Genomic DNA, 107815 nt, shown 5'->3' with positions numbered 1-107815 from the left:
TTTAAGTTTGTGTTGTTTAATGATACCACGAGAGCACATTGATTTATTAATCATCCGCTATTGGATGTCAGACATTTGATAATTTTGACATGTTTGACATAGACCCGCTACATTTTTCCATTAGTAGCAAAGGATATTTTATATGCACCATCCTGCAGACAGGATAGGATATACCAGTCGTGGTACACTAGATGTAACGAGAAATAGCCCGATGGGTCCACCGACGGGGATCGATCCCAAACCGACCGCGCATCAAGCATGCGCTGTACTACTGGACAGTGCCCCCCCCCCCCCCCCGAGTGTATGACTAAATCAACTGGCGGGGCGCGGGATGTAGTTCAGTGGTAGAAGGATCGAACCACCTCGGAGGATTCATTCAACTGATTGGGGGTTTCCTCGATCCAACCAGTGCACCACAACTGGTCAAAGGCCGTGGTATGTTTTTTCCTGTATGTGGGAAAGTGCATATTAAAGATCGCTTCCTGCATTAGGATAAATGTAGTGGGTTTCCTCTGATGACCCCGTGTCAGAATTACCAAATGTTTGACATCCAATAGCCGATGATTAACTAATCAATGTGCTCTAGTGGTGCCGGTAAACAAAAACAAACTAAGAACAAACTAGTGGTGTTAAACAAAACAAACTTTTAACTTTTTTCTTGTCGTTATAATCAGACAGTAGACAGTTTTAAAGTAATTTTGCTATTAACGAGACAATCAAGACAGCTGCGCAGGTGGTTTCCGAAGCACCGAATCTGTCAGATCGACATTTCAACATCGGACTAAAAACCTTTTGAGTTATCACGCACTATCCAATGTCGACTTCGATCCTTTCCTCCAGCAGTGTTCTATTGCATGCTTTGGGACAACGTACTTGTTCCTTGGTTCGATATAAACATGACTATACTTACATCAACACCATTAACAAGTGAAGTGTATTATGTAATCAAATTGTGTATGGATTATATATATATATATATATATATATATATATATATATATATATATATATATATACTCTTCAAAAAAAGAAACGCAAAAGGGTACAAATGGGTTATAACTCCGATTTTATGTTTCCTACCGGTTCATGCTTTGTGAATATAAGGTCATTGCATGTCCCAAACACATTCCCACGGTTACATTCGATAAAACGCAGCTACTGTACAATAAAGTTCCAAAATGTGAATATTCGCAAAAACGCAGCCACGTGCAAACCATGTCACCACTGCACGTGCGTTGTCTGCACGTGCAACATGAACACCGACAGTATAAAAGTGCAGGGTGTTCGCTTGCCTGGCCTCTGTATCTGGCCGACAGTTGACAATCCAGGACATGCCACGTCTCAGTGAACCGCAGAGAAACAATGCCATCGGCCGACTAGACGCAGGCGAATCCAGAACGGCCGTTGCCAGGGCATTCCATGTGTCCCCAAGCACCATCTCCAGACTGTGGGACCGTTACCAGCAACATGGATCAACACGTGACCTCCCTAGATCCGGTCGACCACGGGTCACTACCCCCGGGCAGGACCGCTACATCCGGGTACGCCACCTTCGGGAACGATTGACTACTGCCACCTCCACAGCCGCAGCAATACCAGGTTTGCGCAGGATATCCGACCAGACCGTACGGAACCGCCTACGTGAGGTAGGAATTCGTGCCAGACGTCCAGTTCGAGGTGTCATCTTAACACCACAACACCGTCGACTCCGACTGCAGTGGTGCCAGATTCATCGACAATGGCCTCAACTGCGATGGAGACAGGTGTGGTTCAGTGACGAGTCCCGATTTCTGCTCCGACGTCATGATGGAAGATGTCGCGTGTATAGGCGTCGTGGTGAACGTTATGCGGCAAACTGCGTGCAGAAAGTGGACAGATTCGGCGGGGGTAGTGTCATGGTGTGGGCAGCCATCTCACACACTGGCAGAACTGACCTGGTCCACGTGCAGGGCAACCTGAATGCACAGGGCTACATTGACCAGATCCTCCGGCCACACATCGTTCCAGTTATGGCCAACGCCAACGCAGTGTTCCAACATGACAACGCCAGGCCTCACACAGCACGTCTCACAACGGCTTTTCTACAGAACAACATTAATGTCCTTCCTTGGCCATCGATATCACCGGATTTGAACCCAATTGAGCATCTATGGGACGAGTTGGACCGACGCCTCCGACAGCGACAACCACAGCCCCAGACCCTGCCCGAGCTGGCAGCAGCCTTGCAGGCCGAGTGGGCCACCATCCCCCGGGACGTCATCCGTACTCAGATTGCTTCAATGGGCAGGCGGTGCCAGGCAGTTGTCAACACACGCGGAGGCCACACCCGGTATTGACTCCAGATGACCTTGACCTTGGTGGTGTGTCCTATCACTTACTCACAATGGACTAGAGTGAATTGTGAACAATCCTGCAACATTTGGTAATTATCGGACTCACCATTCAATAATTAAATCAATTCTCCAAATGTTACGACAATGTGGTTTTGCGTTTCTTCTTTTGAAGAGTATATATATATATGAATTTAAGGGTCAAAAATTTATAACCAAATAAGTTTCAAAGTGTATTAGATTGATGATGTAAACTACACCAAAAATTTAATTTATTGTTCGATATTTACAAAAAAACACAAATAAACGTCACTGTATACAAGAAAGTCACATGACATGCTGTCAAATTTGAAGGTTGTCAAACATGGATTTTACACATTAGAACATTCGTTTAATAGTGTGTGAATCCACCCCTGGCGCGAATACACTCGACACATCGTTGCCTCATGCTGTTGATCAGACGTCTGAAGAACTCTTGGGGAATGGCCTGCCACTTTGCCATAAGAAGTTGACCCAGATCGAAGGTTGGCCGGAGGGGCATGGTTATCCCGAACTCTCCTGCCTAATTCGTCCCAGGCGTGGTCTATTGGGGCCAAGTCAGGCGAATATGCTGGCCAATCCATCCTGGCGATACCTTGTTGTCTGAGAAAGTCCGTTACCACCCTGGCGCGGTGGGGTCTGGCATTGTCATCCTGCAGAACTGCCCCGCCACCAATCTGCTGAAGGCCTGGGAGAACCAACGGCCGGATAATCTCATTCAGATAGCGAATTCCATTCAGATTGCCATCCGCCACATAGAGGGGGATCCTGTGGTGGATAGAGATGCCTCCCCACACCATGACGCTGCCACCACCGAAACGGTGACGTTGTCTAACGTTAACGTCAGCGAAGCGCTCCCCAGGACGTCTGTAGACACGAAGCCGACCGTCGTTGAACTGGAGACTAAACCTGGACTCATCAGTGAACATCACTCGACCCCACTGAACACGTTGCCACCGCAGATGAAGCGTGCACCAGTGACGTCTGGCCGTTCTGTGACGTGGTAGGAGTGGTGGTCGAACAGCCTGGCGACGGCAGCGTAGATTATTGGCTCTCAGACGATTGCGTATGGTTTGATCACACTCGAGTTCCAGTCGCAGTCCGCAGATTGTCACGTAATCGGCGTGCAGTGGTTGTGCGTTGACGTAGAGCCATATTGGTGATGTAGCGGTCCTCTCTATTTGTAGTGCTTCGGGGTCTTCCCGAACGTGGACGATTTCGAACAGAATTCGTTGCTTGGTACCGTTGCCACAGTCGGCCAACGACACTCTGACTGACACCAAGTCTCAGAGCAACATTTCTTTGCGTATTGCCATCCTGAAGCCAAGCAATAGCCCTTCCTGGATCTTCGATAGTCAGTTGACGTCGTACCATTGTCGAATTTGGAGTGTGCACCGTACACGAACGCAAGCTCCAATTATACGGAAATTCAGCATTGGGAACATGGAATACACATGCAAAGCGTGCAAATGAAGCGCTTTGTGAAAAAGCAAGTTATGGGCACTTAGCAGACCTTTCGCTTTCGCCCTAATTTACGTGCAAATGTAAACATGTTTTCGCCATTAGAACTAGTCGGCAGTGTCAATGACAGTGGATTTTAATTCATTTATGGGTTGCTTAGACCCACTTTCGTCAAAATGGAACAATACCATGCGTGACATTATGGTCTAGCTAATATAATTGACATTCAGAAAATAATGTCGAAAATATCGTCTGACCCTTAAATTCTTTTGAGTAGTATATATATATATATATACACACACACACACACACACACACGTGTACTGTAAACATATTTATTAGAATACAGAATAATTCCTGCCAAAAGTATGTACAATGTATTATACATTTTTGTTTTGAAACGTTAATATTACAACGTGAACTACATGCCTTCCCCTAGAACATCAGGGCTTTTGTACGGGGTGGGTGTAGGTGTGTGGCAATTAAGTGCTGTGGGTGTCGAAATTCCAGTCTTCTCCAAGCAAAAAAAATTCTTAATGTCTTTCCAGGGGGTTGCATTACTCGACCTCCTAAAATTTCGCTCGCCACTGTCTAGACCCCCTGCACAATTTATTGCGCATGCGCCTGAACATGCACTCAAATAATTAAGTTTGTTTCTTTTGTTTAACGACATCACTAGAGCACATTGTTGTATTAATCATCGGTTACTGGATGTCAAACATTTGATAATTCTGACATAATCCTAGAGGAAACCTTATACTTTATTAGAAAAGGCTCGATGCGCGATTGGTGTGGGATCGATCCCCGTCGGTGGGCCCATTGAGCTATTTCTCGTTCCAGCCAGTGCACCACGAAAGGTATATCAAAGGCCGTGGTATGTACTACCCTGTCTGTGGGATGGTGCATATAAAAGATCCCTTGCTGCTAATCGAAAAGAGTAGTCCATGATGTGGCGACAGCGGGTTTCCCCTCTCAATATCTGTGTGGTCCTTAACCATATGTCTGACGCCATATAACCGTAAATAAAATGTGTTGAGTGCGTCGTTAAATAAAATATTTCTTTCTTTATTACATGGACGTTTACATGCACGTTCCTACAGACAGGACAACACATATCACGACCTTTCATATATACCAGTCGTGGGGCACTGGTTGGGATGAGAAACAATCCAATATACAGTTATGTAATATAGTCGCCATGTATATTGTATGTACATAGAAGAGGGCCTCGTAAGTTGTCAAACTTGTGCCCGATTCTTTTGTTCTTTGTACAATAAAATGTTTTCAATCAATCGACCCAATCAAAGACTGGGTTCACAAATCCATTCACGCCCCCACTCTCTAGAAAAGTAAATGAAGGGCAAGTTTATGAAAGGTGGTGTTACAGCTACCGCATACATGTTTTTCACATGTCTACCTGTAATATGAAAGAAAGAAAGAAAGAAGTGTTTTATTTAACGACGCACTCAACACATTTTATTTACGGTTATATGGCATCAGACATATGGTTAAGGACCACACAGATTTTGAGAGGAAACCCGCTGTCGCCACTACATGGGCTACTCTTCCGATTGGCAGCAAGGGATCTTTTATTTGTGCTTCCCACAGGCAGGATAGCACAAACCATGGCCTTTGTTGAACCAGTTATGGATCACTGGTCGGTGCAAGTGGTTTACACCTACCCATTGAGCCTTGCGGAGCACTCACTCAGGGTTTGGAGTTGGTATCTGGATTAAAAATCCCATGCCTCGACTGGGATCCGAACCTGTAATATGAATGAATGAATGAATGAATGAATGTTTAACGACACCCCAGCACGAAAAATACATCGGCTATTGGGTGTCAAACTATGGTAATGCAAATAAATAAAGTGATGATCAACATCAATATAAAAATTCAAGGTTTAAACAAAAACAGTGTAAAGAACTGTGCAAAAATACAAATACAAATATCACAGAATTTTACGGACACCGAATTTTACTCTAAACTTCAATTTGTGCTGTATTGGCCATTCTCAAAGAGAATGTTACACCCCTGCACCACGATGAGGTTACAGCACGCGCAGGGGCTGTAATATGAAATGTAGACAGTTATACAGAATTGTACCTTGGCATGTAAAGATGCACCCCATGGGACAAAATACAATTAGATGAACATATAAACACGTAACAACGCAATGCACAGTAATATATTTAGATATTTTGCTTCTGGTTCCTATTATTTTAAAGCAATTATATATATAAATTGTCAAACCAGCAGACTGGCGTAATTTTAATGAGGGAAAATAGATAGAATTCTTGATGGCGTCGAGTAGCAGCACATTACAATTTTGATATTATTGATTTAATCATGTAACGATTTTTTTTAGTTATGTATTAATCTAAATGTAAATATAGCGAAATACGACACTTGGTACTAAAATAATGCCCCTTTCACGACTAATCATGATGTACACCATTTACAGAAACAAATACAATGTCTAATTCGGTTAGGGGCGGGACGTAGTCCAGTGGTAAAGCGCTTGCTTGATGCGCGGTCGGTCTGGGATCGATTCCCACTGGTGGGCCCACTGAACAATTTCTCTTTCCAGCCAGTGCACCACGACTGACATATCAAATGCCGTGGTATGTGTTATTCTGTCTGTGGGATGGTGCATATAAAATATCCCTTGCTACTAATGGAAAAAATGTAGCAGGTTTCCTCTCTAAGACTGTATGCCAAAATTACCAAATGTTTGACACCCAATAGCAGAAGATTAATAAATCAATGTGCCCTAGTGATGTCGTTAAACAAAACAAACTTTAACTTTAATTAAGTTATGACTTCTTTTTTGTTCTACAAATTGAAGAGTGCTTTTTCAAAACTCCAAAATTTGGATTTTCTTTAGATATAAGTACATAAATTACTTCTTTGATATACTGTTTGATATACTATGTAAAGTTAATTTAAATGCATAGTAGTTATTCCAAAATGGATTAAATCTCCTTATATTGCTGATATAAACCATAATATGTATATGCAGTTATAATGGTTTGAAGCATAATAAAACTCGTCAAATTGGCATCTTATGCACCAAACAACTTTTCTAAAACTCTTGTAGATTTTTTGTTTTACAGTATAAACTAATTTTAGAAAGGAATCGGTACAAATTAAGAAGCCACTACTGCAGGTGCACTTAAATTGTATAACACGAATTGCAAAACAGTCTTTGTTCGAGCGCTGCTAATTCCAACTGTCAGTTTAAATAACGCTATACATTTGTACCAGGGTTCTGTGCAATTTTATTTTGTCTTTCTGTATTTTTGTAATATCAGTTTAAATAACGTTGTATATTTGTATTGTCACTCAGTGATGCTATTTAAATTTGTCTTGTCTCCTTCTATCTGTTTAATTCCAGGATGAAAAGAACCAAATTTTGACGTTAAATGCCTGGTTGGAATTGGTAAGTGTGACTTCTGATTTTTTTTTTTTTTTTAATGCAGTGCAGTGTCTAGCATAAAATAACTAGCGGAGCGGTAAAAAACAACAACAACCCAACAAAATAAAGAACACAGAAGAAGAAGAAAAAAACCAAAGAAAAGAAAAGAAAAGAAAAGATATAGTAATTATAACTATAACATTCAAACAAACAAAGCCAAAAAAGAAAAAAAAAGAGAAGAAAATCCAGGAAACAATATAGAGTTTTCTCCAACTAGACACCTTTTTATATTTTCTAGCTGCTTTTAGTTTTCCCAACTCCTCCACTAGATGCGGTCGAGTTTGGGGATGATGACTTTAATTTAGTTACGACGGACATAGGTTTCAGTTTTGCTTACAGACATGTAGTTTATTAAATAAACACATTTATTAATAAATAATTACTCATAATTACATATAAAATGAATAGTTAATTCAGTTAATTAAATAATTACAAATTTTAAAATTAAATTAATGTTTCGTTGATTTTTTTAATTATTGATTGAATGATTTGTCTGTCTGTCTGTCTATCTGTCTGTCTCTTTATGTATTTGTTACTTATTAATGTATTTATTTTATTGTGTTATTTATATTTATATGATTACTTGTTTACGTACGTATTTATTTACTAGGGTTCCACCCAGTGCACCAAAGAAAGAAATGTTTTATTTAACGACGCACTCAACACATTTTATTTACGGGTATATGACGTCAGACATATGGTTAAGGACCACACATATTTTGAGAGAAAACCCGCTGTCGCCACTACGTGGGCTACTCTTTCCGATTAGCAGCAAGGGCTCTTTTATTTGCGCTTCCCACAGGCAGGATATCACAAACCATGGCCTTTGTTGAACCAGTTATGGATCACTGGTTAGTGCAAGTGGTTTACACCTACCCAATGAGCCTTGCGGAGCACTCACTCAGGGTTTGGAGTCGGTATCTAGATTAAAAACCCCATGCCTCGACTGGGATCCGAACCCAGTACCTACCAGCCTGTTGACCGATGGCCTAACCACGACGCCACCGAGGCCGGTCCCCAGTGCACCACGACTGGTATATCAAAGGCCGTGGTATGTACTACCCTATTTGTGGGATGCTGCATATAAAAGATTCCTTGCTGCTAATCGAATAAAGTAGCCCATGAAGTAGCGACAGCGGGTTTCCTCTCTCAATATTTGTGTGGTTCTTAACCATATGTCTGACGCCATATAACCGTAAATAAAAAGTGTGCTGAGTGCGTCGTTAAATGAAACATTTCTTTTTTTCTTTTATTTACTAGGAATGGAGAGATGAGCTGATTCGGTGGGACCCTGAAGATTATGGTGGACTTGTGGTCTTCCGTCTTCCGTCAAAGAAACTATGGCTTCCAGACATTGTGTTGTATAACAAGTAATGCATTATATAATACATACTATTGGTGATTAGATGGTGTCGACAATGATGTTGTCGATACTGCTGCTGCTGCTGCTGATGATGATGATGGCAATATTAGTATCAATAGTAATATAATAATAATAATAATAATAATAATAATACCACTTTCTGACAGTAATGACAGAAATAAAGAAGGAAATGTTTTATTTAACGACGTACTCAGCACATTTTATTTACGGTTATATGGCGTCAGACATATGGTTTAGGATCACACAGATATTGAGAGAGGAAACTCGCTGTCGCCACTTCATGGGCTACTCTTTTCGATTAGCAGCAAGGGATCTTTTATATGCACCATCCGACAGACAGGGTAGTACATACCACGGCCTTTGTTACACCAGTTGTGAAGCATTGGCTGGAACAAGAAATGACAAAAATAAAGTCACTAGTCACGAATAACCATTAGATAATAATACAAACAAATAATTAAATAAATAATCAATAAATAAATCATCCAACCATTCAACCATCCATCAAACCAACTAACCAACCTATCTATGTCTATGTATCGATCCATCTATCTACATTCATATCCGTTTATTCGTCAGTCTATCTGTCAATGCAGTTATCTATTATATGTAAATTTATAATAAGTTTTTAATCGCTCAAAAATCGTAATAAAAGAAAAGGAAAAGAAGTAAGAATTAATATAAATGGCAATCAAAGAAGTTTATCACTTAGTTTAATTTCATCTATTATGTCCAGTTGCGTAGCGAGTTGGGGTGGGGGTTGGGGCACGGGAAGCAATCAAACCTTTTTTCTTTTTAATTTATAAAATCATACATATATAGTGCGGGTTGCCCCCCCCCCCCCCCCCCCCCCCCCCCCAATATAAAATCCTGGCTGATCATGGCTGATACATTGTATTCCTTCCAGTGCAGACGATTATACTTCCGGTTTTATGCCTTGCAACGCCATGGTCCATAGCGACGGGAAGGTCACGTGGTCTCCTCCAGCGCGTCTACGCAGTTCCTGCAAAATGGACATAACCTACTTTCCCTTTGACGTTCAGAAATGCCACTTAAAATTTGGATCATGGGCGTATGACAAAGCTCAAGTAAGTATATGCTATTTGCATTTCATGTATGGGAGGTGGAAGTCTGTTGGGTCGGCCAGAGTTATTCAGTATTCACACTTTTGTTAGATCTATTTGCATGGCAAGTTTTCAAGGCTATTTCATGCATGATTGTTTTTCCATATGCACGATTTTTGGCGAGGGTGCGGTTCTAGGATTATCAATCGCAGTGTTTCAAGATTACGGGTGCGCATTTTGGTAACCACGCCTGTGCCACATTAATTACTGGGCACGTGGAAAATGGTCATAAGGCCACTTCACTGGCATCTCTCTTGACCACTGTCAGTTGATGAGTGCGTTCATGACAGTGTACTTACAAAAAATGCTTTCTCTGCCATAGCAATTGAGATTCCTAATAGAACGGAGGCATGTTCAGGAGATCGAGCGCTCGCTGTTAGTCGCTACACAGGTTTTTACACCTAAGTATGTTAAATAAAAGTGATAGGATAGTATAAAATAGAAACCAGACAATTTATTCCCAAGCGCTCGAACTAATAAACACTCCATGGCTTCGTATTCCACAGGTAGACCTCATCAATAGATCTTCATTGGTGGCTGTCCACAGTTATGTGGCCAATGGTGAGTGGCGTCTCACGAAGTACGACGTGATCCGGCACGAAGTCGTCTATCCAATCAGCGACGCCGTGTACCCTGACGTCACGGTATACCTCGTGATTTACCGCCGTATCCTGTACTACGTGCTCAACATTCTGTTGCCATGTTTCTGGCTGAACATCCTGAGCGTGCTCACGTTCTGTCTGCCGCCAGACGCCGGGGAGAAGATAACTCTCAGTATAACGGTCCTCCTGTCCTATTCCATGTTCATGTTGCTGATAGCCGACAGTATGCCTCCAACCTCTGATTACGTCCCCTTGATAGGTAAGTCTTCTCACAGAGGCAAGAGTTCCCCTGGTGCTCTCTTAACAAAAACAAATTGGTGAGTTGTGTCTTCAGTTTAGAGGAATCGCCTGAGGCTCAGTGGGTCATGGGATCTATCACCCTCTGTAGACTTAGGAGTTTTATTTCAATCCAACCAATGTCCCACGACTGGTATATCAAAAGCTGTGGTATGTACTCTTCTCTGTGGTAAAACGTTTGTAAAGTTTCTTTTGTTTAACGACACCACTAGAGCATATTGATTTATTAATCATCGGCTATAGATGTCAAACATTTGGTAATTTTCAAATATAGTCTTAGAGAGGAAGCCCGCTACATTTTTCCATTAGTAGCAAGGGATCTTTTATATGCACCATGCCACAGACAGGATAGCACATTCCACGGCCTTTGATATACCAGTCGTATTTTGTAATCAATATCACACCGCAAATTACATACCCTCTTGCCTAATGTACCTTCCCCCTGGAAGATCCAGTGTAGTATTTCCTCATCTCAACCCTACGACTGGTTGGATCAAAGGTTCTGGGATGTGATTTCCTTTCTGTGGTGATGATAATGTAAGCGGGCGCAAATTTACAATATTAATGCTAAACTACATGTAGTTTTGTTTGTGTTACATTAAAATAATATACATGGAAATTCCAGGGTAGCATTAATAAATGTGATAAACTGTTGATGTGGACATCATGTAATGGTATATACTGTAATGTTTAGAAGGCACCAAACTATATAATTATATGTATGGTAAATATATACATTGATTTACATTAAAAGAAAACTAACTGCATATTAAAAACAAACCAGTCAAACGTTTTTCCTGAAATCTTGTGAAAACAATGTACTCCTGAAATAGTCTAGGCACATTTTGGAGATTTGAGACTTGTTACGGCATTTTGGGGTAGAATATGGTATACAGCCATTTTTATATGACTAGGACTTGCTGATTCCAAATATGCTGTATACCAAGCTCAATTTTGTGTTTTTAACCCCCTAAAGCCCTAAAACAAGATGGCCGCCAATCTTTACATACGATTTCATTACTGCTCAACTAATTGAGATATAACAATGATCTAAGACATTTTTCTGACATACGAAGCATCCAGCAATTCAATAAAAACATTGAAGTATGTAGTATCAAGGTTTTGGTAATTTACAGAAAAGGTCAAGGTCAGTTTGCAAAGTGGTTTCTCAACACAACAAGACATTGTATTGTTTCTCTCTATAAACATAATCGGCCTTCATTGTAGTTTTTACATGTTGTGTTTTGGATAATTGATGAAATTAAGCACCAAAGTATAACAGATCAATAACTAACATTTGAAACATGTTATTGTAATATAAACATAAACTTCAAATATTGCATTCAAACTCACACTGTTATAGACTTCTTAAGTTGGGTCACACAGACATTAAATCTATTATTGGTTAACTACGTCAACGTTCATGCAGTCACCTGCAAATTTGCAAGCAGCAGTGCATGACAGTTTTGCCTTTCTGCATTTATATTTCTGAGAGGAACACATGGACGGACAGCCACATGCAATTAGTTGCAAACAGGATGCTGGTACAGATGGTAGGGATACTAAAACTGGTTGGAGTTGGTCATCTTTCAGTTCCCACCCCATAGTTGTGGCAGGTGGAATATTTAGAAGTAATGTACTGGCCTGAAGCCACATGCTGGTTTGATAATGAGCTCTTTGTATGTGGTATCTTGCAGCATCACTTGTTGGAGGGAGCATTTCTGGATGCTGTGCATTTTTTAACAGTATATATCTGGCCTTGTTTAGTTGCTGCATTGGGAACTTTATAGATCTTACAAATTAATGACTCAGCATTATGCATTGTATATTATGTTAGAGGCTCTTTACCAAGGCCATCAAGCAGTTCTTTGTACTTGTAGAAGATATCAAGAGTTGTTTTCTTGGTGTGACCAGACAGGTATGAGGTTGTATTACAACCTGTTAGCGCATGCAAAGGAAGAAGAAGTTGAGCTGTTGGGAGGTCTAAACCATGTGTATCGATAACCTCTCTTACTGAAATGAATTTTTGTGTTGTGTGTCCCTCCCTTTAACCACAAATTGGTGCACTTCATTCTTGCATAATGTGCAATGAGCCGCAGGAAAACATCAGTGTCTCTTTCAGAAACCACATTGGTGTCAGAACTTCATTCACACAGTGAAGCACAATTCGAGTATAGGCTTCCTCATGGTAACCTTGTAACTGTGTGATGTTGCTGTCTGGAGTGTTGCTGCTGACATCTGTTCCATATGTGAATCCTCCAGCAACTACAATACTCTTGTCTGATGGGGATGTACTGATCAGTTCATCTGATAAAAAATCAATTTTGTTGTCTTGGTGGGATAGAAACCCAGGCCAGTCATGTGGTAAGGGTATTTGTCTTCACTCAATCTTTGTCCGAATAGCAGTTCCTCTCTTTCTCCTGACTTGATAGAATGATGTTCGTATCTGTCAAAAAGGATATCAATCCGACTGTACTTTGCACAGATTGGTAGACTGCCTGTACAAAAATATCTGCAAAATCACCAAATGTTAATGCATTTTGCGGCTTCCCTAAAGCAACAACCAATGCCTGGCCATCAATTATAAGTGTTGCAGTATTAGGGACTTCTATGGTCGCTAGACAAGATATGTTCTTTGTTAGTTCTTCCATAAGCACTGATTTGTGTCCTGTGCGAAGACTAACATCCATCTGTGCAAGTGACAGAGGTACTGGCAGAAGTTCGTGCTTTAGTATGTTTTTCAAGTCAACATTTCGACCAGCTTCAGAAGCAATGAGTAGTCTTTGCAGGATAGACCTGTCTGCTTTTAATGTCTTCGCCTTGTCATTAGTCACCAATAGTGTTTAATGTTGGAAAATGCCAGTGACTTATTCTTTTGCAAAGGATCTCTGAACTGTTTTCTAAACTGTCCTTCACCAGTAAGAATCAGTCTGTCCCTCACAAATTCTCCAACTTGCTTCTGCCCTCTGTCTCTTGCATGAAGCAACGCCTCTGTAATCTCTTTTGTTGCCTGATCCTTCGTTGCAATGTTGCACAGTGTTGTATCATCATGTTCAACTTCTTGGAACACACCAATAGTGTTTAGAACCTGTATAACTCTTTCTTCATCTTCACAATCTAACTCTGTCTTCGGCTCTTGGTAGCTTCTTTGTGGACTAATGAATCATCGAGTGCAAGATCATAGAGCTGCCTAGTGACTGCTGCAATCTGTGCTCGTAGGTTAAATGATAAAGCCCTTCTAATTAAAGCAGATACGGTCTTTGTTATTCCAACTATTCCACCTCCTCTCTTACCTCTTCCATTCAGCCATTCCTGAGACTGATCAGGATCCACTTGGTTGAATCTGGAATTCCCCACCTTCACTACAGAGTTTCCCTCTCTGAACTGCTCAAGAACATCACTGGGCAATTGATTCATCTCAGCAAGGTATATAATACCCCATTTTGCATAATTTGTATGATCATATATGTGAAAAATAAGCATACATTGGAATGCAAAGAGGTGTAGCTCCCAAATGCCATCTCGTTGAGCACAGATAAACATCAACAGCACTTTCACCATATGCAGATATTCCCACTATAGCATAAAGTTAGAATCTTCAGCATGTCTGACCAAACAGAGATAGTGCATTGCTAAGTCTTGGTGTATGCCAGAGTTATATCAACAAAAATTCTGCTGGACCAGTGTTAGAAATCTAAGGATTTTTTTAGAATTTCAAATGTGGTCATCTACTCCCCCCCCCCCCCCCCCCCCCACACACACACAATGCTATTAGGTGCATCAATACCAAACATAAATACTCTATTGTAAAGACAAGTTGGAATATTTAATTACATGTTTAAATATATTGTTTGTGTAAGAAAAACCCTATAACAGAGTTGGGCTATTAGCTATTACACCTTAGTTGAGAAAAATAATATGATTCTTCTTGTATTGAAGTGTTCTTGAAAATATGACCTTCACCTTTCCTGTAAATATTTACGGTTATATCCTACATACTTGAATTTGCTTTCAGTGAACTATTGGGTATTTCAAATGTCAAAAACAGCTCTGAGATGATTATAATATCTCAATTAAAATATGGCGGCCATCTTGTTTTGGGGCTTTAGGCAGTTAACAACACAAAATTCAGTTTGGTATACAGCATTTTTGGAATCAACAGGTCCAAATCATATAAAAACAACTGTATACCATAGTCTACCCCAAAATGCCATAACGACCATTTTCTAGAGCTCTTTTCCAGTTTTGTGCCTAGACTAAAATAAGTTTACTTGCATCTAGCAAGCTTTGGTGATAGAATGATGCTTAAACCACAAAACATATATCTTTTATACCACCGAGGCCAGTCTATGTTGATAGGAGCTGGAGCAGTAGAAGTTAATGCAACCGCAGTAGGTCAAAGTCATTGCCGTAGCGCACGAATATGTCAATGTCAAGAGACCATATGGGCTTCGTTACTACCATTGCAGTGTCATAAGCATTTCTGTGTTATTACAACTTTAAAAACTGTTTTAATTGGTTGTTTTCAGAAATCTACTTGACACTATCCATGGCAGTGGCCTCCATATCGGTCATCGTGTCTGTTCTAGTTATGAAGCTGCACCACTGCCCTCCCAGCCAGACGCCTGTTCCACACTGGGTAAAAGTTGTCATTCTCGGATACGTATCCAAGTTCGTCCAGTGCAAATGCTTCATCAGTAAGAGGAAGAAAAATCAAGGGTACAGCACCAGTGTCACCCCGGTGAAATACAACGACCAAGAAGAGGCTCGCCCGTGCCTCGCCAAAGAAGGTCGGCAAGTCTCGCGAAACAACCACGTGCACGAGAACCGAGCAGACGACTTCAACTTGAATGTTGATTACCGGCCGGTGAGGCGGAGTATGTCGAATCGCGGTTCATCTCCAGACAGTTACGTCAGCTTGTACGAGAGGACGAGTCGTGGGGTGGAAGAGCTACTGAGATACCTGAAGATGATAGTTGAGAAGACGGACGAGGAGGACGAGGAGAGCGAGATGCATGACGAGTGGAAGCAGGTGGCGCTCGTCGTCGACAGACTCATGTTCTGGATCTTCCTCATAATCACAATTACCTTCACCCTGGTCGTCCTCGTCATAGTGCCCGGACTCAATTACGTCGGAGAAGGGACGTAATGACAAAGACATTTGGTCTTAATCCAAATCCTGCCCTGTGCCCCGTTTTACGACACGATCTTAGTGCTAAGATCATCTTAAGTGCATAAGGTAGCTGTGCACTTAAGGTGATCTTAGCGCTAATATCACTTCGTAAAACGGGGCCCTGGTGCTTATATAAAAGTAGACTCTAGACTCAAATATCTAATGACGTCACAAGCATACAATTTGTATCGCGTTGCCATGACATTAAAATCTTCGACTCTATTAGTCTTAAGTCTAGACTCTAAAACATTTTATATGCATGGGGCCTAAACACATTTTCACAAAGAATGTCATCAATCTCGACTCTAATGAAAGAAGGAAGGAAATGTTTTATTTAACGACACACTAAACACATTTTATTTACGGTTATATGGCGGAAGACATATGGTTAAGAACCACACAGATATGAGAGAGGAAACCCACTGTCGCAACTTCATGGGCTACTCTTTTCGATTAGCAGCAAGGGATCTTTTATATACACCATCCCACAGACAGGACAGTTCAAACCACGGCCTTTGTTACACCAGTTGTGGAGCACTGGCTGGAACGAGAAATACAAGGTATGCAAGGTCCAAGGATGATACATTGTCATCAAGTTAACCTTCTTGTATATAGTGAAACCCCCTAAACCGGACACCCTCAGGACCAAGTACAATGTCTGGTATTAAGGGTTATCCGATTTAGAGAGGTTCTTTTTTTTATACTGATATTTAAAAAGCGACCGTGAAAAACGTCTGGTTTACAGAGAGTACGGTTTTGAGAGGTTTTACTCTGTGTGTGTGTGTGTGTGTGTGTGTGTGTTTTAGTAGGCTTACTTTCTTTGTCTTCAGGCTATCTGGATAGTTGGGTATCGGTTTTCCTGCATGTCTTTGCTTCTGGAACCCTAGTTGACTTACCTTAGTTATCTAGGATGGAATGCATCAGTAATAAAATTTAAAAAAAAAACATGGTGCGGGTGCAAAGACAAATTCGTGCAGTTTATTTACAGTTAGGTGTAGTGGGGATCTTGATCCGTGATTGGCTGGATTGGACCAATGAGAGTGCTGCAAAAAATAGGCGATACTTAGTGGTGTCCTATCTTGGTTGATTATTTAACGATGTTGATTGGCTGGTTAATTAACCAATTGGGTTACTGCGACTTCGATCCTGTCTTAGTGAGAAAGAAACCAACCCCCCCCCCCCCCCCCCAAAAAAAAAAAAAAAAAAAAAAACCCCCACCCAAAACAACAACAACAACAACTAATGTGTCGTTAGCGGGTGGTGTATGCCAGTTGTCAATCACGAGCTTCAGAACATGAACATACATGGGCGTACATAGGATTTTGAAAAGGGGATTGCAGAGATATTGGGCATATATTTCTGTGTTGAGTAAATATAATAATGTCAGATATCAATGTCAGATATATTAAATTATTAAAAAAAGCGATTTCGGGGGGGGGGGGGGGGGTGTTCGGTTGAACCCATCGAACCCTATGTACGCCCATGACATATTTACAGTATAATAATATGGTTATCGTGGTTAGGTCTGGGTGGCATTGGCATATCTAGTGGTTATTAAATCATTCGCTACCATCCCGCCGTTGATCCCCGGGTTGGAGTTCTTGTTTGGTCGAGTGCTTAAGGTCGCTCTTCCGTCCGAGAGATGTACAGGCGGGTGGTTTTGAGTAATTGTTAATTTATTGCTGAATTTGTGCCAGCTAATTTGGCTAGGTATATGCTTTTACTTTTGTCGTTTCACCGTTCTCTCCCTAGGTTGGAATACGTGGTCTGTTCGAGTGCGTAGGGTGGATGTTCCATCCAGGGAGTCACGGGTGTCACGAGTTAAAGGGACATTACCGAGTTTGCTGCATTGTAAGATGTTTCCGACTAATAAAATATTTCTACGATTACACTTACGTATTTACGTAGACGTATCTATTTTACTAGCTTTAGTGGCGAAAGAATCATTAAGATTTTGATTGGTTTTGAATACTAGTCCTGGTTTAGCTATGATAGGAGTGAGTTCCTGAACTGGGTGATCTAGTTTAAGAGAGTGGATTTTTAGATGATAATTAAGATGTTGAAGATTGCGACGATATTTCAGTGGCATAATGTTAAACTCAACTTCTAAGCTCTGTCCGCTGGTATTTGATGGAACTTTAGCTATGATTCTAAGAGCTTGGTTTTGAATAACATCTAATTTATGTAACAGTTTGGGGGCGGCGCAACTGGGCTCCATAATCGATTCTGGAGAGTATGCATGCTTTGTAAACCATAAGCATTGCCTCTGTTTACACTCCCCAACTGGTACCTGAGATGGCTCTTAACAAGTTTAGAGTATTTTTTGAGTTCCTGACTATGTCATTGATATGGTCACTAAAGGTTAGTTTTGAGTCAAAAGTTACACCTAGAAATTTAAATGTTTTGACTCTTGGAATTATTTTATCACCTGATTTAAGTTGGTGATTATGTGATTTATTGACTTTATTAAAAAGCATATAGACAGTTTTAGTTTCTGATAGTTTAATGCCCCTGTCCAGGGCCCATTTGTTAAGTCTATTCATATCAGCTTGCATTAGGTGAAATAAATTAGTGATTGTGTTGCCTGTGCGCTAGATGGCGCAATCATCGGCAAATAGTTCTGTGTTTAATGGCATGGTCGTTTTTGTTTTTCCTTTAGCATTAAGTGCTTTAGTTATGTCATTAATAAAAATGTTGAATAAGGTTGGTGAGAGGACCGAACCTTGTGGTATGCCATTAATTATTTCGGTTCTATCTGAATAGTGACCGTTCACTCTGACTGAGATTGATCTATTATGGATGAAATTGTTGATAAAATTAAACATATTACCTTTAATACCGTTACTCTGTAGTTTATTTAGTAGACCTTGACGCCATACCATATCAAAAGCTTTTTCAATATCTATGAATATTGTTAAAACCTTTTTCGATTTTCGAAATGCATCATTAATACTATTTTGTAATCTAATTATTTGATCTATTGTTGAATGTTTAGTTCTAAATCCGCTCTGTACATTAGTTATTAGTTATTTTCGAGTAGGTAATTGTTGAGTCGTTTATTGATAATAGTTTCTAAGGTTTTGCACATGTGGGACGTGAGTGTTATCGGTCTATAACTCCCTGAATTTGGGAATGGTCTTTTCCCGCTTTAGGGAGACTAAAGCATTCTGCAGGTTTCCACGCAGTGGGCATTTGACCCTCCCTCCAGATTCGGTTAAAGAGCGATAACACTACCTTTAGGGCTACATCCGGCATGTGCTTGAGTAATGTGTAACTTATTTGATCAGGCCCAGTGGCAGTACTTTTTTTTAGCTTTAAGAGCTGTTTTTAATTCTAACATTGTTATCGGTTTATTAAATTTTAAATTATCAGTATTTGGGTGATTTGCTGTTTTAGTATCATTAGTTGGTAGAGAGTTATCTTTCTTAAGTTTCTCAAAAAATTGTTTAGGAACATTTTCGTTGCTACTGTTTTTACTGAAAGTTTTACTGAGAAGGTCAGCCTTTTGTTTACTAGTAGTTGCTGTTTTATGTTTTTGAAGGACTGTGGAATTAGCGCATTGTCCTTGAATAGCCTTAATTTTTTTCCACATTTCTCTAATAGATGTTCTATTGTTAATTTCACCGCAAAATTTATGCCAGCTGGCTTGTTTAGCATTGATGATAAGCTTAAGTACTTCGTTTTTGGCTATTTTATATTTAGTGTGATAGTCTTGTTTCCCTGTTTTTTTTTTATAAAGTTTACGCATCCTGTTCCTAAAGCCACATTTGGGTTTAATTTTGTCCGTCCACCAGTTAACTGGTCTATTTTTATTGAAGGGTTTAGTTTTAGGAATATTCTTTTCAGCTATTTCTATTATTTTATTAGTAAGTTTATTAGTGGCGTCGTCAATGTTTAGGCTATTTTGTAACTTAATTTTGCTACAGTCGCTTGTAAAGCCAGCCCAGTTAGCTTTATTAAATTTAAATTTAGGTATAAATTTTTCTTCTTCTGTATAAGTAGTATTACATTTATAGCTGGTTAGAATGGGGAGGTGGTCGCTATTGAGAGCTTCTAACACCTCCCATTGGGCGTTTGCACCTATATTGTTAGAGGTGATAGTTAGGTCGATGGCGGATGTGTCCAGATAGTCATGTATAAAAGTAGTACTGCCATCGTTGAGACATATTAGGTTGTGTGTATTGATGAATTCCTCTAGTATGTCTCCCTGTGCGTCGGAGTGCAGACCTCCCCACAGTGTGCTATGGCAATTAAAATCTCCTACAAGAATTAAGTTATTGTTTGAGTTTATGAGTTTATTGTAATCTCTTAACGTTAGTTGATTATGGGCTGTTCCCGGTGGGCTATAAACATTGATGATATCAATATGCATTTTATCGTTTTGAATAGTAAGTTCTAGGACTTCTAAGTTTTTATTAATAGAATCATATTTAATTTCGATATGCGGTATGGTATTTTTAATTAGAGTGGCTATTCCACCTCTGGTACTATTTTCTCTATTTTTATAATAACTTGTATATCCTGGAATTTTAAAGTTTTTTTTTTTTTTATCTTTAGTGCCGATTCCTAGCCAAGTTTCTTGCAGGCAAATTATATCTGGTTTGATGTTGCTAGTGCTAATGAGTTGAATGAGTTCGTCACCATGTCCCATTGAATGGAGGCCTTTAGCGTTCCATTGGAGAACGCTAAGGCCCTTATTTCCTATGTTTGAATTATTAGCGGGGGCGTATGGAGACTTGTCTCCCATGACGCTGGCCCGATGTTTTTTTTACGTTTTTAGTTATTTTTAGATTTAATTAGGTTAATGTTTTGGGGTAATTAGGCTAGCTTTAAATGTTGATATCTCCTGTACTAGAGTTTGAATGATGGATTTGAGTTCACCAACTTCTGACGGTGAGTTGGTTTTTAGTTTTTCTGCATAGGAGCAGTTTTGATTAACTGTAGGAACCGACATAACGCTAAAAGTTTTTTGGTTGCCTGGTTTATTTGTTTGTTCGCTAGTTCTGTTTAATTTGCGAATCGCCTTCTGGTAGTGGTGGCATCTGGTGTCGTGGGCCATGTGCCGGCTAAGGCAGTTAGGGCATTGCACAGGTCTGGTACAGGGCGAGTTGCGTGATGATCTTTCATGTTTCTGTCCACACCTGTGACAGGTGGGAAGTTCTCTGTGATGGCGGCACTTAGCCGCACTATGTCCCCACTGCTGACAGTGGAAACATTTACTGGGCTTACGTTCATAGGGCGTGAGCTGGTAATGGCGCCCTTGAACGCATATGCGCTGGTCAGTATTGCTGATTGAAGCAGCTATTAAGACATACCCATACCAAGTGGTCGCCTCCCTCAGGTTCAAGTGTGGGTTATCCCTTCTGAGCGTGTTTAATGTGGTCGCTTCTGCTGGGAGGGGATTTAGTTTGATAATCCACTTGGTGCTGAGAGGGGGTGGGGTGTTTCCAGTTGTTGTGGCGGGGGCTGGGGGTTCCCTGTTAATTTGAGGTTGGGATTGTCGGAGTCCCCCAGCTTTAACTGGAATTTCCTTGTAGAAAGGCCCTGGAATTTGGGGACCTGGCTGTGAACCGGTTATCGCTGTTGTTAAAATATCCCTTTTATATAAGAGTAAAACTTTACTGTGGCCGCTTAATGCAGGTATTTTAGCGATTTGGGATCCGATTTAGGTGGCCGCTGGCCGCGTTAGACAGGTGACCGCTTATTACAGGTGCATTTACATTATAAATCGTTTGGGAGGAAAAAAGTGGCTGCTAAAGGCAGGTGATCGCTGAGTACACGTGGCCGCTAGGACAGATTTGACTATATATATATATATATCAGAATGTGTTTTGTTGCATTTTTCTTAGTGTCTATCTAATTGGGAAAAGTAAAAAAAACAGAAGAAGAGATTATATGCTATTACATGTATATCCATAAAGTGGGAATTTAAAAAGGGGGGATTGGGGGGGGGGGGGGGTTGAAGGTAGGTGCCGTTCTGTTTACCCATACACACGTTTTTATACAGTGTCAACACGAACGCATCGAGTATTATACAAAATATATTTATTTTCTTTACTGTTAATGTGTTTTCCACCATATCTAAGTATACAAAATACTAGACGGACCTGTGTAGGAACGTCCCGTACAGAGCCGTCATCACTCTCTATATATTTATATATCATTATTATGATTATTATTATTTAAGGAGTGTCTGTTATTTCTTTTACGTTCATCGGGGTATAAACAAAATAAATCATCTGTAAACTGTGTGAATCGGCGAAGCCGTTCTTACATAAGTTTGCGGATGATTTGTTTGATCATACCTAGATGAACGTAAAAGAAATAACAGAAAATACTTACAATTAAATTTGAAACATACTGTGTAATAATAACATTAAAAGTTCATAGTAATATATATACATTAAAAGTTTATATATATATATATATATATATATATATATATATATATATATTCTATTGAGTATTGTCCGAAATATACATACAAAATATATATTTATTTTATTTTATTTCTGTTTACTACCATATCTAAGTAAGAATCTATGTTAGCCGTCCTTTATATTTATTTTATTTTATTTACTGTTTACTACCATAACTAAGTAGAGAATACTAGACCGCCAAAATATATATTTATTTTCTTTACTGTTAATGTGTTTTCCACCATATCTAAGTATACTAGACCGCCCTGTGTAGGAACGTCCTGTTCAGAACCGGTAAGATTTTGGTCCCTTATGCGTTCACTGGCTTCCCTCCTACAAAATGTGCCGAACAAACCCTCGTACTTGCAGTAACCTTAAAATCGTTTTCTATGTGAAATGATTACCCACAAACGTTTCCGATATCCATTGGCTGGATATCGATGGAAGGATAACGAATTTCCCGGACATATGCGATTGGAACAGTTAATAATTGAACAATGGTTGTGGCCTCCCATTGCTTTTGCCCCCCAATTTGCAGATAGGTCTATTTTGGCAAGATCTCGCGAGATCAAGCGGTTTGCGTCCTCGAGTAACTCCGCAACGGGCACATGTGCAGTGGAATGAGAAAGAAGTCTGTTGGCCACTTCACGCTGCCTTCTGCCCGTTTGCAGCATGCCAATAGCCCATAGACGCTCATCGCGTTGCATACGCCACGGGGCAACTGCGTGATGAACGTGCAAACTATAGATTGTGTTTTGGTGTGTTGATAAACAGACCTGAACGTTCTTTACTAGGATGTCTGTGATCAATACGTATGTTCGGTCTAATAGTTGATATTAACATTAATATTTCAGGTTCCCCTACCTTTTTTGAAGAGTATATATATATATATGTATGTGTGTATGTGTATGTGTATGTGTATGTGTATGTGTATGTGTATGTGTATGTGTATGTGTATGTGTATGTGTATGTGTATGTGTATGTATATGTATATGTATATATATATACTAAGTTGGTTACCTTTGAAATACATCAAATATAACATATTCATCACAGGTGAAACTGTGTTGGCTTTAGATAAAATATTTTAGTTTAGACATGCAACTGTATATTAAATTTTATGGGACCAGGATAAAACAAATTTAAAAACAACAACAAAAATACAACACCCAAACCTATCATAACAAAGAACAATAACAAAGTAGTTTTTTCAAAGCAGAAAACGACACCGCACATCAGTGAACACAAATCGCACAGTGACTTCCAAAATAACTAAATGGCATCACTCTCTAGCGCTCTATAGTGAGATCAAATTGGAGTTTCCTGACTTAAAATAACTAAACGGTCTCACTCTAGTGTTTCTATTTTATAGGTAACACTTACAAAGAGTTTATGAAGATTGTATTCATGAACAGCAAACCGTTTGCTAGCCTCTGTTTATTCCCTATCCGTCCATCCGGATTGGACTATATATTCGGCCTACGTCTACATCTTTCTGGGGGGGGGGGGGGGTCTCGGCTCAATCGGTTAAGCGCTCGCCTGAGGTGCTTGGCGCCACAGGATCTAATCACCTTCGGTTGATTCCATTCTTCAACTGATTGCCGTTTTTTCTCGTTCCAACCATTGCACCACAACTGGTCAAAGGCCGTGGTATGTGCGTTCCTGTCTGTGGGAAAGTGCATATAAAAGATCTCTTTCTGCATTAGGAAAGTAGCGGCTTTCCTCTGATGACTACTAGTCAGAATTACACCAAATGTATGACACCCAAAAGCTGATTAATTAATTAATCAGTTCTCTAGTGGTGTCGTTAAACAACAAACAAGCCGTCTTTCTGTCCCACACTATCTCTAGTTATCTGCTGTTCAAGAGCTAGACGGACATCCAAATGTCTTAGTCCCACAGTGGCGTTGTGGGGAGGGGGCTCCCAACCAAACCTTTTTTTAATTTTAAAACAGTATACCATTTTATAAAAGAATACATAAGATACATAGAGTGGGTTGTCCCCCACCCAATATAAAATCCTGGCTTTGCCACTGATCCCACATGTAGTTTTCTCGAGATAGATCCTCATCTGTGAGCGAAATCGGTGTCATCTTTTCCTGCCTTTGAAATGGGGGTGGACTTTCATGGGGGTTCCGCTCTTTTAGACGAATTGTACCCTGTGGGTTACTTTCATGGGAGGGATCGCCCCCGACGGCCATAAACCGTTACAAATAGTCCCTAATATATTTTGACCCTGTTATGACTTTAGCTTAAAGGGACGGATTTCGAATTGACCGACTGTAAGCGGTTTAGCAATAAAATATCTCTACTCCCCCCCCCCCCCCCCCCCGTGGGATGTCCGCCCTTGTTTAGGCTATCAGTGTCCGTATATTCATTGTCGCCTTGCGAGTTTCTAAGAAGTCCCCGTAAACTGGATGACAGTTTCCATAATTCGTACGTAGGAAAAAACAATATTTTAGGGGGGGGGGAAATGTAACCTGTTACAAATATTAGTCACTGAAACAAGTTTATATGTAGCCACTAATCATTATGCAGAAAACAACTCGCGAGTGAATACAAAAAAAAGTACATGTATTATTAGTCGATAACATCTTAAAAATTGCAGCAAACTCAGGACGGTTATATGAGCGTTAGTTTTTTGGGTTATTTTATTTGACCACACAGATTGGGAGAAGTGGACCAAGGCCGGGGGTGGGGCCCACGAAAGGCTCTAGAAGTACTCTCAGAATGTTCATGAGGTGTTTCCATGAATAACAAAATGTCTGCTAATCTGTTCGTTTCATTCCAGTCCTAAAGTATTTTTCACTTTAAACGCGCTCTGTCACAGATGGTTGACCTAATTACTGACCCAACAGAATATTATATCACAATATATACATTTGATTTGCACCTAAAAGTACTTTATTGAACCATCTACATAACCACCATATCACACTTATTATTGATATTTTATAAAAATAATTGAATTATGGGAATTCTGAGAGGAAAAAATAACGGCTATTTGGAGAGCAGAGGTGTGACGTATTATTTTGAGTCACGTGACGGGCATTCCCTAAATAACCGCAGTGCCAAAACGATTTACCAAGCTCGTGTAACGAGAACGCTTGGCCGTCCTCTGCGACGTAGAGTAAATAGAAGAAAAACCCCCAATGAAAATAAGTTATTAAAAATTAATAAAAACATGTACTGAATGATATTAAGCCTATACATTAATTTATTTTAGTAACAGAAGCATGTTAAACGTCGACAATCCCGACTAGTTAGGCCTTTGCATCTACAGGTAAATTTATCGTTAGTCGTACGCGAAAAACTCTAAAACATCTGGATCACAAACAACGTCATTTTCCATCTTGTAATTCATTATTATACAAAATATGCCATAACAGCTGACTTGGGATAGGAATTGTTACTTTTTTAAAGAATAATCTGAACTAGACGGTGTTTATATACGATGTGACTATATATACAAAGGCCGTGTCTATAGCCTCCACTAACGAGGGCTGGCTATATTCACAGCAAAAATGTATATAGGCGGTAAATAAGTACATGTATTTGATTGATCCATTCTGGAACAGGAGGAATACGTACTAAGTACTGTATGAACAGTGCATTTTCTTAACGGGATGGGGTAGGGGAGTATATGAATTTAGTGGACCCTTTTGTGTACGTTTTCCATAGATATATGACTATCGTCATATTGTCCCAACAGTACTAACAAAAAATTAATTATAATAAATAAATAAATAATGATGATGATGATAATGATGATGAATAAATAAATAAATAAAAATAACAATTGCAAATTATCAGCGGCTGAGGTAGATTAACTGAAAGAGAAACTAACTACGGACAGTACACAAACTAACAACAGTCAATCAATCAATCAATAAAATATTTACATGCTCCTATACCACGAAGGTTTCGAGCATGTCTATCCCAGGTTCGGCCACCGGATGCCAGTAGTACAACCTGGGACAGAACAATTACTGGGGCAATTTTGATATTTAAACAAACAGGGAAAAAGGACTTTACAATAAATAATTTTGTGCGTTATTTTCCCAAACAATATTTAATATACAGCAAACAACTAACAATTTGTAACGCAAATTTAGATCGGGCAGTCCTAAATATAAATATATTTTAAAATGTTTTTTAAATATATTAATTAGCCCTCAAAATAGGGGTGGCAGGTGACTAGGAGGTTAGGCTTCAGCCACTGGAGGTTTTTTTTAATAGGGGAATATGTTTTACTTAAGGGCACCCATCGTATTGGGGACTTTGGTGTGGCCGAAACCGGGGAAAGCTCCGGGGGGGGGGGGGGGGGGCAGTCCCCCGGACAAACCTAACACCCCTTACGGCCAAAACCGCCTACGCCTACCGCCCTAACCATCTTCCGGTGGAGTATTCCACACCCACCCAGCACCCCCCCGTCGTGCCCTCCAGTCTCGGTGCCCCCATCCTTAGGGGCACCCATCGTATTGGGGACTTCGGTGTGGCCGAAACCGGGGAAGGCTCCGGGGGGGGGGGGGGGGGGGCAGTCCCCCGGACAAACCTAACAACTCTTACGGCCAAAACCGCCTACGCCTACCGCCCTAACCATCTTCCGGTGGAGTATCCCCCACCCACCCAGCCAACCCAACCGTCGTGCCCTCCAGTCTCGGTGCCCCCATAAAAAATTAGGCCCAAGGGCCAACGATTCTACCAGAAAAAAAAAAAAAAAAAATTATAATAAAAAAATAAATAATAATAAACAGTATTTAAACAGGGAAAGTTAAGGGTCTGGTGAGTCTGGCAGTGTAAAAACGTATCCTGGCGATTCCAAGTCTGACAACAGGGCTTGAACTTAATAATTTTTCACTGATTGCAATTTTGAGGCTGCTTACGTAAATTTTGTAAAAAAGTTAATTTTACCGTAAATAAATATAACTAAAAGGTTATTTTGCTGTATTTAGTCACATTTCAAACGCTCAAAATTACAAGGACCAATAAAAATCAAAATACATTTTTTTTATAGGCTACTAGTAAAGCTAAATTTATGTAACGTTTCTGTAACAACCGCCCCCACCCACCCCACCCCACCGCGACGTGATTTTACCAACATTATAATCAATGTAATAATAATAATAATAATACACAATTATTATTACTACTACTACCATTATTATTATTATTAGCCTACTACTACCTTTTTGGGGTGGAGGGGCGGTGTTTTATCTGGAGGAGTTTTGGCTATAAAAATGCAAGATTAACGTGCGTGCACACACGCACAAACTTGTCCCTGCATGTAGAACTGGATTCATCTGGGTTTAGTAATAATTAGCCAACCTTTGGACGACAAAACATGCAACAGTACACTTTTTTTTTTAACGCTATACATTAAAACCAAAATACCACTTTGCGAACCAGTCAAAATAATTTGCACATGCACCTAATAATAATAATAAATGGTGAGTTCATGTTCTGACTGTTTATTATTTTATTTCAGCGTATTCGCGGTTATTTTCGTCATGAAATAATATATTTTTTTATTATTTGCCATGTATATAGCCGGCCCTCATTTGCCAAGTCTCTATACATGGCGATCGTTTATATAAAATCCACAAATACATTATACGGTTGTCGTATATATAGCCTCATCACTACGAGTCTGTTTTTCCGTATTTTTATGACTTTTTACAAGAAAACTTCCAAATTTTAAAAATGAAGCGTGTCGTGGAATTCCCTCGATCGTAATTCAATTAAAATGTTTTGAATCATACAGTAACTGTTTTGTATTCCAAATGAATGTAATTTTGATTTATAATGCATATTTAGAGAAACAAGGGCCCACTAAATCCGTGATTGAGCTCCTTTAAAACCTAATTTTCAACCCATGGCATCCATACATTTTAACACGCATCTTTTTCACGTCTGCACATGAACATGGGCGTACATAGGATTTTGAAAAGGGGGGTTCCAATACATAGGATTTTGAAAAGGGGGGTTCCAAAATAGATTGCAGAGATATTGGGCATATATTTCTATGTTGAGTAAATATAATGTCAGATATATTAAATTATAAAAAAAGCGATTTCAGGGGGGAGGGGGGAGATTCGGTCGAACCCATCGACCCCCCCACCCACCCCCCATGATGAACCATTTGATGTGCCAAACCATAATATATTCCCACATTTTCATTATTTTTTTTTTTTTTACACTAAAACCTAATTGTACATACATACACGTACCTGTCTGATATAAAACGTTGCACAACACCCTGTCAAGAAAAATTAAGCTTTGTGTCTGTGGGTTGACCTGACACCATGTACTAAGTAGGGCATAAAACAAAATCATGCAATTCAGATGGAAATGTTTTTATTCTTTTTTAATAAGGTACTGTACATTTCAGGCTCGTAAGGAACTGAGAAGAGAGGGAAAAACAGTTACCTTCTTATAATACTGTGTGTATGTATATATACATCCATCTATATACATACTTATTACCCATATGGGCCCAAATATACCGGGTAATATTTTTTCGATTTCTGCACTGTGTGCAGATTGCTTCTACAGCCACTGATTGGCTGGCTTAAAAATCACGAAGTTTGGTTAGTTGCTTGCCATGGCCGGAACTTCACTTTCATTCGTATACGGTCTCACTACACAGATGTCATCTGCCATTGAAACCCATGTTAAATTGCCCAACTTCAAACGAAGATTGCCGATAGAATGGGTTCTCGTTGGCACTAACAACATACACCATTGCAAACATACATTATATAAGCATTTATTTTCACTTCAAAATTGAGAACATTTCCGTCTCAGTTGTTTTCTATATGACCGCATCTGGTTGTAGTACCGGTCCGAACAGGTGGTTCATTAACCGATTCACTCCGGCTGTCACTTGCGCTATATACCCATGTCCCAAAAGGTCGATGCACAATATTACAAAATAACATGGGCAAAATACAGCCAGAAGGCTTTACCATTAAACATACATATTGTTTTAATTCTTAACCATTTCCAAGAAGTGAATATGTGAACCATAACGTGTGTCACAATTAGGAACTATAGTGGACCTTGATCAATCAACTCTCACCCGGAAGTGATCTGTGTAGTGAGACCTAATGTTTCCATTCACGAGTCTGATTACACATACATTATACCATCTACAAAGATTTACAAAAAAACAAATGGATTCATTTGTTTCGTAAACATGAAATGGTACATTTTCACAAACAGCGGCTTTAGTAATACAATGTATATAAAAATAATTTACATTAAACCTCAGTTAAAACTGACAATGGATAATAAAGAGAATAACCAACTCGCTACAAGGAGTTACGAATTATCTGTCCCTCGTGAATGAATGTTGTAAAACCCTTGCCAAAGGCTCGGGGTTTACAACATTCGTTCACTCGGGACAGATAATTCATAATTTCTTGTAGCTCGTTAGTTATTCTCTAAATATATCTATATATATGAAGATGTAAATAATTCTTGACATGGAGTATAATGATTAAAAATAAATAAATCACTTTTTTTTGCAATGTTCCTTTCATTCGTTTGCCTTAATGAAATGTATTTCTTTGGAGTCTAAAAGTAGATTAAACGGACATTCCTGAGTTTGCTGCATTGTAAGATGTTTCCGACTAATAAAATATTTCTACGATTAAACTTACATATTGAATATATTTTCTTGTTTAAAATATCAGTGTCTGTATATTTAATGTGTTTCTGGTCGTTTTAATAAAAAAATATTTTAAGAAATAAAATGAAATTTAATCTAGTACAAATATTAGAACGATCAGAAACAAGTTTGATATACAGTCACTAATATTTTATGTAGAAATATATATTTGAGTAAAGTCAGGAATGTCCCTTTAACATTTTGTTCTTGATTAGCAAATAGTTTGTATATTGAAAATATCTTAAAATGGTCAGCCACCGCACAACAATGAATGTGTTTGGAAGCATGCAGGTGTCCGTGTTCTGTATGCACAATTGGTTTCTCTTTCTCGAAGATGAATGGACTACCCAATATACAATTGACCACATTGTGTACATTTCAAAACACAAATTATAGTTGTTGATGAGCAAGTCATATTGCTCTTCACAGTAAATTCCTTATCTTGTCTTGTAACTTATCATTATCGACATAGGTTCTTTTTTATTTGCAGACCCTTTTAAAACCATTTTAGGGGACAATGTTTGTCTTGAACCTGACAGTGTTTTCATGAGCTTTACCTTTAAAATAAATGAAGGCTGTTGCATGACAGAAATATTTAAGAGACTATAGATATATTGATAAATACTCAATGGCTTTGTATTAAATTGAAAGTCTGTGAAAGTTTAATTAAAACTAATCAAAATCCACATGATATTCACAATGCAATAAAATGTTTTATTATCACAGCAGTGGACAATGTACTGCTTTTTATAGACTTAGAACTTCATTTTATGTCAGTGGACAAAATGTAACATCCGTCACACACAATTATGTTATAATTTTCCTTACACTTTTAGTTTAGAGCTGAATTGTAATTGGTAGTCTTCTATAGCTATGTTACCTTTACTTCAAGGGAAAACATTGATTTGTACAATTTAAGGGTTTCATACAATTTGGAAATGAAGTTAGTTGCTTTTTACCTACATGTGTATGTCCTTTTGAAGTAACATCTGTCATGCACATATTTCTAATTACCCACCAAGCCATAAATATTTCTAAGCACTTTTGTCTGTGGCACCAAATAGACATGAACAATGGCAAGTATCATACACAATACCAATTTACTGCGGGTACTACTCTAGCAATCAGGGCAGCTGGAATGACCTCCAACCTCTCTGAATGTAACGTCTGTCACCGTGGAATTGGCCATTTATAAATGTTGAACCTTCGAGCAAGTGTTCACATGTACCATACTGTGAGTCTTTACATTCTGAATACTGAGCCTTTGTTAGTATCTTTTTTATGTTAGCAGGTTGTCGTTGGATACGAACTGACTGTCCAATATAAAATTGATCAGAGTTCTATATATCTATATATATATATATATATAGTTAAACATCGATCTCTCAAACTGAAGCAATGGTCCTGACAGAATTGCTAATAAAACTAGTAATAACAGCCTTCAAAAACTCAAACCTCAATCTCCCAAACCAAGTGTTTGGTCCTACCATACATGTAGATATTTAATAGATATTGCACTTCCAAAACTCGAAGTGTGTTGATTGATCAAGCCTACGTTGCTGGTAATATTTTAAAGAAGAATGAATTGTCAGCCAAGTGAAGTGCGGGTGTCTCGGATTCAGGTGTTCATTACACAATAATAGATCGCTGACTAAATGGAACGATGGTTATGTGTTTGGCTGTCACTGTTTGTACACGGTACATGGCAGAGGGACTTGTTAATACATTATTATAGACAGTCTGGTTACCACCAAAGAACAGTATTAACACTGTTTGTTTTTGCTCTCAAACGAATGGATCGATTTAAACTAATGTGAATGCTTCTATTGTGAATGTTTTACATATATAAAAGTATATATACAATTGGTGCTATTTGGCATTCAGTATGTTAATTTGTACTTTCAAGTGAGCTCTTTTCTTTTGTTGCTTACATTTAAAATACACACAAAAGGCGCTGAAAGATGCCACCAGCATATACATTAAATCTCCTTTCAACGGGAAATGCGTTTCTAACATGTTTCTTACGATATCAAGCAAAATCATACATCTGCAATGCCGTTTTAGTTTTAATACGATTCATAACGTTAGGGCCATTCAGTTATTGGAGCGACGTTCAGTTACTGGTGTGGCACTGAACACAGAAAATGGATGCATCAAAGAAGTGAATCTTTGGTTACCAAAAGCAGTGCTTCCATATGGATGGTGTAGTTTATGGTAGCTGCAAATATGCTTTGCGAAAAAAACTTACACATGTAAATAACTCTCAATGTAAAACTTTGTCTTCAGTGTCCAATTTTATGAAAGAGGACAGTACAAACCACCATGTTTGATATACCACTCCTATAAGGGCATAAATACAAATGTGTCTTTCCCCTAAAGGAATCCATCCTACTTATGATGTCGAGTGCTATAATTTTATGTCCCGGGTCAACAAACTGAAAATGTATAAAGATCGATTTGTTATACTGAAATATCACCTCAGTCCAATTTTCTAAACCAGGTTAACTTCATTGTCATCTATTTTGCTTCTTTTTTTTCTTTCCTATAAATCGTTCTTTGTATTTTTTATTCTTTGCTTCTTTTTCTTCCTTTGAACGCCTCGATTTCTTTCCTTCTTTGTCTGGGTCCTGAAAAAACCAAACTCAAGAGTTAGAATTTTTTTTTTCATGTACATCATTCTATCAATGTATGGTATAAAGAGAGCGCTGCATATCAAACAAAAGTCAGTAGTTTAAAAAACATAAAACAAAACGGGCCTTTTAATGTCTGGTAGGTGTTAGGTTTCTTACACCCCATCACAAAGGAAAATTGGCTGTTAGTGTCTGTCAAAGGTACATGTGTAGATGAGGACATAGGGTTCAAAGGTCAAAAGCCCCTCTCCTCAAAGCAAATTTTCTTTTTTTAAATATATTTTCAGGAGTAGCATGACCCGAACCCCTTAGTATCTTCTCTCACCACAGTGTAAACCCCACCCTGTACAATTTCCTGCATATGCACCTGTACGCCTGTAGCAAATTCAATTGAAATAATTAAATCATTATCAAACTATATCTAAAACAACAAACACCATTCACACTGAAAAATTACATTAAAAAAGAAAAACACCTACATAAAACGAAAACAATGTGTGTATAAATATCACAGATTAATGTTTACAGAACTTATTTAATAACTTTTACCAGATGCAGGTGAGTGTGCTGTATTCCCTACTCTTGTGGAAAAGTTCCACAAAAATGTTGCAACCCCTGCATTATGGTGATGAACAGCACTCATATGGGGCTTTTGACCCTAGACTAACCCTAGTCCAGTGAACTTGGCAAATATAAGCAGTCGAGAAAAAGGTCTGTATGTTAGTTTTGTGTGTCTCGACTAGTCATTAATAGATGGGTTAGAGGTAAACTTATATTTGTCAAGAAAAACATCACAGTGTATTTTTTTTTCAAATGTCATTGCAAGTAAACATCAAAGTTAAGGTGCTGAATGAAAATGACTGAAAGACTAAGCTTATAGCAAAAACTGACGGGGAAATTGTTTGTATGTGACACAGATTGCCACAACAGCCAAGCACCTTTCACAGTTGGGTTAAAAGGATTGGGATGTAAGGGTGGATAGCAAACAGAAGTCAAAGAAGGAAAGATTGGGAATAAATGAGCAGGAAGTCAAGGCAAAAAAGGAATGGAGGTAATGGAATAAAAAACGAAAAGGAAAAAAATATATCTAATGACAAAACTAACCTTTCCTTCAAGAATGAGTTGCTTTCTTTTGTTAATTGCCTTCTTCTCCCCGAAGTCTTGTTCATCAAGTTTCTGTGAAATAAAAGAGTTATGTGCAGATCATTTCATTATCTACAATTTTTTTTCTTAACATATACCCAAAAAAAATTGGTGTGAAATAAAATAAACACACATAACACCATCAATGCATCTAAACATAACAGGTAGGTAGTACTAAACCAAATAACTTCCGGCTGGGTCAAAGTCCGAGGTGCACCCAACTTTTGATAGAGAAGTGAACACCTGTGATTGGTGATAAATGTGTGTTTGTTGTTAAAAAAAATAGTTTCATCTGGGCAAAAAATGTATGCCATTTTATTTCAAGTAGCCTTGTGCTTGAAACGTAAAAAAAAGTACTCTAATTTTGTGCGGAACTAGAGTAGTCATAGACGCTACCCGAGCAGCGTAACCACAATTTTTTTCTGATTCATATTAAGGGTGAGGGGTGGTAGTATTTCTATTTTATTTATTTTTTATTACCCCAGAAACCAGGTAATGTCAGGGTTGGGGGCCATGAAGTCATTACTTACAGTATAAGTCTATAATATAACTACATATAGGCCTATATGTCAGGGATCTATCCAGACATTCTCTGGTACCCCAAAAGGTCCCCCCCTCCCCAAAAAAACAGGCATTGAAAACTCCCAATTTGTCTTCATTGTTTATTTTGTTTTCCCAATTTCATCTGCTATGGGACCCTGGTGAAAAATCCTGGACAAATCCCTGCATGTACATATGTAAATATGCATGTATAGAGGTTATTCTCAACAAGGGAAGCAAAATTATGTGACGTGAATAACCTCTATTAAAAATAACCAATATACAATACCGTTACATTACAGGTTTCATATGGGCAGATAAAAAAATAAGAGAGAATGTTCAAGTCAAGAAAGAGAGAGAGAAAAAAATAAAATAATAAAATAAAATAAAATAAAGAGTAAAGAAGACAGATTTCCAAACTATAACCATTAACCATTAGTTTCGACGAAAATTTGCCAAGGTCTCCAAACTTCTTCAAATTCACTGAACTGACATTTTTTATACAATATATATTTTTCAATTTGCAGTTTATCTTTTATTATATTTTGAAATGCCTCAACATTTAGTCTGGACTTCTGAATTTTCATTCTATAAATGTAATATTTTACATTAATAATTAGCCAATTAAAAAATCTGTATTTTTGATTTGTAAGTCCAAACAAAACTATATTTTTGTCCAGTGAGATGTGTTCATCTTTGGCTTGTAACCAATATTCAACAACTTTCCAGACTTCAGCAACTTTTGTACAATTATAAAACAATTGTTCCAATGTTTCTGGTTGGAGATAACAAAAATGACAAATATCAGAATCTATATATTTTATTTTATGCAAAAAAGTATTTGTTGCTATAGTTCTGTGTAAAATTTTATACTGGAACCACATTAAAGATGGGTCTTTTAAAACTGAAAATGGTAAACTGTAATAATATCCCCATATTTGTGGAGAAAAAGTACAACCCAATTTACAATATTTTATTTGTGATGTAGGTATTACTTTATTCCTGTTCAATAACTGGTATATTGTTTTACAAATGTACATCCCTTTGCATCTTTCAGAAAAATTCTTAAATTGAAAGGGAAAATTGGATTGTTCAAAGGTACAAATATTTGGCTATCAGTTTCAATATTGCCAATAAACGTTCTGATTGCTCTTATTAAAGTGGCATATTCTAAAAAAAAAAGATTTTATATTGTATCTTGCTTTACAAACTTCATAATCCATAAACTGTCCTTGCTCAGGGGTGGTAGTATTTATATCTGTGGCATTTATATCGACATATAGCCACATATGTTACTATTGTCGTCCATGGGATTTGATTTAGTAGTATACACCTAACAGGAAAAAATCTTACAAGGTTTCTGCCAGAGAGTAAAACGGGTATAGTGTCATACCTGGATTTGTTTACAGATTTTTTTGTTTTTAAGTTAACCTTTTGACAAAATAAATTACTCTTATCATTACTGTATGATTTTCTTAACCCTAACCCTAACCTTAACCCATTTTCTTAACCCTAACCCTAACCGTAACCCATTTTCTTAACCCTAACCCTAACCTTAACCCATTTTCTTTCTGGGGGCCCCCCAGGGTTCATACACTTAAAGGAAGTCAAAATTCAAGGGTTTTTTAAGCACTTTCCAGGTCAACTTTATCAAAATTCCAGGACCTTACCGAGATTCCACAGGTCGTTAAACACGCAAGTGCCAACCATCTTTGTGGGTTTACAATAGATTCATTAACTTGACACACTCCCTGAACTTGCTAAATACCCAGCTGCAAAAAGTGACAAACTTTCTTTTCCAATATCGACGCTGTCGCTTGGATCTTGTGGCCGCTTGATCCACGCATTGCAAGATAAAAAACAACAACAAACATTCACACGTCAACTGAGCCGGTAAACATCGATTGGCCGGACGATTGGCATTTGATTGTGCCGCGGAAATGAAACAAATAATTTAATTACATGTTAAATAAAATAAATAAAGCCTCCGTTTTAGGTGTTTATATTTTATTTGACATCAAATTATCATTTTCAAGGGTTTTCCAGACCGCAAGATGATTTTCAAGGGTATTCAAGCACTGGAATACATTAGTTTATTTTTAAGGGTTTTCCAGGCGCGTACGAACCCTGCCCCCCGTACCTCCTGTTGACTGGTTGCATTCAATTCCATAGTGCCATACCAAAACACTGTCTTGGAACAGCTGTTAATAACAAACTAAAATTATACACGATGGGTGGATGGGGGTGGGTAGGGAAGTGCCAACCTAACTCTTGAGGTTATGCATTGCCACTTCCATCTCAGTTTGTGTTTGTTCTGAGATTCGAACACAGAACCTACCAGTGTTAAACCAGACATGATAATAGTGCTATTGATGTTGAGTAATATTGTGGTATAAAGTTAACAAAGGGCGAGACATAGCCCAGTGGTAAAGCACTCGCTTGATGTGCGGTCGGTTTGAGATCGATCCCCGTCTGTGGGCCCATTAGACTATTTCTTGTTCCAGCCAGTGCACCACAACTGGTATATCAAAGGCTGTGGTATGTACTATCCTGTCTGTGGGAAAGTGTATATAAAAGATCCCTTGCTGTATTAGGAAACGTGTAGCGGGTTTCCTCTGATGACTACTGCCAGAACTACCAAATGTTTGACATCCAATAGCCGATGATTAATTAATCAATGTGCTCTGGTGGTGACATTAAACAAAACAAACGTTAACTTTTTGTTGGAATGAGAAAAATCTCAATCAGTTGAAAGGATCCACCAAGGTGGTTTGATCCTGTGACACAAGCACCTCAAGTGGGCACTCAACTGGCTGAGCTAAATCCCACCCGTCATGATAAAAGCACTATTATTACCCATATGGTTAAAATCATCTTGCTACATATCAAAGTGATACGTCACACTAGAGTGCCAATTGCGACGTAACATCATCGATTGGCAAATTACAGGAACATCAACCAAATGAGTTGAGCGATATAAATTAAGATCGATTATGGGTATTAAATAGGATATTAAACTCGCTACCATTTCGAATCATGTTTATGTCCCTCGTGAAATAATTTTCATTGTCATTTGCATAAACATGATACGAAATGGAAGCTTGTTTAATATCTTATAAATATTTACAATTTCTGCTTCTCGTCTTGCCACGGTGACCTCTGTCAGAATCTCCATAACTTCTTTCTCAACTGTTTTGTACTCTGTTAATTTGGTATCTGAAACAAAAGGAAAGGAAGATTTGTTTTAACACCATGGCACATTTTAAAACTCTGGCTATCTGGTGTGTAACATATGGTTATTTTAACATTTGGTTGAGTGCCAGAGTGCACATATGTGCAAGTATGAGAGAGATAGATGTAAACAGATAGAGAGAATGGAGTGTTTTTTCTTTTATAGATACATTACCTGTCCTCAAACAAGGGCACCTCCCTCCCACACAAGTGGTCTGGTCCGAACATCCCAATAGCCAATGGGATGGCCTAAATTCTTCTACTGCATACTGCTCTCTAGTTCCGGTCACATGACTGTAACTTCCTTCTTTTTCCCTGAGCACATCGCATGGAGAACAAGAAGCGGGGAGGCCCGGGCGGGATGAAATCTTGAGGACAGGTAATGTATCTATAAAAGAGAAAACACTCCAAGTTCTCTCCATTTCTTTCCACATTACCTGTCCTCAAACAAGGGCAGCATTCAACAGATGGTGGTGGGTGCCGAGATCCATAGATGCTTGTGATAACTCCCCAAACCGGAAAGAGGCTGACTAGTGGAAGAATAAGGCCAACCTTGGTAAGCTCTCCTCCTAGGGATGCCCGACACAGACCAATGCAGGTAATGTTCGTAATAACAACCAGAATGGTGGCATCCGTCAGCAGTGGCAGGTGCGGATCCTAGAACAAAGGACCAGGAGGCGGCAGCCACATCTCATGCTGGTTCTGACAGGGTGGGAAGTCATAGCCGCCAGGGATGCAGGTGTTAGGTAACCCTCACGTATTGAAGTGTTAGTAATAACAAGCGACAACCTAATGAGGTGCATCCGTCAGAACATTGAACAGAACAAGACCCCCGAGTGTTTTCTGTCTAGTACACCAAAGAACTGTTAGTTCAATAACGACAACAAATAACCACATGCAGTGCAGGGTAAAGGTTATCGAGACAAAAGTTTCGGCACCAGTGCGTGAACTGTGCAAAAGAAAAGTCTAAGCAATCCTCACCTGTCGATTCGATGAACATCTCGGTATGCAGCCCAGAATCCGACAGACATCAACGGCAACGAGGACGGCTTGTATTCAACAGAGTCTGTGCAACAACAACCGGACCCAGATGATGGAACCCCTCAACGTCTTCTGTGGAGATATCCCTCAGATAAAAGTTGGCGAAGATGGAGTCCGTAGCCCAGAAACAACCAGTGATAATGTGCTGAATGGGTGTGTTGCAGTGCTGAGGGACATCGTGGCAGCCAAGGCACGGAGTTCATGCGGATTAGTAACAGATGGAGCAGGTAAACCCTCCTTCTGATAGGCGGTCAGGATAGAAGACCGGATCCAGATGTCCACCGTGTTCTTGGTAATATCCCTCAACCGACTCTGGTTACAGGAGAGGAAAAGTCTCTTGTGATGTTGTCGAAAAGATCTGGTCCTCTCGATGTACTGGTGCAGGGCTCTGACAGGACACAACGCCAAGTCCTCAACGTCCGCTGGACCAACGATAGAGGAGAGGGCCCGCACAACATACAAACGAGGTGCTTGGTCTGGTAACTGATTCTTTGCAACAAAGTTCATGAGTAACCCCAAGTTGACTACACGACGATCTCAGTGAAAACGTACTAAGTCCACATTAAGAGCATGGAGTGAAAACACTGTCTTCCGCGTCAAGTCTTGCAGGGAAGAGGATTCGATCGGCTCATAAGGTGCGGTTGATAACGCTCGTAACACCAGATTCAGGTCCCATCTTGCTGGCCGAAACTGGTGTACTTGATCCTCAAGACAAAACCCTTTGATCATCTTATGGATCTCAGGAATACCCGATAACTTCGTTCCAGTAGCGACATCACGAACAGTAGCGATGACCGAAACGTACCCAGCGATGGTAGACCCCTTCAATCGTAAAGCGGTCCGCAGATACAGCAAAAAATCAGCGAGACGAGGTATCTGGATCGTCTGAGGTTTGAGTTTTTGCCGGTGAAAGCAAAGCCATCTGACGTTGTAAGCCGCAGTAGTAGATGATCTGTGCACTTTCAAAATGGCAGCCGTGGACTGCAAAGAAAAGCCTTTCTTCCTCAAACTCTTGGAGATAAAGTCCACGCGTGCAGTTGGAACAACTGCGGACGTGGATGGTATAGTCTTGACGTGGGATGCAGCAACAGATGATCCCAGTCTGGCAGTGGTAAATTATGTGGATCGGCAAGACATATTAGATCTGGATACCACATCATGGATGACCACATCGGAGCAATGAGCAACAGGCGACAATGGTACAGCTGAAACCTCTGAAGCACCCTTGGAAGGAGGATTGGTGGAGGAAAAGCGTACGCGTCCATCTGTTCCCAGCTGATGGCCAAGGCGTCTGTTCCCTCAGCTGATGGTTGAATCGTGTGGCGAAGAGATCGATGTTTGGTGTCCAAAGTCTGTCGCACACCCATCGAAACGCTTCGGGATGGAGCATCCATATTCTGTCGACTGTGGAGATGACGGCCGAGACAGCGTGTCGGCTAGTACATTGGAAACCTCTGGAATATGGCGAGACCGAAGTTGCAGTGGAATCTCGTCGACCAGCTTGTAGAGACGATAAGTCAACTGCAGCAGACTGCTGGAGTGGGTTCCGCCCTGACGGTTGATATAAGCCGCCACGGTGGTACTGTCTGTGGCCACCATGAGAGAGGCCCCTGTCAACATCTGTCGCCAATGAAGGATAGCGTAGTAGACTGCCAACAACTCTAGCAGGTTGATGTGGAGTCCGAGTTCGCCGGGAGACCACAGCCCTGAAGTAGTCTGGTTGCTGAGATGGCTCCCCAACCTTCCAGTGACGCGTCGACGAACAGGTGATGAGTGGCTAGGAAGGACCACATAGAGACACCATCTAAGACGTTCCATCAGAGCTGCCACCACTGCAGGCTGGAGCGTAGATTGTCCGGGAGTGAGATGATCAAGTCCGGATTGTTGAAACGAACAAATGGGTTGAGAAACATCTGCAAGCGCTGCAACTGGAGACAACCTCTGAGTGTCAAATCCTGGGTGGAAGTGAGGAGACTGCCAACCGTGGAAGGTCATTGGAGCGGTGAGGGCTATGGCAATCATGGTCTGGATCTTCTCCCAACGGTCTAAAGGGACTTGAACAAGGCCCAGGTCAGGTCGAAGCCAAGCGCCTATGAACTGTAGAGACTGCGTGGGAGCCAGTCGAGATTTCCCGATGTTGATAATCTAACCCAGATGCTTGAGAAAGTCCATGATGAAGGCAACATGTGCAGTAAGCCCTGTCTTGCTCTGGCACTTCATCAGGCAATCGTTGAGGTACGGGTAAAAGGATATACCTCTGCGATGCAGGAAGCGGGACATCAGTCGTGATTCTGGTGAACAGACATAGCACCATGGATATCCCAAAGGGCATGACTGTCCATTCGTAATACCAACCCTGTAGTACGAACTGGAGGTAGCGATGACAATCGGCATGCATCGGAATGTGAAGGTAGACGTCCTTGAGATCTAGCGAGGCAAGCCAATCCCCCGGTTTGATGACGGCAAGGACATCTCGCAACGTTAACATCTTGAAGGATGGAGGAGGAAGCAGGTAGTGGTCGTTGAAAAACGCCAAGTTGTGGATCATTCGCAGCTCCGGTGAATTTTTCTTCGGCATGAGGAAGATGTCCGAGTAAAACCCGGGTGTTAGGCGTGCTTCCGAAATGCTTCGAAACGGCTCCCTTCTCCACCAGTTTGTTGACGGACTCCTGTAGGACCTTGACTTGTGATATGGAATGCCGCGGTTCTCGAGGTGGTCAATGGAGGGATGGAAGACAATTGCAGATGATACCCTGTCTTCAAGATCGACGTGACAAATGGATCTTGGCAAAGTGTCTCCCAGTTTCGCCAATAACAGCGAAGTCGACTTCCAACCATGGATATTTCGACCGGTATGTTGCACACCGGAAGCGTCAAAACCCGAGTCGTTGTTCTGGTTCAAAATCAGGGGCGGCCGTAGGTCGAGACAATCTGAGCAGTCCAAGATTGGTTGGCTGGCATCAACGTCAGCCAGGCTTCCTCTGGGTCCGAGCGGGAGGACCGGATGGTCGTCTGTCCGGAAACCGTCGAGAAGGTAGACCTCGAAAGGAACCTCTCCAGCACTTAGATGGTGGTTGTGCAGTGAACGTAGACTTTCGCTTCGTGAATTCCAACGTCGAAATAGGTTGTAAAGCTTTGACAGTTGCTGTCGACTGTTGGTCTTTATCTTTGGCCATAACCACGTCAGAAACCTTGCCTGCAAACAGCTTTGTTGCGGACCACGGTTGAGCTAACAGCTCCTTCTTATGCTGGAAATCCAAGGTTGACTTTTTCAGATAAGCCTGGCGACGGTACTGCATCAACATCGATGACATAGAGGTAACCAAAGACATCAGGAAAGCCAGCATCTGTGCCAATTGTTAAAACAGCGCGTAGCACCGTGCAAGGAAAACATCCAAGTAAGACAACACAAACAAGCAACGTCTCTGGGCAGTATCCATGGCTTGGACCTGTTTGTCATGTCATGGCATGTCAAACACCGGATACATACGGTGATTCCAAGATGGGAAGGCGACAAAGGACACTGTCGGATATGAGTGTACCGGCTGCCAAGGAACGGATAACCACATCTCCCGGAAGGACATTAGTCGCTATCATCGGTGTCGGTCCCTTTTTGGACAGCGTTGGTGGATGTGGCAAGGACGGCAACATGTCATAGACGGCCGCCAAGCAATCCCTCATAGTCATATGGTCAGTAGAATCAGGCTCATCAATGATAGAAACCGCTGTAGGCGCTGCATCCCCAAAGTCTCGGAGCACTCGAGCACAGGCCAATCGATCTGCCGGAATGGTGAACCGGACCATCCACCGCCAAGAACCCTCGGAGGCCCTGGAAGTCACATCAATCGAAGGTCGGCGCTGACGATCCATGGAACCTGTAGGGAGCCGTGCAGGTCGTGGGGAACAGCTACGGTCCCGGCTCCGATGCGCCGAAGATCGGTGAGCCTTGGAGTCTGTGAAACGTCTATCTGCATGAGCCGGCTTCTTAGAGGGCTGCATAGAGACCGCAGGCCTGTCATCCGAAGTCTTAGGTATCAGTGGAGCTGAAGACGCCGCACCCCCTGAAGAGGGGACTGGAACCGGACCTGACCCCGAAACCGCCGGTCTGGGTTAGGTCGCCATTGACGCCATTGTTTCTTTCAGCATGGTCGGTAGAAAGTTTGTTTGTTTTGTTTAACAACACCACTAGAGCATATTGATTTATTAATCATCAGCTATTGGATGTCAAACATTTGGTAATTTTGTCATTTTAGTCTTAGACAGGAAACCCACTACCTTTTTCCATTAGTAGCAAGGGATCTTTTATATGCACCATCCCACAGACAGGATGGCACATACCACGGCCTTTGATATACCAGTCGTGGTGCACCGGATGGAGAGATATGGGACAGTAAGTATTACAGGTTGGGATGAGAAGTCTACGTGTGCCTGTGTTTATAAAACTATAAAATTTAGAGACGAGATTTTTAAAGCCCTACAATATTGTAAAAACATCGAAGGGTATGGCATGCGATGGGTTTACAATATCGTAGTGCTAAGATAGTTTAGATAATATGTAGCCAGACTCATGACTTTAACAAAATCTTCAGACTTTCATGTATCTATATTGAGTCTTTGGCTTGCTGTTGCTAAAACAAACCAAGAGAGACCTCCCTATACCCTTGCTATTGGCAAAATTATTTTAAACATATGATGAAGGTCAGAGATTTTAATTATTGGGGAGTCATTGAATTACATTTAGACTGAAAAAAGGGGACTGCTACTGGCAAAAAAATCCTACTGAGAATGACTCAGGAATATGTAACATTATGGAACATTTCCTGCCAGCAACACACAGAGTTAAAGCCTAGAAATTTAAGCTTTATTGAAGCTGAGAGTTAAGTTTCATCAGCACAGGGTCTAGTTTTTTAACAGATATGAGGCAGTACTCACTGATAAATTCTTCGATGGCGTGAACAAGCTTGATATCAAACTGCGTTACCAAGGTGATGGCCAAGCCTCCCCGTCCTGTTAAAAATAAAGTTAAAGTTTATTTTGTATAACAATACCACTTGTGTACACTGATTTATTAATCGTCAGCTATTGGATGTCAAATATTTGGTAATTTTGACTTATAGTCTTAGAAAGGAAACATTTTGTTCCATTAGTAGCCAGGTATCTTTTATAATATGCACCATCCCACATACCAAGGCCTTTGATATACCAGTCATGGTGCACTGACTGTAACGAGAAATAGCCCAATGGGCCCACTGATGGAGATCGATCCCAGACTGACCACACATCAGCAGGGCTCAAACTTAAGAATTTATCAAGAAAAATGGCTGTGTTGGTCGACTTTGTGGAAATGTCTATCCCTCATTTTGCCCATCAGTAGACCTATTTGATACTGACAAATTGTACAAGCTGCCTCATCTTTTATGCACTGTTAATTAAAACACAGTTCAATTAAAACAGAGATATTGTCGGTCTGACATTCATGGGTATTCATTTTGCTGAACCAATCAAAGTTTTAATATTATTTTAAGAAGTCTGAAAAACAATAAAGATTTTTTTAAGTGATCCCCTACTGTGGGATAACATTTTTCTGTTCTATTTATTTCCATCTTCATCGAATGAATAATGGCAGATAATCGCAATGATTTTTGTAAAGGCGGTGTATATATTATTTGGCACTGAAGATAAATTACTTTTATAAGCGGTGATATCCCTCCAAAAATGTAAAGTTTCTGATATTTTATAAAGAATTGATGAATACACGAGAGACAGTAACTACAAATTATCAGTTACAAACAATTAAATCTGCAACTGAGGATACATGTAACATATCAGACAAGATTTAGTGGACACAAAATACAGAATGACTGTTTTGATCACGTGATAAATTTGGTTCCAAATAAGTGGTTTTTCAGTCGGAGATTGCTGAAATGATAAAAATTAAATGTTTTCATTGCTAAAATAAAATCTAACTTTTATTGTGTGTATCAAACACACAAATGGAAACTGGTATGGGACACAACAGAGGCTGTTAAAAATAGTGTTAAATTATGTTATGGTAAGTGTCAGTTGCGATTTCATACATAACACAGCTTGTTTCCTTTGATGTTCAGTGTTCAGACTGATCAATGTTTTTCAGTGTGAGAAAAGTGTGCATTTTGAAATAGTGGAGCTGGGTGCTGTAAATTATAGTAGGATGTTGAAAAATAAAGAGGGGCACAGAAAAACAATTGGCTGCCGAACGTGAAAAGGGGCGGCACAACACGAAAGCAAGAAGGCAAAATGCAGTGAGAACGACAATATAGGATACGTTCATGACTCGTTCCATCAAGTGGTACTAACTAAACAACCATTAACTTGGACCAAAACGCCCGAGTTAAATACGGGCAGATAATGTTCATACACGTTTATACATTTGGCCGTTGGTGAGGAGCTTTACTGATGGTAGTATTTTTTATCTGGTGGCACAAAAGTGCCATCGGTGACACTCCCAACCGACAGCAGTTTATATCTCACCTACGGCAATTGCATCAGATAGCACTAAACCAAATAACTTCCGGCTGGGTCAAAGTTCGAGGTGCACCAAACTTTTGATAGAGAAGTTAAAATCCTGTGATTGGTTATAAATGTGAGTGTGTTGCTTGTAAAAAAAAATTAGTTTCATCTGTGCTAAAAATGTATGCAATTTTGTTTCATCTAGTACCACTGTCAGGTAGCCTTGTGCTTGGAACATGTATTGGGTACCTGTAAAATAAAGTACTCAACTTTTGTGCGAAACTAGGGGTGTTGTAAAAAATTCTGGTTATACCGAAAATGAGCCATGAAAGGTACAATTTTCTACAGTTAATACTTTCAGGTAGAGGTTGTAGTACTGATATTTATGGGTCATAGTTTGGTTGATATATTGCATATAGTGTTTCTAAACACAAACGTTAACATGGTTGCCTATGGGATTTTATTTGGTATAGTCTTACAATCAGGCAAGTGCTTTACCACTAAGTAACATTAAATTATGTCTATTTGGTGTATAAGATATGGATATTTTAACACTTTGGCAAAATAAAAAGAGAGGTAGCCTGTTGCCACTACAAAGGCTACTCCTACTGATAAAGCAGCAAGGGAACTTTTATATGCACCTTACCACAAAGGGGTGGGACGTAGCCCAGTGGTAAAGCAGCAAGGGAACTTTTATATGCACCTTACCACAAAGGGGTGGGACGTAGCCCAGTGGTAAAGCAGCAAGGGAACTTTTATATGCACCCTACCACAGAGAGGGGTGGGAAGTAGCCCAGTGGTAAAGCAGCAAGGGAACTTTTATATGCACCCTACCACAGAGAGGGGTGGGATGTAGCCCAGTGGTAAAGCAGCAAGGGAACTTTTATATGCACCCTACTACAGAGAGGGGTGGGACGTAGCCCAGTGGTAAAGCAGCAAGGGAACTTTTATATGCACCCTACTACAGAGAGGGGTGGGACGTAGCCCAGTGGTAAAGCAGCAAGGGAACTTTTATATGCACCCTACCACATAGAGGGGTGGGACGTAGCCCAGTGGTAAAGCAGCAAGGGAACTTTTATATGCACCCTACCACACAGAGGGGTGGGACGTAGCCCAGTGGTAAAGCAGCAAGGGAACTTTTATATGCACCCTACCACAGAGAGGGTGGGACGTAGCCCAGTGGTAAAGCAGCAAGGGAACTTTTATATGCACCCTACCACAGAGAGGGTGGGACGTAGCCCAGTGGTAAAGCAGCAAGGGAACTTTTATATGCACCCTACCACAGAGAGGGTGGGACGTAGCCCAGTGGTAAAGCACTCGCTTTATGTGTGGTCGGTCTGGGATCAACCCCTGTTGGTGAGCTCATTCGGCTGTTTCTAATGGAAAATGTAGGTTTCCTCTCTAAGAATATATGTCAAAATCAATGAGCTCTAGCTTTACCACAGAGAAGAGTACATACCACAGCTTTTGATATACCAGTCGTGGGACATTGGTTGGATTGAAATAAAACTCCTAAGTCTACAGAGGGTGATAGATCCCGCGACCCACTGAGCCTCAGGCGATTCCTCTAAAATGAAGGCACAACTCACCCGCACGGGCTGTTCTCCCAACTCGGTGGACATAATCCTTCTGACGATTCGGCACATTGTGGTTGATGATGAAGTCCACAGTCAGAATATCTAAACCTCTGTCAATAATAAAATACATATCTTAAAGCCACTGATCTCAAGAGATATGTATCTTCTCTGTTTTGTACAGAATGCATTTCAAGCTATAACACCAGGATGATCAGAAACATACTGAAATGGCTAAAACTGATTAATCAATAAAAAAAGATGTAAGTATTGTTTAAGTTAATGGTAGACAAATTCTAATAGCAAAAATATTTTACACTGCCTGAACACTATGGTCATCTGCCATATTCTCAAAACTCATGGAAATCTCATGATAAAGTTTGTTTTGTCAACGACACCACTAAAGCACATTGATTAATTAATCGTCGGCTATTGGATGTCAAACATTTGGTAATTCTTACTCATAGTCAACAGAAGGAACCTGCTACATTTTTCTTAATGCAGCATGAGATCTTTTATATGCACTTTCCCACAGATGTACCAGTTGTGACACACTGGCTAGAATGAAAAATAGCCCGACCTAGATTGACCATGCCTCAAGCGAGAGTTTTACCACTGGGCTACGTCCCGCCCCTGGACGTCTCATGAATTCACAGAATTATTTACCTGCTAGCTACATCTGTGGCTATGAGGATCTGGACTTGGTTTGACTTGAATTTTGCAAGTGCTGCGAGTCGCTGTTTTTGTGGAATCATCGAGTGAAGAACGACAGTGGGAAAACCCAGCTCATGACAGATCATGCCAATTATTTGGGTATATCTGTAACAAACAAAAAAATTAACTATCTCGTAACAAAAATATGAGAAGAGACCTGAAAATAGCTGACTCTAGTTTCAAAAGTATGTACCTTTTCTGTTTTGAGAACAATTAATTTTGAACTACTACAAACATCAAAATAACCAGAAACACATTTTATTTGTCAAAATTTAAACACCATGGAATATTCACATCACATGAATAATGCCTGAAAAAGTGAACTACCTCTTACAGGCATATAAAGTGAGTTCTTACTTGCAAGTGCTGGTGAAAATGATGATGGATCCCTTGTTGTTCTCCGTTGTACATTTCTGTAGGATGTGGATTAAGTAAGCATCCTTCAGGTCAGCCGGCATCAAGACATATGTCTGTGTGAGTTCATCAACAGTGGCAACACTGAAACAAATACAAATTTATCAACACTGAAACAAATACAAGTTCATCAACACTGAAACAAATACAAGTTCATCAATACTGAAACAAATACAAGTTCATCAACACTGAAACAAATACAAGTGCATCAACACTGAAACAAATACAAGTTGATCAACAGTGGCAACACTGAAACAAATAAGTTCATAAACAGTGAAACAAATACAAGTTCATCAATACTGAAACAAATACAAGTTCATCAACACTGAAACAAATACAAGTTCATCAACAGTGGCAACACTGAAACAAATACAAGTTCATCAACTGTGGCAACACTGAAACAAATAAGTTCATCAACAGTGAAACAAATACAAGTTCATCAATACTGAAACAAATACAAGTTCATCAACACTGAAACAAATACAAGTTCATCAACAGTGGCAACACTGAAACAAATACAAGTTCATCAACTGTGGCAACACTGAAACAAATACAAGTTCATCAACAGTGGTAACACTGAAACAAATACACATTCACCAACAGTGAAACAATTACAAGTTCACGAACACTGGAACAAATACAACTTCATCAATACTGAAACAAATACAAGTTCATCAATGGTGGCAACACTGAAATCAATACAAGTTCATCAATGGTGGCAACACTGAAATAAATACAAGTTCATCAACACTGAAACAAATACAAGTTCATCAACACTTAAACAAATGCAAGTTCATCAACACTGGAATTCAAGTTCATCAACACTGAAACAAATGCAAGTTTATCAACAGTGGCAAGACTGAACAAGAACAAGTTCATCAACGGTGGCAAAACTGATAATGCAGGGCTGAAACTTAAAGATGGCACTAACAGGAATTGTCGTTGTTGAGATATAAATTGCCATAGGTAGAGATCATCAACAATGACAAAATGTATACCCCTGGTGTACATTATCTGTCAGAAAAATAACTTTTCAGTCATGTTTATTAGCTGCAAATATCACTTTAAAAAAACGTTTGCATTAGGCAGGCTCAAAATTGCTGTTGATAGGCCGTTTCACCCATGGCAACTCTTTACAAAATTGATGTGGGATACAAATTCTTAAGTTTGAGCCCCGATAACTTCCAAACTGCACAATCTGATTACTAATAATCAGCTTCCCAAGAAGATATTACTTTCCAGATTATTTTTGAAAGTATTTCAGATGTGTTCACAATTCTTAAGTCTTCCACATTGCTGTTATACTAGTTAAAAAAATTCTGAGACTGATTTCTACATTTTAGCATTTGCTTCCAGATTAAAATTTCTCATTCTGCAAACTTAACTTTCAGCCTTGTCCAAGGTGTATCCTGGTCCATCCCAGAACATAAAGGAAAGACGTTTAAAGCATGTTCAGGGGTGGGAATTGGTAAACTGTAAAAATGAGGAAATCTAGAGGTCTCGGAAATTCTTGAAATCCTAGGTTAAAATATATGCCATCTGACACATTTTGGAGGAAAGGATGATTAAAATGCAAGGAAACACAATGTTCCATGAGAGGAAAACAGCTGATCTGAGGAGAATTCCCACCCCTGATGATATACCGTATACGCAAATATTTTCGCGGCTAAAATAATTCATTTTATATTTTCGCGACTGTGTCCCCCGATAATAAAATCAAAATTACCCATATTTCATTTGCCAAACTAATTTCAATGACGATTTCACGCACACACTTGGACATGTTACCATGCTGTCAGCGAGACGTCAATGTTGTATGTATGTCTGATAAGACATGTTATCGATGGAACACGCACATGTGATACAGAAAATTGAAAAATGCTAATATCAGAAGAAATAACTTTTAATTATTGATGGTACCCACAAACTTCAATACAAGGTTACAAAGAAAACAAACAAAACTGAGATTACGCAACAACAGACTTACACCCAACTGTGTGTCACTTCGATGAAATCCACGTGACCATGCAGGTTTACAGAACCACGTGACCTTGTGGATAATTTGGCGGTAAAGATAAAGTGCATACAAAATTTGGTATAAATTTAACAGGTACCTCTGACTGCTTGTCTTTTGTATCCATGAAAATTATACCAAATCGGAAATAAGTTCGTGGTACTGTCAACGTGCTCGCGATATATTTTATTTGCGAAAAAAAAATTGTATACGGTATTTAAAGCAATGCCTCACCTGGACTGCTGCTGCCAGAAGAAGGGTTTGTTGGTGGACACCTCCTGCAGCTGCTGTATGGTGTCGGTCATGGTGGCACTGAACAGCAGGGTCTGGCGTTTTGTCGGGATCACCTTGAAGATCTCCTCAAGTTGGGAACCAAAGTTGTCTTCCAGCAAGCGGTCAGCTTCGTCCAACACCTGCAAATTGGAATACCAGTTACAGAGCAGTGTGACCAAAATGGGATCAATACCTGGCTGATAAAAATATGTTGTGCTGTTTTCCACAAAACATTAGATCAAATAATGCTTTACAGTGATTTAAAAAGTTAGTTTGCTTTGTTTAATGACATCACTAGAGCAGATTGATTAATTAATCATCAGGGCTCACACTGTATATAACCAAATTAGCGCATTGCTAATTTGGTTATTAAGTGACTACAACATTTAATCTTGGGTAATAAAATAGTCTTTAAATTAACAATTTTTTTATAATTTTCTAGGATATACAGTCAAACCTGTCTTAAGCGGTCATACGAGGGAGTAGAAAAAAGTAACTGCTTAAGACAAGTTGCCGCTGATTACAAGTTGCCACATACAGTGTCTTTAAAACATTTGTTGTTGTTCCACTTTTCACTGTCTATACAGCATACTGCTAATTAACGGATGTGTGTTCCACAGTTGACTACTAATCGACTTTTGACATGTCACATCCTTCAGAAATAATGTAACTGGAATGTATTAATTTAACTGTTCTCAACATGTTTGTTTCTTTTTCCATTTAATTATGTAATTCCTACTTCATGCAGTGTATTCACATAGTAAAAGAATGATGTATACTACCAAATCAAATCCCATAGAAGACAATAGTAACATATGTGGCTTAAAATCCTATCTGCAGTGTATCAATCGACATAAACACTCACCCTTAAAGTGAATCAGAAAAAATTGGGGGTCAAGCTGCTCATTTCTTAATTAATTACTGAAAAAACCCACACTATTTTTAAATGACATAATTACTCAACATCTATTTTCTTGCATTATTTTCTAATTAATCCAGATGACTACAATATGTATATTGGATGTATTCCTACAATATGTAATCCAGCATTTTATTTAGCTAGTAACATTGGGTAATATAGCTTTAACAATAAAATAAATTATCAACTTACTCCAAGGCAGATAATCAACAAAGTATAAACTTAAAACGCTCTTCAGGAGAGCAAACTAAGTGATTATTAAAAAAAAAATTGATCTACAGATCTAAATATATGTTTAACAAGCTTATTGTTATGTATAAATAAGAATAGAAGGCACAATAGTGACAACAAATTTAATTATGTCTTTGGTAAAGTTTTTGTTCAAATTTACTTAAATTTTTTGCATAAAACTACAAATTTAGCTAAAATATAACTCAGCACCCTATAAATACACACAACATGTATGTCACAATGACAATAAAAATCAAGTTCTTTACAAATTTTAGTTTTCAAAATTTCATACATGAAAAATTATCTATGTTAATGGAAACTAAAGACATTAACCCACTATTGGCACAGGTCAACTCAATCTGACGGGTGTGAGCGCTATCACGCCCGTGAATCCCCGTCAACTCAATCTGACGGGTGTGAACACTATCACGCCCGTGAACCCCCGTTAACTCAATCTGACGGGTGTGAGCGCTATCACGCCCGTGAACCCCCGTCAACTCAATCTGACGGGTGTGAGCGCTATCACGCCCGTGAACCCCTGTCAACTCAATCTGATGGGCGTGAAATAACGCTCCCCTAAATTGAACAAATCACTCTTGTGTTGTTTGTTTTTTAACTCTGCCATTTTAATTGTTTATTGAATCCAATCCACAACGCCACAAATCTTTCCATTCTGTTCACAATGAACTTCCTAGAATACTTTTTACATATTGAAACACGATTGGTTGGTTATCTTTACACTAAGCCAATCAGCTAGGAGTTCACTTCTTATTAAGATCTTGTCGGTTTTGTTTGTTTAATTTCGTACAATGCACGTAATGATCGCGAAATGTATTTATACTGTCGTCGTTTTGATCACGTACAGGAAAAATAATAGGCGCGTTGTCCAATATATATAATGTTTACAGTATAATGTATAATGTTTATACAGGTTGATATCACAGTAAACGCGTACACAAACAAAAACGTAATTTAGTAAAGCAGGTTTTGTTTTCGTCAATAACATAGTGATGTACTTGTAGACATTTCTGCTTTCTGTTTCACGATACTGCCACGTGATTTAAAGCAAAGGACATTGCCCTTGGTAGAGTCAGATTTCTAGTACATGTGATCGGTTGACGGGACCCTGAAACAAACATATATCGATTTAATTTCAAGTCAGTAATTCGAATTTACCGAGTGTAAAGCACGTATGTTTTAAAATTAAATTTACATTAGGGTGGTTATGTTGGGGTTTTTTTTTTTTTTTTTTTTTTGGTTTTTTTTATGGGTTGCTATGATTCGAGTTAGTAGTATAATAAATGACGTGTTAACTACAGTACACCGATAATTAAAGTTAATCCTGTTATATTTATAAAAATTGTAGTAAGATATATTTGGGTAGAAAACAATAGATGTTTATCATGATTCAGAATTGTAATGCAACATAATATGCATACAATATATAAAAGATCGATAAATGTTGTGTTCATGGTGTTTCTTTTTCTTGTGAAAGACTGCAATGGCCCATTCCTTCATCTTTGAGAACAACTATCATATCAGTTAAATTAAGATATTTATTTTGAAAACACAAAACATTAACTCTTAAGATATTTAATTTAGAAATCATTACTCCTCAAACTTAATCATGTTCATGGGTGCAATTCCTCTCGGTCTCTTGCCTCTAATTCTGATTTTTTGAGAAGTGCGATTTTCCTCTCCTCTGCATTTTGAGGAGTGTCATTTCTACTCCCCTCGTAAGCATTTTGAGGAGTGCGATTTTTAGCACTCCTGGGTTTTTCAAAAACGAAGGTCTGCAGTTGTATATTGCAAGTCAAATACCATGTAAAAAGAAATTATTAAAATCTTTACAGTATGAATTATAGGCCAAAACCAACTTTTCCTCAGTGCTAACTTTGATTAAAACTCCATTCAGAGCCATGTACAGCGATTATTGTCAAGGTCAAGTGATGGCTAATTAATCAACCAGTATAGTTTAATTAAATAAAATGACAAAATCATATTATTTTTTATTATGCACTGAATATGTGCTATAGGGTGTATACTACCAAATCAAATCCCATAGACGACAATTAGTTCAGTCAAATTAAGGTTTGACCCGCAATTAATTGCAACAGTAACACTTTTTACGAGAAATTACTCAGAAAGTGTTTAGAAACAACATATAAAAAATACCGGAAAATATCGTTTGAGGAACATGTTTAATTTTGCGACCAAACTTTGTCCCGAAAGTATATTTAAAATATGACGTTGTGCGGCTTTGTACACATCAAGGGAGATAATAACATTTTGTCCTTGACATTAAATTGTTGACATTTCGATTTATAATTCTGAATAACAGATTCAATTATTCAACTCTGACGTCAACAATTGTGTACTGATAGCAAATATTTAATAAAAAAATATTACGAAAAACGCAATTTTGTTCTGCTGTTAAAAAAAATATTGTAAAGTTGCTCGTTCAGTTTTATAAGTATATTATTATTATTCAGAATTATCATAAATCGAAAGTTTTTAAAATGTAAACAAACCGCAGTGACGACGCAAACGAATTTGAAAGCATGCGCCATGAAACTTTCATTTTCTGATATAAAATAAACACATTTGGACTTAATTTATCACAATAAAGTTTTAAATTCTCAACAAAAGCTTTCAGAACATGTAATATAGTAAAATTATCTTTTATAGCACTAAAAAACAAATTTGTTTGCCAAATATACACAATATATTTTCACACATTTGCAATATTATATTATTGATATATATATATATATATATATATATAAATAAAATCTTTTTATAGCAATTTTATTGAGCAATTTTTCTATTTCACATATCCATGGAGAAAAAATAACATTCGTAATTTTGTCTCTAACGAATAAATTGTAAACAAATACACTATTTGCAGTGGATCCATATGTCAAACAAATTTGTTTTGTGGCTTTGACGCATGTTTTTGTTATTGTTAGTGTTAATTTTGGGGTCATTGACTTATTTTCTTGACTCGTTTCTTTTTCATTTTAATTTGTGGAAATATTTTTATTCTTTGTATAATTCTACTTCACTCGGCTTGTTCCATTTTCATTTTTATTTGGTTCCACAACTTACACTTTTCACCGTTTAATTTAATTTTATTATAATATCAAAGCTTGCCTTCACATTCTTTATAGTTTATTTTGCTTGCTTATACACTGGATATACTACCGGGTATTTATTATTTATTATAGTAAATATCTCCTCTACCCAAAATTTATGTGTGCTTCTGAAAAGAATATTCCGTGTAAAGGATTCTCAACTAAAAGTATTGTCTGTAGATCAAGCAACACTATCTAGTCCTCGTTTACATTCAGCTCCTTTACTGATTTCATTTGTCATTCAACTTCACCATCAATTTGGGTCCAAATGTTTTATCGATATACTCAATAACCTTGAAACTAGTGCTTCTGTCTCCCAAGGAACTGAATACTTGATTGTGTTTGTGTCTAGCAGCTTTGTACAGTGTGTTGCAGACCACAATTCATGTACATGTACACTTGATAGAAAGAACACCTTCAACAGAATTGGAATAATAACAGGTGTTACACCCGGATCCAAAATACGAACACTTGTGTCTCAAAACGAATTAATAACACTTGGAGAAAACTGAAATGTCTTCGTACAAGCCAACGTCAAATAGCATGTCAACTATGAAATTGGATAAACTGAAGCATCTCACAACAGTAGATCATATCTTGTCTTCGGTGAGTTGGCCACTCAGGTTACACATTCCAGGATGGTCGGGATGTACGCAGATGTGCCAGAAAGGTTTATACCCAGGACAATCATCTGTGACTTTCGTACCGACGATCAACATGAATGCTAGCGATCTTTTCTGTATTTACTCAACGATGGTCTTTGTATCTAATCATTCCTGGCCATAGGGATCAATACCAGTTATTAACCTTTGATCAGCCATTGTACTGTGAAGCAAACACTATCATCAAGGAACCTCCAACAAATCCCCTCTGCTCTATTGCCTTGTGATTGGGAGGGTTACACACAGAAATGAGTTTTATTTGCTGCATTGTCTATATAATGAGTGGTTTGGGTCTCCAGCAGATTATATAGAAAGTGTATGCATTTATTTCTGTCAATCATATACGGAGCGGAAAGACAGTAAAAGTACAACTTGTTCTTGATACTGCCATACAAGATTTGCTTGTCTCTCGAACGTTTAAAATTACATTGCTATACTGAATTGGGTAACAAACGCAGTCCTCAAAGTATTGAAGATGAAACCGTAGCTGATTCCACAGTTGACATTTCAAACGTAGATATCGAAATACACACCCAGGTAGAAGGATACCAAAGAAGAACTATTTTTAAGAATGCGTCCGTCAGTTCTATATTACTCACAAGATGCAAGATCTGGAAAAAGACAACCTTGGAGTATACTTTATGTTCAAGATTGGTCATCATGTTCTACGAAGACGTGATCGCTTTTGGGCTGATTTCCAAAGCAGCTAGTGCATGCATGCAGCTGGTTACCTATCATTGAAGACACAGACCTTCTTATCGTCTTGTACTGCTATGCTGCTATTAAATCAAGCTTTACTTTTAGACTAACAATATAAACCAAAGTTTGAGATATCTAGAAAATGAAGATTGTGCTTGGGCAAAAACTGTGTTGCTTCTTGTAATATCCGCAATTACAGTTTGTGATAAACATCAAAGCTTGTTTGTACTGAAAAGGGAGAAGTCCTCAAAAATATTTTTGTCCACCAAAATTACAAGTTTTGTTGCATACTTTCTGAAAGAAGATTTAAGCAAAGACATTGCAGTTAAGTATGATTTACACAGCTGATGTAGAAAACATTTTTAGAAATTATCTGTACAAGTTCAAACCGTGCCTCCAAATCAAATGTTGTAGCCTGTCACAGCAAGCGAGTGTTTTTTTTTTCAATATCGACACTGGATTAGCGTAGATTATCATGATGCTGAATTAGATCCACAGAAATTGAGAAACACACAGTATACACCAAAAACAACTTTGCCACCTAGCGCCTGGAAAGCTGTTTGAGATAATTTGCTGTACGTGTTTTAAGTTGACATGCGACACAACACGATGCACGGATATGGAATGTTCTGTTGGTTGCGGATAATGACGCTGTACGAGTGGTTCCAATTCTCCGATTTCAACAGAGAGTGAAGTCGACTACTGTGAATGGTACATGAAATAGACTTAAAGTCAAGTAACCATGAACAAATTCAAAAATAAAGTGACAGTGACATAACAAATAGACTGAAAGTAGCCGCGAATAAACCTAAAAATACAGTGACGTATCAAATAAACAGAAAGTAGCCGCGAATAAACTAAAAAATACAGTGACGAATCAAATAAACAGAAAGTAACCGTGAATAAACTAAAAAAAGCAATTGCAGTGACAGTGGCGTATCAAATACACTGGAAGTAGTCATGAATAAACTCAAACATACAGACACAGTGAGCACTGACTTATCAAATACACTGAAAGTAGCAATGAATAGAACAAAATTAACGATGATTTTACAAATTTACTAAACAAAGTGGGAAAGTTTCGATGGGGTTTCCCCAAAAATACGATTGCCGTGTAAATAGCCAGCCCTTATTAGCCGAGGCTATGTGCACGGCCGTTGTGTATATAGACACATCTACGTTAAATGACATAGATGGCGGCTTCCAATGCCGTTGTATTTGTGGAATTAATATTTGTATGCAATGTTTAGCATGATGTGTAGTAGTAGACTAGTCCTGAGTGTACAAATCAAGAGATAAGAAGCTATCAGAACGGTCAGAAACTGTCAAAACGGCCTGGCATTATTATATTATAGATTACACAAATGCACAGAGGGACAATGCAATAACAGATACACACAGAAAACAGTTAACAATGATTTTAAAAAGTGTATGTTTAGAATGCTCAAATTTAAAAGTTCACAAATATGTATATAAATCACCTGAATAACACAAAACATACCATCAATAGCTCTAAACTAATTTATTCATGCATATTATTACAATGAAATCACTTTTAGTTCATAATTTTTCCAAAAAATAGTTTTAGAACAAAAAATTTGTGTAATTGCCGAAGGGGAGATAATTATGGTGATATTGTGACATCATAGATTAAATACAAAATTATATTTTACAAAAATGCACAGTCTGTTATCTTTAAGGTGATAAATAATATATGAAAATATACCAATTAATAAGAAAGTTATGGTGGAAAATGTATCTCTACCCTCTAATAAAATACACTCACCAATATTTATCATATGGGTCATATACATACAATTTTATACACTTTCCCCTTCGACTACACCTTGATATTTTTAATATATTGTAGATGAGGTATTTCAGATTTAAAAAACATTAAAATTAATTCTGTTGCAATCACTTGTGGGTCGACCACTTTTTTTATAGCTAATTTGACTGGACTAAATAGTAACATATGTGGCTAAAACTCCTACCTGCAGCATATCATTCGACATAAACACCACAGATATAAGTACTACCACCCATCACCCTTAAAAGTGAATCAGAAAAAATTGGGGGTCAAGCTGCTCATTTCTGATATCACGGGTAGCGTCTATGACTACCCTAGTTCCGCACAAAATTTGAGTACTTTTTTTTTTACAGGTACCCCAACATGTTTCAAGCACACGGTTACTTGACACAGTGGTACTAGAGGAAATAAAATTGCATACATTTTTTGCCCAGATGAAACTTTTTTCTTTCACAACCAACACACTCACATTTGTCACCAATTACAGGACTTGTGGTGTTCACTTCTCTATCAAAAGTTGGGTGCACCTCAAACTTTGACTCAGCTGGAAATTATTTGTTTTAGTACTACCTACAAATGTCAAGCTTAGCCTACCCAGAGGCAATTAGATGCATTCTAGAGTCATACTTTCTTAATTGATAAACAGTAGAAATGACTGGACTGAATGGGTACTAGTATTCCTGAATGTGTGAAGATCAGTTATTTGTTGCACCTTGTCGCTGTTGGTATAAATATCCCTTTTATATAATAGTAAACATTTATTGTGGCCATTTAATACAAGTATTTTAGCGATTTGGGATCCATTTTAGGTAACCGCTGGCCATGTTATACAGGTGACCGCTTATTACAAGTGCATTTACATAAAAAATTGCTTGAGAGGGGAAAAAGTGGCCATTCACTGCAGGTGACAGCTGATTGCAGGTGGTCACTTGAACAAGTTTGACTGTACTCCACATATCTGAAATTGGCTAAAACAAAATATTTTCCAGTGTAAGCCATTCTATTGAATGAATGTCAAATGTTTCGTAAATCTGAATTTTTCAGCAAGGGATCTTTTATATGTCCTAACCCACAGACAGAACAGCACATACCACACCACATCCATGATACCAGTTGTGGGGCAATAGTGAGTTAAGAAAATATGAGTTTAGAATCTAGACAGTCATTGTATAGGCTGTCCTGTCTCTAGGAAAACAGATGAAACATCTGTTGTTGTTGATCAGTGAGAATCAGGACCTCCACTGAGAGCTTGTCCACTTGTCCGAGACAAGTGGTTTTGGGATAAGTAAAATTTAGTGTCCACTATATCATTAATTCAACATTTAGTAGAGTAATGGAAAGAGCGAAAATCTGCTACCACCACATAGGCTACTTCTGATAAAACAGCAAGAGATCTTTTATATGCACTTTCCAATAGGCAGGTCAGTACATACCACAGCTGTTACTGTACCAGTATTTAAGGGGAGGTATTACTCTCGCTCCCCATCACTCACCTGAGACTAGTTCAAGAACAGTAAATTTTAGCTCCCCTTAGAATGTGAATCTATATGGCATCAAGGGGCGAGACATAGCCCAGTGGTAAAGCGCTTGCTTGATGTGTGGTCAGTTTGGGATCAATCCCTGTCAGTAGGTCCACTGGGCTATTTCTCGCTCTATGGGATGGTGCATATAAAAGATCCCTTGCTGTTAATCGAAAAGAGTAGCCCATGAAGTGGCGACAGTGGGTTTCCTCACTGAATATCTGTGTGGTCCTTAACCATATGTCCAATGCCATATAACTGTAAATAAACGTTAAATAAAACATTTCCTTCCTTCCAATATGTTATCAATATGGTAATATCTTAAATGGCTCCATGTAATCTAAGTCAGGTAATCAATTAATCACTAGCCCGATATATTTTCACATTAAGGTTAGAACAAGAAGCACCAGAGTCCATAGAAGATGCAGCTGATGAATCTGATTAGCCACTGCACCTCAGACTTCATGTGCAATCAACTAGTGATATACATGCAGGGCTCACCCTGTACATAACCAAATTAGCCAATTGATAATTTTTTATACAAAGTGGCTACATTTAGTAGTTGGCTAATAAAATATTCCTTAAATTAACCACATTTTAATCATTTTCAAGGAAAAAATACTACATATTATCTGAAAATTGGATAGCACAAAATGTTTTTCAGGGTGAGCCTTAGACATGCCAATCCAGAATGGCAGTTCGATAAGTTGCAAGTATGTCACCGCCTACTAGTACAATGCTGTAGATAACGTTCAAAACTCTCAAAAGGTTTCACTCACCAGAAATTTGATTCTTTTCAGACTGAATGTCTTACAGCTGTTAATGTGATCGGCAAGTCGACCTGGAGTTGATATGACGATGTGAGGCTTTACAGACAGGTCGATTCCCTGTTTCATCATATCTGAAATGTGATACATTAACAAATCTCACGTTACAATCTAATCTTAGCACATTGTAACATCATGTACTAAAGCAAAATACAAACATGCTACAGTTTTAAGGCACCATATTATAACATGATTTACTAAATTAATGTAAAACACAAACATGCTACAGTTTTAAGACACCATATTATAACATGATTTACTAAATTAATGTAAAACACAAACACACCTACAGCTCCTCATTGCTCAACCATGGCAATTCTTTTAAAAATTGCTGTGGGAGAAACATTCTTAACTTTGAGCCCTGTAGTGAATAGTAGACATAATCCATTCATAACAATTGTAAACATAACAACTGAGTGTATAAACTGTGTTAATTACAAATCAATTCATTAGAAATTTTTTATTTTACAAACTAATCTCTGGTATGAACATGTCTATCTGTATTGACATCAAGTATAAGCGATGGGTGTTGGAAAATGTCTACGGCAAATAATTTTAGATTAGTTTGTTATTTGTGTTGTTTGCCAATATGCTTTAAGATTTATTCATACCAGTGGTGGTATTCGTTGATTAAAAGTGACATAACAGTTGACACGCGAATGACATTTGCACGTTCAAGAACAATGGGGTTGCAAGGGGATGACAATTTATCATATACAGCGTAGTCAGTCCGCAGTGACATGCCAGTTTTTTTAAACATATCTGTTCTAAGTCTGTATCCCCAGTGGAAGGTACCAAGCCTAGAATGATAAAAAATATGGAGCTTGTATTTTATAATTAAATACAAACTGTTTGTGCGTGCGTGTACACAAACGGCTGATTTCATATGTCTAGGTTATCAGTGGGTTTTGGAAACATATGGTTTAAACCTAGGTTAAACCCTAGGTCATGTTTACTGTGTATTTCACATGTCTGGATAATTTCGGCAGAAAAATCCTGTTTTACGTCAGTATTGCAAAGCCATGAAATGTGAACATATTTTAGAGATCATTTGAAGCCACTACAGAAACATTGGCAAAGCAGTTACAAAATATTCTCTCTTCATTTCACTGTCTTTCCTTGATGGAAATAATTTGCCAATCAGTTAATGTATGTAAATAGATACGAAATTACAACAGGAATATATACAGGTACACAGTCAAAATAGGAATCGATGCACAAACAAGGGTATTGTATCATTAGCAGTATCCCTACTGTCTACCTTTTAGTTAGCTGTTTTTAAGTTCTATCTCCCTCTTATGGTGACATATCTGATTATTACTGTTAGTAAAATTGTCTTTACTTTAAAGTAAAGTAGGGCTGGTGGATTTTTAATTGTGGCTAGTAAAACATTTTAATTACTGATCCCATGGCTAGTGAATTTTATACAAATTCTAGAAGCCCTGTTTATGTTTCAAGAAGAATCTGTTTTGGACCAAATTTAATGTCTGCAAGAATTGCAGTCAATTTCGACCCCTGGAATACCTACCCAATCCACCGGTGATGACAGTGACTCGAACCCCAATGGGTTTTCCCAGTACGCTAAACTGCTCTGCTATCTGGAATGCCAGTTCTCTGTAAAATAAAAATTACAGTGAGTTTATAATGGAATGAAATGTTTGTTTAATGACACCTCAGCACATTCTGAACTTTAGCCACCACACGTTACTCCTACCAAAAGCAGACAGAGTTCTTTTGTATGCATTTTCCCCATGGACACCAGGGTTACCCCTATCACTTGTCAAATTCACCAACTGCTAATTTTAAAAACAGTTGGTGAAATAATTTCATGTATATGCAATGGAAAATAATTGGATTTCTGCAACTTTTGAACTCCATAGTCAATTTGGTGTTTTCTGCAGATCCTGAACTATCCTGAATATGACAGTCAAATTGCAGCCTTGATTCATATTGGCTTACCAGACATCATGGTACACTGACTGAAGTGAGGAAAAACTGAGTCCATCAAACTCACCCCATTTGTGTGTTGCACTCCATGTCATGACACAATGACTTAACGTTTGACACTAAGACTGTGGTGGACCACAATCAAAATAAACTGTAATAACAACATAATGTAATTTCTTAAATGATCAACAGACTGGATTGTAATGTAATGTACATACTAACATGACAGGACTTCACAAACCTGGTTGGAGTAAGGACAAGTGCAAATATTCCATATGGATCCTCGGCAAGTTTCTGCAAAATGGGCAAGGCAAATGCTGCTGTCTTTCCACTCCCTGTCTTAGCACAGCCAATACAGTCATCACCTGTCAAAAAAAAACCACCGAAACAACACCTAAATAATAAAAGTTATCAAGGGTCATAGTGTGAAAACGACGGAAAACATGTTGAAAATTTATCTTGGCAAAAGTTCCTCCTGTTTCCTCTTAACAAAATTACAAATAATTTTTCTAAAAAAATTATTTTATTTAAAGGTCCACATTTATCAAAAACGTAATTCACTATTATTTGGTATCTATGTATACCTTTTATAATATATATGAAGAATCAATAAAATAAAAAATAAAATTTTTTACACGTTTTTAATATATTCGCAATAAAAAGTTGCGTTTTTCCCCATCGCTTGCCAAAACGCCTGCCGACTCCAAGAGCTAAATCATGTGACCCTGTGACGCGTGACCGGCATAACATGAAAGCGCAATTTGCAGCCTTTCAGACATTTTACTGGGAAGGTGGAACACGAGTATTTTTAAAACACAAAATTTTTATTCTATTGAATTGAATTGTATGGATGGAATATTCTTTTGGAGATAGTTTTTAAATGTAAAATATGGTGAACCATTATTTAGTGTTTGGACATATCAAAGCAGCAGGATTTCCGAACTTTAAACAAACCAACAATGACAGGGTTTGCATAGAAGTGGTTCTTAACAGAATCCGTGCGTAATGGAAAGGACCATCACGATGGGATAGGATCTGCAGTGACAACTTCATCCCTGGGGATTACAACAATTATTTAAAGTGGTCGATAAATGTGACACCTATTTTTTTTTAAACATATCTGTTCCAAGCCAGTATCGCCACCGGCACATGTTCTATGATTGCGCATGATACAGCAAACAAGAAACCATGATGAGCACAAGCTAAACTAGAGCTCAAAAGGGTAAGGGGGGGGGGGGGGGGGAGGAGGCAGGGAGTGTACCAGAGCAGGGATGGCAGTGTAAAATATAGTGATACAGCTCGAGACTGCCACTCTCTCCTTTCAAATTCAATTCAGGACATTTTCACAGATACAACAAATATAACCCACAAAAGTGCCTCTTTGAAAAGTGTTATGGCCATGCGCCGTCCCTGCAGTGGCGTAGGGAGGGGGCCCACGGGAACATGCCCCCACCCCCATCAAACATTTTTTTTTTAAACTATTAAATTTTATAAAATCATACATACACATGTATATACATAATGTGGGTTGTCCACCCCCCCCCCCCCCCCCAATCCCAGTATAAAATCCTGCCTACGCCTGTGGAGGGTACCAAGCCTAGAATGATAAAAAATATGGGACTTGTATTTCACAATTAAATACTAACTTTTTGTGCGTGCATATATACATATATACAAACACACTAGCAACTCAAAACCAAAATTTCAAAGTAACTTAGTTTGCTATTTGACAACAGATTTGAAATGTACTTGCATGGTGAGCACGTCATTTTACTTTTTGAATTTTGGAAATCGGACATGTAGTTATGATTCTAGGAAAATTTCTGTTTGCCGAAATTAGTACTCTTGTGGAGACATTCAAGTATTGTAAAACAATAGGAAAAAGTTATTAATTTTTCTGACAAATCTTAAGCCAGCTTGCAATAATTGCTTACAGTAAATTCACTAATAGTGGATCAAACTGTATGAAATTTCACCTTCATAGAAATTGTGGTGTACTGAATTCAAATCTGTTGTCAAAAATTGCGGCAGCTAATTTGAAGTGAGCTAATCAGCATAATTAATATGCTAATACTCACTAATAGTGGATCAAATTGTATGAAATTCCACCTTCATAGAAATTGTGGTGTACTGCATGAATTCAAATGTGTTGTCAAAAATTGCGACAGCCCATTAGAAGTGAGCTAATTAGCATAATTAATGTTCTAATTAGCATAATTAATATGCTAATTATTGATGCTCACCGATAGTGGATAAAAGTGTAAGAAAGTTCACCTACATAGAAATTGTGATGTACTGAATTCAAATCTGTTGTCAAAAATTGCGGCAGCCAATTAAAAGTGAGCTAATTAAACGAACTACAATTCATATTGCAATATTTGGTTATTTTTGTTGTGGTAAAATGATCAAATTTATTATCGATCCCTGAAAATTACCATGACGTGCCGCCATTGTTGTCAAGTGAAAATACTTGTTAAAAACCACTTACTGAACTCAAAATTTCAAGATATTTTCAACTGAAAAAAAAAATCAAAATAAAAGCCACCATTTTGAATTTGAAAAGAAATCTTTTCTTCTTTTATTATATTTCCGTTTCCTGTGAGAGAGCTGATAGGTGACATTCCTTGTGAAATGATTATCAGGATCAGGTTCAGATGCCATGTTTACTGAAGAAAAAGAAAAAAACAGGAAATAATCATAAACAAATTAATTCACAAAGCAGTGAAAAAAAAAAAACAAATCATAAAAAGTTTGTTTTATTTATTTAGAAAAAAACAAACAAATCATGACACCTAACAAATAATATTCCATAGCTAGCTAAAAGCAATCATATGCACAGAGAAAAAAAATCATATCCAAGATCCAAGAATTAAAAAAAACTAATTTGTCTAGATATTTTTATTACCCCAAAATCATCAAACAAGCATTTTGAGAGTACTGCTAAAGCAATACATGAAAGTCAAACTTATCTGTAACTGTATGTGATAAACCTATACACAAAATTTCAGCTCAATATCTCAAAGCCTTCTGTAAAAAAACATCCCGAAAACAAATGTGGGACAGACGAACATGAAACTTAATACTCTCCGGATGGACCGGTAAGGGACTAATAATAAGTTAATTCATAACTTATAGCAAAAAAAAAAAAAAATTACAAACAAAAATCATTATGAACACTTAAATAATATTCCATAGAGAGCTATTAAAAGCAGTCAAATGCACAGAAAATCCAAGAATGTTTTTTTAATTAGTCTAAATATATATTCCCCATCTCAAAATATTTTTATTAGCCAAAAATCATCAATAAATTCATGAAGAAAAAATAAAAATAATAAATTGACAAACATAAATCATTACACTTAATAATATTCCATAAAGAGCTATTAAAAGCAATCAAATGCACAGAAAAATCAAATAATATTTTTTAATTAGTCTAAATATATATTCCCCATCTTAAAATAATTTTTATTAGCTAAATATCTGTTTATTTGAAGCTTTTCTATGCAAAAGACACAGGGAAAAGTCTAACAGCTGATTGTACCTGCAGCTCCCATTATCGGGCATAAACAATATTAAGAGACTAACCCATCAGAGAATCAACCAATCAACAGGCCATATTGCGGTGACATGACCACGTATCACTGACGTAGGAGTGTTGTAATATTGACTCGCCCTAACCCAGTGGAAGAGACAGCATGCATTAAAAATTACTGAATGTCGGTCCCCACGTACTTTTCAAACTACGAATACGATCGTAATTTTCAAATATATTTTGGTATAATATCTGCCCGGTCCCCTCCATTATTATTTTTAGTTAGGGTTGAGGGTTAGGGTTGGGGTTGGGGTTGGAGTTAAGGTTAGGGGAAGGGGGGACCGGGCGGATATTTTTCCTATATTTTATATTTGATTAAAGGAGGCACAAAGACTTACCTTTTCTGTAGGTGTACCGTGATTCTTTGGCCAACTTTGAAAATTAGCAGACAACCTATTGACGCAAACGGATGTGGATTGCGCTCTGTAAAGCCTTCTCTGACTGGTCCTAAAATTTCATGCTTTTGGCACATCGCGATCACGCGGTTAAAGTTGGCATGGTTCTGACAGAACGTCACAAAATTGACCGTCGGGTATTTGATAACGTTGTCGACGTTATCTAAAGTGGGTGGTTTCGAGTTGCTAGTGTGTGCGTGTCACTCTGTGTGGAGGGGAGAAATAGCAGAAGTATTACTTTTACCTCACAGTCACCTTAAATTAACAGATTAAGGTTTAATTACTTGCCCTAGATTAAAAAAAAAACCCACAAAAAACTTAGGGGCTTAGATCTTTACTTTACAAGTAGCCCGAGTACTCTGACTGTAAGAGAGCTAGACGGGCATTTGGACATAAACACGCTCTCATTACAGTCAGAGACCAACCTATGTCGTTTTTTGGCAATTCCTGACTACCAAACGGTAGGCAACGAGTCCCGCTCTAATACCACAACAATCCTATGTTTGACGTCAAATACCTTTACATCAATCATTTTCGAGTTAAGTGATACAAAAAAATGCACATATTAATCACTAATACACTTACTACAGAAAGAAACCCGACAGCACCCACATTGAGCTACGCTTCGTGACACTCCGTCGCAACAATAGGAGAAGCCATGTGTTTAGGGAAGTGACGTCACGTATCAGCATGCGCGCGCATCTGGTAGGCAGAAGTCTATCATAATGGCCATTAGTAACAAAGCGAACTAGCGTAGCGTGAATAGCAAAGAATGGCCAACACGTGCTTAAATTACCGCTTGTAGCGCGGGAACGCTATTCTACATAGCTACATGTACTCTTTCCACCCATACAATTTGACGATTGACCGAGTTCAAAACTATAGCAAACTTCCTTTTTTTTCTTTTTTCTTTTCACCTGAATAAATATTTTTAGTCCATGTATTTTAAAGCGTCTGGTCCATATTTCAAGTAAAGCATTACAAACGAGCGCGCGCACACACAAATAAAAAATAATAAAATAAAACGAGTAGGCCTATATTTTTTATTTAAAACTGTTTTAAAAGAAATAATTGGCCTACACTTTGTTATAGGAAATTATTTTCTTTTAACAATTTTAAATAAACCCATATATATATATATATATATATATATATATATATGCATATATGTATATATACATATACATATATATGTACATATAGATACACATACACACACACACACACACACACACACACATATAGATATATATATATATATATGAACCATTTGTTACAAATGAACAACCAGTAGACAATATATAGACAGTGTTATATATATATATAACACATCAGACTTGTCTACTGGTTCATTTGTAAGGCTTTTCATCAACAATAAATTTAAGCAAGTATCTTATTAGAAAACTTTACAAAAACTTTAAAACTATTAATTTTATCAAGTCCTTTTTTATTCCTTAAACTTGCTGATATCGGATAATATTAACACATTGTATTAAATGGAGGAACCTAAATTTACATACATGTTCCATGACCACACATACATTGCTCCCTCTAGCTACAGCATCCTTTTTTTAAATATTAGTACAGAACTTAGCCTTTTAAAACCGGATTACATCTCAAAGTTACTTGGTCCCCTCACCTTTGTGGTTCCATCTTCAGACATTTTGTAGCATTATTTTTTTATATATATATACATAAAAATTGCCATTAATATTTTAATCGCCTAATCCCATGCAGGCCAGGACATAGTTTAATATGCAGTCGATCTAGGATTGATTCCTGTTGGTGGTCCTATAGGGCTATTTCTCATTCCAGCCAGTGCTCTACAACTGGTGTAACAAATGCTACACTATTTATTATCCTGTCTGTGGGGCCTGATATGATGCATATTCGATCCTTATTGTTAATCGGAAAGAGTAATCCAATTATGTGACAGCAGCAGGTTTCCTCCTAATATTATCTGTGTGATCCCTAAACATGTCCGACTCTATATATCCGTAATTAAAATGACTTGAGTGCATTGTTAAAATAAAAGATTCCTTCCTTTCAAATTTAAAACAGTGTCAGTTACCTTTGACAAGAGGCACAGTTTCAAAGGCTATCACTTTTCAACCTGATTATAAACCAGTTAAAACACAAATTACTGTAAATGGTAACAATACATGTTTTAATGTAAGACACACATTAACACAATGCAAATATCATTTGATCATTGGTTTATAATGATAATAGAAAAAGAAAATAATAAATATGTGTTGTCTACTGTTTCTCGATATCATTTTATTGATTTTGTAAAGTCTGTTTTTATTAGAAAATCGAGATCCTGGTAAAAAAAGATTAAATCCAAGTGTTATCAATGTCATCATCACATACTGAATAGCCCCAATCATATTGCATATGGTAGTTTGGAAAAAGTCAGTGTGTTATCAATGTATCATCACATACTGAATAGCCCCAATCATATTGCATATGGTAGTTTGGAAAAGTCAGTGTGTTATCAATGTCATCATCACATACTGAATAGCCCCAATAATATTGCATATGGTAGTTTGGAAAGTCAGTGTGTTATCAATGTCATCATCACATACTGAATAGCCCCAATAATATTGCACATGGTAGTTTGGAAGTCAGTGAAAAAAGTTCTGGTATCCCTCTTATGCACAGAAACATGAGATACTGTAGAAAAGAATCGCTGAATCTGATACAGTGTTTCTCCTTAGCATCCCTTAATTCACCCTAAAACTTAAACGCCTTAATTCATCGTGAAAGGCCCATTTTTCATCCAAGAGTTGCGGTTCTCTTTTTGTCCATAAACAGGGATCACTGATACCTAGGAAAAAAAATAAGAACATTGGTACATTTTCTATGATATATAAGTATGAAAGTTTATATTGTGTATATATTGATATTATTTGAAATATTTGAATACACATAAATGTATTTGTGAAGACATATTGACATCTGTCACTGATGACAATAAATACTTATAAATACAATCAGCTGCCCCTTTTCTTTCTTTATTTCCTGCAAAACAAATTCAGATAACTTATATAATAAATGCATGTAACATAAAATTTTGTTTTTAATAAAATATAATGGCTATCACCAACTTGTGGATCAATATCCAGTTTTATTATTAGTATTTATTTATTTTTAATCCCAAACAAATGATTTCATACACCTGATATCCCACCCTGAAAATGTTTATACCTTTTATTTTATTATTAAAAAATCAACTTACACATTACAAATACACCTGTGGATCACTTCTTCAATAAAAAAAGTAAAAAACATTATAATTAACATATAATATAATTAATAAATGGAAATATTTCACAACCATTTTCATATGAAACAATATATATATGCTTGATTGCACACACACCACACACACACACACGTACCACACAGCTCCCTGTTATTTAATTAAAAATATAAATACTCCAGCCACCTACATATTTTATGGCATAATACAATATAAAATATATTCAGATTTTTGTTTTACCCCACTATAATGGATCTGTCAATACAAAACAAAAAGTTACATAAAACGTATCGATTGACTGGGTAGGCCTACTGTTCAAGGGTACTTTGGTTCCATGTCAGTTTGGTGGGGGGCTTTTATTATTATTATTTTTTTATTTTATTATCTTTTCAATTTTCATTTCAATAAATACTGACGTGTATTAGTATTACGAATGAATAACATACAACAAACCTTGTATAAAATGACGATCTCCGTTGTGGGATGGGCAAAGTTTGATTGTTGTCAGCTTTAACTGTTCAACGTTTCGCTTCCACTGTATTTGATGAAACTAATTTCATAATCCTTACTACAGTGACTTGTGCATCTAACAACAACGTATGAAATTACCATGACAAAATACCATTCATCAAAACTAGTCTACACTGATTTAATTGACGGAAAAACATTCGATTGTTCATTACTACTAATGCCAGTATTGTCAACTGGTTTCTTGCCTACCAGCGCTCACGCGGTACCACGTGATCAAAACATGTGACGTCACCGTGGCTTCTCCTATTGCAAAGCTCGGCGATCTATTTCGAGACGTAGACCACGTGATCGCGCACTGGGCGATTCTGCCTTGTGCAGCAGTTACAGGGGCCGTCTCATATCAAGCGAAGTTACAACATGGAAGAGTTGCGTTTTGGATGAATTTGGATTTCATTACGTCATTAAACCAAAACAATTACACATTATTGATTCCATTTTGAATTTGAAGGATACATTTGGGGTGTTATCGACAGGATACTGCAAAAGTATGTGCTACGTACTGCCTCCTCTTATGAGACGACCCCTGTAACTGCTGCACAAGGCGGAATCGCCCAGTCTCGAAATAGATCGCCGAGCTTTGTAATTGTTGCGACGGAGTGTCACGAAGCGTAGCTGAATGTGGGTGCTGTCGGGTTTCTTTCTGTAGTATGTGTATTAGTGATTAATATGTGGATTTTTTTGTATCACTTACCTCGAAAATGATTGATGTAAAGGTATTTGACGTCAAACATAGGATTGTTGTGGTATTAGAGCGGGACTCGTTGCCTACCGTCTGGTAGTCAGGAATTGCCAAAAAAAGACATAGGTTGGTATCTGACTGTAATGAGAGCGTGTTTATGTCCAAATGCCCGTCTAGCTCTCTTACAGTCAGAGTACTCGGGCCACTTTACAAGGTGCATCATTTTAAAAATCATACGCGGTTCCCGAATTAACGGACTGAGGTCAAATAAATGTATAAAAACCTTGAAGAATATGTGGAACACATTGTAGCTGGATCGGTGTAGGTTTACTTAAACCCATAGCAGTACACTGGTCTGCCAGCCAGTCGTTTAGACCAAGATCTTTAAACAAACTCATCGTCAAAGCCACATGTCAGCCATAAACACTTGCGTCTGTTCTACTTCCGGAAAAGCCCAATAATCACAACTTCCGGTATGGATTTTATTCTCCTCCTATGTTTGTTGAGCATCATCAATGCCTATTGTACAACGTAAAAGTTCCTTCATACCGAATAAATTCCCTTTTGCCCATAAAGGTAACATTTTTTAATAAAACTGATACAAACAGTGTATCGGTACACAAAGCCTGCATACTTATGAAAAGTGTAGCACTTCACATTTAATCAATACATACTAGCCAGTGTCAGGTTTGCCTAATCTCGATTGAGATTCAAAATTTCTACTGGCGACAGTAGAAGTTTTGAATCTCAATCGAGATTAAGGTTTGTCCACTGTTTCATACACGTAAGCGGGGTCGACCGCGTATCTTGTAAGCCACATTCATATGGTTGAGTTAAAAAGCATTCTTTTTATGAATGTTTCGATAGCGCAGAACATATCGTGGCAAGTCTGCAAGTTTCGGGCGATTTGGTGCAACAGGTTCGAGTCCTAGTACGGCATTATACAATTTGTAAGGTCACTGGCCTTAGGCCAGTAAAGATTTAATTATCCCCTGCGTCGTTGCGTTAATAGCTATGTATGTAATAGTAAAACCCGACATACATACAATACGAGGGGTGATTGATAAGTTCGTGGCCTAAGGTAGAAGTAAATTTTAAACGAATGGAACTGCTTAATAAGAATTTTAGTTTGCTTATTTTGCTGCTGTCTGGTTCAGGAATTAATTTGCGTATGTTATTGAAATTCAGTTTTCTGTTTTTCTTCTTTTTTCTTTAACAAAGGCAAGCTTTTAGTAGTGATATTTGTCAGTACCGTAACGGAGGTCAGTACCGTAACGTGTAAGTCAGTACCGTAACGGGCAATAAAATCATTATGTGTGCTCTAAATTTTATTTTATTTCATAAAGTATTTATTCAACAGCACGTTTCAAAAGAAATACTTTAATCAACGATGGAAATTTTCTACTGCATCGAAACTACCTCAATATTTCTGTTTTAGAAGTATTAATTTTACACGTTTTTTTATTTATTTTTAAAGTATCACTGTAAATTCGTTATTTATTATTTAAAGCCATTAGTAAAACAAACAAGAATCTCCACCTCTAGGAAACCTTTCAAATTTAGTCAGGGATAAAAAGTGTTGATGATGTATGTTTTGTTATTAATTTGTGATTCATTTATAATCATGCTATGGTACTGACAAAATGAGCGGGTGACCTAGTTTCGACTAGGTCATTTATTAATGTTTTGGACGAAAATTGCGCTGCTAACACTGACATATCCAATAATTTAAACAAAAATAGTGACTTTTTATTTTTGAAAGTACAAACTTGAATTTGGGACTTTATCTGATAATGACTTATCTATTCTCAATAAATTATGTTACCATTCAGAGCTACAGCTGCTATTAATTAATGCATTTTTAAAAATGTACTTCGAACTAATGTTGTGAAACATAGATATTAACAAGTTACTTCCCATTCACCATGTAATGGAGCCAGTTCAAGGCTTAAATATCACCAACTGTACTACGCTTACGTCGTTTACCCACTAACAAAAGTATACAATAAATATGTACAACAGCACACTTTTTAACCTCACCTCTCCCTGCGCTAAATGTCCTTATAGTGCAAGAGCCAGGTCGATTTATCTATGTCGGAGAGTCAGGAAGGTTTCAACACTGATTCTTATGTAAACATATGTGCAGATTTCAGAGCTACAACTGTTACTTAAATCGACCTGGCAGATGAACTATTATCGCATCAAACACTCAATGCATAAACGTACTCGTGGTATGCGTGCTTATTTGCACTTTCGAGGTTTTGATTGACAGCAGATAGACTCTCAAGCTCTCGCACTCGGAACCATCGGCTGTCAAACATCGAATTCGAAAGTGTGAAAATAATGCGGTAACATTAACATAGCAGTATTATACCCATCTAGATCAACATGTATATAGCAAGCCCGTAGCCAGGGGGGTTCGTAGGGTTCGAACGAACCCCCCTTTTTCTGAAGTGCCCTTTCAAACTAGGTTAGAGCCCCCCCCCCCCCCCCCCGGCAGCCCCCAGCCAATTGTTGTTCGTTACGCTGGCAAGTGCCCTTTTAATACCAAAAAGAACCCCCCTACAAAAATCCTGGCTACGGGCTTGTATAGTTATACATATTTATTTATCAGATAATTGCTAGGAAATCCAGTTTAATCCAAAACAAATTCTGATCACATACATTTGTACTTTCAGAATTCGATAACTAAAAATTAGATGTAAATTAATCGAGGTCACGGCATTACGTTTATTGACATCTCGGCAAACGGTCTACCGCGACACTCCAGAATTGACGTATTCATGAATCAACAATCGTCAAACAAAAACATGTCAATAGCAACTTTATTTTGAAAGTTGTCCAACGTACTGAAAACAAACAAAATACGTCATGCACTAGTTCATTTTTATGTAAGACGTCGTCCTCATTCAGTGCGACACCGCATCACATATTATACTTGAAATTATACTGGTATATACACAAATATGTTGTATTAAGTTTGTATGGAAAAGAGATTATTATGCATGTGTGTTTCGGTATCGTCAATATCATAGATTAGGAATAAAATAATGTATTAAGCTCGCATATCAAAAAGAAAATGTCATAAGCCTCCTTTAAAAGTCATATATCCCTCTTTAATTAAAATTTTGGCCTGTTCTGGCTTCATCAGGGAAATCTGTCTAAAAAAATAAAAAATACGCACATAAAACCACTTGCAAAAACAGAGTTAAAGCTGTATATATATATATACGAATAGAAAATCCTTCAGTCTTGCTGGCACCTCTCCTCTAAAGTAGCAAAGGTGCTTAAGATAATATATTTTACTCTTATAACGAACCGGAAGGGACCATGATAGTTCGTTATAGCAGTGGTTCGTTGCACACATTTGCATAAGTTGGTTATTAATGTATAGGGAGATAAAACAAGACTTTACGATCAGTTCCTTCTATACAGTAGTTCGTTATAGCAGTGGTTCGTTGCACACATTGGCATAAGTTGGTTATTAATGTATAGGGAGATAAAGTGTGACTTTACGATTAGTTCGTTCTATGCAGTAGTTCGTTATAGCAGTGGTTCGTTGCACACACTGGCATAAGTTGGTTATTAATATATAGGGAGATAAAGTGTGACTTTGCGACCAGTTCGTTCTGTGCAGCAGTTTGTTCTAAGCAGGTTTGTTATAAGTGTGCTTTATGTGTGTGTGTGTGTGTGTGTGTGTGTGTGTGTGTGTGTGTGTGTGTGTGTGTGTGTGTGTGTGTGCCTACCTAGATACATACATATATACATACATAACTACATACATAGAGAGAGAGAGAGACAGAGAGAGAGAGAGAGAGAGAGAGAGAGAGAGAGAGAGAGAGAGAGAGAGAGAGAGAGAGAGAGAGAGAGAGAGAGAGAGAGAGAGAGAGAGAGAGAGATGAGGAGAGAGAGAGAGAGAGAGAGAGAGGAGGAGCGAGAGAGAGAGAGAGGGAGAGAGGGAGATTGAGAGAAGAGAGGAGAGGATTATAAAGAGAGATGAGAGAGACACAGAGAGAGAGAGAGAGAGGCGGAGGAGGAGAGGAGAGACGGAGAGGGGGGAGAGAGAGAGAGATAAAGAGAGAGAGAGAGAGACACACACACACACACACACACACAGGGAGAGAGAACGGAGGAGAGAGAGAGAGAGAGGAGAGAGAGAGAGAGGGGAGGAGAGAGAGAGAGAGAGAGAGAGAGAGAGAGAGAGAGAGAATATGGTGAATACAGCACACACTGTCACTTGAAAACTTATAAATTAATTCTAAAAGCATTATTCTATACGAATGTTTCATTCTGTGTTTAACTGGTTGATAACTAAGTTGTATTGGACCATTTGCAAACATTAATGCTGGTTTTACTGTCGCAAACTGAGTTTTACCAGTGACGTGTACCTTGTAATAAGATATAATGCGACAGTAAAACCAGCATTAATATCAGTAAATGGTCAAATGCAATAAACTATCCCTGTTCCAAAAGCCGTTTCCTGCAAAAATTGTTTTGGTGTACATGTATATAATCATTTTTCAGAAAGAAATCAGGATTAACAAACATTTTATCTCTACCAAATTAAATCCGTTTTACAAAAAATAATTATAGTTCAGTTGAATTATAAAATACTTTGGTTTTCGTGTTGCAAATCAATCAACTTTCATGTTATACAGATTAAATTAGGAGATGTAATATGTATATATATGTATTGTGTTCTATTTGTATTGGTATCATTTAATATTAGCCTTACGTTGTTTATAATAGCTCTGTACACCGTTCAAAGTTTTTGATGTTTTTGTTTAAAATTGTGATTGTTATATTTTAGCAGTATGTTTTTCTTTGATAAACGTTTATTATAACACATTAATATTATATTTCATTTACAACAGGTATAATGTACATGGTGTATTGTAATTCCAGATATAGCTAGGGGCTGTTTAAAATAATTAAACAAAAAATAATAATAATTAGGGGAGGGGTGGGGGTGTTGTTGGATATTTGTTTATTCATTCATTCATTCATTCATTCAAGTCAAGGGGAGGGGAGAGAAATAAGGGTCGAAGCAGAGCAATATAGAGCATTCTCCATATATATATATATATATATATATATATATATATATATATATATATATATATATATATATATATATATATATATATATATATATATATATATGCGTAGATGTGATGTCTTAAGTGTAGATTTGTTTATTAGATAGCTAATTTTAATAATTTTGCAGAATTATTTCTTGCTGTAATAGTTCTACGATGAAAATAAATGTTTAAAACACCTAGTGAGCAATTGCCCGTTCGCCATCCCCAGTAGTCACAGCCCTCATTCAATCCAAGAATATATATATTCCTCATTGTGCAGTTCTTTGAAAAACAAGACACACGTCAAAACAAAATCAATATATCCATGCAATAACGTTTCTCGATAATAATAAAGTAATAAATAATGCATTTCTAACATAAAATACCCATAATGTCGACTTCACTGCATAACTCATTGCCGTGTGTACTCGCTAATTGGAAGGCCTGATTCAATTTTAAAATATCCCGTGGTTTCGTGACAGTAGTATACATATTTTCAATTCCCCAGGTTACATTAAATTGTCTGTAGAATGGCGGCCATGTCATTTTGATTGATGTGTTTGGGAATATCGATCTTCAATAATCAGGGCGGTACTTAGCCTAAAGTAATTAGAGAGGTCGGGGGGTAGGAAAAAGGGAACCAGGGCACAGTGATATATAGATATATGCCTGAACCTTAATTGGATATAATCATGCTAAAGAGTATCCATACCCAGTAATATATAGGATCTTCTTCAGCTAAACATAAATGACAGTTTTTGTATTTTTTCGATGGGTGCGGGATAGGCCCCTTACCACCCTATATTAGGTTATTCGTTCTTTACAAACGCAAGTACCTCAAGCGAGCGCTCTACCAACTGAGCTACCATCGGTCTACAGGCTGGTAGGTACTGGGTTCGGATCCCAGTCGAGGCATGGGATTTTTAATCCAGATACCGACTTCAAACCCTGAGTGAGTGCTCCGCAAGGCTCAATGGGTAGGTGTAAGCCACTTGCACCGACCATTGATCCATAACTGGTTCAACAAAGGCCATGGTTTGTGCTATCCTGCCTGTGGGAAGCGCAAATAAAAGATCCCTTGCTGCTAAATGGAAGAGTAGCCCATGTAGTGGCGACATCGGGTTTCCTCTCAAAATCTGTGTGGTCCTTAACCATATGTCTGACGCCATATAACCGTAAATAAAATGTGTTGAGTGCGTCGTTAAATAAAACATTTCTTTCTACCAACTGAGCTAAATCCCGCCCCGTTTTAAAACAAACGCATTGAACGATAACTGGTATGTACATGCCCACACGTTTAGTATTTTCCGTATTATAGTATACTTTTGTAGCAGAAAGCCAGAAATATCATAATTATACACGCTTATGAACTCATTCTGCTTTAAGGGGCGGGACGTAGCCCACTGGTAAAGCGCTCGCCTGATGCGGTCTAAGATAGATTACCGTCTGTTGATCCATTGGGTTATTTCTCGTTCCAGCTAGTGCACCACGACTGGTACATCAAAAGCCGTAATATGTGCAATCCTGTCTATGGGATGGTGCATATAAAAAATCCCTTGCTACTAATGGGAAAAGAGTGTAGCTTGTTTCCTTTTTAAGAGGGGCGGGACGTAGCCCACTGGTACAGCGTTCGCTTTATGCGTGGTCGGTCTAGGATCGATCCCCGTCGGTGGACCCATTGGGCTATTTCTTGTTCCAGTCAGTGCTCCACAACTGGTGTAAAAAAGGCCGTATTATCTACTATGCTGTCTGTTGGATGGTGCATATAAAAGATCCCTTGCTGCTAATCGAAAAAGAGTAACTCATGAAGTGGCGACAGCGGGTTTCCTCTCTCAATATCTGTGTGGTCCTTTACCATATGTCTTACGCTAAATAACCGTAAATAAAATGTGTTGAGTGCGTCGTTAAATAAAACATTTCCTTCCTTCCTCTCTAAGACTATTTGTAAAAATTACCAAATATTGGTATCCAATAACTGATGATTAATACATCAATATGCTCTAGTGGAGTCTTTAAACATTAAAAACTAAATTCTGCTTAAAATTCGACTTTCGAAGTTTTGACTTTGATCCGACGACAAATGGCACGATAGAATTGGAAAAACCCCCGAATTGTGCTGTCTCGTTGAAAATGTAATTATATATATATATATATATATATATATATATATATATATATATATATATATATATATATATATATATATATATATACTACTCAAAAGAATTTAAGGGTCAAAAATTTATAACCAAATAAGTTTCAGAGTGTATTAGATTGATGATGTAAACTACACCAAATTTTTTATTTATTGTTCCATATTTACAAAAACCCACAAATAAACGTCACTGTATACAAGAAAGTCACAATGACATGCTGTCAAAGTTGAAGGTTGTCAAACATGGATTTTAACACATTAGAACATTCGTTTAATAGTGTGTGAATCCACCCCTGGCGCGAATACACTCGACACATCGTTGCCTCATGCTGTTGATCAGACGTCTGAAGAACTCTTGGGGAATGGCCTGCCACTCTGTCATAAGAAGTTGACCCAGATCATGAAGGTTGGCCGGAGGGGCATGGTTATCCGAACTCTCCTGCCTAATTCGTCCCAGGCGTGCTCTATTGGGGCCAAGTCAGGCGAATATGCTGGCCAATCCATCCTGGCGATACCTTGTTGTCTGAGAAAGTCCGTTACCACCCTGGCGCGGTGGGGTCTGGCATTGTCATCCTGCAGAACTGCCCCGCCGCCAATCTGCTGAAGGCCTGGGAGAACCAACGGCCGGATAATCTCATTCAGATAGCGGATTCCATTCAGATTGCCATCCACCACATAGAGGGGGGTCCTGTGGTGGATAGAGATGCCGCCCCACACCATGACGCTGCCACCACCGAACCGGTGACGTTGTCTAACGTTAACGTCAGCGAAGCGCTCCCCAGGACGTCTGTAGACACGAACCCGACCGTCGTTGAACTGGAGACTAAACCTGGACTCATCAGTGAACATCACTCGACCCCACTGAACACGTTGCCACCGCAGATGAAGCGTGCACCAGTGACGTCTGGCCGTTCTGTGACGTGGTAGGAGTGGTGGTCGAACAGCCTGGCGACGGCAGCGTAGATTATTGGCTCTCAGACGATTGCGTATGGTTTGATCAGACACTCGAGTTCCAGTCGCAGTCCGCATATTGTCACGTAATCGGCATGCAGTGGTTGTGCGTTGACGTAGAACCATATTGGTGATGTAGCGGTCCTCTCTGTTTGTAGTACTTCGGGGTCTTCCTGAACATGGACGATTTCGAACAGAATTCGTTGCTTGGTACCGTTGCCACAGTCGGCCAACGACACTCTGACTGACACCAAGTCTCAGAGCAACATTTCTTTGCGTATTGCCATCCTGAAGCCAAGCAATAGCCCTTCCTCGATCTTCGATAGTCAGTTGAAGTCGTACCATTGTCGAATTTGGAGTGTGCACCGTACACGAACGCAAGCTCCAATTATACAGAAATTCAGCATTGGGAACATGGAATACACGTGTAAAGCGTGCAAATGAAGCGCTTTGTGAAAAAGCAAGTTATGGGCACTTAGCAGACCTTTCGCTTTCGCCCTAATTTACGTGCAAATGTAAGCATGTTTTCGCCATTAGAACTAGTCGACAGTGTCAATGACAGTGGATTTTAATTCATTTATGGGTTGCTTAGACCCACTTTCGTCAAAATGGAACAATACCATGCGTGACATTATGGTCTAGCTAATATAACTGACATTCAGAAAATAATGTCGAAAATATCGTCTGACCCTTAAATTCTTTTGAGTAGTTATTATATATACATTGAAATTCTTCTCGTGATTAAATACAGGATTCTTTAGTTACTGACGTATTTTGAGTATACACTGGTAGCTGGTAGTCTAGCATAGGTCCAATAACGCAATATGTACATTAACAATCTCACAACAAGTTAGGCAGTCATTAAAGAAGTTCAAACCCAGACAACAGTTACTTTGTTCAAAGATTGAATCAGTGCTAACATAAAACTAATAGCAAGAACACATTACAGTTGTCACGGTACTTTGACGACGTAGTAAGAAGAGACGGGAAAATAACTCGATAATTGATGAAAGTACATCTGTGTCTCTGTCTGTCTGTCTGTCTGTCTGTCTCTCTCTCTCTCTCTCTCTCTCTCTCTCTCTCTCTCTCTCTCTCTCTCTCTCTCTCTCTCTCTCTCTCTCTCTCTCTCTCTCTCTCTCTCTCTCTCTCTCTCTCTCTCTCTCTGTGTATGTGTGTGTGTGTGTTCAGTTTGATAAATGTTTGAGAAAGGCACTAGCCCTCACAGAAGCTTTGGCTACTGCTCTATATATTATCGTAAAATAATTGATAATTTCCACTAGCCCAGAACCAAACTTCACTAGACGGGACCGAGGGCTAGAGGATTTGTCGAATCCTGATTTTTTATTTATTTATTTATTCTTTGTTATTATTATTTTTTTTATTATTATTTTTTTTTTTTCATTACTTTTTGTTTCTTTTGATTTTTTCTGACATCTCTTGCATGTTTTGTTTTTGAATTCTGTGTTAGTTGCCAGTCTAAAAAACGTTTGTTAACGTGAAAAGGTTAAGTGTTTTTCTCTTCTACCTTTTCGTTCTCTTCGTAGTTTTACGATCTGGAATTAACATGTCCTTTTTAGAGAATAGTATTTGGTAGTGTCTGGCATTAGCAGGTTTATGACTCTTCCTTGCCAGGAAAAACCAGTATCCCATGACTTGTAACTCAAAGGATATGGTATATGCTGTCCAGCCTTTGCGAAAATGCAAAAATATCAAATATCCCTTGATGTTTTTTTTTTTTTTTTTTTGGGGGGGGGGGGGGGGGGGGTAGGCTATGTGGCTGCGGTGTGTGTGTGTGTGGGGGGGGGTCCGTCCGTCTGTCTCTCTTTATTTAGCGTTCATAAAAGTAACAAAGCTTTGTTGTATTATATTTATCCTTCCGCACGTCTCACCAATAGGACATCACGTCTTACCCTTTGATCATGGCTTTCTTTAATTCGAAAAGCCTTTTACGATCAAGATTAATGGTTCTTCCTGTTTTGCCATACATACTGAAACTTGTATCTAATTAAGTTTTAACCACGCTGTTCTGCGCACACACCTCAACAGCTATCAGAATTGTTTTTCTGGTACATAGGTTAATGGTTAGTTGTTACTGGTTCGTGAAAGAGAAGTCAGCGCAACCCAATGAACCGTTAAAACTCGTTCTGGGTGGAATCAGTTATCAAAGTGCGAACCCAGTACCTACCAACCTTAACGACCACGCTAAAGAAACCAGTGTACTGTAATATTTCCTCACCTTGCATTTGTAATCGCATGTTAGTGTTGATGTCGTTTCCATAGCAGCACTTAAGAATGAGGAAACGGCCATTATTCCAAACTGCCGAACTGTTGCGCCTCAATGGCTTATCCGAGTCTTTTATTGAATGAAGATACGCTATCTTCAGAAAATTATTAATTTCCCGACATTGGGTTTACCTGTCAGCAGACCGATTTTAACCAGGTGCTTTCTAAATCTGGAGTTTTCGATAAAGAGAAGGAAACGAACGTTTCTGTCGCCACACCAGCATATTGTTTAATCAGCGGCGTTTTGGTGTCAGATATGATGGTAATTGGGACCCTTGTGTTTAGAGAATGTAAATTTGACAGTTGTCTGGAGAATATTTAAGTCATGGAGTACTGGTCAGAAAGGAAAATAGATAAAAGGGTCAACGGGGAGAGTTGGGGTGTGGTGGATCATGATTACATGCAGCTCAGGGTAATATCTATATCTTCTATTGACCTACACACCTGTCTATCTGGAAATATGTCAGTTTATTAAAAGAGAGAGAGAGAGAGAGAGAGAGAGAGAGAGAGAGAGAGAGAGAGAGAGAGAGAGAGAGAGAGAGAGAGAGAGAGAGAGAGAGATGCACCCAGACAGACAGGCAGGATAGAAAAGGGGGTGGGGGTAGAAAAGAGATATAATTTATCTGAATTTTCCAATCCAGTAACTCCCAATCTTCCAACTTTTGTATTTCTAAATTAAATTTTGGGTCCTGGCTCATGGACTAATGGTGAGAGTTAGGGAAACAGACAGACAAACAGGCAGGCAAGCAGGCAGGCAGGCAGGCAGGCAGACAGACAGGCAGACAAGTCAGTAGACAGACATTTATATTGAAAATTCGGTACGAATTCTACACGCACTCAGTGACATCGATGTTCAGTTAGTCATTTCTTTCTTAACAAAACAGGAGACCCGACATTACTTCCAATGTCGTAACTCAAAATCAATATTACTCTTTTTTATATTAATATTTACTCCAGTGGTAGGTCGTCCAGTGGACACGCAGAAGGTCTCGAAATCAATAAGACCAGCTTGTTTGGCTTGTCTACTTTCAATGTATCTTGTACGACTAATCATTCATTCTGTGGCAAAGTGCATATTAAAGTTCCTGTCTAGTCTCAACCTATTGCAACATAATTTACTAACGCAAAACACACACAAACACACTACAGTTTTAATAAACGTGTATTATCGATATCCTTCTCCTTTTTTTTATATTATCCCACTGCTCCCTTTCCTTTCTCTCCTTTTGACTTCCATCTCATTTGGGGCGAGACGTAGCCCAGTGGTAAAGCGCTCGCTTGATACGCGGTCGGTTTGGGATCTATACCCGTCGGTGGGCCCATTGGACTATTTCCACGACTGGTACATCAAATGCCGTGGTATGTGCTATCCTGTCTATGGGATGGCGCATATAAAAGAACTTCCTTTCTGCTGATCGAAAAGAGTAGCCCATGAAGTGGCGACAGCGGGTTTCCTCCCTCAATATCTATGTGGTCCTTAACCATATGTCCAACACCATATAACCGTAAATAAAATGTGTTGAGTGCGTCGTTAAATAAAACATTTCCTTCCTTCCTTCTCATTTCTTCCCGATCTGGCAGCTTCTCCTATCTTTCAACTTCTTTCGTTGTCCACCTCCACAATCCAGTCCTTGTCTCTCCAACCGCGACAGGTGCTTGTCTCTTGAGACTATCCGTGCCACACACCTACCATGTCGCATCAGATTTTAGCTGTGGGCTTAGTCGGACCACTTCAGAGAGTGTTCAGTAGTTACTTCTGTTAAGAGGCACTTGTAACCACTTACTATGCTCCTCTAGTACCGGCGGTGGGTCAGACCAGCTTTATTAACGACAGAGGACGAAGATGCCAGATGGATGCATGGAAGTACATAGAGACTGCACACGTGGATGAAGACGAGGCAGTTAGGTGATGGCGTGGACAGCTCAGAAGATAGAGTCGGAGGAAACTTACAGACAGGGTCGAAACAGATTGAAATCGTAGGAGAAATTAGAATTGTTTTTTTTGTTTTTTTTATATTGAGATAATGAGAATGATAGGCAGAGGGTGATAGACGAGAAAGATAAATGAAAATGTGAGCCAGCTTTGACGGGATTTGAACCACTGTCGTCAGCTTGATTGTCCAGCAGCTTATCTCTAGACCACGGAGCTCATGGATATCAGCAGCTGCATCATAATATATTATGCTAGTTTCAGACTACCAAATGTCACGACGAAGTTGACCAACTCGCCGATCTCTCAACTTGCAGTCTTGCATCTCGATTCTCGTCGTATACAACTCCTACGACTGATTAATCTGAGTGCGTCGGGAGTTGGGAATAACAACGCAATCATCAAGTTGGCCAACTTCGCCGTAACAGGTGATAGTCTGAGCCTAGCATAAATCAGTCGCCATGTTTGTATTATATTGTAACACAAATCAGTGAAATAGCGGTCCGCTTCTCGGTGTTAAAATGGAGAACAATATATTGGTTTAAGGCCCACTGCTATTAATTTTAAATGAATATAGTGTTGTTAATTGAACATTATTTACTTGTGTGTTGTTAACTAAAATGAAGAAAATGATTTTACAAACTCCTGGATTCAACGTACATTATGTATGTATGTACGAGTTTATAAAATTTAATACAGTTTTTTTAAAAGGTTTGATTGGGGGCCACTGTCTAAAAACAAATTTGTATTAAAATAATATAATTTCAGTAGTTGAATCCAGACATTACAAATGTTGGTACGTGAATGTCCTGCACGGTCGGCTGACCTACAAGATAACCTAAGAACGTTTTACCTGATAATCAGTACATTTGGTTTGTCCTAAAACAAAAGTACTTTATTCGCTCTGCTACATGTACACCACATCCCACCCGTTAACGATAATTTCTGTGGGTGACGTATAACGAGTATAGCCAAATGCTATCGAAGAATGGCGCTCGACAGTAAGAAAATTATGGTCTATTCTAAACAGTTAAATATAAATAATTATATATAATACATATAAATCCCGAGATTGTAGCTTTAAGAAACAGTCACTTTCAAAGTTGCATAATGATAGAAATATTCATTTTTCTTGTGACGTGTAAAGATTATAGTGTGAATTAAATACCACTCCACCTCCCCCAACAAAACAACCCCCCCCCCCCCCAAAAAAAAAAAAGAAGAAGAAGAAAGAAATAACAACAACAATAACAGTAATAATAATAATAATAATAATAATAACATCCCAATAATTTAATTTATTACTATTGCTCGGATTCAGGGGAGGGGGCTGGAGGTGCGCATTTTCATGGTAGGCCTACTTCGACATTTTCCGTTACGTTATATTAAAAAAATTGCCGAAAACGTTACCATAAATGATGTGACGTCAACAATGCTTTTATATATTTGACTTTTTAATATGCTTCTTGATGGCAAAGCGATACCACGTACATTTTTTCAAACATACTTTAACTTTAGAAAGCTGCGAGTACAATCGCTATTTGACATTTATAAGCATATTTAGTTTAAAGTGAACAAATGTAAAATATCAGTGCATGTGTATGGATTTAATACTATCTAATGACGATATCTAACTACTGTGCTGTTCTGTTGCAATGTTTTCTACAAATACTGAATGGATATACCAGTACAGGTAAGTGTTTGTTTGCGTGCTTGTTTATAAAAGTTTTGTTTAACGACACCACTAGATATTGATTTATGAATCATAAGTTAATGTATGTCAAACATTTGGCAATTCTGACATATAGGCTAGTCTTAGAGAGGAAACCCGCTTCATTTGTCTATTAATAGCAAGGGGTCTTTTATATGCACCATCCCACAGACAAAATAGCACACACCACGGCCTTTGATATACCAGTCGTGGTGCACTAGTTGGAACGAGAAATAGGACAATGGGAACACCGACGGGGATCGAACCTAGACCGACCGCGCTTCAGGCAAGCGCTTTACCACTGGGCTACGTCCCGTCCCTGTCACTAACCACTAGTAGTGTAGGGACATATGTAATTCCGTGGGACTTGAATGTTAATTTTTGGAACCAACCATGATTGTAATTTTTATAGTATGTAGATTACAAAACAATATGGTTCCATGTTTTCTATAAAGGTCAAGGTCATTTGTACGTTGTTCAATGTCAGTACCCATAATTGACTTATAGCATCAATGTGAGAGGTGTGTTTTCTTTAGAACATGGACATGTAGTATATCGATGGATAGCTTGTGGTGAGTATTGTACAGATAGGTCGATATTATGTATGGATATGGTATACGGGGTCATAAAACATGCTAATAACCATTTTTAATTAAATATAGTTTGAAAAGTCTCTCTTTTATTCTAAAAACCTATGCAGATTTACTTTATATTATTAAATTTGCCAAATTATCTCTGTTTAGGTAAAATAAGGGAATATATGACATTTTTTTATTATGGTGAGCATACAATATCACCTACCCTCAAATATTATGTGTGCATTTCAACTAAAAGGTTTCACTCAATATTAACATCATCATCCGACTCATCACCATCAAGGACAAATGTGTGATTCATCACCATCAAGGACAAATGTGTGTCAGCCATTTTATATTTAAAGACATATTTCAGAAAATATTTTTGAAATAGGGATATTGAAGATTTATTCGGTGATTGATGTGACAGTCAATTGTTAAAATGGCCACTTTGGCTGCCATGAAAGTTAGTGTAGTTGGTAGAATTGAACACATTTATTGTTATTTACACACTTAATTACACATATTTACAGATACAAGTCCATTACACATCTTGTAGTTTACTGCTTAATGACAATTTCATGTTGTTATTTTTTAATAGCTAACATTAAAGATTTACATAATTTATACTAGACTAGTATGACTTCTATTTAATAAATATTTCAAAGGCAGCATCGGAATTAATGTTAAACGCGATTCTTTGGAGAAGGGTTGTGTGACCACCATGTCTCTTTGGAGAAAGTGACTTACATTTTTAATTATGTTACAGACATTCGCAGGATTCATATTACACTGGCTAGTACATATGCCCAATGCACATATTGCAGACGTGAACCTAGTAGGGTATATGAGTCACATGCACCTGGAATAAGTTTTGAATGGTGTGGTGGGGACCAAAGTGAGGTTATTTCGTAGTCTGTATTCCATGATAACTATCAACCAGTCAGTACCACTCATGAAAAGAATGTGACCATCATTTCTTTTGAATGCGTTTTTGTGACAGCCTATTCAACACCCAATGTGTGTGGTGAAAACGGAAGTTAATTGGCATTCTAAATCCCACTACCAAATGTTCATAATCATCCTGGACCACCCTTTGTATGTCAATGACAAACGGATCGAATGTATATTATGTCCATTAAGTCACAGTGAATATCAATTAATTGTTCTTCTAATGTGCCTTCATACGAAAATGGCAGCTCTCAATTCGGAAGCAAATCGTCTTGAATATAGTGAATTAGTGCATATTCTAGTATATATAGGCTGAAGTTGCCTCTTCGGGATTCCTTTCCCCAAAAGCCGCTAATATGACACATCCCCACCATCCCCTACAGTAGAAAGCATGTATGGTTTATATTTCATATCGATCAAAGACTGATACAATCACAGAGGTAAACCATGAACCCCGTTCCAGTTTTGATTTCCAGTTTTGCAGTTGGAAATAAAAGTAATGCTCTTTCTCTGAAAATTTGAAAAGCAAACTTCTTTTTGTATATAAGTATTTTATCATTATTTGTTTTTTGAAACAATACAAACTAAGTGACTTTCGGTCCATTTGCAAGACTTGGCGACCCTTAATGAATACAATGTTGATGTATATGCTGAATTTTGGCAGGGTTCTTCACAGTGAAAAAACCCATGATAACCATTCTCTGCTGTTGCTATTGACCAGGGACACGAGCAGAATGATGTTTCTATAAAAGGTGACAGTAGAGCTAGAGTCATCTATAAAGATCGGTCAAAAGTGTGAAAATCTCAGGCACCATTAACAGACCAAATACACACAGAAGACATTTCTGAGAGATATAAAGTTGGGACGTATGAAAAATATATTTAGAGAAAGCAGCAAATAGACGAGGCATGGAAGAGGCATTGAAGTCCAAGCTTTCAATGATATAATGAAGAGACTTATTAAGATGGGCAGTGGTCAGTATGATATATTTATGAAGGAATGGCTTGTTTCTCAGATCGTTTCACGATGAATAATCGTTTCTTCAAATGACCTCTAATTCACAATATATCATGAGAACAACAGCATATGTCTTGAAGGAAGACTGTTCTAGGCTTTATTACAGTTCTTGTCAAGTACAGACACATTTTGCTTAAGTAGGTGATGCTGTCAGTAAAGGACATTCTAAGATCCAAATATACACAATGGACAGTTTTTTTGGTTCTGGCAAGCGCAGGAACATCTGTGAAACGAAATATTTGCATAACCATGGTTTGCTTTTGACGGACGCTGGAAACACTTTTCAATAACTGGATGCCCATGGATGACCTGGCAGGTGTCTTTCATTGTTCATGTTCCTTTGGCTGCTGTGACGAAATGTGTTCGTTCATTGGTAGGAGAAAGAAAACATACTGGGTCACTGAGGAGGCAATAATTAATACAGATTTCTGTGCTTTAACTAGACCAGCATCCTCAGAGCACGGAAAGTGCGTTTAACCGTAATATAGCATGCAGGAAAATTCAGTTTACCATAATTGCCATTACCAACTAAATCGACACATGTCTTGTGTTGGAGTACCATAAAGCTAGAAAGTTAAAGTTTGTTTTGTTCAACGACACCACATTCATTTATTAATCATCGCCTATTGGATGTCAAACATTTGGTCATATAATCTAAGAGGAAACCGCTATACCTTTTCCTTTGGTGTACCAGGCATGGGGCACTGGTTAAGACAGGAAAAACCTTACAGTCAGAGCTTGGGTTCACCTAAGGGATTCAATCCTTCAACTCAAGAACCCCAGGTGACTCCTCTACCGACTGAGCTAGATCCCGCTCCACGGAGATCTAGAAGTAGGTGAGGAAAATTCTACCATAGGTCATTAATGCACGTAAAAGATTCCATTTATGTCTCTGCAAAAAAATGTTTCACGGCTTTTCTATTATGCAGAAACATTTCAGTATGTTACACGGGCAGATCCTGGGGTACAAGGGGGTGATATCCTTCTTATGGCATACTAGTATATGCTGTATTGTGACAGGCTGGCTGTCAAAAACTATTTGTTATTAACTATTTTTTAAAATGCAGCACGGGTGGGGGTGTAATGATCAAATGTACAGAAATGTACTTGGGGGGAGGGGGGGGGGGTGATATAACAATCGTTGATGTTGAAAAACAAATACTTTATGGTGGTCTTCAATTAGTAGTTGAAAGCCCTATTACCAGTGCCAAGATTGCGCACATCTCTCCACAAACTTATATGTGCTTTAATCAATGTCCACGTTGTACACACTACCAGGAAGGTGTGTGCGCCCCCTACTTGTGACACACTAAATACAACTGTTTTTTAACAGAAACTGTGCAACGTTGTGGTGAACTTGACCAAATATGATATAACATCTAGTAGTTAGAATATTTCACGCCCCCTCCCTTTCAAATTTTTATATCCACCCCTAACAACAATAAAACAAATATTTATTGATATTTTAGTGTAGTTTACATGGTTTCCTTTCTTTTAACGTGCCACATGCCAATGTTTTTAGAGACGGTATACGATGGCGACCTTTGGTGAACTCAAAATGACTGATATTCATCAGAGAAAAATAGAACCATATATTTTCAGAATCTGTATACAATAGTGATTATAAATGGTGGTTCCAAAAATTAACATGAAATTCCCACGGACCTATTTTAGCTACATATGTCCCTACACTATAACGTCAAACCATTACCCCGCTGTCTAACCATCAACCAACGTTTCTGAACAAACAAGCCAGATAGCTAAGGTTTGTGCTCAGAACAGTGTTCTTTAAACTTAATTAGACATAAGCCTCCAAATCAAGTTAAACTTAATTACACCACTATCATCATACTCGTCATTATCGCCACCACCACCACCATCATAATCATCATCATCATCATCATCATCGTCATAATTATCATCATCGTTGTTGTCAAAACCATTATTATCATCACCTCCATTATCATCATCATCATCATCAACATAACCATTACAATTATCACAACCATAATAATAATCACAGCAATAGGCGTCACCATCATCATCATCATTGTAATTGTCATCGTCATCATCATCATCATCATCATCATCTCACCCATAACCATCATCATAACAACCATCACAATCATCATCACAACCATCACAATCATCATCACAACCATCACAATCATCACAACCATCACCATCACAATCATCACAACCATCACAATCATCATTGCCTCATTCACAAATCTCTCTTAAACAACATTGCATCATCATTGCACGTCATTTTGTATTGCACTGTGAGATCGCAAAGTTGCGAGAGTTTAGTGTATTAGGCCCCTGGTCGTCATCATCATCATTACCATCTCAGAAGAATCGCAATCCTCAAATTACACCCCAGCAGCAGAATTATATAAGCTCTATGTAATGGATCATAAACCGTGCTACGTGTCTTGATCAGCCAGACTCGACGGTACTGGGGTTAAATCACAGAGATCATGGTGATTGATCTACTGCGGTTCACCATTAGACAATAACGTGGCTTATTTGATTACTGCGAGGAGTGCCTAAATGACCGGTTAAAGCAACCAATATGGGCAGTTAGTTACTCTTGCCATATGTCAACATGTCATGCTGTCCGTAAAGTATTCGATTATTCTTGTTTTCGGTTCTTAAAGGAGTGGTCGACCTTATTAACCAATATTATTTTCTATGTATGTGATGCGATGGTGCCGCTGGCTGAAACGCAAGAGGGACTTACAAAAAAATGCTTGATTCATTATAATTATCTAATTATACCCTTAAATGGGATTTGACTGTAAATAAAACTAAAACAAAGATTTGGGTTTTTTTTAGAAATGGAGGGAAATTTCGAAACAAATTAGAAATGGTTTTATAACCGTTGCCAAATAGACGTTGTGGATGAATTTAATTATCTAAGCATATTGTTTTTTTTACAATGGCAAATTTAGTCGTACACAGAAGAAAGTAGCAGAACAGGGTCGAAAAGCTTTATTTTCAATACTGAAAGTGTGTAATAAGAATTATTTTAATATTGAAACAATGCTATCTGTGTTTAATATCTATATTAATAGTATTCTTAGTTACTGATCTGAAGTGTGGGGTTTTCATCCTGGCCAAGACATTGAAAACAAATCGTAATATCCAGTCCTCTAAAAGACTATTAGTAGTACAAAAAAGAACTTGTAATGATTTTGTTTATAGTGAACTAGGATGATTCCCAATGCAAATTATAAGAAAATTACGGATTTTTAAACACTAGATAAAGCTGCATAACACTAATAACTGTATATTAAGGTCTCACTACACCGTTCACTTCCGGGTGAGAGGTCATTCATCACTATGTTTATAGTTCCTAATTGTGACACATGTTATGGTTCACATATTCACTTCCAGAAAATGGTGAATAATTAAAACAATATGTATATTTAATGGTAAGCATCCTGGCTGCATTTTGCCCATGTTATTTTGTAATATTGTGCATTGACCTTCTGGGACATGGATGTTTAGCGCAAGAGACAGCCGGAGTGAATCGGTTAATGAACCACCTGTTCGGAACGGTACTACAGCTAGATGCAGTCATATAGCAAAACACAGACGAAAATGTTCTCAATTTTGGAGTGAAACTAAATGCTTATACACATGTATGATGTATGTTCGCAGTGGTATATGTTGTTCGTGCCAACGAGAACCCGCTCTATTAATAGTATTCTTAGTTACTGATCTGAAGTGTGGGGTTTTCATCCTGGCCAAGACACACACCAACTGTCCAATCCTATACCATGCACTAGTCAAGTCCATGACTTTTATCGCTGTGACCGTAAAGAACGGCAAATTATTCCCCGGAGAACCATACGATTGTGTTATAATATGACGGGTCTTTGTTGGTCAGACACACGGCTAAAGTATGGCGAGACATGAGGGATTCAAAAGTCATATTATGACGGCAGCAGATAATTTCCTAATGAAAAATAATTATCGATCTGTGAGCGCTTATATATATATATATATATATATATATATATATATATATATATATATATATATATATCCTGCAATCACTGTATACGGGCGTAGGAAGGTGCCAAAACGTGGGGGGTGGGGTTGGGGGGGGGGGGGGGGGTTGGGAGGGGGGGCTACACACATATATAAATACATATATAAATATATATGAAACATCGTTACTGCTACAAAGTGGGGGGACACTTACCCCCGCGATTCCTACGCCAATGCTGTATACATTAGCAAGATAAGATAACTAGATAAATCAAAAGCACAAAATATAGGTTACGTGGCATAACCAGGACTCGACTATACTTATTCAATAAATATATACTCTTTGAATCATTTGTTTTAGTACAGTAAATACAAATAACTTTTAGTTTTGCGATAACTATACAAAACTTGTATATTTATTTATTAATTAGAGTTTAGAAACGCTTTTTTAATGTGACAGAATGTAGCTAGCGTCTTACAAATAATGACGTCATGTATCTTGTATGACAGCGGGACGTATACCGGTGGTAAAGCGCTCACTTGATGCGCGGTCGGTTTGGGATCGATCCCCGTTGGTGGGCCCATTGAGCTATTTCTCGTTCCAACCAGTGCACCACGATTGGTATATGAACGGCCGTGGTGTGTGCTGCCCTGTTTGAGGGATGTTGCATATAAGAGATATAAGAGATCCCTTCATACTAATGAAACAAAAATGTAGCGGGTTTCCTCTCTAAGACTATATGTCGAAATTACCAAATGTTCGACATCCAATAGCCGATGATAAAGCCAATATCTTAAGGCAGTAACCAGTTATTCTCTGACATACACACACCTTCTCTCTCTGTCTGTCTGTGTGTGTGTGTGTGTGTCTCTCTCTCTCTCTCTCTCTCTCTCTCTCTCTCTCTCTCTCTCTCTCTCTCTCTCTCTCTCTCTCTCCATGTATATGCACGTATATCACTGTGTTCGAGATTAGAAATTGCCCTTTGCTTTTTTGATCTCAGCAATATCATTACAAATGTTTGTGATTCCATCATATCATTACACAACTTTTTAATTGTATCATATTATAAACCATTAGAATCGTATATCATTACAAACCTGAGTTGTGATTCCATCATACCATTACAAACCTTAGTGATTCTATCATAATACAAACCTTAGTTATTCCACCATATTATAAACCTTGGTAATTTCATCATATTACAAACCTTGGTCAGGGATTCTGCCAGAAATATATTTTTGGGTATGGCGCTATGGAATTTAATATTTACATTGTGTGTGCTAAATGCAACTGCAGTCGACAGGGGGTATGGGGACCTCCCCCAGAAAGAAAATGGATTAGGTGTAGGGTTAATAAAATAATAAAATCTGCAAACAAAAAATTAGGTATGGCACCATACCCATTTTACCCTCTAGCAGAAACCCTGTTGGTGATTCCACCACAAACCAGTGATTCCATCATATTACAAACTTTATTAATTCCACCATGTTATAAACCTTGGTGATTCTACCACATTATAAACCTTGGTGATTTCATCATATTACAAACCTTGGTGATTCCGCCATATTACAAACCTTGGTGAGTTCATCATATTACAAACCTTGGTGATTCCGCCATATTATAAACTTTGGTGATTCTGCCATATTACAAACCTTGGTGATTCCGCCACATTACAAACCTTGGTGATTCCGTCATATTACAAACCTTGGTGATTCCGTCATATTACAAACCTTGGTGATTCTACCACATTACAAACCTTGGTGATTCCGTCATATTACAAACCTTGGTGATTCCGTCATATTACAAACCTTGGTGATTCCACCATATTACAAACCTTGGTGATTCTAACATATTACAAACCTTGGTGATTCTACCACATTACAAACCTTGGCGATCCCGTCATATTACAAACCTTGGTGATTCTACCACATTACAAATCTTGGTGATTCTGTCATATTACAAACCTTGGTGATTATACCCTTGGTGATTCTACCACATTACAAACGTTGGTGATTCCACCATATTACAAACCTTGGTGATTCTACCATATTACAAACCTTGGTGATTCTATCATATTACAAACCTTGGTGATTCAGTCATATTACAAACCTTGGTGATTCCACCATATTACAAACCTTGGTGATTCTACCATATTACAAACCTTGGTGATTCAGTCATATTACAAACCTTGGTGATTCTACCATATTATAAACCTTGGTGATTCAGTCATATTACAAACCTTGGTGATTCTACCATATTACAAACCTTGGTGATTCAGTCATATTACAAACCTTGGTGATTCTGACATATTACAAACCTTGGTGATTCCGTCATATTACAAACCTTGGTGATTCCACCATATTACAAACCTTGGTGATTCTACCATATTACAAACCTTGGTGATTCAGTCATATTACAAACCTTGGTGATTCTGTCATATTACAAACCTTGGTGATTCCGTCATATTACAAACCTTGGTGATTCCACCATATTACAAACCTTGGTGATTCTACCATATTACAAACCTTGGTGATTCCGTCATAGAAGGATTTCCTGGCCAATGTTGCTGGTCCATCGACCGTGCGTCCATCATCGTCGGGCCCCCAGCTGGCGCTGTAGATGTGAATGTGTTGAGGATTCAAACTCAGCGACTGGGCCTCCACCGAGTCAGTCACATCACCTACAAGTTCAAATACTTCATTAAAATACAGCTTTCAAAGAATTGGGTTTTATTTTTACAAAACATAAAACCTCTAATCAAGTATTTTGATGGCCATAATGGATTTACATAATCTGAGTACAGCCTGTTTAATCAGCATGCAGCTTATATATACATGTAGCTAGTGTAAAGAACCTTGCTCAGATATTAAGTGCATCATAAGCTGTGAAACGCAAATCTTCATGTGAAATCAATGGAGTCTGGAATGATGTATGTGATTATTGTCAGTTGAATGAGAGGGAATAAATGTTAATATGTTCCATTATAAGAGGTGGTCATTTCTTAAATATATACAGGAAAATTCACTTGGATTGAGGTCAGCCATTGGAAAAGCTACAACCTCATCACACCATCCTTTTGACACTGTCTTGTACAGAGGTATGACTTAGAATATTGTAACGGCTTTGTTGCATTGCATTTCAGATTAGAAGGAACATTGTAGAATCTTACTCACACAGTTACAAACCAATGTGTAACATTTTCATAGTACCAGAAAGTTTGTTTTGTTTAATGACACCACTAGAGCTATTGGATGTCAAGCACTTGGTAATTCTGACACAAAGAAAAGCCATTAGCAGCAAGAGATCTTTTATATGCACTTTCGTACAGACAGGAAAGGCGCACTGGTTGGAATGAGAAAAAGCTTACTTGAATGGATCCAACTCAGGTGAGCACTTAACTGACTGAGCTAAATTCACACACACACACACACACACACACACACACACACACACATTCACTCTCTCTCTCTCTCTCTCTCTCTCTCTCTCTCTCTCTCTCTCTCTCTCTCTCTCTCTCTCTCTCTCTCCATGTATATGCACGTATATCACTGTGTTCGAGATTAGAAAGTGCCCTTTGCTTTTTTGTTCTTTAGAGTTTGTTTTAGATTTGATTCATGCCACTCTTAACGGCTTTTCAAGTAGTCAACAAATGTTCATGAATATAGGAAAATGGTTCTCTTGTGCTAACTACGTGTATAGGTGGCTGAAAATAGAAGAAAAATCGACTAATCAGGTCAGGTAATTTTTAAACATGCTCACATACCACTAACGCTTCGAGCATGTCTGTCCCGGGGCCGATCTCTGGATAGCCAGAAGTCTGTCCCGGGACAGAAGTCGACTAATGTTGTTTCTCAATAACAATTGTGGATCTGACACAAACAGCCTTCCATACATCACCCCCCCCCCCATATATATATATATGTATAAATATTAGGTAGTGACAGAACAGTCTGATTCCATGTACGTTTAACGGGAAAGAAAATGAGTTGCTAATTCATGTATTTGTTCCCAGGGTTTAAAAGTGACATATATGGCACTTACACAACCATGAATGAAACTGTACTCTCGCAGCGGAGTTTTCTCCTTCTGTTTTGTCCTCTAATTCTAGCATTATTTATCTCCACTTTATCCCCTTTAATGTTTATACCCCCCCCCCCCCCACCCCCCGCTTCGTGCTTATCTCTTTTTTGTGTATGTCTGTCTGTGCTCGCACTCTCACTCTCTCTCTCTCTCTCTCTCTCTCTCTCTCTCTCTCTCTCTCTCTCTCTCTCTCTCTCTCTCTCTCTCTCTCTCTCTCTCTCCCCACACACACACACACACAACAATCTGTTATGTCTATAGACGTAGATGGCAGGCCGTATCAGCCAAAATAACTAATTTTCTACAATAGTACGTGAAATATATACGGCGGTATATGGTATTGACTCGGAGAAATGGTGCTTTGATCGAGTCACCATATGGCGGTTACGGGGTTCTTCTTGCATTATTTAGTTTACCATACATTAAATGCCTGATTAAACATTGTACCGTGGTGTATCTCCTAGTGAAAATAATTATCGCCCTGAGGGATTATGCTATTTACACATGTACTTGCACAAACAACTCTTTGTGTCTATAGACTGTTGTGTATGGAAGGCCGTTTCTGCCATAACAACCACTGCTCCATGTAAAATAATCACAATATGTGAGGAAAGGTGCTAATAGAAGACCCCTTGGTGCTTGCTGATCGACAAATGTGATGGACTGCTCTGCAATCAAAATATTATATCTATATAAGGCAAAGTAAAAAAAAAAACGTTTGACGAGGTCCAGCGTGCTACCATGAACCACTGTCCTGTGTTTTATTGGCAGAAGGATTTCCACTTCACAGGACGGCGATTAAACCATAAGTATTACAGATAAATGAACTATTCCCATCTCTGTCCTTCTGTGTCGATATATACTCTTCAAAAAAGCAGGGGAACTCTACTAAGAATTTATAATTGCCAAAATTGTAAGGTATATTAGCTGTGGGGAATGGTTATATGATAATAGTGAATTAATTGGGCAAACATTACAACCGGTAGTTCAGTATTACAGTAGGATTTATGACCACCAAAGATCTTGAAGGACGATTGGGGTCAGAAGTGAAATTTGAAAGTTGACGGGTTTTTTTTATCAGTAAATCTCAAATTCAAACAATAAAAATGAATAAAAACAAAACAATAACAACTGTATGATCAGCAGAATGAAAAAGATTGACAGCAATAATGTTCCACAGTGATTGATGGACCTTCCTGGAAATTGTAAAAATCGAGCATGACACTCCACGCACGTGTACGGGACAACTGCGTGATGCATGTGCAAACTATAGAATGTGTTTCGGTGTGTTGATAACCAGGCCTGAACATTCTTTACTAGGATGTCTGTGGTCAAAATGTATGTTCGGTCTAATAGTTTTTTTGAAAAGTATATATAAACCGGACATTTTATAAACCGTAAGTATTACAGATAAATGAACTATTCCCATCTCTGTCCTTCTGTGTCGATATATACTCTTCAAAAAAGCAGGGGAACTCTACTAAGAATTTATAATTGCCAAAATTGTAAGGTATATTAGCTGTGGGGAATGGTTATATGATAATAGTGAATTAATTGGGCAAACATTACAACCGGTAGTTCAGTATTACAGTAGGATTTATGACCACCAAAGATCTTGAAGGACGATTGGGGTCAGAAGTGAAATTTGAAAGTTGACGGGTTTTTTTTATCAGTAAATCTCAAATTCAAACAATAAAAATGAATAAAAACAAAACAATAACAACTGTATGATCAGCAGAATGAAAAAGATTGACAGCAATAATGTTCCACAGTGATTGATGGACCTTCCTGGAAATTGTAAAAATCGAGCATGACACTCCACGCACGTGTACGGGACAACTGCGTGATGCATGTGCAAACTATAGAATGTGTTTCGGTGTGTTGATAACCAGGCCTGAACATTCTTTACTAGGATGTCTGTGGTCAAAATGTATGTTCGGTCTAATAGTTTTTTTGAAAAGTATATATAAACCGGACATTTTATAAACCGGAATTAACTCAAAACTGAGCATTTCCATGTGGTCCATTTTTAATGATCAGTACAGAACAGAACCTCTCTAAACCGTATACACTTTAAAAGCGGACACTTTAATCGGTCCCATATGAGGTTTCGTTGTATTACTATTATTGAATATCAAGGTTACGCCAATTAATATTAATTAATTAAAATATTAACCAGTCTGAACACTTCTGCTCACTGAAAAATGTCTGCTTTTATAGAGAGATGCAAGAAAAAGACATGCATTGTGTTATTATCCCACCGTCTACACCTTCACTCGCACGAGATGGGTTTTTCATGTTGTTTTGTGGGGGTTTTGTTTTTGTATGCTACATTTTGGTTATTTATAAAACTGGTACATGTTAAATATGTAAATACATGTACAACTATATATCATAAATGAAATAACAATTATACGTCATTGAATAAATAAATAATAATAAAGATATTTACTACAAATACTGAATTATGATATTAATTTTAATAACCAAACCTATCTTTACTGCGTTCCGGAGAATAGTATCAGTATAAATGTGTTGTGGAGGTGTTAAACATTAGAATAACGAGAATCATACTGGATACATATACATGAACAACTGTTTTAAAGAAAATTCAGTCAAACCTACGCAGATACCAGATTGAGTATCATATGCATGTAGGTCAGTGTGTAGCATTAGAGGATTTGGGAGTATCACCTCTTAACACACGTGGCTGCTTTTTACCGGATGCCGCTAGAGCAGGTTCGATTGTAACTGTTCCATTAAAGGTACTTGGACATCCTAAATCATTGGACGGTACATCTGGTCTAAGTCCAGTCAGTCCGAGCAGAAAAACATTCGCTAGACTGGTAGCAGGGAAGTAACTCATAATACACTGTCTACCAAATAAACATGAATGCAAAACAGTGGAGAACAAAAAATGTCCTGGGTGAATCACATACATAATGATAATAACCAGTCCATATTTTGTGCTTCAGAGGTATCTGAACTAGGTGTTATCATCCTAAATCTGGAAGCTTTCACTTTTGATGATGATGATGATGATAACTAGTTTAACGTGCCCATATACCACTAGGGTTTCGAACACGCCCATCCCGAGTCCGACCTCCAATAAGATCGGTGGCCTGACTCGGGATGGAAGGGGGGGGGGGGGGGGGGGGGGGAATGGGCAGAATTTAGAAAATAGCAATTAGTAAAAAAGTTAATAGAATAAGTAAAAAAATAAAAAGGTTACAAGCCAAAAAAGTAAAAGAATTGACCGCTCGGCCGAATATTTATATAATTTGAAGCATTTTAGGACAGTCCAAAATTAAATAAGAGAAAGAAGAGAGGATCGGACTATTTAATAATATTAAAAAAAAGAGTAATTTCGACATAAAATTTTGAACGCAGATCTAAAAGTTTAAAGTCCGATCGATATGTCCACGCGAGTGGTCTTGTTAAGGCCGTTTAGGTGCACAGCTTAAAGGGACGAGATGGGTTGCATTCCGTCAAGAAAACCCCTAGATTGACAGTCGATAGTTGAAGGTGTAGTGCTGTGCTGAAATACAGATCTTGAGAAGCCGGATCCGTCTGAACGAGAGAGAATATCAGACTAGGGTATAGTCCAGTCGTCATGGGTTGGTATAGTTGTGCGGACGGGCCCGACTCGGGAGGATACAAGATGGTATCACTATAAAGCAAGGTAAAGTCTAGAAAAAGAGTAGTAGGGGCTGACCCCGCTTCCTATTTCTTCTTAGAGTGGGGCGGTCAATCTTCCAGTGCTGCTAGGACAGGCTCGGACATGTAGAGACTAAACGCGAACAACCGTGGCGTTCTGCAGAATGGCAGTCAATCGAGTCACGAAAAAAACAAGTCGACAGTCAGACGGAGAAATGACGTGGAGGCAAGGAATCTCGCTAAAAAAGTTCACTTTTGAAGACACCTCCAAATTTGTCGTTTCACGGCTGCTGCTATATTACTACACCCAGGCTTGTATTCATACACAGAAATAGATGATGGAAAATAATACTGATACATTTAACACACTTGTTAACAAATACAGAGTACAATTCTGGCAAATATCAAATTTCTTACTTACTTGCCAACCACTGAAACATTTGTATTTTCAGTGTATTACATGTGGAACATAATACTGATTGATCAATTTACTTCCCTGCAACCTCCACGTTAGACCAAATGACTATATTTGCGTTCAGTAAAATAGTTCACAAACGTTAGTGTCGCTTGCTGTCGATAAATACGGGGCTGGTAGACACTTAAGAGTTTGGTTTTTTTTCACTTAGAATATTTATTTATGTGCATCTGGTATGCTTTCGACTGTCCAGATGTCTACAAAAGCTAATTGACTGTTTTTGTCACGCGCCTGAACTTTGATCACACTGAGGTTTTGTAAGTGCCTTGTAAAAATACTATTCATGGTGTGTTAGACAAAATTTCTCAGAAATTAAATTGAAGTACATGTAAGTAGCCCCAAGTTCAGCAAGCGAACATTTCGCTAACGTTCGCGAACTATTTGACTAGTTCCCGATGTGGCCATTTGGTTTCACGGGAAGCGAATAAAGCAGTATGGCGGACGTTTTTCTGCTCGATATCTCTGAACCCAGCCTAGCTGTTAAACATGACTATTTCAAGCAAGAAACTTAAGGTAGCACTGTACCAGGTTTACCACCCGCTTGAGTAAGAAGTCCAAGTGCACCCAACGTTTGATAGCGCATTTAATACTAAAAGTCCTGCCGGTGTTGATAATGTCGCAGTGCTCGTTGTGCAAAGCTAGGTGTTGTAAAAACAACTATTTATATGGAAAATGAGCCATAGAATTTTTCACCTTCTTAATGTTTTACTTTAGAGAATTCATGGGGTCGTAGTAGTCATATTTTGAGTTCATAATTTGGCTGATAAAATAAATATTAATTTAGTTTTCTTTCATTTATTTTAAATTATTGAGACTGAGTCCCATTAGTCTTTGTGTCTATTACAATTATCAATGTCTTGATGACAGTGTAGGCCCATTTTGACCATTTATACACCGAATTAACTGTATCTGATGATGGAAGATATTTACATGTTTATTAAAATATCCGCATTTCTAGATATTGTTGTTCAGAATATAACTATTAATAGAATATAAACAAGCTGATATTTGATTACGTGATTGATTGAAAGGATGTCTTACTGCATAAACAACAAAAGAATTGGGCACAGCGTTGCCAACTTACGAGGCCCTCTCCTATATACACAGAATATAATGGCGACAATTACTTAATGTCCGAGGTACGGGTGTTTTGTTTACGAATTATTGAACTGTATGTCTGTATACATTACATGGTCAATAACATCGGTGTTAATGTTGCAGTGTAATAGACTGTTGAAGCTCATGTACCATTTATGAGATGAATAAAGGAAAGGAATATTTTTAATGATACCTCAGCACGAACTATATAATGTGATCTTATAACAAGTTCGTGAAGTAATGTAAAGTAAAAATCAGTCGCGTGTATGTTACGCCAAATTGTAATTTAACTGTACAATGTTAAATAAACGTGGCATGTGCTGCGCTGCCTATAAAATAGCCCCTATTGCCAATGGCAATTTGTTTAGACGCTATCCTTTCTTGTATCAGAATTATCAAAATTTGATCAACATAATATGTTGTGGTAGCCGTTTGTCATGCTCCTTCTCCGGAATCGAACCTACGATCCTCTGTTACCCGTGAAAACCTAGGTGGTATATATTATATGTTTGATATCCGATAATTGATTAATTAATTTTATTGTGTTGTAAATTATGAGTTCTGTATTTCCAAGACACTTTGCTCTTTACGTTAAAATGACAGACCATGGTTTTCAAACACTATGGTAGATATTTCACTATTAAAGCCGTTTTTGATAAGTTTTATCAAACATTACTTACATTTTATTGTTTAGAATACCCATTTCCGGACATTCGAAGTGTTTATGGTCACATGGTCACGATGGTGTTTGTAACGCAAAAAAAAAGTTTTTTTCGTAATTCTAAAAACGCACGTACGTCCGAGAAGTAACGGTTGTGGAGGCGAGCTCTAATCTATTTTTAAAGGGAATTTCCCCGTTTCAACGTCACAGACTCTTGTTTCAATCTACTGCATCTTTATTCAGACGTGTTACATTTTTTTGTAGATCAACCAAACTTAGTATCTTGTTACCACGGGTTCAGACTAGGGCCAGCCACTTTAAACCAATTTAAGCTTCAGTTATTGACAAAACATATATATTATTTAGTGGAGGCGGCGGGCTTTAAGTATTTACGAACATAACGTAATAACATATTAAGTAAAATATCAGTCACGAATGTATAATGACAACAAGTCATGTGAAGACGCGGAGTTCAATAAATGCGATTAACACTAATTATGTACATCTATTAATGTAATGTGAAAATAATCATGGCCCCAAGCTTTTCGTGGAGGTGTTTTAAGTATCAAATAATACAAGTAACGGATCGAGCAACTGCCAACGTTGTTATTGTGAAAGGTTCGTGTGTGTGGCCTTAGTGCTAAGTTTGCTAATAGTGGCATGAGACCATTACTGTCCTATATGAGGCTCGAGAACTCTCTGGAGAGAAATAACGACATGCCGAAATAAGCCGACTGAACGAGGTCCCCAAGGAGACATTAGCGAACAGGATGAGTGTTACCGACATAAGCCGGAACACGCTAGGTTCGTGCTTTTACGATCCTCCCATGTATGAGTTTTTACAACCATCCTGTGTGAAATCTCGAGAGTTTACGCCCAGAAACGAACTGTGAACACAATGAATTGAGTAGTTCTCTCCCTTTGTCTCTGTGTGGTCCTCTTCCTCCGTATCTGGCTCTGTATCTGTCTTTCTGTCCGTCTCTTCCCCCTCTGTGTATGTGTGTTTGTCTCAGTCTCTTTATCTCTCTCCCCATCTTTGTCTCTGTACGTCTCTCTCTCTCTCTCTCTCTCTCTCTCTCTCTCTCTCTCTCTCTCTCTCTCTCTCTCTCTCTCTCTCTGTTCATTTCATTTCAACTTATTTTCGTGCTTATATCCAATTATGGTTCAAGCACGCTGTCCTGGGCAGACACTTCAGCTATCTGGGCTGTCTGTCTAGGACAGTGGGTTACTTGTTAATGGTTAGTGAGAAAGAAGAGGGTGTAGTGGCCTTACACCTACCCAATGAGTCGTTACAACTCGCTATGGGTGGGAACCGGTACCGGGATGCGAACCCTGCACCTACCAGCCTTATGCCCGATGGCTTAACCACGACGCCATCGAGGCAAGTTCTATCTCTGTAACGATCTCACCGAATCGTTGTTTATTGATTTGAGAACCGCCATGATGATTTATTACTGGTAAATCATGATGGGATTACAATGTGCTTTAAAAATGACAGTCATCCTATTTGCCCCTAAAAGCCTTAACCAGTTAACATCAATTTTGGACAGGTGCTTTTAAAGATGGAGACACGAGAAACGCTTTTCAAGACTCAGTCTAAATCGTTTTGTCGTCTGCAACAACACAACTGCCGAGTTGTTTCAACTCGTGAACGTACCGATTTATTGTTGCCTATGAACAATTATATGAATACCGCACTGGACTGACATCTGGTTGTTAGTGGGTTTGTATTCTAGTCGGAGCATGGGATTTTAAATATCAGTACATAAAAATATTTTATTAAAAAAAAACCCAAAAAACCAAACAGGGCCCGTGCTTATAAAACTTAAACAGTCTGGACTCGAATCTCGTGACGTTAAAGTATAAGGCCTGTATCACATTATACGACGCCACCCAACTCAACTCAACAGTTGAGTCGCGTCGTGTAGTGTGTATTGAAAAATCAGCCGTCGGCGACTGATTTTTAGTCGGCCCGACTGCATTTGACACGACCGAACATGTTCAGTCGCAGACGACGGCAGTCGTATAGTGTGAACGGGTCGTGTAATGTGAACGGTTTACACGACGCTATACAACTGATGTCGATCAGTATCCAATGGAATATCTACATTTCATCACGTGACATAAAAGTTACAAAGGTACCTAGTGTTTGGTTTCATGGTTAATTTTAAATATAATCTCAAGCAACTTAAACTCTTTATTAATGATACATATAACCGCCAATTATAAATATACGATATCAGATCTGTAGAAATGAAGTAGTATAAATAAAGATATCTTCAGGTAAATAGTATTTCTCTTTGGGATGAATTCAATCATTTTACCAGTGACCAGATATTTCAGGGTAATGGAGAGTCGCTTTCCAGGACTTATTAGGCACGTCGGAAGCAAGTAGATATGGGGTGGGGGAGGGGCTGACTGAGCCCGAGGGCGCAAAGCAACGTTTTTAGGGGAGTTCGGGGTATGCTTCCCAGTAAAAAGAAAATGAAAACTAGGTGTCCTGAAATGAAATTTCTAGCATTCTACAAGTAAAATTATCTCAGTCTTCGTCTTATTTTGACACCAAATAGCTGATGTATTTTTCGTGCTGGGGTTTCGTTAAACATTCATTTATTTATTCATTCATTCATTCGTCGGCGAAGTCTTTGTAACATGATCATGGCAACTACGGCAGTCCGAGCTCTCCAGTGTCTTGTTGGACACATCTTAGATTGCTAAAGGGGGATAAATAACACTCTTTTTTTTCAGTTCAGTTGAGTCGCGTCGTATAGTGTGAACGGATTTCAGACACGACCGACTGGTCAGCGATCGTGGCTCGCGACGCGACCGTCCAGTTGAGTCGCGTCGTATAATGTGATATAGGCTTGAGACTACACCAGGCTTCAGTTTAGACTCTAGGGCCGATTTCATATGTCTGGGTTTCGAAACACCGGGTTATATGAAAACTTAGGTTTAACATCGGTTTACGTAAAACGCAGAAAAACTTGACCAAGACCTACACCTGTGGTGCATTTCACGTGTGTGTTTTACCTGTGTTTACAAAACCACGCTTTTTACACGGGTTTCCCGCAGATTTGGAAAGGGACAATTGCGAGGAATAGCTTACACTTTGTAGTTGAAACTCGTTACTGGTATATTATTAGCATTCGCGTTCGAGGTGGGGGATTAGATACCTCCTCCCCCCCCCCCCCTCCCAACTGTGAAGCAAACCTTCACATTCTGTCAAAAATGATGAACATATTTGGGCAAAATGAGCTGGCCTGCAAATATTTCACCATGTATTTCCATCATTTCACTCACAATATTAGTTATAATCCATGTCAAATGCTTACAGAACCCTACATAGCTATTGGTAATAATGCAAATATGAATAAACATTTTGTTATTGGCATTTTAATTCTAACATAATATAAAAAAAAAAAAGATGGGACGCGTACGTCTGAGGGCACCGAGACAACGTTTGGTCAATTTTTCAAAACTGTGGGCCTGTACCGCCTTGTTCCCCCTTTATTAAGACGAGACAAATACGAAAGTATGTCATTATAAAACTGCAGTCTGTGATAGACGTTTATTGCTTTGATACCGTTGGTAACCGATTAACTTTAAATGCTAGTATTTCCCGTTTTCGTGCAGTTCATACACAATGAAGAAAATGTTTATTTTTACTAATTTAGTAAATAACTATATTTATTACCCCAGTGACCACTCATAACAGGGAAAATATTTTCCATATTTTCTCAATGAGAAATATTCTGCAGTGGTGTGACATACAATATTACTGGATGATTTGACGCTTACAAACCAATGACTTTTGACTACTCTTCTTAGGAACCGATGTCCGTAGGACCTCTTTTTCTACGGACCTACGTTCCGTGTACACCGCTTCAGGATTATAGAGTGTTTATTAGTATTTATACTCAAAGTGATATACGTTTCGTTTACACAGCACTTACTTTAATCTAAAACACTTAATTGCCATTCTCAGGACATTATGGGAACATAAAAATAAAGCAATGTGCTAGATTCAATGTTGATTTAGGCATTGTTACATTAATTACGTTTGCAAATGCTTTATTTACTACTTATGCTGGGATATCTGAACACTTCGAGTACGCCTGCGCATAAGGAAGCAGACGCCTTAATCAGCCCTATGAGACGCAAACGTCTGATTATTATCGACAAACTGTGATAGTCGGAACGAGGTGTGTTGCTTCACTTTTTAGAGCGCTCGTCTGTGATGCGATGGGTCGTAGGATCAAACCCCTCTATGGATTCATAATGACTAGTATAACAGATTGTGGTTTGTGATGTCTTGTATGTGAATAAGACATATAACGTTTAAAGTTTGTTTTGTTTAACGACACCACTAGAGCACATTGATTAATTAATCATCGCCTACATATAACGGATGATTTACTGCTTCTATCAAACCAAATTCCATAAAGCTGACAAAAGCAACTTTTCAGTCATCAAATACACCATAGGTATAAATATTACCAGACCATATAACAGTATAGAGTCTATAATCCTTCCTACAGGGAACGCATTTTTTCATACTATGAAATTTACTACAAGTTATTTATTTCTGAGCCGATTGATTTCTAAATTTACACACAAAAATAATATAATAGTTTTGTTATTTTCAAAACACTTTTACTTTTCTTCTTAGGACAAACCAAACTGAAACTATTTACAATTTTTTTTTTTTTTGTGTAGGAATATGGGACGAACGATATGAACGCACGTCGTATACAATCTTTTAGGGCGTAACGTAGCCCAATGGTAAATCGCTCGCATAATGCGCGGTCGGTTTGGAATCGATCCCCGTCAGTGGGCCCATTTGGGACATTTCTCGCTCCAGCGACGACTGGTACATCAAATGCCGTGGTATGTGCTATCCTGTCTGTGGGATGGTGCATATAAAAGATTCCTTGCTGCTAATCGAAAACAGTAGCCCATGAAGTGGCGACAATGGGTTTCCTCCCTCAATATCTGTGTGGTCCTTCACCATATGTCCGACGCCATATAACCGTAAATAAAATGGGTTGAGTGTGTCGTTAAATAAAACATTTCCTTCCTTCCTCTCAATATCTGTGTGGTCCTTCACCATATGTCCGACGCCATATAACCGTAAATAAAATGGGTTGAGTGTGTCGTTAAATAAAACATTTCCTTCCTTCCTCTCAATATCTGTGTGGTCCTTCACCATATGTCCGACGCCATATAACCGTAAATAAAATGGGTTGAGTGTGTCGTTAAATAAAACATTTCCTTCCTTCCTCTCAATATCTGTGTGGTCCTTCACCATATGTCCGACGCCATATAACCGTAAATAAAATGGGTTGAGTGTGTCGTTAAATAAAACATTTCCTTCCTTCCTCTCAATATCTGTGTGGTCCTTCACCATATGTCCGACGCCATATAACCGTAAATAAAATGGGTTGAGTGTGTCGTTAAATAAAACATTTCCTTCCTTCCTCTCAATATCTGTGTGGTCCTTCACCATATGTCCGACGCCATATAACCGTAAATAAAATGGGTTGAGTGTGTCGTTAAATAAAACATTTCCTTTCTTCCTCTCAATATCTGTGTGGTCCTTCACCATATGTCCGACGCCATATAACGCCGTAAATAAAATGGGTTGAGTGTGTCGTTAAATAAAACATTTCCTTCCTTCCTCTCAATATCTGTGTGGTCCTTCACCATATGTCCGACGCCATATAACCGTAAATAAAATGGGTTGAGTGTGTCGTTAAATAAAACATTTCCTTTCTTCCTCTCAATATCTGTGTGGTCCTTCACCATATGTCCGACGCCATATAACCGTAAATAAAATGGGTTGAGTGTATCGTTAAATAAAACATTTCCTTCCTTCCTCTCAATATCTGTGTGGTCCTTCACCATATGTCCGACGCCATATAACCGTAAATAAAATGGGTTGAGTGTGTCGTTAAATAAAACATTTCCTTCCTTCCTCTCAATATCTGTGTGGTCCTTCACCATATGTCCGACGCCATATAACCGTAAATAAAATGGGTTGAGTGTGTCGTTAAATAAAACATTTCCTTCCTTCCTCTCAATATCTGTGTGGTCCTTCACCATATGTCCGACGCCATATAACCGTAAATAAAATGGGTTGAGTGTGTCGTTAAATAAAACATTTCCTTCCTTCCTCTCAATATCTGTGTGGTCCTTCACCATATGTCCGACGCCATATAACCGTAAATAAAATGGGTTGAGTGCGTCGTTAAATAAAACATTTCCTTCCTTCCTCTCAATATCTGTGTGGTCCTTCACCATATGTCCGACGCCATATAACCGTAAATAAAATGGGTTGAGTGTGTCGTTAAATAAAACATTTCCTTCCTTCCTCTCAATATCTGTGTGGTCCTTCACCATATGTCCGACGCCATATAACCGTAAATAAAATGGGTTGAGTGTGTCGTTAAATAAAACATTTCCTTCCTTCCTCTCAATATCTGTGTGGTCCTTCACCATATGTCCGACGCCATATAACCGTAAATAAAATGGGTTGAGTGTGTCGTTAAATAAAACATTTCCTTCCTTCCTCTCAATATCTGTGTGGTCCTTCACCATATGTCCGACGCCATATAACCGTAAATAAAATGGGTTGAGTGTGTCGTTAAATAAAACATTTCCTTCCTTCCTCTCAATATCTGTGTGGTCCTTCACCATATGTCCGACGCCATATAACCGTAAATAAAATGGGTTGAGTGTGTCGTTAAATAAAACATTTCCTTCCTTCCTCTCAATATCTGTGTGGTCCTTCACCATATGTCCGACGCCATATAACCGTAAATAAAATGGGTTGAGTGTGTCGTTAAATAAAACATTTCCTTCCTTCCTCTCAATATCTGTGTGGTCCTTCACCATATGTCCGACGCCATATAACCGTAAATAAAATGGGTTGAGTGT

At 38.3% G+C, this 107815-nt stretch overlaps 2 protein-coding genes across 4 annotated transcripts; one reads left to right on the top strand and one right to left on the bottom strand.

Annotated features, from left to right (window-relative positions):
- Nucleotides 1–8548: 8548 nt before the first annotated feature.
- On the top strand, nucleotides 8549–16110 carry LOC121382818 (neuronal acetylcholine receptor subunit alpha-3-like). Of its 2 annotated transcripts, XM_041512445.1 has the most exons (4): nucleotides 8549–8678; nucleotides 9600–9780; nucleotides 10323–10677; nucleotides 15245–16110. In XM_041512445.1, the coding sequence occupies exons 2-4, from the start codon at nucleotides 9625–9627 to the stop codon at nucleotides 15862–15864; spliced, it is 1131 nt and encodes a 376-aa protein (XP_041368379.1). In that variant the 5' UTR covers nucleotides 8549–8678; nucleotides 9600–9624; the 3' UTR covers nucleotides 15865–16110. The 2 variants fall into 2 exon arrangements, with proteins under 2 accessions (XP_041368379.1, XP_041368387.1); XM_041512453.1 differs by lacking the exon at nucleotides 8549–8678 and having other exon boundaries at nucleotides 9581–9780.
- LOC121382807 (probable ATP-dependent RNA helicase DDX49) lies at nucleotides 9019–70679 on the bottom strand. 2 transcript variants are annotated; one of them, XM_041512437.1, is made up of 13 exons: nucleotides 70537–70679; nucleotides 62033–62156; nucleotides 61373–61458; nucleotides 59797–59918; nucleotides 50004–50182; nucleotides 47699–47839; nucleotides 47294–47446; nucleotides 46643–46740; nucleotides 43497–43571; nucleotides 37420–37508; nucleotides 33714–33785; nucleotides 32457–32606; nucleotides 9019–9078 (listed from the first exon to the last, which is right to left on the bottom strand). In XM_041512437.1, the coding sequence occupies exons 1-12, from the start codon at nucleotides 70649–70651 to the stop codon at nucleotides 32493–32495; spliced, it is 1368 nt and encodes a 455-aa protein (XP_041368371.1). In that variant the 5' UTR covers nucleotides 70652–70679; the 3' UTR covers nucleotides 9019–9078; nucleotides 32457–32492. The 2 variants fall into 2 exon arrangements, with proteins under 2 accessions (XP_041368371.1, XP_041368364.1); XM_041512430.1 differs by lacking the exon at nucleotides 9019–9078 and having other exon boundaries at nucleotides 30062–32606.
- Nucleotides 70680–107815: the final 37136 nt, after the last annotated feature.

Source organism: Gigantopelta aegis, chromosome 2, assembly GCF_016097555.1.
Source record: "Gigantopelta aegis isolate Gae_Host chromosome 2, Gae_host_genome, whole genome shotgun sequence".
Classification (NCBI taxonomy): Eukaryota; Metazoa; Mollusca; class Gastropoda; order Neomphalida; family Peltospiridae; genus Gigantopelta; species Gigantopelta aegis.
This window is presented reverse-complemented; position numbering and strand designations above follow the sequence as displayed.

Excerpts from the sequence above, each read along its gene's own strand:
- LOC121382818 (XM_041512445.1), top strand. The coding sequence starts at position 9,625 with ATGCCTTGCAACGCCATGGTCCATAGCGACGGGAAGGTCACGTGGTCT. Across the intron at positions 9,781-10,322 it reads GGGCGTATGACAAAGCTCAA|GTAGACCTCATCAATAGATC; the intron begins GTAAGTATATGC and ends CGTATTCCACAG. Across the intron at positions 10,678-15,244 it reads TGATTACGTCCCCTTGATAG|AAATCTACTTGACACTATCC; the intron begins GTAAGTCTTCTC and ends GGTTGTTTTCAG.
- LOC121382807 (XM_041512437.1), bottom strand. The coding sequence starts at position 70,651 with ATGAGTTTGTTTAAAGATCTTGGTCTAAACGACTGGCTGGCAGACCAG. Across the intron at positions 59,919-61,372 it reads TGTCATCACCGGTGGATTGG|ATATGATGAAACAGGGAATC; the intron begins GTAGGTATTCCA and ends ATCACATTTCAG. Across the intron at positions 43,572-46,642 it reads TGGGAGAACAGCCCGTGCGG|GACGGGGAGGCTTGGCCATC; the intron begins GTGAGTTGTGCC and ends TATTTTTAACAG.